Genomic DNA, 144179 nt, shown 5'->3' with positions numbered 1-144179 from the left:
GATGCTCATAGATCTTGAAGGCTGGTGCCCAAATCCCTAATGGGTATAACCCCCTATTGGTCTTGGGTCTACTCCAGTGGCAGCAGTGGCCAGGCTGCCTAGGGTTTGAGTTGGCTATGGCCTCCATTGCCTTACTGTCACATTGTACAATCAACCACTATGTAACTACTTAAGGCAACTATAAATACTCTTTAGCAGAGAAATATACCATGCTGCTTTTATAACATCTGTTTAACTAAAGCCAAAATTTTGATCTCCAGACCTAGACTCCATTGTGCTAACACTTGGTCCCTTAACAAGTGATCTGATATTCAAAGCCATTGGTCGCAACTCCTGCTGACGCCTGGAAGGACTTCCAGCAGCTCAAGGCTTTGAAAAAAGCTATCAAGCTACATGCTTACCCCTGTGAAATAAGCAGCCCACATATAAACCCCAAATTATGGCTGAAGCAGTTCAACTCTGATGAAACTTCTCTTCTGCCAATTGCTCACATTTCCTGGCACAGCAACTTCTAGAAGTTATAGTATTACTTATCATTTGCTTTTCTGTAGCACCTAGAATTAATACATGGGCCAGAAGATGCACAAAGAAATGAGAAGGATTAAAAATCCCAGTCAAAACATGTAAATACAAATATTGGTCATGGCAATTCTCCTGTACTATCCTGTATCCTACCAAAATTTCTGGGGGTGAGAGCTGGAAGGAGGAGACTTCATTGCCAACATAAAGATCTTGATGGAAACATTGTCAAGAAAAATGTTGTTTCAGGCATTAGTATACATGAAAAGGTCACCAATGGCTTATTTTTTCCCCCTTATACATCACCTTTAGACAGCCAAACAGTTACAGCAACACAGACATCCAGAAAGCTGGCCAGCCAACATACGAGAAGCTTCAAAAAACAGCAGAAAAGCCAATATGTTCCTATTTACAATATTTTGTGACCCTAACCTAATCATCATGTTTTATTATTTCCTCATTTTATAGCTCTGCTCTTTCAAGAGAGCCAGCAGCCAACATTTCTTCTCTGCTGGCCAAAGGAGCAGCCAAGTGCCTGCTTCACAGCCAATATCAGTTACTGAGCCATAAGCAGCTAATGCAGGGTTATGAATGCACAAGGTAGCAGCTGATTCCCTTCTCCTGGAAAATTAGACTTCGGTTTTAGGCACCTAAGGATATTCTCTATTTTCATTCATTTGGGGACCAGATTTGAAGTTCTTTGATCAGATTTGGATTTAAATCAGGGCAGCCAATGGAACTATACTGATTTATGCCATCTGAGGAACTAACTATTTTAATACTATCTTCTCTTGGTTCTGTGCAAGAGAATAAATAGGCAAGAATTCAAGCCTAAAGAAAACAAAATATCATTTTGTAATTTCAAGGCCAAATAGAAGTGTGTGCTACAACAAGAAACCTTCAATTTAAAGAATATACCTTGACAAAACAGACATGTTTTTTCCAGTCTGGGAGACTACAGACCTCAGCAGAAGGCCTTCAAGACTCAGCAACAGATTTGCTTATATTTAAAGCTAGTCAAAAAGTGTAACATACTGTATTCACTCTTACAACCCTGGGTAAACAGCAATCATGATTCTTAGATCCCTTCAGCTGACACTCCCACAAGCAACCAGGACATTTGTTACTAAGCTGTATAAGATTGCAATGTCTCATTCCCATCATTTGTGACTTGTATATTGCTTCACATAAAACGCAGCTCCTTTTCAAGACCTTTGGTCCTAAGGATAACTGGCAATCCTGTTCATGTAACACTGTTCCTGTGAGAGTAGCTATTGTGCAGACAGGAAACCAATATGTTAAGCTTATCTGAATCCATCTTATCTGAATTCTTGGAAAGGTTCAGAGGCTCACATTTAGAAGACATCTCATCCCAAAGCCTTATGGCCTCCTGGAAGCCTTGAACCTGAGCATGCTTTGTACAGACTTGTGCTCAGATAGGGATACTCCACCAGGAGATATCTCAGGCTGAGTTCCTGTTGAATAGAGAATCCAATTATAACTTATCTATAGCCAATTATATTGCTGGAAAAGGTGGGGGCTGAAAGATCCTGGTAAAGTTTATGCTCATTGTTTACTTTCTAGGAATAGATGGAGCCCTAACTCACTAAACTCATTAGGACCTTCATCTAGGGATTTACATTGCCCTTAACCCTTTGTTGACATTTTGCACAGGTCCATGCAATACTCCTGTAGAAAGTAAGCCACTTCCAAATATTAGCCACATATAGGGACAAAAACTAAATGGATATTTGCAATGAAGGGGCAACCCAAATTCAACAAACTTCTTTTGCAATAACCAGCCTCCTCCTACCCATATGATTCAAATGAAGCCTGATACATAAGTGATAGAGAAATCCTAGATGTGAACAGCGAAGTAGTAAGAAATGTGAAGTCAAACTTCTGCTAGAATAACATGAAGTAGACTTCAGAAGGAACTTGGGCAATTAAGATGTATGTTAAGCATGGAGTAAGATGCTTCAGTGAGCAAAACTTTAATCAATTGGTTTAAATAGCATTTTGTTACAGCTAGACAAACAATTAACCACATAATGTACCTAGAATTCCATGTTTTTCTAGACATGAGGAAGAAATAACAAGTAGGTGAGATCAATACTGCAATTTCTTCTTAAAAGGAAGTTATTCTTTTTTCCCAGTATACATCAGAAATGCCAGTCAACACCTCACTGATTTGCAAGCTTGTATTCCAGTGCACTGCTTGCAGAGGGTTCTTTTCTAACAAACCCTGCAGAAAATTTCTGCCCAAGTTGATTGCCTAGGATGCTATAAAATATTTTAAGTCTCAGATCCTACATGAACAGTAATGAGCATTCATAATCTCAAATTTATCCAGTGCATTACCTGTTAAGGATACTTCACTTAACCACATAATTTGGGATTTTCTTTCTATGAAGTAGCTCCATTTTGGTGCTGACTCAGGAATATGAAGAGATGCCATCATTTCACCTGCCATTAGGGGTTCAGAAAGGGAACATTATACTAGAGAAACAGTTGAACTTCCCCATCCTCAGCTCTGAAAAGAATTAGCACAAGTTTAGGGAAGGTATCCCTACAGGAGCCACAGGTCACCCTGGTTTGAGAGAGAATTTTGAGAACAGCATCCTTGGGAGGAGGGGGGGGTTACTGTTTTTTTTTTTTAAATGCTTTTTTTAGTTCCCCATTAAAACTCATCATGCAGAAACATGCACTTTTAACAGCCTCTGACTTCATCAAGCCTGAGAAGCTCTTGAGCAGCAGCAGCAAGCGAGATTCCAAGCAGACGTCTGCATTCTCCAGTCCTGTCCCAAAAAAGAAACCAAATAAGTCTTCAGGCACTCTGGTAAAAATAAAACTGGGATAATTCTGGAGGCTGGTATTTACCTTTTGACATATCCCTAAAAAATGATTAAATTAAAGCCTGCTTTTAGGGCCAAATAAAGATACATATATAGATTTCATTCTTTCCTTTACATATGTGTAAAACAGGCATCAATGCACTTTTAATAGAGCATCAGCATAAAAGTCTGCAAGAGGAAAACAAAACTGTTTTGAATCCTAGCTCCAGTAGCTTTATTCTTAATCCAGAAGAAACAAATCCCCTAGACTGCATAGCTACAGTATAAGATAAAATCTATTCTACAAAAAACTAGGATCACATTTTATCTGCTACGCTTTAATGCTCCTTTTTCCTCCCATTTACATTTCATTCCAGTTTCAGTCAAAAAGCAGACCTGCCAACAGTTCCTTCATTCACAACCAGCACTCATCACGTATACTCAATAGAGGGCAACTTTATCCCTGGAGACTGAACATACCACCTCTGTGACATTTAAAACCTCTACAGACTCAAAGATCAAGAAGCACACATTCATTTTTGAACTTGCAAATCAAGTAGTACTGAGCCTTAGGCATTTTTAGGGGAGCTACAGTTGATCATTTGTAAAGATCATAAATGTGCACATAAGTAGTGGGGGAAGAAAGTAGGACTAAGAGGTACAACTTAGGCAGAGCCACAAGCTAAGGAAAGACAAGTTTAGAATAGAAGTTAAACAGGAATGAAAAAATCTTATTTAGAGTAACTAATCATGCATAAAGCATCACAGCTTGTCATCCCAACCCAATAGAAAGGTCTGGAGTAGAGATGGGGGTCTGGGAACAGTAATGATTCATGTACTAGCTAATGCATACTGTAATAGCATCCTGAAACTACTGGCAACAGAGGAAGCACAACAAAATGAGCAAGACCGCTCAGCTAAATATGCCATTACAATGCATGCACAGTTGTTTTATTATATACAGGCCAGTGGAAGATTGGTACTCATTACCTAACAGCATATGATTAGGTTCACTTCAAAAGCAGATACAGACAGGCAATGCGGATGTCTACAGAAACTAAACAAAGCAAAGAAAAGCTTGTAAAAAACTGGACAAACTTTGTCCTCTAAAAGATGATGCACCTGGATAAAGGCAGAATGATATTTTCCCTCATCACATCAGGGATAAAGAGTTGTTATAAAAAAACTTCATTTCTTGATTACATGTAACCATAAATGCCAGCTTGTTTTAATTAAAAGGATGGAACATCAGCATTTAACAAGGTTTATAGGCACTGCTTTGAAGAGAACATGTCTTTACCCTCCTGTATTATGCTCAACTAGTATAACAATGTACATTTCAGCATGCCACATGCAAAATGCACATTTCTCAGCAGTGCTATTTGGGGGTCCCTGCATGCTTTATGAATTCCACACAAATGAAAATAGGCGCGATGATACAATGCCATCTCAGTTACCTAGATATGGACTGATTGTGCTCCATTTACTTCCATGGTGCTGCAGTCATTGCCTCTGAGCAATTTTGACTAAAAGGATTCCTCTAAAGCAGACTGAAAGGTAACTTTTCTAATGTCCTAAGGAGGCTGTTGCTAGCCAACAGCCTAGCTGTAAATATTTGCCATGATTATATAGCCTCATTGATCACTATTACATGATCTTGTTTTCAGGGCTTCAGTCCACCCTTTAGAACTTCCCCTGAGCTCAGATAACATATTTCTCCCCCTCCCCCCACTCTTTTTTTTTTAATAATGGTTTTGGAGTTTTGGCAGTGGTAAGAAATGTAAAGAGCTTAATTTTATGGTATAATTTAATGCTCATGCTATTCAAAAGCAGCTTTGATATAAGTAATAGAAGTAGGCACACAGAGACCACATGAAATAGCTAATTATTTTAATTTTATAAAAAAAATCAAAACAGGCAAGACATGATCCTCACAAATTAACCAAAGGCTATGAGCCAGGTCTTCTGCAGCTGGTACAATAAAAAGTACAGTATCATACATCAAACAGAGCTCATGAGTCAGGTTCCCAACAGTCAGGAAACAAATGTCATCACTGCTCAGAAAATGAGTATGGAGATATGTTTTTCTTGGACTTTTAGTGGTTGAGCCAGCTTCAGTCACATTTGCAAACTTCTCACCAAAAAAAGGTAAACCAAGATTCTCAGGTGCTGGCTTCAAATAAGGAGACAGAGCTTTAAGATTAACATCAAATATTAAGATTCAAAATAAAAGCTGAAGAGCTGGAAATACCAGTGCTCCCTTATAACAGCAAGAGAGCTGACTCCACTGAAAACATAGCCCATGTCTCCATTTCCAAAGTCAAGAAATAACATTCTCTTTCTGCCTAATGCTCTGAAGATTATTAGGAGCCAAATCTCCAAGTTTTAACTCCCGCTCTACCCTTTACTTCAGGCAATTTACCCAGGTGCATAAAGCCAGTAAAAAACAAGGTGGTAAAATATCCAAACCTGGCAGCCAGCAAGTGGACCATCACACTAAACAAGCAAAGTCTTGCTTTTTACCTGACCTTAACCTATTAAGGATTGGGATTTAGCCATGTGAGAGTAACTGTTTTAGGAGTCTAAGCCCTTAGCCTCAGTGGCTGTGGCAATGAATTCTGCAAATTAATAGCAGGAGTGAGGTAAATCAATTAGTCAATCTTACTTGTGTATATAAATATGTGCATATACACAAATACATTGGCACAGCTTCAGTTAGAAACCACAAATTACTGAAAACTCAGTGCACTGAAAGGAGAGCAATCTTGGTGCTGGATTACATTAGAACAGCCCCAAAATTCCTGTGACCCATCAGCCTGTAATGATACCTTGAGACCACAACATCTTCAGCCAACTGCATTGGTAGAGAGTACCCACTTTCTTGTCCATAAACATTCCCTTTGGCTCCTGACATGCAACCACTACCCTGCAGAGCCCAGAGGGCCCTTGAAGCACCAGTTATACTCACTGACTGAAAAACACCTGCTGAGTTTTTCCCTCCAGTGCTGCAGGAATCAGCAGCTGCTCTTTAGCAAGCTCAGAAGTCCTTTTGCACAAATCCAGCAGAACAAGCTGAACCTGGTGAGACAGGATCTAACCTCACATTATTAGATTCTCACCATCTAGCTACTTGGGTGGGGGAGTTTCTTACTGCATTCCTTCCTACTCCAGAGCAGAGATTACAGGGTTTACTGCATTTTTCTGTCACTGTATTAGATAGTGCCATTTCATGTATTTCTTCAATATTTTTCAAGTAGAAAAATAAAAAAGTTATCATTCAAATGTGTGTTTAAAAGACAACCAAACTGAAATGTTAAAGCAACAGCAGGCAGGAAATTATAAGCCAAGACTGCTACTGAGCTCTTTCTGCAGCTCGTGTCATCACCAGCACTCCTTCCTGTTCTTCCCTCTGTTTAAATCAGACACATGGTTATTTAAATGCATTTATTTAATTTAGCTCTGCATTGCTCCTTCCTCAGCAAAACAGACAAAACCAAGCAGATAGTGATCAAAGACTTAAAGATCTGCAGTCTGGAGGACGTGGCTGACCCTCCCTTCTCCCCCCTTCTAGAATAAATTGTAGAGGCTCATTGAGAACCAAAGGGAACTGGGACTCCCTGGTTGCTTCTGATCCTTTAATTAGAGCAGCAGGGTAGGAGTAAATACACCCTCACTTCTACCTTTATGACCTTCAATTTCCGACAGGAACAAGCCACTCTGAAGAAACATTTTAATAACCAAATTCCTCATCAGAAGAAGGGGAAAAGTGTCTGATCTTCCACTTCTGGTACAGTAGTTTGTTTGGAGATGACACACTGAATTTGACACACCTCTGTTCAGTCAGCAAAAATTAATGTCCCTTTCAGTTGAGTTGGGTATCAGGTATTTTATTGCACTCCTGCTCTTCAGTTAATATGGGTTGTCTTCTGTGAGTTTGAAAGATCTTTCTGAATATTACCATGACAGATAACAAATACAGTGAGCAATTGAGTCTCATTTCATAATGAAGAAGTCAGGGAGAAAAAAAAGCTCAAATTCAGTCAAAACAAGCTATCCCTAAATATTAGAGCAACACTACCAGGTAAGGACTTAGGTTTCAAAGTGAATTTTTCTATTTAATTTATAAGTAATCCTGTAAAGCTTTTCTCTTTGAGATTTTAGTCAATTTTTAAACTGAAAACTCCTGTTTTAAATAAATTTTAAAAAAATCCTTTAAAAAAATTCAGCTAGATGAATTCACTGAATATGATCCAAATTTGTGAGAGTTTTGGTTAATCTGGTTAATTAATTTTCTAGTAGATTGATGTTTGTCAAGAACAAATGAGTCTGCTTAATACAGCTCTTAAACATTTATTTGCAAGCCCAGCTGCAAACTGCAGCCACTTTTAATAGCCTGTTTTGTTCACGTAAAAACTCTGGAACAGAAAACGAGAAGTTTAATATAGGTCCTCAAGCTGTTATAAATTAAAATAGTTTCTCTGGTAGATTTACACTAGGCTGAGGTTTGAGTGCTTCATTTAAGCAACAAGTTTTGCTGGTTATGATTAGTTCAAAAAAAAAATTCTGTGGAAAAGAATACAGCACAGAATTTTAAAAAATACAGCTAGAATTATCTGGTGTAGTTCCACCAGATGTACTCAGCCAATCCATTTACATCAGCAGTGTGGTCTGCGGTACATACTAAGGATTCGGGCTCAAACAGCAACAAACAAATGGGACAGACCCTTAACTAGCAGCAAAGCGTTATTGATTTCAGGGGATTCCTATCAATTTGGAGCACATAATTTGGTTCAATTCCCTCTTCCTCTGCCTTCTCTTCCTCTGTGCAAATCCTGATCCAACATGCATTTTAGAGAAACTTTTAAGAAACACTTTCTAAATTATTTGGACATAGTGTGCAGACCACATCTTTACGGCAATATACTAGATGAATAACATTAAAGCTTCACTTCTCACATGGGCCATCCAAGAAATGGCCATTTTTGAGCATGGAAACAACCCTTCATTTCTGAGCAACACAAAAAACCTCCCTGAAGTGCTTCCTGCCATTCTGCAGCAGGTCTGAAAACAAGAGGGGAATTGCTGTTAATCAGGCCTCTCCAGCTCCATTATCAACATCCAGGTTCTTTCTTTGCTCCTTCCCCCCCACCACCACCTTTTGTTTTTAATATTTCTTCAGACAGTTTTCTTGCTTTTTAAAATGGAGAGACCTACTTGCCTCATGAGAAGATTAGAGATGGAAATAAAAACATTTCACAGAAAAGTCACTTTAAGTTTTCTATACATTCATGCAACTTTAAGACAAAGTGGGTTCACTTTTCTCCAGTATGTCCATGCACCTCCATTTTATGAGACCGACTGGCTCACGGGATGGGAATAAGGCTCAGAAGCTGGAGATAATTCCAGTCCCTACTGCTGGCTTCCCATGAAGCCTTGTGCAAGGCTTTTAGCCTGTCTCATACACCATATCCCCCAGAAGTGCCAGAAACCAGGTTTTATAGTTGCTAACACCCACTTCCTTTCTACTCTCAAATGCTAAAATGAAGAGGGCAGATTCCCACTAGTCTCAGTTTTCACTAGTGGAAAATTGAGAGGCTTATACCCGCATTATGATTCTTTAAATGCACATTTATTACTCCCATTTTAATTCACAGATGCCATTGTGTTGATATTGCTTTTATATGAAATAGTAAAAAACAAAAAAATCACAAATCCTTTGATTTGCCTACAAACAAAATTTAAATGCAGGTGCATTGGGATTTAAAGTACATTGAGCTTCTCTGTTCTACTTCCAACATCACCAAACACTCAGCTGAGTTACCAGCTGCTGCAGAATGATAACTGCAGAGTCTAAATAACCAAAAACCTCCAAAGAAAGGACTGATCAGTGCCTGAAAAACTCTTCCCCATGAAAGAAATTCTTCTGTAATCTGAATTCTAGGGATTATGACTGACTTCTCTTTAAATCCAAAACAAAAAGATTCAGATGCACTTTGCAGCTAGCATCTGACATATACCACATTTTCACCTTAGTAAAAACGCAAGATCAAAAGAGCATAGCCAAGGGGTATAATTTTCTCCTCTTTTGTCACAACCCAAAATGTTAAGTACACGTTCTCTTCCAGCAATCCCCATACAAAAGGATGAAATGAGCACCAGTGAACTTCAGTCTATTAAATGTCACCCCAAAATAGGTAATTACCATATGCACATTAAACAGATACAGACCTCTCCTTACAAGGTTCCTTTTTACTATCTAATATATTACTGGATCTTAATTGGTGTGGCAATGAAATCTCTTGGAGCTGCAATTCAAAGACCTCCAAAACTTCATCTGGCAGCTTATTCTAAACAGTGTCGGCAAAACCACACCAAGATGATCTTAAAAAATGCTGTAAGCACATGCACATAGAGAATATGTTGGAGCCAGAATGGCAAGGAGACCTTTAGATTCATACCCATGCATAAGATCTACATGAGTCACTGTTAGCCAGGAATTACTGGTCTGTTCCTTTATGAAAAGTTTTACCGCACCCTCCTCTGTATCCTTACCTGTGAGCCTCATGATGAAGTACAAATACATGAGCATCAACATCTTACAAAGAAGAGGAAAACAGGATAAATGTTAGCAATAGGCATCAGCTGAGCCCTTCAAACCAAGAACTACATATAAACTTTAAGATTGCACATGAACCTAGCATTTGATTCATTCACTGAGGAGGAGAAAGGAAAGCCATGCATTTCAGTTATATATAGGACTTTTCACTAAAATCCAGGGTTATTTAGAAACAGTCTGATTTAGGTTCATCCCAAAGAAATACTTCACAGAGAATCTCTTTTCTGATACTTCCTTCACCAGCTGTCTGAGAATACATGAAAGAATAGAATGACCCCACTGCATTCATGTTACATCAACAGTAGCCACAAGAGAACTCTTAAAATTAGGTATCAAAGGCGAAAGAATAGAAAGTGCTCCAGTCCAGGTAGGCCAAAGCAAGAAGCCATGTTACACCACATTGTTTTAGTTCAAGATGTCCTAGCCAATTTTGTTTCTGTATGAATTGACACAAAGCTCATACATTTCCGCTTATATCATTTAACAAAGTAGAGGGTACTTATAAAATATGCTGATATCTGAGAGGCTGGACAAACGCTGGCATGTTTTTGAGAGTGTATGATCCACATTACCTTCAAATATTCATCTTCACTCTTCCAAACAGAGCAGCTGATGTTTACCAGGGATGACAAATGTTATTCTAGGGGAGTCAGAGAATCTGAGAAGTTGTTTCAAAAGCAAACATCTGAAAAGCCACATCTACATATAAATGCTCTGTGATTTTAAAGTCACATCAGATCACTGATCAGTCCATGTGAGTTTCCAACAAAACCAGGAAGAAAGTCGCATATAAAAGTAGGCTCTGTGCTACCATCTTTCTAGTAAGATTTCTAAATCCTACATCCTTCCATGAACTGAGCACATTCTTTGATACTCAGTACTCAAAAGCCATGCTTGTAAAACTATTCTCCAAAGCCCGCAGTTTTCTGCTTAGCTACAAATCTTCCTTAATAAGTGCCTGTGAGAGTACCTCTGTGCTCTTTGTGGGAAATAATGTCTCCTTGCTTCCTCATTGCAGATTCCTATGTAGAGAACATTCACCTTGGCCCAAAAAAACGGGAAGAACAGGAAAGAGCACAAACATTTTAACTCTTCAGTGTTCCTGCATAGCCAGATAATAAACTGTCCAAGAGCCTTTGCTAAATCTCTGCCAAAGTAGCTGCAGCAGAGTGCAGGGAGCTGAGAATAACCAAAACCAGCTGCACTGGCAATGCACTAGGAGCTGAGCCTCTCCTGAGAGATTCACCACAAGTTTTACACTAAAGGGGGGGGGGGGGGGGGGACCAGTTTCAAATTTAGTTTCATCTCAAAGTTGCAGCTCCAAAAACATTCAATACAGGAGTGGGCTTTCACATTTCTATTCCAATTTGACAGCTTATTTCTCCATTTGAGTCAAAATGAGTCTTGGCCAGTTTCTGAGAGCAGGCCACATCCAGCTGGCACTGCTAAACTCGCATAGGCTTGGTGCACCAAGCTACTGCCTCTTTGACATGAGTTACTATCCCTGCTCCACAGACTAGCTTTCTGCTAGAGCAGAAGAGGGGAGAAAAAAAGAATGAACACTGACTCAGTGCACCTTTCTACTTATGAGGGCTTTATATTTCCCACAGGCATTTATGTGTTGGGGTAGTCACCACCGTCATGCTAAACCGACAGAAAACTAGGCTTACCAATCCACAGCAGAAAGATTCAAGAGCAGCAAGCAGCACAGCATACAATTAAGCAAGAGCAGCACAACTTCTGCACCCAAAACTTTATGGAGAATTGCCTGTGATCCCACCTCCCACCCAGTGGCCACAATCTTCCCTCTCTCTAAAGGCAGGAATGAGGTCCTGGGCCCACACTGCCTTCATCTGCTCTAGCCTGTGTGAAGCCTGGAAATCAACCATGGACCAACACAGATCTGACAAACACCAGTTCCAGGTAGTCTAAGTTTTGCAGCTGTTCTTCAGGATCTGAGCCACAACTCATGGGCTGATTCATCTGAAGATGTCTTGTCAGTTCCCGCACTTGATTCTGCCTGAGGAGAGCAGCAGCAGCAATAAAAGAGGTCATGACTGTCACTGTTCAGCATGCATGTTTTCTGTACTGAAGTATAATGTTTACAGGAGTTGCACAGACAGAAAACAATCCCTTTCTCCAGGATGCTGGCAAGGAAAGTGTTCTCCTCTACCAATGTGCTGGCAAGGAAAAATTTTTTACACACCAGTGCTTTCAGATTGGAAGTTTTCCTTGCGTCATGATGCTGGCCAGCCTAACACAGCCCATAAGTATCTCAAGGCTGAGATTTTTTATTTCCCCAGCAGTAACACTGAAATCTTCCAACACCAGCTTAATTAGATAAGGTAAGTAATATTAAGGATTATTTTAATATATAGATTTTCATCTTCCTCACTCATGCCTTCATACAGACAGATCTTTAGGCACATGAACCATTTGACCATGAGGTTAAGAACATAGGCTAAGAGAGCATAGGTTTAGCTTTGTTTTGTGCTTGTGCAAAGAGATTAATCTCTAGCCAGCTGGAACTTCAAATACATTTAATTGTTCGCAGTGTAAAAGGGATTTTTTCCTCCAGTTGGACAGTCACTGCACCCAAAAGACTTCAAGCAAATCATTTATAGTAGAGCAGCACTCAAGGATCCCACCAAGAGCAAAACCTCTTGTACTATGCCAGATTCAGGCACAGTGACTGACAGTCCCTGCCTATACAGAAAGCCAGAAAGAGAAGACTGGGAGAGGGCAGAGCAGACAGAGGGCAGCTTGCCCAAGGTCAGATGGAAGGTCAGCAGCAAAGCCAAGGCTGGAGCCCCAGCATGTGAGCAGGGGAGCAGCACCAAGGGTCTGACCAATCTGCCACTCAAGTATTTCTGTTGTGTTCAGCTACAGGGAACACAAGTTAAAGGTAAAATGGAACTGATGCCACAGTATTTGGCTAGCATTGGAAGCCAGTGGTCAAACAGACCAACTGGAGAAGGCATAAAGTTCACACCAAGTTTGAGCCTTTTAAAAATAAACAGTTCACAGCAAGAGCAATTCAGGACAAAACCCTGGTTTTCAAAGCCAGAGGTATTTATAGCCTTCAGCAAATAAAAGGTGAGAGAACACACCTTTCACTACAAACAGCTTTTCCTGTTTGAGTCCCTAGGACTCTTTCCAAGCCACCAAGAAAAGCATTTCCCCCTGAGCTTTACCTCCTCTTGCTGTACCTCAAGTTTAAATTCAAGATATATTATACCCTGTACACCATTCAATTACACAGTCACTTCAGTGCTGTTAAGGCTTGCTTAATGGAGACATGTGCTTGTCACTGACACATGCTGCCTATTGAGATCAACTTTCTTTTCCAATCCATATCATAATTTTAACTTTGAAGCAAGAACATTCTCAGCTTTGCTACTAACTTGCTACAAGCCACTAGATTTAGATTGAAAAAAATTTACTTCTACTTCACATTATACTGTAAATAAAAAAAAGAATTGCAAGAGCTAACTCACACTCCTCTGACATTGCCTGGCACGACAGACAGCTTCTAATGTACAGTACAGACTTTCTACAGCGTTATAGACAAATTACCATTGAAGTGAGAATCAACCTGTAAATTTTTTTCCATCTTCAAAGAAATTGAGACTCCCTCATTCACTTGGAGCCTGCCTACAGCTCCAGAAACTCCATATCCACGCTACCACATCACTTAAGTGTACTGTACACTACTTCTTAGCAGGGTTTATTAGATTAGGTTCACTAACATCTGCATGGCTTTTAAAGAGGAGCAGACTTGGTACATGGGTACAGAGCTGTATGCATCACACTATGTTGACTGATATCTGTATGTATAGGAATCCAAACCAAGGGCTATTTTTGGCTTCAAGCAGGACAAATCCATGCTGAGTTTAACCAAAGCATTTTTACAGCCAAGGTCTTCCGCAAACAGTTACTTCCTGCGAGATGAAAGCAAACTCCCTGGACAGCAAGTAGCTAACTCCCTGCAGAGTTAGTGCTCTGTGCCCTTTAGATTAGTGAAATTGCAGATTTGTTTTCATTATGAGAAATAAACTGATTAGCAGATGGCTGTTCATTTTCCCCCCCTCTGTCAACTCTAATGTAATATAAATGGAAATCTCACTTAAATGAACATTCAGAGAGCTCTCAAAAATCAGAATTCCTATACATTAAGTGTATTTTTTGCAAATGAACGGAATTTGTCTTTTAAAGGCAGCGGTTTGTTTTTATATTTGACTGATAGCATGCAATGTGATTAAAATATATTGACCTGCAAATTTTAAATAAATCTGATTGAAAATTAACTCAGACATTAGTTTCACACACTTCATTAGCTGGTCTTTACACACTGAATGGATATTCTTCAGGCTGTGAAGGTGCCATTTGTCTTTGTTTTGGCTTAGTATCCTTATCACCATGCCAAACCACACTAACATGTTAAAAGAGAGAATCCAAGCAAGAAGGTCCCAATTTCAGTTTGTCACACTCTTCTGGGCCAAATCCTAATCTTTTGCCTAGACTTTGGTTTTGTGTTTATGCAACATGTGGTGAAATGTGTTTGAAATTAGGGAAGAATCAGAGCTCAGATTAGCACAGGAAAGGGCTTGGAGAGAAGGCACACCAGGCATGCCCATGGAGGCCTGAGCCAGTGGCTCTGGAAACAGAGGTAGAGATCACCTGTCACTGACTTGATCCATGACGCTGCATGTGTCATGCCACACTTTCATTTCTTGCCTTTTCTCTGTTTGCTCTACTTAGATTATAAACTCTGATTCAGTCTTGTTCCTCACTGAGCACTCACAGTAGCCCGAGGCGGCCTGGGCTGCAAGGGCCTTCCCAAGCACAGGACAGTGAGGAAAACTCTGGAAGAGAGTGTTATACCACAGGGTGAGAAAGTCAAGGCAGCACAAGTTAAGCATCGTGACTTTATCCTCAGGAAATAAACATCATTGTTTTCCTTTCCTGAAGGCTAGTTCCACAACACAGGCAGCCCCATGATTGCCCTGGTACCAGGGAACTGCCAACATCTTCACTTCTGTGGATGTGCCTTCTTCATCTTGCAGAAGGAACTGCAGCAGCAGCAGCATATCCCAGTGCTCAGTTTGTACTAAAGAGGATTGGTCTGGTCCTTCATCCCATCTCATTAGATCTGCCTTATGCTCCCACAGCTTTACACTTTTATACAACACAAGTCTTATAAAACCTGCCAGCATCTGCACTCTCAGTCAAAAGGGCCAGCAGAATTTTCTCCCCAACATCACTTAAACAGAGTTCTGTATTTTAATATGGTTTTGAGACACAACACTAAGTTCAGCACTTCTGACAGATATTCAAAACACAATTTCTAGCCCATGGACAGGGATTCACTCAGAGTTCCAGTGGTTCCTACCTAAAGCTTTTGCAGCTAAGCTATGTCAATAAGTTGAGTTCCGACAGTAAGTCAGCCTGACTTTTTTTTTTTAAATACATATTTGCTCAAAGACAGTCAGCAACTTTTGTCTAGGAACTGAAAAGAGGAGGAAATATTGCATCAGGCTGACAAGTTCAATAAAGAGCTTATCTCCAAGACAGGCAGCAAAAGTTGCACCAAGGAGCAGAAGTACAATGCTCCTGGGTATGTCAGCAAATACCAGACATAGACTAAACAAACAATCTATTTACAGCCAGAATCAGAATAAGCCACTGCAAGCTACCACAACAGAAACAGACCCCATAATTGGCAAACAGGACAACCAAAGGGAGAGGAAGGGAATCTGTATGTTTTTCTCACACATGGCCAAGGCCCAGCAGTTCATAAGATGTGTCACCCTGCATCAGAGCACTTGGAGAAGTACCAGAGTTGTCCACAGTTTTTCCAGAGATACAGGGACCTGCTAGTGCCTCTCTGAGTACCCATCTGTACTGCCTGACCGATACTCTGACCTCAGCAAGGAGGGGAAAACAAAAAAAATTATTCAAGACAAGAGACACTACTTTTGCCTTAGGTCACAAGGGATCCTTTGACAACTGAACCATTCTGGTACTAGAGATTCATGCTGACAGTGTGATCACACAAGCTCCCCAGACCCACTCCCTGATCACAAAACAAGTAGTGCTCCTTTCACAAGGAGACTTCCTCAGAGTATGAAATTGCCCTTTCCCAAGAAACTATCACTGGAAAAGGACAGTATCGCCATTACACTGATGCCCTCTGCTACCTGTTCAGTGGATGCTAGTTTAGTAACAGTGTGATACAGTTTCACTATATCAGTATATGCTGTGGGGTGCTGTGGTATTTTTTGTATTTCTATCATGCTTTCACTTAATTTTTGCCTCTTTCATTTTCAGCTATCACACACTGAAGGAATTGCCATCAGATACATTCTCCCTGACCAATCCAAAATATTACAAGTTACTATACTGTAGTAGCAAGTACAAATCTGGACTAGATAGAAGACCAGTGTGGCAAGGCACATAGTAAATGAGAGTGCTTGTCTCTCATTGGGAATATACCTCTACTGAAAGCATTTGCACATGTGTAAGTCACATTGCCAAGTCAGCAAGCCTTAAAATGATTAAGTGCTTTCCCAAACAACAGCTTAAAGAGGAAATAAAGTATTCTCCTTTATTCTTGTATAGATTTCACAAGAAGGCCCCTTGATTGAAATACTGCTTGTGTTTTAACTATTTGACTCATGGTTTAAATTTCCTGCTGTATACCATTTCCCCAAAGAACACCTGGAAACAATGAAATATAAGGATTTGTCTTAATAGCTATTTCCAGTCTTAGAGTAAGGGCATCAATTATCTGTTTCCTCCTAGACAATGAATGATAAATTGGCATCTGAAAAAAGTCAGTTAGCTGTTAAAACACAATCTTTAGAGCAGAATAAGATCTAGAGCTGTCAGCCTAACCAAGGATCTGAAAAGGAACTGGACATGGAGTCATCAGGAGCTCCGCGGGAACAGAGAGGGCCATAGGACCTCCTAATTCCTCTTTCATTCCTAGTATCTATTCCTGATCATACTCCTGTAATTCCCTGGGTGAAAATACAATTGCTGTGTCCCAGCTGACAAGTCAGTGGGTCTAGACACCCCCGCCTTTTTTCTTCCCCCTCTCTCTCCGCTTTAAAAACAGGTCTGCCTACCATCCCCAAAAAAACATTGAACTCCTACCTCAACTTGAGATCTGGAGCTCTCTGGAAAGTGGGAAACCAGGGGGGCTTTACATTTAAACCCAACAGCCACCATCTAGGTGACAGTTTACAACAGGCAGGCAAGGCTGAGCTCAGCCCTGTCCACCAGCAGCAGCATTCATCTCTCCTAAGGCAAGTGCGGGCTCAGAGCCCAGATCACAGCCAGCCACACAGATAAGGAGTGCTGGGCTGTGGGACCTGGCACATCACCCTCATCCTGAAGCCTGTTTCTTACCATGTAACACCGGCCCTCCAGGGTTACGTTATCTCCAGGGACTCTTCCAGCCTCCTGAAATTCACACTGCTTCAAAACTTTAAACCCTTCCTAGCCGTTTGACTGCAAGAGAAAGAAAGAGTTAAGGATTTTTAAAGCCAAGAGACTGGATTTTTACTGTGCAGAATGAATTCAACCGAACACAGCAACTCAGTGGAGTCCTGAGACCTCTTTGAATGAACCCCTTCAGCAGATAATCTCTTCTTAATCAGTTTGATGCTCTGATAAATCGGCTCCTATTTCTTAGCAGGGGAGAAAAGTAGCAACTGAGTTGATGCTTGTTTGAAACACAATATTCTGAGACAGGAACTATTAGTATATGTAAATGCCAGAAAGCCCCTAATTTAGGAACACAGGCAATTCACTTCTATTTCAGCGCCATAAGTCTGTTTGTCTAATCTTGGAGCCTTTTGAGGGATTTTATATTAGCCCACATGCATATCATTCCACTTGCCTGCACTGCAAAATTTGCTTGAGTGTACAAAACATATAGCAACTTGTTGGGCTGAGTAATAGTAATAATCCATCTAATCACAGTCAATTCAGCTGCTGGCTGCTTATGGCATCTTTTACACATTAATTTCAGGACTGAATAAGCAAGATCAGAGCAGCTATTCAACAAAAGCATGCTCATAAAGCTGCCTCTAAGCACACCAACACAGAGAGCTCACCTAATTTCCAGACACCTGTGATCTGGGAACACGCTTTTAAAGTAAAAGTTTACCAGCTTTAACCTTTCTGTCTGTCAAACGGTCTCAAGTCAGGGGGTGGGTTTTTTTGCTTAATTTATTGCTAAATAATACAAACTTCTGATCACCAATTTGGAGCATTGACAAAGAGGGACACAAGCAATTAAATACTTGCATAAACACCTCTCCTGCCCACTCGCCAGACCCAGCTTGCCTTATTTTCACAGCAGGTTACGCTCGGTCTGTCAAAATTACTCCAGTGGGGTGTCAGGAGGTCGAGTAGCACAGACGATGGCTTCTGCTGCTCTGCTCCGTGGTGTCCCCTCAGGGGCATCTGCAGTCCCCTCAGAGGAGGCAGCGCCTGGATGTGGGTCACCTGTGCCCAGGTGTGGGGCACCCATGGCCCCTCAGGGGCATCTACAGTCTCCTCACAGGTGGCTACACCCAGGTGCAGGGCACCTGTGGCCCACAGTTCCCTCATGGTCGCCTGTTCCCAGGTTTGGGGCACCTGCAGGCCCCTTCAGGGGTGGCTACGCCTCAGGCTGTCCTCTCCAGGGCATCTGCACCTCAGGCTGTCCATGGTCCTCTCAGGGAAGGCCACACCTGCGTGTGGGGCACCCGTGCCCCCATGTGGGCCGCCCTTGGGGGTGCACATAGCCCCCCACCAGGGCAGTGTTTCCTCCTGCCACAACGGTCTTTGTGCCATGGTCTGTTTCCCCTCTCCAAAAAAAAAAAAAAAAAAAAAAAATTGTTTTAAATGCTTGAGCAGGGGCACCATGTGCTTCTCCAACTGGCTGAAGTTCTGGCACACAGTGGGTTCCTTCTCCACCCTGTTGTTTACAGCTGCCTCAGAGGTGGCCACCCACAGCTGTGACCAGCACACAGCCCTTCATGGCCTGCTCCCGCACAGGTCACCACTGCAGCCCCACTCCTTAAACCCACTCATGCCCCTCACACTGTCATACCAGGGTAGCCCACTAGCTCCCAGGCTCAAGGATGGGTGTGGAAGAACTAAGGGTCAAATTTTACCCCAAGAGAAACAAGTCACACGAGGCCTGACTTTCTGCACAGGTGTTGCTGCAGGCAAAGGTGCTGGGGATGGTCACTTAGTGCCACCTCAAGGCACAGCCATCTGACTGCAGGAGAAGGGGCACCCTCACTGCTTGAGCTCTGGAAGTGTCAAGAAGAGAGCATCCCTCCACCTTTCTGGTGTTACCCTACTCAGGAGGGCACCCAAGATAAGTCAGAAGGGGTTTCTGTGGAGGCAGGGGTGAATATACAAGGGGCTAAGAACCACTAGATCAGAATGAAATCTCGTGTGTGAGGAAGAACTTTGAGACATTTTCCCCATGGCTTTTAGCTTTAAAGGCCAAGATGCTGAATGCAGAAGAAGCAATTCCAAGGATGAAAAATGGATATATGACAAAAAGCAATTAGTGTAAGCAGCCATGACCACAGACCTCTACCTCTGCATGGCAGCAGTTTTCTTTTGAAGAGTGCCTGTAACACACTCAGCAATGAGCCATTCAAGAATCAGATATTTTTGTTACAAAACTGACAATAAAAGTCACTATTTTCTAGTCAGGAACAGAAATTCCAGTTTGTTCACACTGAACCATACAGCATTGCACAAATAACCCCATCCAATTTATACAGGGCTGTTCACAGAATAAGGCTTACTTTAACTGGCAGGTGGGAATGAGGACTTAGAATAGAAATTCTGCTTGCAAAACAATTAGCAAAAGTAATTTGGACCAAATCCTTGAGTGGCACAAATCCTTGTAATTTCACTAATGTTAATACACCGGTTCACACCAAACAAAACCTTGGTCTTACAAACTGTATCTTTTTCTCATTTACAGTGGCAACTTAACCTGAACTTAGCAGACCCAGCCCTGATCTCACTAAACATTCTCCACTGACAGCCATTTACATAAAATCATGATTTGGCCCTTTGAAATTAATCCTGATAAATGTTAAAGCACAGCACCACTGTTTGACCCAGTTACCCAGAAGCGACACTTTGTACTGCATTTTTCAAGCTTTTGCTGCAATCCATTGGGCATGCTCAGACTCAGTGGTCTTGTATCTTTTGGCATACCAAACTATAAAGACACTTGGATAAGAAATCATCAGTAAGTAATTATTATTCAAGCACAGTGCATGTTTCACTGAACACACAAACGCACCAAAACAACGTACACCAGACTAGATTATACTACAGACAATCTACATAATTGCATAGCAAACATGGTGCAATTACTTACAGTTCATAGCCAGTAGTGTACAGAGAACACACATATATTGCCAATTCTGCTGTCCCAGGCCAACTGTAGCAGGTTTCACTCCTGCTGCCCCCTTAGGCAAATATTGTTTCTAATACCCTTCTGGACAGAAGACAGGTGCTTCACATACCTTTCTGCAAACACTCCTGGCAGCAGCTCCACACTGCCTCTCCATATTTGAATCAATGCACTGTACTCCAGAGCAGATACAGCACCCCCTTCTCAAAAATATTAGCTACAGTTAGCTAAAAAAAATTAACACATGCTATGCTCATCCTCCTAGAGAGGCCCAAAGCAACCACACCAAAGTTTTAGCAAGTAACAGAGCAAAAGATTAGAACCATTTACTCTGCAGGGTTGCCAGACCCTGGTTCCCAGCATAGTCATTGCAAAGACGTTCCTGTGATGTCCAAGGTAGGAACATAGACTATTCGGCCTGAAAACACCCACAGGATTGACTAACCTCTCCCAGTAAAGGGGAGAGAAGCTACAGGACAAGTACTCATCCCAAAGTGCTTCAGCACCGGTGACAATGCACACTGCATGCGGAGAAGTTGTGCTGCACTAGCAGCTCCAGCTGTGTGAAGACTCACTGCACCATCATGAAGTTCACCATATCACTAACTTCCATCATTACACAGCAGAAGGGGTAAATCATGCCACAGAGTCAGCAAATAACACTATCTAATCTCACACTAACTGGGGGAGACACAATGACTTGCCATTTACAGAAGCAGCAATTTGGATCTCAATTTTATGCAATTCAGGATGGAAAAGGCGAGAGATAATGGAGCGATATAGGCTTTGGCTTCATAATCCTTTCAGTACTATGCTTCAATAGACTTATTCTACAGTCTCTTCTGAAGCAAGTTTAGATGTATATGTATCATATACATACGGGTTTCTAATATACAGTGTTGGTTTCATCCTTTGAGATGTTGCTAGGGCCACTGCAACACAATTCGTAAGTGTTAGCTTCAACCTTTTCATTCAATCAGCTATCAAATGCTGTAATGTTTTACTATATATTGAAATCTCTTTCCTTCTCCACTATAAAGCAAAATCTTAAAATTAACAGAAAAGACCCTCAGGCCAGACTTGGGAAAAAAGGGCACAGAAGATTCAGCCTTTCAAGCTTTCCCCTATAGTCTATATATGTTCTTCTACAGCTCTCCAAGTAAGTATCAGTAGGTCTGTTCATCACAGGGGAATTACATTTGATAGCATATTTAGTTCACAGGACTAGCACAGTTACATTAAACAGAGGCTGCTAATAAAACATTACATCTCTCTCCCCCTGGCACTCCATTTGCCATGATGTAAAAGGCAGACACCCCATGGAGAAATTAATCAGAAAAAGGGAGAATGAATCTAAAGAGTGAAAATTAAAGACCCCATGACATCTACATCCATCTTCTACATTCAGATGAAATGCTGTTCCTCCCAAGACTCAAGGATGTATTAAGATCCTTCTGAGAGATGGAAGTGGTTTAGAATTGAGCATATTAACATCATCAATATAAATTATAGTTATTTAAGTGGAAAGATTCCTCTTTGCTTATCATTGAGGCTCCACAGAGGATGCAGTATCTTTTAGATGAAAGCACACCTGTTTTGCTCAAAGTGATGCAAAGACCTAAAGCTGGAAGGCAAGATCCTTCAGAGGCAGTGTTAGTCTGACTTCAGTAAATCCGTGCTGCTTTACCTCCACCAAGTACACAGCTTAAGCATCTACACTTCTCCTGTAAAGGGAAAACTGAAGATGGTGTCTGTGTTCAAGGATGGAGACATGACTGAGTGTCCCCAAGTCCCAATACTTCCCCAGTTGCTTTACCTGCCCTCAAAGCTTTCAAGCAGAGACAAGTTAGGGTCCTTCTAGGGTGCTTCTCCACTTAATGCCAGAATTATTCCAGCATAAGGAATGCCTTAAGGTCTCAAGGCCATCTCTGCTTCCCTTTAGTCCCTAACAGACACTCAGCATCCCTAGAAAAAAAGATTAAGGTCAATCCCCCAGAGCCACTGGCACTCCTAGATGAGTCCAAATGCAACAGGTGTGCCCATATAAAGGTAGTATCAGCCAGGTAGAGAGCAGCAGCAGTCTAGAGAGGAAAAAAGCATCTTCCAGTAACTGATGGTACCCAAAAAGGCAACTAGAAGCATAGCAAAAATATCAGGGAACACTCCTCAAACCAGGGTGTTTTAAATCAACCCAGCATTTGAATGTAGGTTTTACTTTTCACTAAGAGTTCAGCATCTAAGCTCTACATGGGAAGGATCACAAATGCCTGGGATAACAATTTGGCCGAAACATTGGAATGAATTAACCTGCATAAAATGAGACAGAAGCAGTCTTGGCTTTAAGCATGCGTGCAGCACTCTAACCTTTGTAGACTTGAACTGGTAGTGGAGGGGCAGCTTTAATCAGCAATGGACATAGCAAAACATGGGGCAAAGGGCACATGTTCTGCATCATGTATTCTACCACATGTTGTAATCAAGTATGCAAGTATGTGGGTGTTGCAACACCCTGAATACCGGGATCTTAATCTATGGCATGCGAACACAAGTATATGAGAAGAAAAAAGCCTCATGAGCCTTAGCTGTTGCAGACACAGGGCAGGGTACTGTACTAGATTTATGAAAAGATACCTAGGTTAGAGCAGCCTGGGAATTTTTCCTTCAGCAAACCCTTTTCCCATTTTCCATTGGAAAATATCAATCTGTCAAAGCTAAAACTTCTTTGGGAACGTCAAGCTGAAAAGGATACAGAAAGTTTTCCTTCTCTGCCAGAGTGAAGCTTCTGGTTAACAGAAAAACAGATCCAGAAAAGCCAGATTATTCTTAGTCCCCTGAGCTACCTAAATGGAGCACTACACTTTTGATGGTCTGAGAGGTTTCTTTCCCTCAGCCCCTCATTTCAGAGATGTTACACTTTGCATAAATAATATATAGGGGTAACCAAATAGGCCATTGGCTTAGCACAGGTAGAAAAAACAAACTCAAAATCAAGTCTTTTTCATGAATCAGGTCTAACAAATTTGAAAGTATTATTTCACATCCCACACTACTGACTTATTTTCAGGAGTCTCCTTATCTTTCCAGACCAAAAATAAGCCAACAGCTTTCTGGTGTCATTCAGGAACAATTAGGAGAAACTTTGAAGTACTGAAGAGCTTTAAAGGGTGGAAAAACTATCTCCCACATGCTTCCATCCAATACTGTATTTGGCTAATAGAGCAGTATCTGTAGGACTGATCTTTATAGAAGAGCCAGCTGACGTCCTCTGCAATTTGGCTGTACATATGGCTCCATAAACCAGGGAAGTAACAGAAGCTGAAGGTAAAAATATCAGCTCTCCCAGCTATAGCCATAGGACCCCCCTTGTAAGAAGCTTCCCTATGATTAAGCACTAGCACAGTCACAGGACGCTATTTTCCATGTATGGCCTAGCTAGCACTATGGCTCCTAAAGCTTTTGGGTCAACAGACCTGAAACCCTCAGAAATCTGAATGGCCACACATTTTGCATTACCCCTTTATTGCAAGCACTCAAAAAGCAAGGTCATTCGCATTGCCTAATATCATTTCTCAGACACAGAATGGTCCACTAATAAGTCTAGAAAATTCTAGACTAACAGAAGTCAGCAACCACTCCTCTTGGATATAGACCTTCCCACACTTAGCCAGCCTTTGGTGCCTCTTGGCTTGGATGGCTGCCATAGTTAACCCTTCATGGGGTTAACTGAAAGCTAATACAACCAAGATGAAAAAAGTAATTTTATCAGAAATAACAAGTTTGGGTACAGATACTTACTTCAGGTATTTGCAGATGAATCAGGCTGAATAAGGTGTGCAAGGCTAGAACACTTCACTTTCTTTTAAATTCTATTTAAGCTCATCTCTTTTAGAGATACATAGCAGCCTTAACTTGCTTTAAGAGAGACTGCAAAAATCTCATCAGGACAAGAATTTTCAGTGTAAAACTGCTTCTGCTCTCATACACCAAAATTATTCCAATCTTGGCAGCTCTGGGTCAGAGATCACAACTGGGCCCCAAAAGATTATTAAATCAGTATTGAAGCAGGATGAGGACTACATTACAAGCTCTTACTAGACAGTCTCATACTTTGTGTCACAAAAGCTGTTACTTTTCAGCAAGTGGCTGTATACCAGAAAATAGATATGAAATAGCAATTTTAGACAGAGCTGACTTTCAAAACACGTCATAATTTATTCAGAGTGAGAAAAGCTTCTTATCCTGTGCTCTTGCAGGCTGCTGAGTTGAGGAGAATACAATGATTTGGCCTCTTTCTCAGGAAGGATAGTAGCATCAGATTCTTGCTGAGGGTGGAAAGGGTCCTGCCTGTTTGAAATTCCTGTTCATATCCACATTCCAGTATGAACCATGGTCACAGCAGAGACTGCAATTAGATAACAACAAAACAGACTGTGCTCCCATTAGCTGTTACTGGCGCAAGCCCACTACTGCTTTTTAAGGCAGAAAATTTCAAGTTAGTTGAATGTCCAATCGGTCTGTGTAGTTTCATCCACATGCCTCCACAAAGCCTTCCTCTAGCAGTGGAAACTCCACTGTCTTCAATGGGACCTGCTCAGTACTTCAGAAAAAAGCAAAACAGAACAAAAAACAGCGCAGATCACCTTCCTGAGGGCAGCAGCAAACACATGTAGTAACTGAACTTAATTTTCAGACTTCTGCATTTAATGACCTTTTCAAAAGGTTAAAGTCTTTTTGACAGTACAAAAACTGGAGTCTCCTTCCCTTTGGCAAAACAAAATCTTACATTCAGACACTGAGGGTTACTAGCTACACTCCACATTGTGTATGCTTTCAAGTGGTGTTCTAGGTAGTTACCATCTTCACACCTCAGCAGAAGAGATGTAAAATAGGCCTAAAATACCTCCTTAGCTGGCAGAATGGGAAAAATAAGTTCATGCTTGTCCCATTCCTGATACACTGTGTATGAGGCACCACAGTAAGCGAAGAGTCCTAAAGTGCATTGAACCACATCCATGCTAAGCTAGTGAGTCATCCCTGCTTGGCCATTATAGTTAGCATCTCAGTTAAGACCACCACTGAGCTTACTATCACTTACAGATGGACAGACCACAATAAAGCATCATGACTATGTCCAAGTCTATCCCTGTACTTACCTCTAAGTGCTGAAATTTAGCTTTGGTTCTAAATGTCTCCCTGCAATAACACCTTTAATGCCAAGATACCTTATTCTCCCACAGTAGTGGTAGCAAAGTGCTACCCTGGTTACATTATAGAAAGGAACTAGTAGAGAGGGTGTATAAAAGTAATACCAATGAAGTTACTTGTGCTAGAGTTTCTTTTGGGAGTTAAGAAACATCTGAAACATCCTATAAACTTTATGCTACTGTCTTTGCAAGAGAGGAATATATAGCATGCCTGGAATGGCTTGGTTCCCATGAAAGGAAAGGAGGGGGAACAGTTGTAACAAACATTCATAATAACAGATGAAGTCAAGATGAACATCTATTCTTAAATGCAATTTGGAGGATATTGTTTTATTTACCTGGTTAAAAAAATAGATGGACTAGATCTTAATACTGATCAGCACTATACATGCAAACACTCTGCAAAATATTAACTAAGTGAAATAAAATGAGTTAGAATTTGTAATGTGCTTCCTACTTTGTGTAATGCCAGATTTTTGTAAGTTAACTCTCACCAACTTACTTTACCAGTTTCCCTTGGTTATTTTCCACTAAAGATTTATCAGACAATGAGCATTATTTCATTACTATGCTCAATAGTATAGTTTCCTCCCTTTTTATGGTACCATTACAAGAACAACAGAAAGAAGGTTGTACCTTTTAAGAAAAAGGTATGGCCCCACAGGCCCTTGCTAGAGTTTGTGCCTTTGGCACATGAAATAGCTCCCTAATAAAGCAGGCAAATGATAATCAAGATAAAGACTTAAGTATATGAATAACTTTCACCATATGTATTAGGCTGAAGTCAAGGGCAACTTCACTCAAGGGTTAATAATCTGCCCAAGGTTGGGGCCTATGTGAAATGTCAGGGTTTATCTATAGCTATAAAGAAGACTTGTTCCAGCTTTCAACACCAGCAAATAAAAGACCTTATTTTAACAAGTTCACAAAGCAAAGCAATTTTGTCGTTACCACAGTTTTCTGCCTGAATGTATGTCTGTGTGTGTATAATAAAATGAATCGGTTAGTCCACATCAGCTTTCCCCAGGAATGTGACAATATCCAATTTTAAAAATAGCAGCAAACTCCTACCTGAGGCAAGTTTAGCAGAACTCAGATTTGCTAGTTTTACAGTGACAGGATGAGCATCCGTTTCTCAGAAGCTCATTTTTGTCCTGTAAATAGTTACACATTTGATTCAACATGTTTGGGCAATGTTAGACTGAGGAGTATTTTCTAATAGCCAGGTTAAAGAGGAGGGAGCTGAATCTCCTACTTATTAGCCTCACTCACTTGAGTACCTTCTCTGTGTCTCAGTTTACCTATCAATAGCACTCTTCTAATATTCACTTGCTTCATAAGTCTTGGTGCTGTTTAACAACTGATGTTTGTAAAATAGATTTGAGTACTAGGCACCTTGCACCATAAATATAAATTCCAATAACTTCTCTTTGCAGCAGAATGCGCAGCTCTGGAACTGTCAGGTATTTTAGCACACCAGAAAAACATAAGAAACAATTTAACTGAAAGTGCCTTCTCAGACTAAATGCCTCAGTTCAGACTTACAATTTGCACTAGGAAAATTAACATCCACTCCAGGCTAAGCTGTATTTTGAACTAAAATAACTTTTTGCACTTTGATGAGAACAGACAACGCTAGTAGGAAATACACACATCAGCACTTTTTCTCCTCCCTTTAGCACAATACAGGCTTTGAAGTAGCAACAAATGAGAACAGGTGTATTTTGTAAACAATTTTTACATCAACTTTCAAGTGTAGATTACCACATAAAATGATTAAAAAAATCAACATCTTCCTTTCTGCAAAAGCTAACATAAATAAACAATTATTCCTTTTTTGCAAAGAAATTAGGTTGATCAGTTAAGTCTACTGCAGAAAAACTTGAATTAGTCTGATTAGTCTCAGCTACTTAAATTCAGAAACAGATGCCTCACTTTGCAAGCCTGGTGATTAAAGGCTGCATTCACCAAAAAAAAAAAAAAAAAATTGGATTACACACACTTAAGACAATACCTAGCATTTTCCAGCCCTCCCCCTGCAGCAGATGGCCTCTACAATTAATGACTTCAAAAAATTCTGACTAAAACTCCTCCAGAGCTAAGACATGGCTGGCCTCACTTCAAGAGACAAAGGTGCATACGAGCCAAGACAATTTTAAATGTTCTCCTCGCATTGTCACACAGGTCAAGAAAGCCATTCAGTTCATTTACATAGGAGTGTACATCAAAATACAATGCTTGCAGGTTCCCAGAAGAGTCACCCATATGGCCACTAGCAGCACAGAAGAGGTAGAAGACTAATATAGCACGCCAGACAGTAAATAAAACCCACATCTCGCCCTCATAAGGCTCTAGCCAGCAAGTGAGAAAGCAGGGACTCAGAGGCACAAAATAGCTCATTATCTACCCCAGAAGGCACAGCACTGCCGCACTGCTCTTTATCAAGTCCTTAACAGGTGTAAAATTAGCACTCCTTATTAAGGACAATGGAGTTACATCCATTGCCAGCAGCTGAAGAAATGTGCTAGAATTGTTTTCACCTCCCCTTAATTCACTACCATTCAATAAGGGGCATGAAGCCCGTAAATTAGCAAAGTGCTTGCTGAAGCATAGTGGTAAGTTAAGCCAGAGTGTAAGCACCCTTTCCAAACACAGGTGCCACAATCCAGATCACATTTTCATCAGTGCTGGTGTAAGTTTAGACAAACTAAATTCACTTGAGTGTACTTTCTCTAGATCTGCACTGAGGTAATCTGTAACCAGGATCTGGAGCTATAAGAAATCCTCATAAGCAAATTCCGTGGCAGAGTTATTTTCAGCTTTTCTAGCCCTACTGAACATAGATCTACCAGCTGTACCAATATTCTCTCTTCTCAATTACTTTCAATTCATTCCCAGAAGCAGTGAAAGGAGTTATTTACTGAGAAGTAAATCCCTATCAGATGTATCTCATTACAGAAGACGACCTCAGGTTTAGGGCTAGAAGTCCCTGAATCACTCTCAGGAGTATGTAGCCTCATTACATATTTTTCTCTTTTAATGATATGCTGAGCTTTAAAAGCAAATTATTTAGATTCATACTGCACATAGGAACTTCTCTAACTGCTGAACCATTTTTATTCAACAGCGCAGTACCTCTCACCACTCTCCCCCTTATCCCTCGCAACTTGGAGAGCATTGGCCAACATCAAACAAATCTGGCAAGGGGCAGAAATCTCAGTGATAATTACATTCCCAGAGGGTTTCATGAAAACTGGCGGTGAGATAGAGGAGGAAATTAGCTCTTCCACCAAGCAAAAGGCGAGCACAGCTCATGCATTGTGCAGTCCCTTTGGTGGCATTGGACAGCCAGCCAGCACCTGAATAGCTCTGCACTAGACACAGCCCATGTTGTCTTTCATCTGCCAAGGTTGTCATAAGGAAGGTGTCAGGAGCTTGGGTTTAGTAGGACGGGATGGAGGGAAGGTGTTTATAAAAGGGTAAGAAATCAGGCTTCTTTGTTTCCACTGCCAGATACCATGCACAACCTGAAGTCCAAACCATGGGACAAAGCTCTCTTGCGTTAATATATTCTAATACTGCAGTGTGTGGGAATGGTACTGATCTAAGTAAGAACAGTAAACTCAGAGATGATTAATAGCCACAGGTTCTCTTCTGTTAGAGTTGTCCTGCAATTTTCCTATCATTGTTTTATGATGCAGTCAGAACATGTCTGAAACACCCAATATAAAAAGCAAACTGTTACTGTGTCTCTATTCAAAGGCCTCTGAACAAGTTCAAGTCTGGACAAAATTGAAAAAAAGTTTGCTAAGATATGAAAAGCTTACTGCTGTCCTTGGTTCATGGCAAATCTTAGAAAAGGCAAAAATCAACATAAAGCAAATAAAAAGAGCAATTTGTCTTTACACAGAGCAAATCTCCAGCTCTTGTTGGATTGGTAGGTGTGGTGAGTCACCAGCACACTGCCAGGGCTGTCTGAAACTGGCTGCAATACGTTTCTGGGTCATTCCACACGCCCCTACTGCTTTCTCTGCTAATGCAGAAGAGCTGCATACGACTACAGCCTTTTCACTCCGTGCTCCAAATGCACGGTGAAGTCTGTTATTTCTTCATGGGTCTCACCTCCCTCTGGGCAATGAGAGTGATTGCAATCTGATACATATTAATGCTAACGAAACACCCATTTTGACATCAAGCTGTTTAAAACTTAAGGTACGAGTACAGCAACTGCAGTGCAGTAAGATCAAAAATTGGAAAGGTTCCAGGTGACCTACAGGGCCCTGCCACACTGGCGCTGAAATCAGTGACATTGTTTAAACTAGGCCTGGGACTTTCCAAAGACTGGGACCTACCAGGAGAACTTGAATCATAGTCTAGTTACCACAAATGCTTCCACCAACCAGTGAAGCTACGCAGTCATGCACTGACCCTCTCCTCAGCCTACAAGCACACACTCCATAAATAAAAAGCAGCAACAGGTCCCTTAGATGGGTATGTGCCAATGCACTGCAGGCTGGCAAAACACATCAGTAATTCCCTCTGATGCAAGGATAGCACAACAAATGCAAGGCTGATGCAACACATTTGTAAATACAAAGCCACCCTGCCTTTGTTAAAGTATTGCCACATTTTAAGCTTACATGCAAATAATAAAACTACTGTCTGTGAAGCCTGTTGCTGTGGGAGATTACAGTTAAATCACACCCTGTGAAGTATCAGGAGCTCTATGCAAACAGCAACACAGTGGAAGCCACTTGAAATGCATGCAACAACTTGTATGGGTCCTAGAGAGCCTGGTAGCAGCCCTGTGTGATCTCATTTACCATCAGCTAGAAAATTATTAACTAGCTGCCACATATATACAAGGGGCAGAGAGAGGTTTTTGCAGTACATGACAGTGGATACACATTTTCCTAAGGGAGAGAAGGGAAGGCAGGACGTTAGCATTATCAAACATTCCCAGTTAGTTTGCATATGGTGCTGTCAGCGTGCTATGCTTCTTTTCAACTGGATTATTAACACTGCTAATGGGGACGGGCCTTGGAGGGCAGGGACTGCACTGCTGCATTCCTGTGTGCAGGGAGGAAGACTGGTGTGGAACAGTCTGGTACACAGAAAGATGAAATCCCTGGCCATATTCCCAACAGATACAGACATATCTATTATATTAAGTAATTTCATGGCATCAAAGGCTCAAATGTCATATCCATAACATCTGTGCTGGAGGCAGGGAGTATGCAACTCTCCAACTTGCATTTACAATTTATATATCTGAAAAGGGATCTTCAGTCTCTATGGCAAACCAGCCAGTGTGTTGTCAATACATCTGGAAATCTCTCCTGACACAGTTAGTCCAAATAGTTTCCAGTATTTTCTGACTTTAAAGGAAAAGGAAGAGGAAAAAGGTGTTCTGTTTCAGAACTTGGTTTGTGTTCAATCAGGTGGCTATCAATGACAACCCCATTAAGTAGCTTCATCACCCTGACTGAAGAAGATAAATGTTTCCAAAGTCATCAGACTTCTGAAGAGAGGTCCAGGGCACCCCAGGAATATACTGGAGCTTAGTTTGATGCTCCATTGCTTTTTTTTTTTTTTTTTTTCTTTTTGAAAGAGTGGCTTGATAAAGCAATTTAATAAGCTCTGAACATGTAAACCAAGAAAAGCAGTAGGTTTCCACATTCAACACTCTTCATTCAGCAGGTTACTGGATATGTTCCAGAGAAATCCCATACCAATGAGTAGCTGTCTTGCTGGAGCTCTTTGGAGAATATGTGGTGCATATGCATTATTCAGCAGTTGCTTTAAAATATCTAAAAAAAAAATCCTAACAGTTCAAGCTTTGATCTTTTTAATTTGGATTTAGTAATCATTATAACTTAATGTCTACACCCAACAGCGTAATGAGAGTATGGCACAAAACTCTGAGCAGTTCTCAAATGCAATTCAAATACAAGCATAGCTCAGTGGACTTCAAGCAAAGAAATTCCAACCCATAATACCTGAAGATCACTAGTATATGTGTCTGCTGTGCCTATCGTCACTGCTGGGCTGATTCTAAACATAACCACTGGCCTCATCACAGCCGAGTGTTTGAGTCCTAGAGGTGAACTCCATTCCCAGTTTTTCCACCTCCAAGACTTCTTTCCTTTACCAGCCAACCCTTGCCTTCTTTACTGTATGCTTTCCTGGCAGGGGCTAGCTTATACTTAAAATCTGCACAGCACCTAATGGTGAAGTGCGTTTACAGCTGGAATACTGGCAATATTATATATAGCAATATTGTATAAAATACTAGCAGTACAACTGGAAGAAAAGGTGACACCACTTTAGATATCAAAGAGCAGACCAGAGTCCAAGAGAGACACCCAAAGAAGTCACAGCAAGAAAAACAGAAGATGCCCAAAAGCAAACTAAGAATTGGGAAAAGGCGAGAACAGGGAAACCCTGAATTTGCAAAGCATGTTATAAAATTACTGCATCAAAGCTACACGTAGGATTTGCAAAGGATTCAGTCGGGAGGAGGCTGAACATTGATGTGACCAAGGATATAACCAGTGTTGGGGGGACAGCACATGGCTGCCCTAGGTCCTTGCCACCCCTTTATATCTGCCCAGTAGGTACACAGCTTTTGCAAAGAAATGCAGTCTGGCCTCTGGCATTTTCTTTCTTTATGAGTATACGTTACTACATTTTTCTCTTTCTGTTTCTGTCCCAAAAAGCTGAAGGGAAAGCTTTGTTTTCTCTTATTTCCTGCTGCTGAGATAAATAACATTTCTTCACTTTGAAAACCGAGCGGTTTGAAAATGGCAACCGACGGGAGCCTGTCTGCAGTGTTTGAGCTGCCAGGTCTGAAAGGTTTCCTCAGCACTGAGTAAAGGACGTGGTGAGAGACATATTTTTAAGAACTGTTACACGCACAGTTTGGAGGGAAACGCACTTTGTCCTTCCCCTTCATACCCTATTTAAACTAAAAAAATTGTGTTTGTACAGCACTTAGCCCCGTGAGACTGAAGCCTTTAGGTACAAATGTAACTCATTTAAATGGTAATGTACAATGGAATGAGTGGCACCCTTCAAAACAAGAGACGTTTGTAGGTATATCTGTGCCAGGTGCTGACAAATGGAGTGTCATTGGTACAGATGCAGGCAGAGCTCTAGGTCAGCCAGTGTTTAAAAGTCAGTTTTTCCAGTCAAAGGCCAAACTCTAAAATGTCTGCTTATTCCTCTGCTGCCTGTGCCCCGGAGCATTGCATGTGCCTCCCAGAGAGTGGCACATTAGGACACTACCGGTAGTTCCCGTACAAGGTCAGATCAATTAAAAAGTGTTTTAAATCCAGTCACGTGAGCGGTGGCAAGAGCTCTGCAGGCTTGATTAGGTCCCTGATGCTCCAAAGGGCAGAATCAGAGGTGATCCGGTGTCCTCGGGTAGGAGAGGCCAATAACGCGGAGGCATGAACCTGGTGTTTCACCTACCTGGGACTGAAGGCTTTGCCCCTGATGGCCACTTAATACACAGACTGCAGTAACATCAGCCCTGCCAGAAGTTAGCTAACGACTGCTTCTTCCCTTACTGAAGTCGACAGCCAATCTCTGTTTAGTCCCAGTAAAAGACAGGCTTGTGTTTTCAAAAGTCGGGCCGAGCTGCATTAGCCATCCCAAGGAGACGAGGCAGCACAGTGCGAGCTGCTGCGTTCCTTTGCCAGACCTGATAGGAAGCTCCCATGGAAATGGTTACACTAAATTAATTAAAAAAAAAAAAAAAAAAAAAAAAGCAAAACCTTTGCAGAATGAAGCTGTATGGGTCCATGCCAGGATCTGGGCTGCCCATTTCAAAGCCAAATCAGCAGAATGAAAGCCAGCAGAGAGGGAGCTCCTTACCAGAGGGATTTGAGGAAGATCCTAATCTTCATAGCACACATCAACCTAAAGTGTACAGCAGAGCGAATTAAGTTAGTAAATCGGTGTCGATACAGTGGAGACCAGGTAGAAATGTTACTTGGAATGGCTGTTTCATATATAAGCATCTCTTTACTGTCTGTCCCCCAGTGAGCTGCAGCCAAGGGAATGCTGCCCATCCCACCCATCTGGGAGCTGCAGGAATATGCCCAGGAATATCCTGTTTCAAGCTGAATGCAACAGTCAGAAGCAACAGATCTAGAAAAGGCAGGGAAAAACAGGCTGCTGGGGAAGTGCACGTCACCCAGAGTCCCCATGTGGGTTGCTCTGAAGGATTCACCTCCTCACCACCATGCTCCTGCAGATCCCTCGGCTTGTGGGAAGAGTCCTAAGAAATGATAAGTGAAATAATGTGCTCCTAAGTAAGCTGTTGTAAAGTTACGGTGGTGCCATACACACCCTATCATCAGGCAGTCCCCTGCAGGTCTGATAATAAATCTCGCTGAACATCTACACTGTCAAGAGTTATGTCTCACTCTATGTATCTTACAAACAGCTTTCTATAAGTCAAATTCTGCATGAAGCCATGAGATGCTACATATGGGAGCAGCCTGGGAGCCAGTTTCTGCTTTCTAATTCACACTCATGATATCATTGCACATCAACAGACTTATTCTTTTTTTTGTTCCAAAGACCACTGATAAAATTTTTTGAGCAGGATCTTCATCTGGTGAAAGTCAGCATAACTCCACTGAACCACTGCTAAAGCAGTTTACACCAAAATCCAAGTCAGTGGGATATAAGCCAAAACTGGAATGTTTTGCTGGATATAAACCAGATTTACTCACTTGTTTAAGCAGGTGCTTAAATGGTCTAGCAAGTTTGGGCCCATATACACCACCATGTTTTTAATCTGTGTCCACTTCTGCCAACTTGGACATCTGATACAGAGGTCATCTTATAGCTAACATTTTTTGCCTTAAACCCTGCCTATAGCCACAATATAGAACAGCTGCCTGTGGAATTATGTTCTGCACATAACTTTAAAAATAAAATGCAAGTGACTGGAAAACATGGGTTTATAACTAGGAACAAAATATATGAGCATCTTGAAATAGAAATAAATGAAACGCTTTCCACATGCTGAGAAAAGAACAAATAATCTCATATTTCTATTGCATTCTCTATTAGTGCTGATGTTTCAATACTGCAGTTCAGAGTGTCCTAGAAATACCGTAGCTGGAACTGGTTAGACCAGAAGCACTGCAAGGAAAAAGATTTTACACATACATTAAATGAGTTTTGTATACGCACTGTAAGATTGCTCTATAGCAAACCTATTTGTAACAACTGCCTTTCCAAAGACTTGAACCAAGGTCCCCATAGATGTACACTGCTTAGTACATGGTTAGCAACAACGCAGCTACAGGAGTGACTACTGACTTGTTTGTCCGTCCAAGCCTGCAAATTCTGACAGGTCCCAGGAGTAGTTTTATTTATGAGCCCATGACTGTTGGGTGGGAAGATCCAAAACTAAGCTTGGAGGCTATCTCCAGAATCTAGGGCACTTTTGAGGGGACCCAGTCTTGTTGCTGAGAGCTAAGCGTAATGTGAGCCTGCTCAGTGGCTTGGGTCCCCAAGGGAGCCAGAAAGTGTTCCCCCAGTAAGGAGGAGGAAGAAATTTCATGGGAAGATCTGCAGCCAAGGGAGGGAAGGAGCCCTTTGGGGCATATGGAGAAATGGAGGCCTTTCTAGTGTGAATTAGCCCCGCAAAAAGGAACTCACAGTGCTCCAGGACTGGTAGATTTCTAAGGTTTTATTTGATACTGTAACAAATAGAAAAACATCGGTTCTTCAAGTGTACTATTTAATGGCTCTCTTAAATCATTAAATCTCAGTGGAAAATTAATGAAATAAAGCATCCAGCCTCATTTTGCAATTATCACTTGTAAGTTTATATAATTAAGTCTTTGGCAAAACAGACTTGAATCATATGCTAAGCATACATTTGTATAAATTTTAACTGGATACAACTGCAAAAGTAACTAAAAAAGGAGAATTACAAGATCTGAGAACTTCTCTTGAGATATGGAAGATAACTTACTCTCCACAACTACAGATAAAGAATAGAATTTGCATAGGGAGAAGTCTGCTATTTCATCCACCAGTGCCTCACCTTATTTGCATCCCTGGCTTGTTTGTGTCACTGAACCAGAGGCTAAATGCATTTAATTTGTATGCTAGTGCCATGTAGACATGGAACCAAGCAGCCCTGAAATGTCTCTTCTGCTACTTTGTGGAAAACATAACCATAGTTAAAAATTAAGGAGAAAGTATCATACAGTGCAGGACTGATCAATAAACACTATATAGCTGAGCATTTAAACAAGTTGTCATGTTTATATAATGCGGGGTGGGCAATTAGTGGCTTGATTTTTATTTTACAGGCTTTTAATATTGCCAGGAGGGGGACATAACTAAGACCTTTGAGAAGAGGCTGAAGTGGCTGGCAAAAAAAGGGAAACAAAAACCCTTGTGTCCATTCAAGAGGGATTCACAGACTATACAGCCCTGCTGTGCCCAGGGGTCAGAGCCTACCACAGGTCCTTTGCAGAACCCACCTTGCAGCAGCCCCATTAAGACATGTACTTCTAAGGGACAGTCCCATAGCACCAGCACCAGCACCAAACCCAGCTCCCCACCAGACAAGGCAAGCCCAGCAGCCCAGCTGCAGCCTTTTCACCATTCCTGTCCAGGTAACTTCATCTGCCAAATGCAGAGCTCCCCCTGAATGCATTTGGCCTTCTCTTGTTTGGAGGTTTTCCCCTTTACTAACACATACTTGTCTCTCAGCACTCTGCTGCCTTTTTTATTTTAATTGTATTTATTTATCTGACCCTTGCTCTGAAAAAAAAACCTCACAATGTATTGAATCGCTACATGGGTTAGTTTCTCTTTGGAAGAATTGAATTATCTGTGACTTTACACACACACAAAAAATAAAACAGGCATTTACAACTTTATAAATATATGTGGCAATCAAGGGTATCAGCAGGTGGGTCCTACAGAAATTCTAGACACCATATCCCCATGCATACAACCCAATGCAGTACCAATACTTGATAAGCAACCTGAGGTGTGCCCTTTCTGGGGCAAACCACAGAGAGATAAAGCAGGCATCATCACATGGCTCCCCTCGGCAGGATTCATCACCAGTTTTGCCATCTGAGGGCAGGACTGTGTTTAACTCTCCTCACTCTGAGGAGGCGCAATTAGAAGACCAAACAAGGACAGCTGAAGAAACAGCATTGTCTAAAACCCAAGTCCTTATGCCTGAAGTTTCTCCACTGATGACTTAAAAGGACAGAGGTAATAGGATGATACAACATCAGGAAGGTACCCAAATCCACTGTCTCTGGAGCACAAAAGCCTCTTTAATGAGTGGCAGCCACTTTGTGTGAGTGTTACCATGGTCTCCAAGAGGAACCACCATTTCATCCAGCATGTTTTAAATAATAGGTAGCAAAACTGAATTTGGAGTTAGATGACCTGGATTCAGCTCACTTCCCAGTTCAGCGCCATATTTCATGTGTGACATATACAAAGTCATGAAGATATGTAAGTATCAAAATATTGCTCTCACTCTCCCACACCACCAGCTGCAAAATGAGGAGAAAAGCGTTTCCATCCTCACAAGACTCTTGTGAGGGTGAGAGAACTTTCTTGGTGCTTGGATGCTATGCTGCAAGGGCCACATAAGAGAGAAAGAGGGAGTGGAAAAAATCACATAGTACAGGTTGTTCAGCCAAATAGCTTGAAGATACTCAAGATTATGCCATTACAAGCACCAGCTTTACATTAAATCTGCCTGGAGTTACAGCAGCTGGCATCAGTGGGAGATGAGGACTGGGCACAGATACCTTTTAACCAGACAGCAAATGCAACAGTGTCGAAGAGAAATGAACCTGCTGGCTTGTTATGATGGACCTATCCATGGATGGTTGATTCCAGTTCCTAAAGTTTTCTTGTATTTGTAACCCCGTTTTTAATTGCTTTGTTCCATCAGGGAAAACAAGTATCTGAGCCTCAGGTCCTTTTTCTGTAAACTCTGTGAAGTGCTAAGAGAATATAAGTATTATCATTGCTATTTATTTTACCCTTTGGTGTTTTGTCTCTCTTTCCTGATTGGTTTATTATGACTAATGTCAAAATTCAGTTCACAGTTATCTCTCTTGGGCAAAGAAATAATATAATGTGACATTTAATACTGTGTACCACAGGCCATCTTCTCTCTTCAGAGCATTAAAATCACATACGTAGCACGGAGCAATCATAACAATAGATGTATCTTTTATTCACAGATAAAAACTGAAGCAAGCTGTTATAATACATATTTGTACAAAGGATTTGAAAAAACCATAAAAAGGAAGATGATCAGAAAATATGATTCATTATGAAATGTGGTATTACATACACTATTAAACCTTTTCAAAAGTATTCGTTTGGCAACAGTTTATCAATAGTTCCACACTTAAGTGGCCTCCTTCAAAAAAGCACAAATCTCATGCAGCATGTATAAACTTGATCCTGAGGGTTTGCCTTCCTTAGAAAAACTGTAAAAAGATATACTATTTGTCTTAAAAGTTCAAAATGCAAATGCTATATTTATAGTCAAAACTATATAAAAATATGGACCTAACTTAACATTTACAAAAACTTTTTGTTTCTTTTTTTGCTTGTTTTATGGTTTTGGTAATAAACATAATTCTCAATTCCTGCAGTCAGAGAGGAAAAAAAACAAAACAAACCACAGTGCCCTTTGTAGACTTCCTCACATTAAGTTAACGACTCCAAGAAGACCAGGTTTGTGATAGGTGAGGTTAGTAACCAAAGAAGTAGGTAAGCAGTTAATATATATCTATATATGTATATATAAAATGGAAAACAAACATTTGTTTTGATCTGAAAAAGTAATAATACAAAACCTGAAGGTAAAAGAATCATCTCAAAATGCCATAATACAACTTTTCAATAGATAAATGTTCATAAAAATATCTTGAATCCTAACCAAGAAAACAATTATAATACAATTTTAATTCTGCTACATAAAACAGCTTTTCTATGAAACAAGAAGGCAAGTTCAGGTATGAAAACATAATTTACTTATTGCTTTTGCTACAATGTTGTTTGTTTTTTACATATAGTCATAAATACACTATACAGTATAAAATATTTCATAGGAATACATTTTGTGGTCTGCTTAGGTTTGCTGGCTTTAATTCTAGCACCAAATACAAAAATGAAAATCAAATGAACTTTAAAGGCACTTCCATTGTTTGTTTGTTTGTTTGTTTTTTAAAGTCTTGGTTTGTACTAAATTTCTTCACTTCCCTCTGGTAGAAGCAATATTTTTTCCTTTTATCTTTGTACAGTTCAGGTCACATTGAGGCACCAAATGATTTATGAACATTCCCATCCCTCAGCTGTTTCATTCTCCTACAACATTCATTGTTGCTTTTTAGTCTTCATTTTTCCTCCTTCACTTTCTAGCTCCTTATTCTCTTTTCTTCTTCGTGTCAGACGATTCAGCTTCACTTCCTTCAGTCCCTTGAAAATCTCTCTTCAAACCTCCACTTCCCTTACTCCATCCTGCGTGTCTGTTATTCCAATATCAAAACACGTCACTATCATGATATGCGACTTGCACAGATTAACACACTGCTCCAGTTCCTCTGTCACTTGTTCCAGTGCCTCCAGGTACTCCTGTGACTCCTTATCGAGATCAGGATCCACTTCAACTGTCAGCCAAAAAAAAAGTGGGTAAGAGAAACAGCTCACCATAAAACATTATTCTACCGGCCGAATTTAACTTGTGTCTCATCACAAGGGAGAAAATCATGTGGAGTACAATTTCATTTCTGTTGAACTAAGGAGCTTTGTCACTGGGTTCAGCAGAAGCAAAACTCTACTTTTAGAGACTCCAGTCAAGCACAGCACTCAGTCTGTGAACAAATCTCACGCCTCAGTTTCCCAGCTGTAACATCCACAAGGGAATACTTTTTCCTTCTTTGGAAAGAAGGAAAATCCACTGTAGTGGATTATAAAGGTTATATAAATATTTAATAATAATAATAATAATCACAGTGAGTCTCTGCATTGTTTCGACTTCCTCTTCTGGTTGAGCTTTTTGTTCATTTCTGGCACTACTCAGCATTGAAAGCAAATCCTGTATCACAGCAATGCTCATGCAGTCACAGAGCTCAGTTTAGCCAATAATCTAAACAAGTGCTTAACTTTGTCAGTGGGACTGGTCACATGCTGAAAATTGGTCACATGCTGATAATACTGCTATTTTGTAAAAACACTTACAATCTTCTTTCCACTTATTTGGATCCATCATCAACCTGCACTTTGTCTCTTCCAACTCTTCCTTCAAAAATTCATGCTTTGCCTTTACTTCTCTGATTCGTTGCTGGCGCCTTTCTAGTATCTTCAGCTTCGTATGGAAATACATCAGACCCTTTTAAGACACAGAAAGACAATTTCATGAATTTGCGTGTTATGAGCGGACCTCCAACAGTCTGACACAAATTGATCCCAGCTCATTACTTGTAAGAGTTAGCAGGTGGGTTGTTTTGTTTGGTTGGGGTTTTTTTAATTTGAAGTGTACATTAATGGATTCTAATCTAGAGGAACAGCATGCCACATCACTTCAGCATTTGTTGCATTTTACTGAATTAACAAACATCTCTAGTACATTCTGTAATTACTACTGTTTGTAGAGGATTTCTTTTTTCCAGTAGCACAAATGATAAACACAGCCTAATAATAATGAGTTATATTTAATACTAAGCCATAAGAATTTTTATTTTCTTAAAAGCACTCCTACCTTCTCAACATCCTGGAAAGGCTATTATGAAAGAAACAGGAAAAAGGCATCAGAAGAATATAGAATTCTGGTCTCCAAAATAGAATTAGTGGAAGTGTTTTCCAATTACAAGTAAATTAAACTCAGTGCATCCCTGATGTAATAGAATCTTGCCATTTACATAAAGAGTTAATGACCCTACAGTTGAGAGAGGCTGTAAGGTTTCATCAGCCAGGCAGGCTAAGACTATAAAGTCTTCTCATAATGTATTCATTGGTAACTTCCATTCACACCATCAGTCATGTTAAACACAATTAATTTTAGACAGTAATCATTTTCATTTTCTGTGTTACGGGTACCCCAACATATGAATTGTAAAATTAATAATTATAGTGCTTTAATTGCAATCAATTTCCTGAACACCATTCCAGCATTCAAGCAAGGATTCTGCCTGTATACTGTAATTTAAGTTGTCTACAGTTCTTGTAAAATATGTGCTGACCTCAGTTTCCTCTTGTCTGTGTCGCTGTAATCGTTCCACATCATCAATCTCATAAACTTTAATTTCAAAGGGCTCTTTTAAAGTGCCTGGCAAAGGTGGTAGATCAACCCATTGGCCAGTGACACTGGGTTTTCTTCCTAGGGAGGCAGCATCCGGCAACGGAGCAGGAATCAGTCTGCGACGCTGGAGACCTGAAATACAAAAGACAAGTGTTCCTCAGACTCAGAGGACTAACAGACTGCAGAAGGTACTGCAGCAAATTAAAGATCTAGGTTCTCAGGATGCTTAGGAGGAAAAGATTCTCTTGATCTTTTCCTTTTAGTAAAATACAGTCAGGCTGCTAACTGAATTACTGTCTTGATGAAGTATGTTCCTCTTGGCTTACTGATCGGAGTTACAGCAGTTCTCCCAAAGCAGATGTCTGAGCATCAGTTCTTTATTTTCCCCTTCCAAAAATATTTTGCCTGGATCATTTTCTCTTTGGTGGGCAATAATGGCATTCACTACCTTGCTATGGTAATGAGATAGTGAATAGATTTCAAACCAATACTGATAATGGCAGAAGAATCTGAAAATCCTCTCCTCCTCCAGTTAAAGACAAGCAAGGCTAGCTAGGTAAGATCCCATTGATAAGATCTCATTGTATTACCTCTTCCAAAGGACAAACAGCTCCCTCCAGGACCACTATCAATGCTTTAAGGTGCTAACTACCAGCAGTTTTCAATTACTTTGTGGGATTAGGATGTATTTGGCACTTCAGAAGGCAGCAACCAGCCAAGCTGCAACTTGAGTCACCTCTATTGTCTGCATATCACTGCCCATTTGCACCAGGACTCAAAGGGTCAGAGCATGACCTCATCTACTCCTCAACGACAGGGCTACAGATTTATAAACAAACAGCAAATTGTCACCATGATGCATCTGCTAGGACTCAAGTTTCCTGAAGCACAGACTGACTTGTGTCCTTCAAAAATGTTGGTAATTTTCTATATAATGGTTGGCACTTCAGTGTCCAAGATTTTTTGTGGTTGTAAGTCTCTCTCTCCATTTTCTGAGAGGCTGACCTTTATGCTGCATCTATCAAGGATGAGTATATGTATAGGGCTGCTCAGGCAATATTATAAAGTTGCATTCCAAACCTTAGGTAAATAGGAAGGCTGAAGGCCACCAGAAACAAGCTGAAGTGTCATGTGGTAGTAGTATGTACAAGCAGCTTCTGGCTGACAGGTGACAGTAAATTTAGTGCCTGAAAATTTTCCTCCTCTTACGGAAAACCAACTTAGAGGAAAGGACTCTTTTTTTTTTTTTTTCTGGTCTGATTGCTAATAGGGAGTACGTCATACAGACAAGTCAGTGCTGCTCAGAGGAGGATGCTCCTGAGATAACTTCTGAGACCTTTACAGGAGAGTTAAGTGCAAGTGAAGGCTGTCGGGTCAGCCCTGCCATAAAATTCAAGAAGAAACAGAGACAAAATCCCAGCATATTCCCCTAAGAGCAACACACCTGCATAGATACCTGAAGAGTTACCTGGTTTACATATTTTTAAGAAATAAATCCCTTATTCTTAATTGCTTCCCTGTTAATTTCTAAGTAACATCAATAATCACAAAGGAAACATTTTGGAAAGGGGAAGACTTGATCCTGCTTCTACCTTGATAGGCTGGAGATTAAGGGACTGAAGCATCTCTCATATGAGGAGAGGCTGAGGGAGTTGAGGCTGTTCAGCCTGGAGAAGAGAAGGCTCAGAGGGGATCTAATCAATGTGTACAAACATGTGATGGGAGAGTGTAAAGGAGATGGAACCAGACTCTTCTCAGAGTGACAGGACAAGAGCTAACGGGCACAAACTAAAACACAGGAAATTCTACCTCAACACAAGAAAATACTTCACTGTGAGGGTGGCTGAACACTGGAACAGGTTGCCCAGAGAGGCTGTGGTCTCCAGCCTTGGAGATACTCAAAACCCAACTGGACACAGTCCTGGGCAACCTGCTCTAGCTGACCCTGCCTAAGCAGGTGGGTTGGACCAGATAATCTCCAGAGGTGCCTTCAAACCCCAACTACTCTGTGACTCTGTGATACAACCCAAGGGAGATCTAAAAAACAGTCTCTCTGGACCATAAAAAGTGAATCTATGCGGTGTTAGCCTTCACCTGTTCATCACTGCCACCACTCCAATTTATTTAGCCTAAATCACAAATACAGTCCTGCCTGCTGAAATCACCCACTGTAACTCTGATCCTGTAACCTGCAGGACCCCTCTGAACAGGATACCGAACAGATGCAGTCAAACATACATACCAAGCAGACTAACTTCATATCATTCCATTGAGCCAGCCAAGGCCAATATCATTTCTTTAAGGTGGAGATGAAGTTAAAGAACAAGGGGAAAAGGTTTCCATTGACATCTGTGGAAGTAGGTTCTGTCCCCAGGACGGGCTTCCCTTCCAAAGCTTCCTTAAGTCCAGAGACTGCAAGTCTCCAACACAGCTTGACAATTTAAGCTACTCCAAGAATATGTCCAAAACTTTACAATGATGACAATATATTTTAGGCCAATAATGGGTCTACACAAAACCCTTCTTGTAAGAAATATTTAATGAAGTTCCTAGGAAACCTCATTTCATGTATAAAATACATTAGTGTGTCAAAGTGTAAAGCACTGAAAAAGTAATAGATAATTTACTGATACAGAGCAATTGCAATTGAAAAAATAAATAGTTTGTCATTTTTAAAGACGTTATAAGCATTTCCTGGGGCAAAAACAAATACAAATCCATCAGTGGGTAATACCTTCTCAATACATGTGCAACTTATACAGCTGTTAATATTGATTTGTAGGAAAGGTTTAAGAGGTTGATATCCTATGGAAAGAAAACTGTAGTAAATGTTGCACTAAGTCTCCAAACTAATTTATCACCTGCTGAAGCAATTCAGTTGCTTTGACCAGAAAGCACCATGAAATGTACCTCAGTTTAACCCATTTCAATCTACTGTCAGAACTGAGCATCATGTGTGTCTACAGGGCTTGTAATAGTTACCCCCTTTCAACCAAAGGGTCAGATTCGGTCACACTCCTGGTATTAGTGCATACTCTTTTTCCAGTAGTCAGCACACTTAGGTTGCTAAATCACACTACTGGCCAGCAGCTGCACCTCACACCTTGTCTCAGATTCTTTACAATACTACAGCACTTCCAAGCTGGACCAGTAAAAATGACTCTGTAACACCAGTCATAGAAACCTGATGCTGAAGCTGGCTACAGGCAGCAGCACTGACATGAGCACCACTTGCGAAAGCAACACAGAAAGGCTCTGGAGACCAGGAAAAGGGGACTTGGCTCTTGCACGATCACCTTTGTGTGGTACAATTGGACGTGTCTACCTCAGCACAGTGTAGGAGTGGGAGCCACCTCTTTTAAGTGATTCCCCCCCAACAAGTTTTCTATTGCTTACAGAATCTACATGTCCACTTTAAAATTTCCTTACAAAACCACTATTACAATACAATAATTTTGTAATTGCCTGGTAGTGTTAACTTAAGCTTTGCTGCATCCTGTATATGCACCCTTCCTCCTCTGCCTTACCTCCTCTTCCTCCTAAGCCTTACCTTTGGGTAATCTAATGCAAATCCAGCAATCCTCATTGATTCACAAACCCTCTTCTCTTCTTCAGGCCTGTTCCCCGTTTTCAAACTAAAGTCCCAGGACATCTCACTGAAATTCCCTCATAAATGTCTAGCCAACAGCAACTCTTCCTCTCCTTACTGCCATTCTCCCCACTTTTTACCCAGCCTGCAGAGGCACACTCTCTTCTTCCTCGTAAAAACTCATCAAGATCCACCCAGCACCCTCACTGCTCCCTGTCATGTGAAAAAAAAACTCCTTTTCTGGTCATGCTGCACAACGCTGAGAACACAGAGACGGCTGACGTGCTGCGATCGCTGCCGATCCCGCCGAGGAACATGCTCTCGCCCATCCCCTGGGCTCCCCCATCTGCCCGCAGCCATCTGCTCTCTCCTCCCTCGCAGGGAGATGGAAAGCGCCTTGGGGCACACTGCGCTTTTCCTGCCCTCTGAGACAGAGCACCTGGGTCGCACCTGCAGCCGCGAGGTGGCTTTGAAGTAAAATAAATACTGACAAGTGGCTTCTGTACGCGTATACGCCTGCACCACAAATGCATGCAGACACATTCAGCTCTGCACCGCGTCTTCCTCCAAGCCAAACAACCTTGCCCTCGCCGCCGGAGGCACCGTGAAAACTCAACGTCCCCGGGGACGCCGCCCTGCCGCATTTCGAGCGCATCTCGGGGAGCTCAAGCCCCACGTCCCGTTTGTTCCTTACCTGTCGATCTCTTCTTGGGAGATTTCAGGCTCCTCATGCGGCCCGGTGACGACATGCCGCTTTCGCTCATGGAGTCGTGCGCCGAGGAGGCACTGCCCGTCGCCTCGCTGTCCCGAATCATGCTTTCGTAGCCGCTGCTGCCTCCGCTGTGGTAAAAAAGAGCTGTCCTTCCCATGGCCGGTGGCAGTTCCCCGCTTAAAACGCTGCTGTTGTCGCTCCCGTGGCCGCTGCTGTACCGCTGAGGCCGCCGGGGTGCCGTTATCTTGCTGTAAGGAGACGGCAGCACCGGGATTTGTGACTTCTCATCGCTGAGGTTGATGCCACTGTCGTTGCCGCTGTCGGAGTCCGTGGAGCCTCGGAAGTGCCCCATCTTGGCAGAGCCGCCCGACACCAGCTCGTTCACGCGGCTGTTGGCCGCCCTCATGGCCTGCTTGGTCCCCATAATGGTTCCCCTGCCGGGTTTGCTGCTGACCGCCTGCACGGAGCGGGGGGCCGCCTTCCCGCTCGGAGCAGCGCTAGAGCTCTTCCCCACGGGCTGCGTCAGGGACTTTACTGAGGAACTGAGAGACCGGGAGCCACTGGTGGAGAGGCTCCGGTTTTTATTTCCATTGGCTTGGACTTTCTGGTTAGTTGTGCTTTTTGCCTGGCTGTTTTTACAGGCCACAGGGGCAGTGAAGGACTGCGGTAAAGTCACACTAGAAGCAACAGGAGGGACCCCCAGCCTCGGGACAGAGCGCCCTGCCCTGCTGTTATTAGCACTTGCGTTTTCCCTCGCCATGTTTGCTTTGGATCCTACTGAGGTCAGACTGTCGCACCTTTCCAGGGACATGTGACTTCCATAACGGTGGACAGCTTCGCTCTTCGATGCCTTTGTCTTTAAACTTGACGTCATCTTAGGCAAAGAGTGGTCGCCCTTCAGGTTCATTTTACTACTGGCACTTTCACTGACGCAAGATCCAGCTTTTGACCGCAAATCTGCTTCTTCTTCAGCCTTTGGGGTGGCAGCTCTGGCAAAGTCCAGGCCAGCAGCTTTTCCCCCACCATTACCCAGACCAACAGGTTTCTGTTCCAGGCTCGATTTGCGTACAGGAGGTGTTGGAGGTGTTGGCCCACCTGGCCTAGGTAACACGCTTGACTTCTGGGGCACGCTTTTCTTTCCCAGTGATGATTTCAAGCTGCCAGCAGCCAAGGGAGCATCTAAATTCCCTCCGGTCACAGCCTCTGACAAAGTACTGTTAGTGTGCGATACCGGCATCACACCCAGTGTGGTGGCTCCTCTCTTCAGCTGTGGCATCTTCATTGCAGTTTCTGACTTCTTTGCAGCTCCGCTGGAAGATTTGCAGGCCATTTCACAACCATCCACAACTCTCTGAGAACAGGCAAGCATAGTCTGCGACTTAGTTGGCCTGGATGCTGTACTGAAACACTGGGCAGCTTTTCCTGGCTGCTTATCAGTACCAAATGTGTGAGATTTTGGAGACAGCACTGGCTCTGCAGGATTTGTTTCCAATTGATTATCCGTGCGCAAGAGCCAGGGATCTTCAAATATACAATGTGGACTCTGCAGCTCTTTATAGCTGAGGACAGTATTATGGTGGATTGCAGACGAGGTAGTTTTTGTTTTCCTAGGAAGACTAGAATGTATGGTTTCTATCACAGGCGTATCTCGAGAATTAATAGATTTTATTTTTATGGGCTGATCAGTGACACAAAAAGCACTTTTTATCTGAGATGCTTTGGTAGTTTCTGGGGTTTGGGGACTTTTGCTGATGCCTGAGGACAGCTTGCTGGAACTCATGCTCTCACTCTCCAGCTCAGAGAAGCAAAACCCACTGTCATTCAGAGCACTTTTCAGTGGTATGGGTACATTAGGTGAATCCAAGTTGAAGGGTTCCTCAGACTTATTACAGCTGTAAGATGACTGTGCAATGAAACTGTCACTAGAATGTGCTCCATCACTTTCAATTGTACAGATGCTGACTTCGCTAAGCCATGAACTGATGGAGGAACGTCTGCTGCTGGTAAAGGGATCCTTAGCAAAGGGCACAACGATATCAATATTTACACCAGTAGAACTTTCCTGTGAGGTATAAGCATCAAACTCATCATTTATGCTGCTGATAATACTAACTGGCCTGGAACCTGATGCAAGGGCCTGAAGGGAGCAGTCGCTGTTAAAGCTAATGATACTGGAAGGTCTTCCATTATCCAAAATCCCACTAATGGATAGTTCTTCCACCACTGTGAAAACAAGCTCATCCTCTCCATTCAGCTCAACAGGCTGCTGCAAAGTCACTGTGGTGGTTAATATATCCCGATCAAAGCATTTACCTCTGAATGCGGACCGGAAGCTGTGTACCTCTATAGCACCCGACTGATTCTGGGTGTTGCTACCAACCAGAAATGTGCTTCCTATTGGGTTTTGCTCAGGTTTGTTAGCCATCTGCTTGCTCATTCCCACAGGAGGAGTCCGAACTGCATTGCTATTGTCCAACTCCAAACTCTCAGCCTTCGAGCTTGGCACTTGCTCTTTCTGCTGGGGAGGTGGGGGTGCTGGGCTTGGCAAGGGTCTCTTCATATACAGAGACTTTTCTTTACTGACAGGTTCAGCTGTGGCTTTATTCTGCTCCTGATTCCTTGAAGGGCTACTGCTTGAGGACTTCAGAGAATCTGTGATTGTCTCTCTCTCTTTCTCTCCCTCCAGTACTGAGTCTATTATTTTGCCATCAACTTTGCTCTGCTGCTTGGAATGCTCTGTTTTGAAGTGAGGTGTGCTCTTTTCATGACAATTGCCAACCCTTGGCGTAACAGCCTGGAAATGAAGATTATATCCTTTTTTTGGAGATGCAGTTTCTGGTGGAACTGGTTTCTTAAATCCTCCAGAAGGAGAAGATATCTTCTCCTTTATCAGTTTAGACTGTGTATTTTCTGTACCTCCAGGGACTGGACTACAATTGGATGCAACAGAGTTTTCTCCACAAGTGAATTTGATGGGTTCCTCACTTCCATCAATGCACTCTAACCTTTCTTGCAATTCAGCAAAAGTGTTGCATTTAAAATGATCCTTGTCAGAACTTCTACCAATAGCAGAATTGTCTTTACTTCTCTTCTTGTTTAGGGATGGGATTATGGGAACAAACTCTGGAGGACCTTCATTATCTGTCAATTCCCTGTCAGACAAAGCTGCACCATTGGGACCAACATAAATGACAGTATCACAAGACTGTTCACTGCTGGAGGAATAATCAGGATCACTAGATATGCTCAGGACAGGAAGGTCAGGGTCAAGGGCAACAGTTCGTGGGTGGAATGGTCGCAAATGGGGTGGTCTTCGGACATGTCCTTCTTCACATGAACTCTCTCCTCCAGATGAGCTGGATGCATACTGTAAATGATCAGTAAGGAAAAAGTTATCAATATTAATTGAAGTATATGTATGTAATTATATGGATGTGCACATAATTGGTAAAAAACTTAGGTATCCAATATACTGGGCTTTGTGTGTACTATCAAAACCACATCTAGTGGAAAAATGTTACAGTGTGAATTAAAATAACAAGGTCATGCTACATATATTTTACTATATCAGGAGTAATATAACAATCACACCTTTTCAGATAATTATCATTAAATATTATACATTGTCTTTCTCTTCATCAGTTTTCTGTTCCTTTCTTATGGGTTTTTAATTAACACAAATTGAAGCTTTTGCGATAGTTCCACATATAAGCAATGAAAGAATACATGTTTACAACAAAAAGAAAGGGAATTTCAGGATTAATGATCAAGGGGAGGGATGATGGCTCTGTGCCAAGCCATTTGTCAACTTCTCTCCTGAGCTTTTATGCATTTTGTATTACTTCTTACTGCCGAGAAATCCCACGTTCCCCCACCGAGAGGTTAAGAAAACTCATTTTCAGATGAACTAATTGCAGCTTGTTTGTGCACCAACCTTGGATTTCTTCTTTCTCATTCGGTGGATTCGCGATGCAAGCTGAATGGTTGTGAGAGTTTCTGCATAATTGGCTGGGGAGTCAGAAATATGCGCAATCATGGTTGTTCTGCAGTTGATGTTCCCAAGTGATTCCCTCAACAACATTGTCAACTTGTTGTCCCTGTGTAACAAATGAGAACACTGGGATAGTTTCAAGAAATTACAATCTTTTTTGCAGATTTTTGCACCACATATTGTGCTTTCATTATCATAGGATATATGCATGTATGGTACATGTGGATAAGAAATATGCTGCTATTATTTGACCATATGTAAAACACGTCTAAATGTACCATACAAAGATGCCATCATTTTGATAATTTATCTGCATGTGTAGTTGCGGTATGATAAGTCATTTTATTTGTTACTTAGACAATTCTAAAATGATATAATTCTAGTTTAGTTATCTCAGGTTTAGCTCGTATTACCCAAACAGCACATGGGTGCTAGATTTTTATCTGGGCAGGCTTAGTATCTGGACATACAAACTCTGTGAGTTATATGCAAACAATTTTGATATGAAGAAAAAAAGTAAGTTAACAGAAATAGTGAAAAGATCCCAAACAAATATATCATTAGATATCAGAAATATATTATCAGTTCCATCCCAGTTAATCTAGTTTCCTTTCTGCCTGCTGACTTTCCTCTCTGAAGGCTTTCCTGGTGACGTGAGTCCTCAGCTACAGACAGCAAAACTGAGAAGTCACTGCACTTTGTCCTCCGCTATTCTCCAAGACATCTCTCCAGCGGGGACCCCACAGCACCCTGGGGGCTGCTCCCTCCCGTTCCTCTGAGCTGGCCCACACACACAGGAACTGCCACTGTGTCTCTGCTCCCCAAACCAGCTTAGGTGACAAAGGGATCGCCCCTGAGAAACCACCCTTCTCTGTTCTAACTACCCACCCATCATCTACTCCACCAACAAACCTAGCAAGTAGCCTGAGAAAATTATCTATTTTCTGTCTCATACACAAGGACAGGACACCTGTTTGAGACGCCACACTAGATAAATAAGTGAAACGACATGATTGATAACAAAGGCATTAAGTTCTAATGCATCAAGACAAGCAGCAATTAAATTTTCAGTATTGCAGGCCAAGTTCTGGTTGGGGGGTTTACAATGTGGATGTTGTCTCTAGGCTGGGCTCCCCGCAGGTGTGTTTGACATAACATTAGTGTCAAGCACACTCCCACGAAGCAATACACCTACATGTTCGCTTCTGCTAAACAAATGTGCAAGTGAATAACACCGTCTTCCTCTTCTTTTTAATTGAAAAGATTAGTATGTGTGTATCACTCAAAAAACCAAACTGATTAACAGCCCTTTGATGACGATACTTCATATAGCTCATTGGTATTTTCTGAAATTTCAATAGAATTTCTAAATTTGGAAAACAGAGGGAAAATCCTATGAATTTTTTATGAAAATATTCACTACTTTTGTCCAGCTGGCTGAGACTGGTATAAGTTCCAAATCCAGGAGACAGAGAGGAGGGAGCAGAAAAGAAAACATTTTGACAATTTCTCTCTGTTTTTTCAAACATCAGTCCCTCCCCAACACACACACATTTCACCCAAACTAAGTATATGACAATATCCATATGATTTTTAGTCAGCTGAGTAAGGATTTCATGTTACTATGGGACCTTTAAAAATATGCAATATAATCATAAGTGATCTTGAAAGAAGACAGATCCCTCTCTGATAAAACTTCCTTTAACTTCCTCTTATATGAAGAGTACACTGTTGATGCAATTCACTGTTCAGGTAACACAAGCCACATATTTAAGGTAATGCATGCAATAATTCACTTACTTATATGGCACATGCTTAGCACCATTAATTAAGGCCAAAATTACATTGCCCAGGGCAGAGAGAGACAAACACAGAGAGCCTCCTCCATCTCGGGTCTTGCTCAGCACTTTTTCACAGCTCCCTAGATCAATGAGATGCAAGCGGCTGCGTCCTCCAGACACTAAAACAATAAGGGGAACATTTGTACATCATGTGATTGCATGGACCCAAGCCAGACTGAGTATTCAAAACATATTCAAATGAGGAAAATAATGAATGCAGCATGGGGTAATGCTCAAATTAAATATTAATGGCAGGGATACCAGATATTAGCCACAGCTACCAAAGTTAAAGGTGACTCTTGACTGGCTTGAGGGGTCACTTCATTTTTTCTTTACAAGTTTACTGCAAATTATTATTAAACTAACCCAAAACCAAGCCATTTAAAAACAAGCAATTGGGAAAATGATTCATACTTCCTCCTTTGCCACTCTTCTCCATGCGATATTGGTATATGTGAAGAGTGAAGAGCATATGCGAATTCCTCCTATCTTCTTCCTCACATTCAGGTTTGCTGGTACTTCTGGCAGCAATTGCAGCATCAAGGAAAAAGGCAGCTTTCTCTGCTGTCGGGGCTCTTAGCTCACTTTGGTTTTGGAGCTTGAATATAAACAAGAAAATGACTAATTAGCACAGGGGCGATTTTTTTTTTTTTGCTGAACTGGCTAAATCTCTAGGGTGCTAAAAGAAACAAATACGTACACCACGGGAGCAGGGCTTACAAATTAAAAGCAATAATTTTTTTTTACTGTCTCAAAAGTTGTTGTAGTTGTTGTCAGATAAAAGGAAATAAAACATGGAAGAAAGTCAGGCTCAGAAAATCTGTGTTGTGATATCCATTATACCTGGGTTCCACATATTGGATCTTCTCTCAGATAAACCCCAGGAGACTGGCCATCCTGAAGGCTGCCAGTGGCTACTTCAGCTAACAAATCCTTAAGGTTTTCATCTTTGCCACTGATCTCCACAGCAGATACTCTAATAGAGAAACGAGTCCCAGTTTTTTCTTTACGTTCATTGATTAATTTGAAGAGCCAAGAAATTGCACAGGGGATGATACCAAGGCTTTGTGTGGAATTATCTTTCCCAATCATGGTGTAAGATTTTCCTAGAATGGAAAGACAAAAGTGAACTTAATTCACCTTTCATGTACAAGACAGTTTCTCTTCATGCTGTCACCACTGCACATTCTATGTGATGACAGGTGCTGCACAGACAATGGGAAATAACAGATGCAAAAATGCAAAGTATTTAATTATTAATCCATTACTATTTATTCAACTAGTTTTGCCATTTTTGTAACTCAGACCCACAGCAAATTAAATTTTAAGAACATCTTTGATCTTTTGATTTTCATCATAATACACCTATATAAGCTTGCTCCTGAATAAGCTAATCTGATGTTACGTTTTACCTTTTCAAATTAAAACTTACAGTCCCTGTGTAGAAATAAACCATGATAAGTTTGCAAAGCTAATTAAAAAGAAATTCTAATCTATTCATATACTCCAGGTTTATTGTTCCAGGAGCTGACAGCATGTAATTACCAGGCTGACATAGTAATTAACTGTAACGAATTTGGGAGCTCACCAAGCTTGACATGACCAAAGCAAAATATGCAACCATCTGCACCATTCACAACAGACTGGATTACTTCTGCTACTGTTCCAGAGCATACCTCCGCCTGAAAGAAAGATTGGAGACAAATAAGTAAAAGAGTGTATACTGCTATGGGTTTTGCTATTCTTCTACATGAAAAGAATGACTTAGTATTTTTGAGGCACAATACTCTCCCCATGTTTATGGCATCAGTCGTATTATTTTAGTAGCTATGCTATCTTAAAAAGTAATAAAATCTACTACTATAGCCTAAAATAGTTTTCAATTCTATTAAACCAATTCTCTTGGAATATTGATTCTAAGACTAATGTAGCAAACTGAATGCTATCCAACCAGGCTTCCTGCTGGTGTAATAGCTTAGCCAAGGGTTTTCAGCAATAGTAGCAACTCCATTGAAATTAAGCTACTCAAGAGTGCTCACAGAAATTAAAAAGATATTCATACTGGAAAAAATGCATTAAGATCCTTGAATAGGATTTCATAGTATCACGCTTTCCTTTTCTAGGGGAAACATCATTGTCAGTAAAGAGAACTCGCTAAAATACTTGAGTGTACTAAAACCAGTTTATCCACGTCCGTGAAAGTTTCAAATACAATAGGATATATTAAGAATGGTAATGGGGGGAGGAGAGAATATGTAACTACAGTGAAATGATAAGGCTCTGTTTGCAGGTGCACAGCAGAAAGCATGCCTTGAGCGATGACACCTGCACCAAAGTCACTGTGCTGGCCGGCATCACTTAGACATGCCACAAACGGGCCCCTGGAAAGGCCCATCACGAGAACCTGAAAGAGCCTAGCCCACGCTGGGGTCAAAAACCTAGAGGATGGGTGCCAAAACCAGCACGGCAGCACACTGCAATGGGCCACCTTGCAGCCAGGCTGGCAACGGGACCTTCAGTAACCATAAGAAACAGCCATGTCCAGTTCCAGACTAACGCTGAGATCAGCGTTGTGAATTCCTGCACAAAGACACCGTTTGGCTTATCCAGTATCTTAAAACCAGGCTCCTGCTGAGGTGGCCGCAGCCTTACGCACGGGTCTGTGAGGGCCATTATTCTGCATCTTTAAGGCTGAACTTAGACCAAATAGACGTTTTCATGTATCTGATTTGGGAGCCAAAAAGAAAACAAAATAATAGTAGAAGACTGGAGGATGGGTTTCTGAACTCGATCTTGTCTTGTTTTCTCAACTTTAATAAACCATTTTCACTCTGAATGTTCTGTGTTTTATTTTTCTTTCACCAAACCCTTTTTTTCCAGGCAGTTTAAACTTGAAGTGGTTCTCCATACTCTGCTTAATTTGTTCTCCTTTCTAAAGCTGCTCTACAATTTTTTTCTGCACCCACGATTTTGCTTGGAAGGGAGTTTCAGGTGTCCAGTAAATATACCCTTTTGCAGGGCAATAGAATGACATGAACCATCAGCACCACCATCAAGATAAAAGAATCGGTCAAATACACAGCATAAATAAATTGGAAAAGGAAAGGAAAATACAAAAGCTCCCCATCTGTTACAGTACAGCAATCCCATGGGGTGAGCTGTATCTCTTCTCCTAACAACAGCATTTAGCTTAACTTTAAGCACACGCTCATTTCCCATTGAAAGCAGTGGGGAAGGACTTCATTTCAGTGACATCATATGGGTTAAAACTTAACTGAATGGAAAAGCAAATTTCAAATTGGCTGTGTGTCTTTCAGTAACAAGAGAAAATGCAGGAAGATAATTTAGTCAGCAAATCCATCTCCCCAGCTACTACTCCTTAATTTTACATCTCAGCTAAACTGAAAATGTAGGAATTTAACCACTCATCTATTAATTACTGCGTTTTTTTCCAGGCATTAAGGCAACTCATTCAAAATTCCCCAGAACCAGAACTCTTAAGGCAATCAAATGCAGTGGCCATGAAAAGACTCAGGAGGTTTATACGAGTTTCTGCAGTACCTGTGAAGCATCCTGGGGGAATACTGCATCAAAAGCAAACATCTTTGGGACAGCAACAACGCCTCTCCTGTGACCTACGTTGGAAGGCCCACTTGTAGCTGGATCATAAAGCGTGATTTGCTTTTTTCGTGGATCTACCTTTAGGAAGGACATGGATTCAGATGTTTCATGTGCTCCTTGAGAGGGACAAATCCTTACCATCACCTTCACCTGCAAGTATTTAGAAGGAGATGACAACTTTAGTTTCCAGCTACAGATAAACACATGCAAAGCATTTCTCCCAAACCCACTCCCCCTCCCAAGACATGATCATTTGTAATATTTAGGTGTCAGAACAACAGTGAGACATAACCAGAGCCAGATTTTCCAGACTGGCTTCCACCCTGGGGTCTGCACTGAACTTACTTTTAAAGGTGCGCTTTTGCCCCTCCAGTTAACTCTGTTCCGATCTTACCATTTCAAATTCTAAATACTTGAGCTGTAGGTATAATCTTCTGTAGGTGTAATACCGTGCCTAAAGAAAAGGAAACTCTAGTCTCCTACCTTTCATATATTTAATGTGACCAAACGTACAAACTGTTCCACTCTGAAAATCAGTCTGAATAATGCAAAGCTCGGACAACTAGCGCATTCAAACTGAACTAAGCCTGGAAACGTTCAATTCCTTGCTCACATTCTTCTAACAAGAAGGTGCTTCTCTGATAGCCTTCCCGGGCAGATGCCTTTACACTGTCATTGCTAGGCTCTTCAGTGGTTAGCTACCGATTTACTGGAAGTCTTGAGGAAGGGAGAAAAAAAAATTTTACAAGTCCCGAAGCCTCAAAACAAACCACTCACAAAGCACATTTCTACTGCAGTAGTGCTACTGCTTGTTTCCTACACGTGGCATTTTGAGACGGTATTTTTAGAGAGCTCAGACACATTGGCTGTGATTTCCAGAGCTGCTTAGGGGGAGCCAAGTGACTGGGTCACACTGAAGTTCAGCGGGGGCTGCACACCTGCTTCCTTTAACCTCCTGGAAATCAGGCTCTTGTTTTGGAAAACTGTGTGAGATATTTATTGCCTCACACCCACTTATGACCATTTATCCTTATGAAATGCTCCCAGATCAGAACCAGCATATTTTATGCACCTGGCACTGAAGTAAATGACTATACCAGGCACAGGGAATCACTTTGCAGATCTTCAATTCTGTACTGTCCAGCAGATTCAAACTTAGAGAAAAGCAATGCTTTGCCAGAGTGACTCTCTGTGCCCAGTATGAAACGTTTCGGTAACAAGCTAAATGACAGTATTATGTCCTTATCCAGCTACAGGAGCACCGTCACAGCAACTGTGATCCTAGGCTTCACCAGTGTTAAGCTAGATACTAAGGGAAGAGCCTCAGCGGCTGTAATCCACTACTGCCAGCAGAACTGGAACAATTTACCCCCGCACTCTGCAGAGCGCCCATCATGAGCCTCACCTTCTGCGATGCACCTACTGACCATTACCAAACACACGCTCCTCCTTTTACAGCGTTTCCATCCGATTTACAAGTGGAGTGACAGATAGCAACCCCTCTGCTGCAAATCTGCCGGGCGAGTCCCGCAAGCACAGAGCGTGCAGCAGCTTGCTGACCTGAGTCAGGCCCTGCTCTAGCACGGAGTCACGTGTTGCGTGGGGAAGCCGGGCTAGAAAGCATGGATTTCTGATGAAGAAAGATCCACTTTTCCAGTAACTTACTGTTGCTGAATTTAACCTTAAATCTCCCAGAACAATTTGACTCTTGCTTACTACATTCCAAGAATGTTTTTTTTCATTAAAATGTTGTGCATTTATTCCGCTGACACAATTTGACTCATTTTGTTTCTACAAAACAATGCACTTAGTGGTCAGCACCTCCCCATCGCTCCCAGTTCCAGAGAAATAACAGCCAGAGAAGAACCAAAAGTGAAAATCTACTTCAGCAAAGCACGAAGGGGGAAGAGCAGGCCTCCAGGCACTGCCATGGACAGAGACCTGAGCAGGCTGAGCCGTCCTGCAGGGACCCCCTTTCATACCAGGACATGGTGAAAAGGTGGTGGCCTCCATGGCTGGTGCAAGCCAAGCGTGCTGCCTGCGCCAGGAAGGTTCACAGCAGATGGGCGGGAGCAGCACGACGCACCACACTGAACCGTCCCACCTGTATCCGCTGGGGACGGTGGGTTATCTGAAGATTTCATTTAGATCCCCAGCTGTTTTGCTTCTCCAAAGCCTCCTTTCCACTGCACGCAGGCATCCCTGTACAGTCACTCGGGGTACGGCTGAGCACTGTTGCAGGAAGCACTTTCCGAAAGCGACTCATGAAAACTTCCCCCCATTTTTTCAAAGAGAGAGGTTAAGAAACAACCAACCCCTCCAGTAAATGCTACAGGAGGCTCCACCAAAGGTAGCACCAAATTCTTCCAACCCATTGACTCAAGCCGTCCCCTGATTTCAGCACTTTGCTTTCTTTCCTCTTGCATACTGATATGAATATGAAAATACCGTCTCAGAAAATAAACGAACCTTAAAATAAATGAAACAGCTGCTTCAAAAGCAAAAATGCATCAGAGGTGACAGGCTCAAGGCTGTTTCCCCATAAAAGCCCCACGAAGCCAGCTTTGTGTGGTGTTACCTCAACCTTGACGTGCTACCAAGGGGCTCAGAAAAATAACCTTCCTCAGGAAAAATAAGTAAATAAATAAATATATACACCAATACAAATGCCCACTTCAGGGTCACTCAATTAAAATGAATGTTTAAAATACACACTGTTTTCAAAGCGTGTCTCTAAACAGTCCTTTCTTTTCTCTCTTATGCCTATTATTAGATTATAGCAGTCAGAGCTAGTATAAGAGGAAAATTGGTTTGCCCCTGACCTCAACAGCGCATTACCTCCGTCAGCACTGCTCCCCTTAACACAATGATGGCTTCACCCCCAGAAAAAGCTCGTGTCAAATCAGCTTTTTGAGTCCATCTCTCTGAAGCTGGAGGACACTAAATGCTCTCCCCATAATGCATCAGATTCTAACTCTTACCAGGCCTCAAAGGCCATGTTCATTTTTCCAGTGAAAGTGAGCTTTCAAGGGAAAGGGGAGGGAGAAGAGAAAAGGGGCCGGAGGGAGCTCCTTTTTTAGCATTCTGATGCTGAGCTGGACACTGACTTCACTTGGAAATAAAGTGGAAATGCCCATGTAAGTACTACAAGAAAAAAAGATTGCTCAAATCTATCCTTTTGAAACAGCAAAACGTAACTGCAAGCAAATCCTGGGTGCATGCACATGGTTCTCAGTACACAAAAGATATGTGCATCTATACTGCATCGATATCAGCTACTGGTAACACTTTGTGGGCAGTGATAAAAACACAAGAGAAGGAATTTGGAGGAGAATGAATGAAGAAACAGAATTAAAACCAGTCTGAAAGAAAAAAAAGGAGAGACAGAGAAGGAATGGCAACAGGAGGAAAAAGAGAGACACAGAAGAGACAAACACAAAAGAAAGGAAAGACCACACAAACACAGTGGTTCCAGAAAAGTCATCTCAGGCTCCAGGCATCTGCACCCTGACCACTTTTAGATCCCTTAAAGGGAGCTAAGATGGCATATCCTTCCTGTGATGGGGATGATCCTTCCTTTTAGAACAGGGGATTTTTAGTAACTCCCTTTATTTCTCTTTTCTGTATTTCTTCCCTTAAAACATAACTGTTCTCTTCAATGTCACAGAAAGATGCAGAGTAAGGAGAAGAATTATAGGTGGAAGCTCTATAAAGGATACAGGGATTGGTACACACACATTAATACACACACTGAATACTGGATGGAGGATGAATTTTAATGAGTGCGTTGACAAAGAGGAGAGGTTTGTATCTGAGTTCAATTTCTGCAAATAAAACTAAAAGAAACAAAAACGTCACAATACATGCACATTATTAATATTTTTCTCAGGGCCTGAAGCCATCTTGAATCATGCAAATCACTGAAGTATCTCATTAATTAACTGGCTCTGTAGTCTTGTGAGTTTTGTACACTGGGGGTTAACACACAACTGCTGAACTTTCCAAATTCATGTTTCTGCAGGAACCAGGAGGTCAGCGGAATCGCTGAAGGAAATCCTATTAAAATCAAAAGTGTTTGGGAAAAGAAGATGGTAAACGCATCCTGAATACACCATTAAAAGATAAAGAATTTAATAAATAAACATAATAGCATATAATTTGGAAAAGCTGTGGAAAAGGGCATGAGGTCTGAGGCCCACCTACCCACACAACAGTGGGTGTAATTTCAACCATAACTGGCAAGGATAAGAGAGATTCACAGTAATTAGGGATTTCTTTTTTTAGGTTTATCTATCTGTCAGCCCACAGTAGAAATCAGGGAAAAGAAAGGTTATAAAAACAAACATTTGCAAGTTACAATTCACCTGTTCCAGCCATGGCAGGCAAACCCAGTGGATGGATGCTTGTAGCATAAAAAAATAAAAATAAAAGTCAAACCACTGTTTTAGGCACACATCGATAGAGTTCTAAGGGAGGCAAACCGACAAAAGGCAGATTTCTGCAAAAAAATGTAACTTCCAGAATCGGAGAGAGAAAAACCCTTTGTGTGGAGAACAATGGAAATGGCTAGACCCCAGTTAGTTTTTAAAACATCCAAAGAGACCATTAGAGAATCACTGATCTAGAGAGTACACTCAAATATCGGCAATTTGTGGGACACAGGCGTGAACCAAAACGCTAGACCTGGACATCTTTGACCCTTCTGAGAGTCAAATCTAGGTACATGCTTAGCACCTAAACACTGAAACATCTCAGAAACACATGTGAGCTGGTACCAGCCCGTCCTCCTCTTACAGGTCCTTGCTACAGGCTCCTGTTTGGCACCCGAGGGTCATGAGGAGAGACCTGGTGCCCTGCCAGGCTCGCTGCTACTGTGGCAGGACCACTGGCCCCAGGCGCTGCCCTTTGCATGGCCTGGCCGAGCGCGGGCTGCTCTCTGACCTCCACACCGCCTGGTTTCAAACTGGCTGGAGTTGAGGAGAACAGGGAAAGGGAGTCACAGCAACCAAAACAATGGCCTCATTGCAGAACCGGTCAAGATAGTGCAAAACATCAGGGATATAGCGAAGTGTCAGAAAGCAGGTTTGGGAAAAGTAAGAGACAGTCCGAAAAATCCCAAATTCCAAATTTCTCTCAGGCTTGTTTCTGACAGCAGACATGAATGTGAGACTGATGGCCAGAGACAAGCTAGTAGTTTTGTCTAATGAAGCCCATGTATTTTGGATATGCTGAACTGAAGGGAGCTACAGCAAAGCTACAAGTCAATGAACATGAAATTCCACCAAGCTCATTGAGGCAAGCATCATCTCAGAAGAAATCACGTCCAAGGCTGAATTTGTAGAGAAATGAGCCAGTGGATAACAGAGACAATGACACAACCCTACACAATTTTAGCTGAAAGATCTAAACAAAGAATTACCCACCGTGAGTCATTAAAAAGGATCTTCTGCACTGTAAGACAGAAACAGCCAGGAGACTGAGACAGTCAGGACCACATCAGTTATTACCACGTAATCAAAAGAGATGGAAGGGCCATCAACACCAAGACCAAAGAGAGGGTAGGAACTGTCTCACACCTAACACAAAGAACCAGATGATTTGGATTCTGTGCCTAAGACTATCACAGACCTCTAGCCCATTTTTTAGGCGATAAATACAAAAACTATTATATATGGGAAAGTTGGGCATTCACCTTTCAGTGGAGTGAAGGATGCCAAACACTCTACATAGTTTAATTTCGGGCAGACATGTAGACAGAAAATACTCCACTAATTCACTAAGTAATGACTAGACTCCATGGCATTTTGAATGCTGAGGAAATTAAGACCTTGACCCAGCCAAATATGTTAGCACAGGCATAACTATAACATATGGTACCTTCTTTGAAATCAATGCATCTGTAGGGATCACGTGTTTATAGTGATGCTTTGTTAGCATTTGATGCTTATATACTTGTCGAGATTAAAATTAAACAGACGAGAAGGAAAAAATAGAAGGCACATATTAAAAAGCATGTAAAAATTTAAAATACATAAGCTTGAGCCTTTGTTGCTAAAATAAACTATGACTTTATCTGTCTGTATTTTGGGAAAGTGCTGGCACTATACTGGAATCCATTCTAGAAATGCTGGTCATATTCTGCGTTACAGCAGGATCATAATCCTTAAATGAACAAGCAATTTGGTCTTTAGCAATAAATGTCATTATATCAAATTTGAATGGACACTAAATATTCCCTGGAAACAAACATCCTTGACAAGCATCACCCAGCCAGGAAGCTAATTTTGTCCAATGTTCACAAAATGCCATATAACAGTGGGTTAATTAAATAACTACGTTTAGACATCCACCATTCTGAATTAAGATTTCTCACCAAGAAATTACAAAGAATTCACGTTCAGTTGAATAAAGGCCCTTTTCCAATGAAATCACTTATTTTTTCAACTACAGTGTAAATCAAATGACAAAAGTCCTAGTTCAGAGCCAATATTTTTCATGGATTTAATTGTAACTGACAGATATATAACCCTTGCTAAATTGGTTTACTGTGTGTAGTTCTTACAAGCCTTTCATATACTGCCACTACCAATGGATGGCGAATTTATATGCAAAATTGCTATGCTAGTATAGACCATCTAGCTCCCCTGGGAGAACCTAAAAAAAATCACTTCTGTATTGTACTCTATTAAGGAAGAATTGATTCTCTATTCCCAGAAGACATGAAGAAAACTGTTTCGTTTTTAAAGGTGGAAACAGAGTAGAAGAAATTGTGTATTTTTATCTAATTTTTCACATTTTTGCTTAAGCTGTTCAAGGTATTGCAGCAGGCACATATGTTCCTCGGATTATACAGGCCTGTATACATGGATGGAAGAGTACTTAGTATGATACATGATTTATATCAGAAATAACACTCTAGTCATTAGGAAACAAGCAGCCATAAAGATGACAAAATTAAGTACCTATTTGTTATCCGTCATCAAGCTATCATAAGAACCAGTGAATGGGACATACAACACAGTTAAGAAAACCCTGCATGATCAGTAAATCATATTAGCAGTACCTTAGCTATGGCTTGGAAAAGAATAAATGAAAGTAAATGTTTAAAACTTGTAAGTGGAGACTAATATGTATATACCTGTCCAAGAAACATGTTTGGCAATTCAGGTTCCCTCTAAATGCACCACTTCAGTTGTCTCATACAGAAGGCTTCTGTCATTCTGACATAAAAAATTGACAGGATCTTTGGAAGAGACAAGCACTTAAAGTTGCTGTTGTAAGTGATGCAGCATTATAAAGAGCACTGAATAGAACCCTAGAAAAAACATTTTGCATGAAAAAGGCTTCCTACCATGCTAAGAAAAATAGCAAATTAGAATGCTACACAGCAGCCACTGTAAAAAGGATGTCTTTTTTAATAACACAATATGATAAATTATCTTAAGTAGCACATTAATGTCAGAAATTGAGCATAATCTAACTTCTTTCCAGTGACAATATTAAATGGCTTTCAGACGTCTTTCCTCCTATTCTGACATTAAATTTAATAACACCCAGAGAGACCACAAAAATGATTCAGTTACAAGAATCATACTGCAGTGGATCATTGCCTTTTAAGTAGGACTCAGCAAAATGATTTGGACTCTGATGTTTTTGGCACATTGGAGAGAAAGGTATGAAATTTACTATGTAACATTTATCAGTAGTAAGCAAAATTCCTTTCAGTATACAGTTTGCCAATGGTAATGGGATTTTCTTTTGTGCGTGAGGGTTTGATAACTGTTGATTACATGAAACAGGCCCCAGAGAGATCCTACAGTTCTAAATTTGTTTCAACCTTTCCCTGCTTGGTATTCCTGAATATTAAGGCCCCTGCTAGCACCTGTTGGAGTATATAACATTTTACACTCTTCATGAAGAAGAGTAAGCAAAAGGCTTAATTAGAAATTCTTATCACGGGACAAACCCACATGCTCCTGCTGAAATTCTGATAAGGGAAAATTGGCATTTGTGAAACGTAAGAGGAATTAATGAGACATTTATTTTCCACCTTCCCAGAGAGTACTGAAAACAATGAGAAATTATAAGTAGAAATTGCAAAAGATACATAGAGGGTCACTGTTGTAGTAAGTGGCCAATAACAAAGGTATTCAATGCCCATTAAAGCCATACAGCAATTTCACCAGCAGAACCGCATGACATGCATGGGGATGATGTTGTTAAGAACAAGCTCTTATGCAAATGCTCACTGACTCTTCTACAGAGCTCTAGCATATACATTCTGCCAATAAAAGCTCCATCACAAATCCCTATTATATCATATTTATCCATGTGTCTACTAGTTTCAATCTTTATTATTGTTTCAGCCACCTTGTCTGGGATGAAAGTCAGCCTTAATAGTCTATACTTCCTAGATTCCCTCCACAGCCCTTTTTTCCCCCTTTTGGCCCCAAAGTGACATCACATTTTCCACCTTCTACTCCTCTAAGGCTTATAATGTATTGAATACCATCTAAAAGACAACACTGAGCACAGGTTGGGGGGAAAAAATACTAATGAGAAAGCAGTGGTTTCTCATGTGTACAGCAGAAAATGGTGAGGAACCAACCCTCCACGTCACAAGTAACTTCATATGACAAAACAGCAGCAAACTGGGAGGTGAGGAAGGAAAATACTGCCCTACCAGCTGCTTAATGCATTGTAATCACACAGTAATAATAGGGCCAGACACACCACTGACCCGGGAACGATCAAAGAAACCAGGGAGAGAGCCCGCCACAGCCCCAGATGCTGCTGTAGGAGAAACTGATTCCAGAATCCAACCTGGATTCTGTCCCATATGTGGACATCGTACTTATTATTGGTCAGGCTGCAAGAAGAAGCTGAGGAAGAAGACAATTAGGAAGAGTCTAAAGTAAAAAGCTGTTAGAAGAGACTGAAGTTAACAGAGGACCTCAGCACTTCTGCCAGCATTTGCTCATTGCTCTCTCAATTGCAATGATACTTAAAGCAGTGAGGAAGAAAGGTAATTACTTTATTTGCATCACCGCCATAAGGAGATGCTGTCTGGCTAAGATTGACCAGCAGAAGCTGGTGAAGAGGAAAAAATATAATGGAGAATGTTATCCCACTGTGCAATAAATGCTACCAAAAGCTACTTGGCACTAGCATTTGCTCAGAAAAGGTGAAACTATGACCGTTCAGCGCTAAAGAACACCTATATAGGGTTGACACCTTTCCTTTGACCAAAAGCTGTAATTAGGATAAATGAAATTTCATTTGTGCTGACTCACGATTTTTACAAAGTGCTATATTGCTGGAGATTTTAAGGCTAAAAATTGTAATTTAAAAAGTTGCAAAGGAGGGATGGGTTAACAGAATCATTTAAGAGAAACTGCACATTTTAAACTGTGAATCAGAGAAGATGCCTAATTGTCTTCTTCTTAGAGCAAGACTAACAGCCAGCACACCCCATCAACATTTGGATGGTCTAGATCTTAACTCAAGTGAACTGAGTAGGGGTGATTCTGCTAGCAGAGAGCTCTTATCCTCTGCAGCACAGCACAGGGGGTTTCCAAACAGTGGTCAACAAGTAACCTGGTGAGAAGTCCACAGCTGGAACCCTGGGCCCAAGCAAACAGTATCTTCAACAATGTTTTCAGCTGAGAGCTAAACAAGAAACATTTGAGGGTCCACAGCAGCTTGTCAATCCAAAAATTCTGGAAACCCTTGTTGTCATGTGTCAGGCAGGGGACAGATACCACCCACATTGCCAAAATGCTCCATATCCATGCTGGAGGAGAAGCTCCTTCAGCTGAACAGGTGGGCACAACCCTGGTCTGTGGGTTGGCTCAAGGTCCTACCATGTTCCCAGCCATTCTAGTAGAGCTCTTCCCTTTGATTAGACCTCTGCTGTGCTTACTGATTAAAAAGGTAGGTAGACCACATGATCCAAGACGTATAATTTCCTGCCATCTGGGACCATGCACTTGATCTATATTAGACTTTGCTGATCTACTTGAAGACATCAGATAAACCAGAGCTTTCTATGACACACAAGTTATGCAGGTTGGCTCCACTAACCACCCTGAGAATGCAGGAAAAAGGCTGAAGTCCCTTGGCTACACACAGGTGGAGGCACAGAAGTGCTGTGAGGTGAGGTGCAGAGAAACAGTTCTTTGAGCTTCAGGCACAAGGAGATGCAAACACACTTAAAGAGTCTTCTTAAGGCCATTCCCTAGTGCCACAGCTAAGTGAAGAGGCAGGCACAGCAAACGGGCTCTACTAAAATATATGGACAGAAAGGGTGTTCCTTATTCAATTCTTCTGCCACCTGAGAATCTCTAAGTGACTGTGCCATGCTTACTGTATTTCACAATATTGCATCCTCCTTTCTAACATACCAGAAAAACAGTGGCAGAAACCATATTTTCATCTGTGAGTTCATAAAACAACGCAATGACTGTTTTCTTTTCCATTTAGCGCAAACTCACTGTCTTAAGAGAATACAAAGTATTCTCTGTAAACAACAGTATCAGTTATAGGTATTTAGGCTGACAATTTCTTTTTGTTAATGCTGTGTTGTACGGTTACTGAAGATGCATATTTTAGCTCTCCTGTGCACATTAAGTACTTCAATTCTATCTTCAAATGCTAATGCCAAGTAACCTATATAAATAAGTATTCAGCCACATGCCCTCGATGCGTCACCTTAACCCACAGGAGACGGACAGCACCAGCATCAGCGGTTGAGCCTTGCAGGCAATGCAGAGACTACTTCTGCCAGAGGAGAAGCCCATATATGTGCGTTGGTTTTGGATCAGTGAAGTCAAAGGAAAATTTTGCTGCTTACTTAATAGCAGGAAGGTCGAAACAGCCTTTGTCAATACCATTGCCAGTGATGTCCACTGGCTCCAGTGAAGCCGACACTGGTGCAGTGAATCTGCTGTGAGGCTACCAGCTCTTGAGCCAACAAACGGTAACAGCTCTCATGCGCATTCACAGACGTGTCTATCTCTCTCTCACAACCATTCCCTTGAGCTTATCCAACCCTCCTTTAGGCTGAAGGTTTCCAGATCTGTTAAAATTAATCTAGAAAACTAATTTAAAAATAATTGAAATCCAAAGTTACCTTTCCAATGCCAGGGTTGTCCTTGATTTTGGACACAGCTCTCAGAAGGCATGGTGGTGCTGGGGGAGGACAGAGCTGCAGGATGCCACTAAAGTTAGAGCCATAGATGGAGAAGTCATGTGTGTGTGGCAGGGGAGGATGGAATTTCTTTCTCTTCGAAGACAGGTTAAGCTTCTGTGCTGCTCTGTATAAAAGTAATAGCAAGAAAGGACAATGTTACTGGGTGTTAACTGCAATCTGGACCAGACAAACAAATTCATTGTGATCACTGTCTGTTTAACAAATCGAGTCACTTCATTCTAATCAGATTTCATAAGAACACACCATCAGGAGACTAACAGAAGGAAATATGGGTAGAAAAATTACTGGCAAAATATTCATTTAATTTCTTCCCCAACAGAGTTTCAATTGTAATCTAACTTTCCCCTCTTCCCCCAACAGCTTCACAGTTGAATCCTAAAATGCTAAAATCTCATTGACATCATAAAAAGCTGAAATAATTCCCTTATCACTGGCAGGACCAGACGGACTTTGCTGGTGATAACATTATGAAAGTGATGTTTTGTATTCTACAAGTTACTCAAGACAGAGAATGACACTCCAAGTGAGCTGAGCTCAAGATACTCTATTGTTGGCTGCACTGAAATCATTAGATAATTTCCTTCCAGACAGATTGGTTTTTCCTCCTCAATTCCATTTTTCCACATTAAAAGGGAAAGCTATTAAAGAGACATGCTTTAATGTTCTAAATGATAATGATCCTGCTTTTGAAATGCAGAATTTCAAAACAGAAAAGATGAAGAAAAAATTAAAACATACGATTATAATTGCAACATTCTTCCTTGTGAATAAAAATAGGCATATAACCAGTGTTTCTGCTGCTTCCCAACAGCAACACTAAACAGTATAACAAGAAACAAACTCAACTCTACATCAAAACCTGTACAGGAAAATCAGCCTGCAGAGTTAAGCAGAAAAAATACACGTTAGCGAGCACATGTTGGGGAACCACCAACAACTGGGTGGTGGTGAAATCTCAGCTCTGCCAAAGTCAAGGAAAAGTTTTTCCAACTGAATAGGGAAGGTGCAACCTGAACCACAGGCTGTCAGTAGATAGCCCACCCTCAGATGCATGTCGTAAAAACATCCAGCATGCTATCTTCTATCATTACTTCGAATGACTGTCAAGACGCCAAAGACTCAAAGTATTACACTGCCAGCGTCTGTGACCTGAAACCATGGTACTCTTCTGATCTACACTTGCAACACAAAGGTCTGTCGCTTTGGATACATTCATTTGTGTTTACATTAGTTTATGTTTACATTAGTATATGTGACCACAAAAAGTCTCTTTATACAATTGCTACTTTATATTTTTATCATGCCTTTCAGCCCAGGATTGCAAAGTACTTCTCAGTCAGAATGAGCTGGCCTCAGCAGCTGTGAAGTAATTACTGTAGGCAACAGACATATGGGGAAACTAAGGCAGTGCTTTGCTGTCACACCTAATTCGGGGTAAATCTGGACCACTAACCTTGCCTTCAACCTAGTAATCAGACAGCCTCAGGCTGAATCAACTCAGTAAGCTGATCAGACAAGAAAATTATGCCTTTGCTTATTTGGGGGTGATGTTAGAAGCTAAAATGAATGCTGGGAGCAGGAGGGCTGCATGGTTTCTTCCAGCAGCAGTACTTGCTTCAAATGAGTTACACTGTGAAGTACTGTTTGCGTCCCAAGGAGCAAAATGACTCACCTGGGTTGAGATTACACAGGCAATCGGTACTAGGGGCAAGACCCAGAATACAGATCTCCAAAATTCATAGTCCTATGCTCTAAATGCCCGAACCTGTGCTTCAAACCCCTGAACCTTTCTCCTTCGTCAACTTGGAGAGATGTAGACCTCCCACAGGCTTCCTTCTCCCTCTGCAAACACTGTGGTATTTAGAAAAAGACAAAGACTCAAGTGAGGAAAAAATCTGGCTCTCGTTCCAAACTCAGAGGGAGCCATAAGCCACTGTCTCGTGAGGGACAAGTTGGACTCTTGCCTTTAAGGAAAGCAGCAGCATTTGACTCCTGCTGCATCCTGAACTCAGCAGGAACCGTGTCCCACAGAGAAGCAAAATACTGCAAGCATGGACATACATAAAGCCTTGGATTTTCGGTGGCAATGCGAACTGATTTAACTGCCTAAATCCCAAATCCCCTTGCTGAAACCCCAGCCAGTATCAAAACATATGCCTGAAATAGGACACCAGACAAACCGTTGCACAACTTCACTATGTTTGCAGCTGCACATTAAAACTGTAATGACTCCTAAATATGCAGCTTTATTGTGCAGAAAAGAGTCTCTACCTGTTGGTACTCTCATTCTGGAACTCAAGACAGTCATTACTCTCTGTCTCCAAGTACCAATTAACAGTTGCGGTTATTATTTAATCATCTTGTTGATTAATATGAAAGATAATGTTTATTTCCTTGTTTACATGCTATGATTCCTTGTTAAAATGATAAAAACAGCTCAAGAGAATCTCTTCAAAGTGCAATCAAGATATACATTAAATCCTGATGAAATAATTATTCCTTCAATAGATCTGGCTGAAGGAGCTCCTCTGGGAAGCATATGTGAAAGGGAATGGGACACAAAGAACAAATTTTCTCAGGCAACATTTACTCAAGCACCTAGACTAAGCACTAACAGCCAATAAGTAAATGCACCCAGAAAGGCCAAGCTAAGCAAAATATACAAATAAGTCAGTTATATTGAAGTACAGTAGCTCTCATTTCAAAAAGCAGGTGGAAGATGACAGAACCACTAGTTTTCTTAACTTCCCCACCAAGATAGACCAACTTTCAAACTGATTTACTTCCAACAGCATTCGCACCCTTTCTGCATCTCCACTGTTCAAAGGACAGTGCCATATGCTAGAGAGAGCAATTAACTGCTATAGTGCTGATAAATCCTTTTCCTATGAGTTTAGAGAGCCATGATGTATTAAGAAATTTGGCAAAGGGACTGCAGATGTCCACATGGGATAACAGGAAACTGAAAAAGCAGAGGAACTGGAGTAGCTGTTGTAGAAAATAATCAGTGCTTTGATGGGCAACGGGCCAGCTGCACTAATAATGATGTATGTGGTCCACATTTAAAAGGCATCTTTCCTCAGGTAGCACTGCGCAAAGCTTAATTATATACCTCTTTGTGCGTTTGTATGCAAGAATCACTTTGCCTGACATTGAAATGATGTTGTTTCTGTAGTAGGAACATCCCAGATAGCAATAGCAAATGGTTTAACTTTCCCCTTTTAGGAAAAAAAGAAAAGTCTAATGGAAAGAATTGGGCAATATAGGCAAAATGAAATGCAACTATCAAAATCTAGAGCCTGAATGCAAAGGTAAGTAACCTCTGTCCTCAACTCCTATAAAAGTGCAGTCAGCTCTTTAACTATCACCAAAGACAGCTGGGCAGCACCCTTCACGTACTGTGCTTGGGCTCCTCGACCAGGCCAGGCAGAGAGTACGACACAAGCACTCATCAGTCCTCATGCATTTCTTCCAGCACCAGCAATCTACGTGCTGGTACCCCAGCCAAGCACTCATTAGGCCAAAATACAGGCCAGGCTGGTTTGGCTGCAGGCCCAACCAAATAAAACAAAACCTGACTTCACAAACCTTACTTCTGTAAAATTTATGGCAGTCTGTGTATTTCCAGGGAGCCATTTGAGACACTCATGGGTGCTGGATTTTCTGCAGTCCTTATCCAACAACTCATTACTGAATTTATGCCTAAGTTTTCAGTGCTTTTTTCTCCAGCATTCTTTTTGTCCCATGAAAAAAGGGAAGACTAAGCTTTTGTAAACTGGGCCTTTTTTGTTTAGCAAGGTACCATAAAGACAGATGCACAGGCTATATTACAGCACTTCCCATAGGTGCCTAATTAGGTGCCATGCCTATTTCCGGATTTGCTTCTCCTTCTCAAATTTAATCTTGCATAGGAAGCCCTTACATCCATCTTCGGCACCACAGTGGGCTGTCTGCCCTTCACCAATCTGAACTTCTATTTCCTCACAGGGAAAACTATGTCCCCTAGGGTGTACAGTGTGAAACCTTAGAGTTAGTCATTTATTTTTCTGGGCATTTTCCAAGTATTTTGTCACAGCTTTGGCAGAGGTGTATGCTTTCCACCTATCTTCATTCTCCCTATTCAACTTATGCCAAGCAGTCTAAGAAACGTTCTTGCAGGGGACTCCACGCTCTCACACCTCTCGTCCAATTAAAGCTTTAGAGACACCCGTGTATATTATTTTTACCTCTAGCTGTGAGATCTACTGTCTGCATTTTGCTTAACTCTTTTCATCTTTAATAGAAGTTGTCTTTTAAGATGCTCTGGAGAGTTCTTTCCTCATAGCTAGGTGTCATGGTGGAAAATAAAACTAATATATGGTGCATGCAGGAGCACTCAAATATCAAATGACAAGGGACAGTCTCTAACCTGCTCTTTCCCCCACACAGTTTACAGATTACTAGCTTTTCTGCCACACATGGATGAGACTAGTGAGGAAAAGCATGACTAGATCAATTATAAAATGCTCAGTATCTGGGGAATATGACTATGCAACAACAGTAACTACAAAGCCTGGCCATTAAAAGAAAAATATGATCATTTTTTAAAATGGTGCCTGTGAAGTTAACCTGACATTTCAGATATTCAGTCATACAGCAAGCTTCTTCCAACCTACATTCACTACACGTTCTGCACATTACAGCTGTGAAAGTAAACAGCACAGTTTAAATCCCTTAAGAGCTGTTCCTTCTGGGCATAATTTCTTCATGAAAAAGAAAAGTAGAATTGAAACTTTTGGAACTATGTGAAATTATAAAATTCCACAAAGTGCTAAGCAAATATTTATTAAGCTTCAGAAAGAAGAGTGACATGAGAAATACTGTGGGAAATGAGTCAACTGAGATTTAATTGATATGATGGGTTTACAGACAAACCACCAACATCAGTAAGAAATAGAAGTGGGAGTCCTGCTTCCCATTATTAAACTCCACTGACAAAAAAATTACAACAAAAGAAAACACAATTTTTGCATATTCATTTCAACATGAGTCATTGCTTTTTTTAACACACTTTTAGCATTATTAGCCAGCCTTATCTTTCAGAGATCATTGTTATTACTTGTATTGTGAGATTGGCTATGGGCTTCACTTGGGAGGGTCAAGGCCAAAGCCTTAAATACAGTCCAAGCTTCAAATATCCTACTTTTTTGGAGGGCTTATTCAAGGGGTTTGGTATGATCTTGACAGATACTGCCAGGAGCAATTTTTTTTTGCTGATTCTGAACCCTCTGCAATGCTTGGAAAATTCTGGATGCACATTTACATTGGATAGCTCAGAAATCTTTATCCAAAAGAAAGACTCTCCCGAACTTTCCCAGTTCCCAGCCCGCAAACTTAGCCATCACTGCAATGTTACATAACCAACTTAACAACCCTTTCCCACTGCAAACCAACTTGAAAGGAAGCGGTGGGAAAGTCACATAGTCTGTCATTGTATCTGCAGTTCCAGTTATTGTTTCCTTAATTACTCGTCAATACAGACAACAAATAGACGGATGTCCTACAATACACCCTCCAGCACTCTGCCCTGAGCCTTCCGTAACTCACAAAATAAACTTGGTTGGCATTATTACTTTTATTATTGCTATTACTGTTTGATTTGTGGTTCTAAAATTAGAAAGGTAACACAATGAAGCAGTACAGTTGCTACCAAAAACTCCATGCAAGCTTAAAAACACAAGGTATCAATTTCCATTAACAGCACTAGATTTAGAAAATAAAATCCTATTCAGAAAGAGCCATTTCTAAACGAAAAGCTGGGAATGTCTAACTGTATCATGGAGGTTTCGAAAGGACAGACACCATCCATATTTCAGCAGCAATTGTGTGTGGACAGGATATCAAAAGCTGAAGAGAGATGCAGTCAAACTGAGGGATATAGTTGGAGCCGGAGTTTTCCAAAACTCTTCAAAGCCAGACTCATCCAGCCTGTTCTTCCTACACTTCCTGCAAACTATCAGTTTCCTGAATTTAAGGCCAGATTCTCAGAAATCAACAAAGTTGTACTGGTGTCCCTCACTGCCTGTAATTTCTCTTGCTGAAGATCTCAAGCCAAGCTATTAGTCTTTAAAGGGGTTGGCCCATCCAACCCTGCTTAGCAGTCTTTTGGACTGCTCCATCCCAATTCCCTCTGCCTGAGGGAACTAAACCTCAACAATCTTTGCTTAGGATAGTTGCCATACCTCAACTCTCATACACTGTACTTATATTCAACATGCAGCTTGACTTCATTAACATGTTAGTCCTCATGACACCATTGTGAGTTATTCAGGCATTCAGACTAACAGTAATTTTGGTCAACGCAGAACAAGAAGTCACATATAAAGTGTATGTTATATTTTGAGATTATGGTTTTTCCTTTCTAGAACAAGCTTACTAGGCTCTCGTGTTGCATATATTGCTTCTGGAGGATATTAAGGTTTTCCTCACTTCAGTATTACTACACAAGAACAGAACCAACCCTTTGTTTCATTAGCTGTCCCAGCAATGCTGTCAAGAAGCACTGCCAGGAAGAACAAACAATTAAAGTTCCCTATTTCAGTGGTTCACCTTCCTTGATAAATAATTAGTTCATCTGGAGCACAATGCACAGCCTCAAACAACGGCATTTTTATAATGGGTGATGGTAATACAGTTCAACAGAAAAACATTATTCTGAAACATTCCAAAATGTCAAACCACATCTAATATTGTGGGGATATTACCAAGCCAACATTATAAGAGAAAGTATCTCTAACATGAGATTAAGTTCATGCCTTGCCTTTTGCACATAGCATAATCTTGCATTTCAGGCTTGAATTTTAGCCTCTCGTGTCAAGCGACCTCTTAATTTTCCTCTTACTATCTCTTATTAAAATCAGCAAGGCAGAAAAAAACAGCTATATTGACATATTAGGAATATCATCTGCTCAGAACTAAGCAGGGAAGATGGGACTGGAAGGGATTTTAAGAGGTTATCTAGACTTTCCCTATTCCCCATGGTAGGATGAACTTTATCTAATACATTCCCAATATATATTTGTCCAATGTGTTCTTAGAAACCTCCAGCGAAAGCAACTCCACAGCCTCCCTAGGCAATCAATTCCAGCTTTTAACGATTCTTACTGTTAGAAAATTCACACCTAATATCTTGTATAAACCTGTCTTGCTGCAATTTATGTTCATTGTTTTCCCTCATCTCCCAAGCAGGCATGCAGATGAGTTTACTCTCTTCTGCTTGCAGCAGCTTTTATCTATATAAAGACTGTTACCATGTCTCCCCTCGGTCTTCTCTTTTCCAGACCAAAAAATCCCAGTCCTTCCAACATTTCCTCATAGGTCAAGTTTCCCGAGCTTCTGATCATCCTTGTTGCAGTCCCTCTGCTCTAGTCTCCTGATCCACATCTTTCTTCAAGTTTCATATGTAAAATCAACTACAATATTCCAGGTATCGGTTATGTCAGTACCAAATTTCTTATTGACCGGAGCAGTATAAAATCAGGCCCTAAATCTGTGATGCTGTTCCTACCTGTGATTTTAAAATAGATACAGTAAAAAGAGACTGTCACATCTTGAGAAAGTACAGAATTAAGGCCTAATGCCTGGAGGAATGACAGTTGAGATTCACCCGAATTCAGGCACCAGACAGAAAGATCAAGCAGACCCACTTCGGGACAGACTCAGAAAGACCTCTGGAAGATGACAAGTTAAAATAAACCTGCAGAGTACCTCTGAAATCAGAAGAATTTTCTTACGCTATACAGATCCAAGAGCTGATCCCATCTCTTGACTACACATTATTATTTGAACAGAAGCAACCAACCAAGCCCACTTTCAAGCATTCAAGGGACTTGCAGACAGGAATCCAAGAAGGAATTTTCACAGCTCTCCTCCTTAATTTTTCCCCATGTTTAAGAAACCCCAGAGGGCAGCTCTTCAGGAGCACTGCCTGCTACACGCCAGTCATTTTTTTCTGCCCTCCCAGATCGAGCAGCCTTTGAGGTCATTGCTACAAAATTGTCACGAGTGATGTCAGCTCCATATTCTCCTCAGCTTGCAGATTTAAGACACTTTTCTGGTCAAAGAACTCTGCTTCAGCAGCCAGGACCAAGGTTCAGGAACTGACTTATTAATTTATATACCAGAAAAACAACTAGTCACTGCAGCCTGCCACATACCGTTTCCAGCTCTGTTCACTAATGATGTTGAACAAAACAAGAGCAGATGAACATATCGCTGTACTTCCATGCTTGCTGTTTACAATTGTACCATATGACAAACTGCTGAAAACCTGTGCAGGTTAATCTTTATGTAAGCAAGACTGTCAACACCTAATAGAGAAATATGTCAGTTCCCGGGCTGCACACAGCATAGATAGCTACATATTGAAAACAGAGCTACCTGAATGCCAACAATATTTTCTCGCTCTACTTCATGAACTAACTGAGCTAAAGCAGGCAGAACCTCATCAATCTAAGCACACTCCCTAGGCAAAAAAGTTAGGCTTATTTGCTAGCAAGACACAGACTCATGAAACAGGGAGGCTGAGGGAAATAAAATTTTAGTCTCATTTGTATTCTATCAGGAAAAATAATAAAGACATTTTTTAAATTACAAAGCAATGAAACAGAAACAATGGTGCTAACTAGCCATTTATTATTAAAGTAATTACTTAAATAGATCACTTAACATTTTGCCCTGCAATACCAGCTCCCAATATACAGAAAGAAGCCAGTATCAAAATGACTCATCAGGCGATACATTATTTTTGTTACAAAGGATATTACACTCCATGCTATTTATCAGAAACAATCTGCTATGAAAAGAAAAGCATTCTGCTCATTCAGGCTGCTCCAGGGAAGAAACAGGCACATTTGTGAAGGGAAAGGAGAAGAGAAAAAAAGCAGGACATGGCAAATACGGGGTCATCTCACGAATGAGGTTCAGGCAGACATCAGGCAGGAAAGAGGGGGACTGAACTAGGGGGAAATCCAGGATTTCCACATGCCCAGTCACATATCACAGTCTGAATACAAGTTAGCATCTGCGACTATAAAGTATCCTTTACTGTTCAGCTCTGGGGTTGACTGATTTTCAGTTACCTTCCTTTGCCCCAGCACACCGTCCCCACAGACATACCTTTCCCACCACCACTACCTCCCTCAGTTCCACATTTTACTGTGTATCTAGTAAATCTGCAGAGGGTCCATCCCTGCTTCAGCCAGGTTTTAGTTCAGATGCTTAATCAAAGGCTTGACACCTATACTGCCAAGCAAATAACTTCTCAGGGGGACATTTACTTATGCCTAGTGTTACCGAGTTAAATGGGCACTGACAGCATTAAATGATGCAATGGAAATCACAGAAGTACAGAAGTCGTACGCCCACACAGTGAAGTATTTTTAAACAGAGGAGGAACACACAGGCTTTCTTAAAGCCCAGTGTTCCTGTGATTTATTTAACTGACATCAGCTCTGTAACGATTCTTCTCAGAGGTATAATAGGCTGAAACCGCAGCACCATTTAAAACAGCACTCAGCAGGAAAACGCATGTTCTGCTGTCACTGTGGACACACTGGGAAGGATACGGCTGTCAGAAGCGGACCCTGCCCAAAAGGCTCCGGAGGGGAGAGAAGGCTCAGCCTCCCCCGCGAGGTGAAATGCAGCAAGCACGCTGCTCCCAGACACCCCCCTCCAAACCCATGCCTGCTACGCCAGACAGCTTTCAATATTTTTGATCCCAAAATGCTAAGCTCGAATTTCAGCAGAAACAAGCACCTCCTGAAGACCTGCTCAAGACACATTACCAAAGGATATTCTAAAGCTTGCCCTGGACTGCAACCAGCTTCACTAATAACACTAAAATTAGATTCATTTTATGCTAATTAACTTCCATTGAGTCATTTCCTTCCAGTAAAAACTCCATAGGGCAGTATTTCTTAATAAGTGAGATCCACCACTGAGCAACACAAAAAGCTCAACAAAGCATAAAGCAACCCCAAAAGCACCACTCTGCAACAATGTGCACAGAAGCACCAGCTGATGCTGACTGAGGTACTGGCTAAGCTGTTTGAAATATGCTGCCAAAAGAAACATCTTCCAACCTCACACAGGAAGGATGAGGGAAGTTTTAGCCAAAATTCACTATTTCAAAGAGAATTTAAAAGCACATTCAGAGCAATCCTGCAGCTGGTCAAGCACTGAAATGATAATGCTGATGTATTATTCTGGGCTGACATTTCATTTTTTGTTATAAATGATAATGTGAGATGTCTCATTTCGCCATTAGCACAAGCAAGCAAAGTAGGCCAGCTCAGAATACAGCCAGCGTCGCTTGAAAGTCCATCTGCTCTGCAACCTGCACCCAACACACGGTACACTGAGTGTTAGAGTGACTGCAAGTCAGCAGTGAGAACAATTAAGGATCAGTCTGACTTCCTATTTTGACTGCTAAGTTTGTCTGTCATAACGAAGCATTAAAATAGTTAGTTAAATAAGTTATTGGAAGAGTCGGAAAGTCAGCAAGAAAGTTAAGAGAAACAGGTGCGAACTGTCAAATTACAGCCCTGCAAGAAAGTCACCGTTATCATTTTACCTATGGAATGCTTCGTTCCTCCTGCAGCAAAGTCACCAGCTGCAGCTGCCACTGCTGCCGAGCTGAGGGACCCTAAATAGAGGAGTCAGAACCAGTGCTGATGGTCGGGAGTCAAAGAACCAAAAAAGCAGGCAGACTGGGAGGGCTGCAGTGGGGGGAGGTGAAAGAAATGTTCCCCTTGACAAGTTAGGGAAGGCAAAAAGATGGGAAGAAGCCAAAGGGAGAGAGACATGCAGGTGGGTAGACACCAGCAAAATGCTACATATTCAGGAACGCAGAATCAGGCGGGGGCATTCAGCTATGAATGAACGAGAAAATACAGACAAGGTCATATGAAAAATGCCTAAATTAAGGGACAAGATAATAAGTTGAGAAAAGCGGAGAAGTAGAGAAGGCAAAATAAGAACAAATATCCTCAGGACTGCAGTCAAGATTATCCATGAATACTTCAGACTTTTCTCTAGTTAAAAACCCCTCTGCTGACCACCACATTCCCCCACACAGACACACTCTCCATTGATCCTTTCCATCTCTGTAAATTCAAACTTGGGCAGTTCCAATGGCTTAGATACTCCTTTTCCACGTAATTGTGGCCACACCATTTCTACATGATTCTGCTTTGCTCTTCCTCCTGGACATGAAGAATGTCTCAGAATATAAAGCTAATGCCAAGGCACAGTGCCTCTAATAGCAATGGCACTGAGCCACCTAGAACAGCTCAAAAAATCATCACTTCTCCCTGGGGGCTTCTCCTGGTGCTCCACAAGCTCCTATATGACCCATTGTCCAGCTACTCAGCACTCAGGGGCTGAGGAAAATCAGCCTCCCCAGGACTGGCCTCACAGGGAAGGATCTTTAAGGCAACTGGTTAGCAGAAAATGCTGCAAATTTTTTGTAGTGCCTTGATTCCATTTTTCCTATGAAACAGAAGTAAAGATGTAGGACATCCTCCCTTTCTACCTCCAAAGATGAAGTCCCTATCATGAGGGCCATGAGATCCCTACATCACTATATCTAGCTCCCTCCTCACTCTTTCATCGCCTTTTTTTCAGATTTCCTGGGTTTTCTGTATTTCCTGGTTGGCACCAGGCTCCCTCCTTGTTTCATTTTGCCACCCCCAGTGTCACCTTTTTGCCCATCTTGCTCCCATACTTCCTCTGTGGCCCATGCCTTCCAGGCAAGGCCTCTCCTTCCAAACACCTCTGCTCCCTGTCTCCCCAACACTGATGCCTTGCACAATCTCACCTTGGTTCTCACCTCAATCCCTAACGCTCACACTGGGTAGCTTCATTTTCCAAGCCAACAGCCCCAAGATACCCAATGCTGCTTCTTCATCTGGTCACCACCACCCTCACTTTCTCAGCCAATTCCCCTTGAGTCTCTCAAATCCTCACTGTCTGTTCTCCACCAAGGCTGATCATTCAACACTCCCCGATCTACTCAGCCATTTCCTGATCTCAAATCTGTTAACCTCTGGGACTTTTTTCATGATTTCACTGACTCAAATCCCCAGTGCCGATGTCCAAAACTCTGCCTTCCCTCTCTTCTTGATTACTTCAACTTCTCTACCTCCTCCCTTTGCTGAACTACAGCTCTGTGTCTGATCCTTGTTTGTCCCGTCAGTCTCAGAGTCTTCACAGACGAGCTGTTCATAGCAGGGATCCTCACTTATCATATGCTGATAAAGCACTGTGTAAATGTATGATGCAGTACTAGCAATGATATCAGTAATGATGTTCTGCTCTTAAACGCACTGTCCTAAGAGTCATTTCTGCCTCTAAGAACAAAGCCTACTAAATTCAGGCTTATCTTCTAATTTATCCTCCTTATGGACTAACACGAAATGGGATATACCTAAAGCAAACACTGTTTTGTTTGTCCTTAATTATAGGCAGTATTATGCTGCCACAGCAACTAGGAAAGCTTAAGCTGCCCTAAGACGATACAAGATACTGCACAATGCTACACACCCTGCCTGGTCTGCTGTCCCTGCATAGCGCTGTGCTAAGCCCATGTCATGTTATTCCCATGGGGATGGCTAGCAACCACATTCCAGGAGCCACAGCCTGGCACCAGCAAGACGAGGCAAGCCCTTCGGTAGCACCCGCTCCGTCTCCATTTGCACATCTGTGCAAAGGCTTTCGTGCTCTCTCCGCTCCATGTGGAAAGTAAAAGGGGGCTGGGAAGGCGTCTGCCTCTCCAGCATCACGGAGTGACATCCTGCAGGGACCAGGCTGCTCCAACCCATTAGATTCAGAGGAGAGACTCAGTAAGGAGAAAAGGCTCCCTCTGAAACAGCTGGACGCTTCACCACATCTGCAGCTTTCTCCCAAGCCGCAGACTGCTCACGCCTCCCTCACAACCTGTGGCACACGGAGCAGCTTGAGAGGGTTAATGTTAGCAGGATGCCGTTTCCAGTGTGGCTCTCCCTGGACAAGGCAGCTCCATGCCACCCTCTCTACACAGGGCTGCAGCCTTAAGTGCTGGCATCTGGCTTTACACATACGTGCTGCAGTCTCCAGTACAGATGTAAACATGGTTATGTATTAATGTTAGGAAGAAGATGGGCTTCCAACAGTAATTGAGTGGCAGCAAGAGAAACAGGGGCATTGCGGGGCATTTAATGAGTATGGGTTGATATTCCAAGCAGTAGTCAATCTGCATTAATACTAGTCAGTCATTGCATCCCTAGAACAGCCTTGTATCTCCCTTGATACTGCTATGACACTGCCAAGTGGAGATGAACCATACATGGGTTTTTGCACATACCTGCCAGCAAGACAGTCTTAACTGGGAAGAGCTGGTATGCTGCTTTTCTGAGTAATTAATTCAATTTTAATTTTTCCCCATCACCTCAACATATGATTTCTTGGGTGGGGACTATGCCTAACGAGGAAGCTGTAACAACCAACTCTGCTTCCTCCCTTGACTTGTTTGTCATTCACCAAGAATTTACTATGGTTACCCTTAACTATACTAAGCTCTTCTGTTTCAGCCTCACAAACTAGCCTAACTACCACAAGTCAGCACTAAAAGGTCTAACTCAGGATCCAATGAGTCACAAATTTTCTTCACCTTCTGGTGAACTACTTACTCATAACCCAGTTATCTACTTTATCTGTCAAAGAGATTTAAATTATGCCAGCTCTGCACAAAGCCAGGATACCAATGAATCCCAGCAGGGTAGAGGGTAAAAGTTTACAGCTATTAAATGCAGAGAACTGGTGAACTACATTATGAACTTAGCAAAAATTTAATTCTTGCTTTTAACAGAGCAAAAAAATGACAGACTGAAGCAATTTAGCTACAAACATCTTGAACATGGCAACTTAAAAAATGTACGTTTCATTTTTTGTGCTTTTTTCCCTGCATTAAATTCTGAAAGTACTGATAGTCATGGAATAATCAGGTTTAACAGGTTAGCGGTAATTTATACCTCAAGTGTTTCTAATACATTGTAATCTTCTTTCACAGAATTTGCATCACTGTCAACTGAACTACAGATTTTTGGTTGATGCTTTTAACATGTTTCTATGGTTACTTTCCAAGGTCGCATCATAGACTCCTGAACAGCAGTTCAGAAAGACAAAAGGCATTTTGCATCCTTCACCGTATTAAATAATTTATGAAAGTTAAGGCATCCTCATGGAAAAAATAAAAAAAAATAGGTTCTGAGGTTATTTTCTCAGCAACAGTTTAAAGCACAGTAAAGTCAATATCTCTACAGCAGCCTTCAAGAACGAGACTATTTGACTAATGTTCCATATGGTAAGAAATGCCAAGGAATACATTCTAAGTTTAGATCTATTTGTGCAAGCCTATATGAACTGCATGAATGGATCTTAAAGCAGAACATGTAGATATCTAATTTGCTACTGTCAGTTTTATCTTTTAAATGAGGCACCAGCTATTGTTTCAGAAAGAATTCTGAACCTAAAAAATGAGAAAATAAAACCGAGAAAATGAAGTTAAAATGGTAATGACAGCTTTTATTATTTCCATCATTTTTTCATGCAAAGCCACACAAATTTCATCTGCCCCCAAAACACTACAAATTCTGACTAGTGTAATGAAAGCTTGTACACAAAATATCTGAATCCTCTGCCTACCGCTACACTAGATCACAGTTTATTGGAACTAATTGAAGTGTCTGAGGCTTGGAACAAAAACACATTAGTCATTTAGTGGTTGTGCTAATATTGCTATGCCTTTCCTGCAGTTTCATTAGATACAGACTGCTTCAATACCCTAATCATATGCTCAGTCACAGCACAATCAGGACACAGAGTACTGACAAGCTGTCCCACCATGCCTAAAGCTGATAAGGTGTCTGCTCTATGAGTAACCTCAATTATTGACTATATTTTATGGTCAATCTAATGACCAAATGCTTATCAGTGAACCATCAGGTGCCTGTAATAGGATAGTGACCCTTAGTTTATATGTACCATTACTGCTCATTAGTGAATAATTAGATTCTTTAATCCACAACTCACAGGCATTAAAATATGATGGAATATCCTGAATCTAGAAAAAGACCACCACGCTTTTTTTAACTTTAAGATGTTCAATTACATTACTCGGAGATTGTGTGTTATGTCTTGTTAAGAAAAGCTGCTTGAAGAAAGCATATCACATGTAATGTTTTATGCCATGTCTAAATGAACGTAGCTTTCTTAAACATTCAGGAATATGAAAAGAGTGGAGAGATAATAGGTCTGATTCACCATTCTGATTCCCCAGATTTATTAACTTAAATGGTTTTAAAGTAGCAAAGCCCAGCAGCACACTACTGCAAATAAAAACCTAAAAAACTTTCCCTCAAGTAAGTGCTATGTTTCAAAGAGTAACTGCTCCAACGAAAGCAGCTGGGTGCAAGGGAAGGTAGCTGCAACCACACAGCTGTTTCCCTGCTTTTGGAGGCAGTGGTCCTGGGGCAGCTAATGCAACCCCGTGACAAACGAGTTTGAAAAGACAGGAAACGATCCAATATCAAAAGAGATCAAAATTTAAGACAGGAGTTTGTTTGATAGATAACTCCTTTGAATCAGCTACGACTTCCTGCACCTGCCCTGTCACAGCTCGGATCTTCCTCCCACCCTGCCCTGGTGCGCCAAGGCTGGCGCCGACGCAGCGGCCCCAACCAGCAGCAGGGACGCCGCCACAGCCATCACAAGCCACAAAGAGGTGGAAAGCACAGTCTGATGGTGATGGCTTCAATTTTTTGGGGGCCTGGATTCTCCTCTCAAGGGAGTGGTGTTTCCCCTTTTGGCAAATGGGCAATTTATCTCTTCCCAAGTGCATTCCCATTCCTGAGCTCCTCCTCCTCCTCTCTGCCTTTCGCCTTCCTATTCTTGGGAACAAAACTTCCTCTCTTCCCCAGGTGCCCAGCTAACAAAAAACCTGACAGCTCATTACAGCTTTATACCAGCTTTTTTATAAATCTTTTTTTTTTTGTTGCAAGCATAAGAGGATGCAGCCCACAGAATGGTCCTGTAACTATATTCTCAAATATTTTCATTACTAATACAAAGTTTGTTGAGGTTGTTTATATAAAAAACCCTGGAAACAGGTAGAAAGTTTGGAGTACTGCAGCCAGGCATGGCTCAGTCCATGCCAATGGACAGTGCCCAGTTGTGTTGTTGTTAAACCTGAAGAACACGAGACTAAGCTGCTCCTGCATTAGAAGGGTAAATTGGGAGCCTCTTTGCAGACATTAATGCTCGTATGCTGTACTTTTTGCTCTGGCTTTCTTAAAGGCTTTCATATTCTATCAGTGACCTACTGGGAAGATGCATTTTCTGCTAAATCCTGTAGCCCTTAGGTAACATGGCCATTGAGTAATGTTTGGCAATTTGCTTGTGTGACACAGTCATATGTTAATCAAAGCTTTTTTCCTTCTATGACAGATCAGATTGAGGGGGAATAAAAGCTTAAAACTGATTTAATTTCCTAATCTTCTACCAGTTTATAACATTTGGCTTTGATTTTGAATCGTTAGCACTTCCACTCCAGACTGTGCATTTCTAGGTAATGAATAAAATACTATTTTTTTAAAAAGCAGAATATAATTAAGCTTGAAGAAATTAAATAAGACATTCAAATGAGAAAGTGCTTTGGATGAATATGTAGATTTGGGCTGCATATATTCTTAACAAAATCAATGCACTCATTGCAAACACCATCTTAAGGATCTTCACTTGAACCACGGATACATCTTATCACCAGGCAAACATTTTGCTGCAGCTCTTAGTCATTATTTTCCAGGTGAGGACACAATCCCTTCTGTACTGCCTTCTGAGGCTGTGACCTTACAAACACAAAGCTATGATTTTCAGTGAGGAACAAATTAGAGTAACAGAAAAACCACACAACTAGAACAAAAACACACAGACCTCCTCCCTTCACAGGCACAAGACAGCACACAAGTCAAAGAGGGCTATTTCACTGAACAAAGACTCTAGTTTTAATGTGAAAGAAAACATTTACTTGCTGCCAGGAAATAACACAACAGCCCAAAAGCTGAGTGTTAGGACCTGTACAAACACCCTTAAAGCTGTTTCCCAAAAAACAAGAAGACTGGAAGCATTTATTCATGTGCAAAATTCCACATCTACTACTGCTGCTGCTAAATCAACCAAAGATGCAATTTCCACAAGGACCCTACCAAGCCTTTAACTTCCAAAGTAACTAACCCTGCACCACAATACACTAAAATTTAATATACATGCCTACTTTTGCCTAGCTGCTTTATTTCTATGACAAAACAGGCCTTTTCCCAACCCTAAGTCGCAGTCACAGCCCCTTCTACAAAAGGACTTTTGAAAAAAATTGGAGGTACTAAGAAGAGTTGATCAAAAGAGGGCAATGATTTAGAAAGTATATATATAATGTATGTATGTGTGTGTGTGCACGTGCATGTGCATAACTATCAATATAATAGTTGTACTTATTCCAGCAGGCAACAAGGAACAAAATGTGCCGAGCTTTGCATAACTCCAGAGTAAGAGACTGGCCCTGCTGTGAAGTTCGCAACTGAAATGGCTGGGGAGAAAAACATAAGGAAAAGACCACAAAACCCTGGGTATATGGACTGTATCGTAGTGCTAGTGCCATGACTTCTCTTCCATTTCAGGGTGCTTGCTGAGAGAGGACGGGACAGAGGAGAGAGAAGAGGATGCTGCCGCAAGGGATTTGAGGCAGGGACAACCTTCTCCCCCAAAGCGTGGAAAGCTGGATGGTGTGAAGGGACAGAGGAGATGACAGCGGGAAGGCCAGAGCAACAAGCAGTCAGCTGCAGCCAGATATCCCATTAATACTGAACAAAAGCAGCTGAAGCAGGTGGAACTAGTGATATCCTAATACTTGCAGTGCCTGGGGATGCCACTTCTCTACCCCAGTTCCCACCAGTATCTCTCTGACACATTCCTGAAGATCTCCTTTCTTTCCCCTCCCGCCAGGGACTGCAGGGCGCAGAGGGTGGGAGGAAGAGGTAGTGCCAAAACTTGGGTCAGTCAGTCTCCATGGGAGGAGGAGGAGGAGGAGGAAGAGGAGCAGTGGGGAGAGGGAGCCTTTCCTGGGATTGGGGGCTGATGAGGATGGAGAAGACTGGCCCAGGTCCACTCAATGGTATCCACCTGAGGGCCTGTCGAACATGTTTATGATTGCCAGGGATTGAAATGGATCTCTCTTCCCTCCTCCTTTGTGAAATTTTCTGCATTTCAATCTGTATGTTTAATCACAGTCATAACTGAACTTGTTTTTTGAATGCTTTCTTTTACGGAACAAGGGTTTCTTAGACAGGCTCTGGAATACTGAGAATGAATGCGGACAACACATGAAGCAGCAACATAACAAAACATCATGAAAATACTGCAGAACTAATTCACATAATTTTCTTTTAACAGTTATCAGCTGTCATTTCTTGCTTAAGTCTCTCTCTCCAACAACAACCACACACATAAAAAGAAATCAAAGTGCTTTCTGTAAAGAAAAAAAAAATTCAACCAATGTTGTTATTTAGTTAAAAAAAAATTGAAGAGAATCAATTTTGAACAGCGGAAACATGGGTAGGGAAAAAGCAATGTACTAATGGGCTGTAAAATGTTTTAGCTAGCACATAGCTGCTAAAGCTATAAAACTGATTCACTCAGGGCAAAGACAGATTAATGAGAAGCAATTAGGGCCTGATCCAAAGTCCAATGATGTCATTTGCAGCCTTGCTGTCGACTTCAAGAAATCTCTGAATCAAGCCAATGACAATCTGGATCTGTCACATCACAGTAAAACTAGAATAGAGTTTCACTGACAATGACAGAAGCATAACTGTGAAGAGAAGGTTTTGGATCTTATTTCAGATTGTTAGACACTGACTTCTTTCTCTCATTTCTGTTTTTTTTGTTGTTGTTGTTTTCTGGATTCTCCAGGGAAAGCTGTAGTCTTTACCTTTGCATAAAACATACACTGAAATAAATTCAAAATAGATTAAGCTAAATCAGAATAAGACTATTCATACACACAATCTGAAATACAGTAATATAAGATGTGCTGTTATCCAGTCTAGGTACTTTGGAGTGGATTCATTTGCCTTTAACCAGATAACGAAAAAAAAAAGATGTCTAACTGGGCTTTTCACCATACCCTTGCTCTATACTTCCACCAACTTCAAACACCTGTCTCAAAACTCAAACGTATCATCCTCTGTAGGTAACCATTTCTCTGTGCTGACAATAAAAGAAACCTACAGGACTTGGCTCAGACACAAACTACTAACTTCCAAACACTACACGTGGGGCTGTCATTGCCCAGCCTCATGTGCATAGGCAGCCTGAGCTATGTAGCCATATAATGCCACAGGCTCACTGTATTAAGTTCTTTTAAAAACAGGACTTGGGAAGCTGAGCTCCTTCTAAGGTCAGATTACAAGTTAATTTATACTAAAAGGCATTCTTTTAATGTTGCAAACAAGTTGAGAAGATCAAGGAAAAGGAAACAATAGAATTTCTACATTATTACATGATAAGAAGCATTCTCAGTGCATAAATTTTACTTTAATGCCATTCGTAGACATACGTTTTTCAATATTGTCTCAAAACATGTTCAGTTATGAATTAAAAAAGGAGTTTGGAAAGGAAGTACAAAGCCCTGTATTTTGTTGTTTTAAATACCATCTGCTTGACAGTGTATTGCATTTAATCAACATTGCTAATTACAACAAACATTTCACAAACAAACCTAACAGATCATTTTCATTATAAGACCCAAGAATGAAAAAAAAATGTTCCAGGCTCCCGCTAGAAATGACTGCTTTATACTGTTTTAACTGTTGTTAACCAGGAATGGAAAAAAACTTCTGTTTGCACATGTAAGCCATGCTACTGGATAAAAAAAATGAACAAATCTTATTTTTATTCCTCTCAAACAGATCACAGAGCTGTCAAAGACAATCATCTTTGACCCTCATTTTGAATAAATAGGAAGGAAACATATCCAAATGTGCATGCATCGTTTTCTGCCATTGTTTAGTAGACAAGTTTTCCTAGGCGGGATCCTCTGATTGTAGAGGAGAAAGTACATACAAGTGTTCTGGAAAATGCAAGCAAACATTTCACATGCTCGTGCAATAACTGCACTGGTAAGAGAAACAACATTAGCTCCAGTCAAGCCAATCATCAACAAATGAAGGTGAATTTAGTGTTTCTTTAGAGGAATTTCTTCTGAGAACGTAGAGATGTCAACTGCATGTGCAGGACAGACAGCTAGAGAGGGCACCTGTTCTCGCCTTTGCTCAGCTGGTGCAGACCTGATCTGAGTGGAAAGACCTTGTTATTTCAGCCTCGGCTCCACAGAAACCTGCTGAAGGACAGATTTGTTACAGGTGGAAATATCCGCTAAGGATTGGCAGAGACCACCATACATATTGTTGGTTTCTGGTCAATCAAGGTCCCAGCCGAGGTCTCCAGAGAGAAAAGCAGCACGTCACCAACACATCTCTGCTCCCCAAGGGTGGTGGAAATCTGCAGCCAGGGCAGAGTGACTGACTCTGCTGTCCGCTGGCAGCACATGTGACACATCTTACCCATGGCAAAATCTCAAAGGCATTTCACAACCACTTAACATCCATTAGCAATTATGGAAACCAGAAAGGTGAAAAACTACCTTATGAAGAATGAAGCCGCAGCTGAGGTACCTGCGGAGACCCCGGCAGGAGCGACCAAACTCTGCGAGGCCGGCAAGCTGCCTGTCCCGGCTGGGTCCAAGTTGTTCTGCCCTGAGGTGACTTGCATGTTAGGACCATCCCGTCCACTTTCTGGTGCTGTTTCCGCCTGAAAAAAAATAAAACACATATACAGGTTGATATGCTTGCTGAATGAACCTTAGAGAGGCACTTCCAAAGCGTGTCTTTGCAAGGGCAGACACGAAGTTCAGCGGTAGCGGAGAAGTGGTACCACGGGACAAGCGTACCACAGTTGGCCCTGCAACTGAGAAGGTAAAAACCATGAGTGCAGCAGACAAGCAGAATGGCACAGAGACCCTTTGTGATGGGGACTGCACAGTTAAATAGTTTGACAGGCATGAAGAAATGGAAAACGATAAGCAGAAGCCTTTTGTTTCACAGTGTTATTTGGTAGCTGGTAGAACTGTTTATCTGCTTCAGTTGTAACTGTCAGGAATTATTTCTCAGTGGCACATCATCTACAAGACCTATCTGTTTAAGAGGAACTAACCAAACAGTCACATTTGTAACATGTTTCCACATGAATAACCCCAAGAACCAAGGAAAAAAAAATTGATTTTTTCTAAAACGTCTATACAGACCTGCTTTTCAACATTATCTATCTTAGTAGCACAAGTACATGGCATTTTTGTCTCCTGCGAATAGTTCCAGTGGAAAAACAGGAGTGACTGGAGATGCATCTTCTCCAGCATAATGCATCTGTGGTATCTGAGGCAGGTTTGGAGGGGACGATTGTTTTGAGATTTTGCCAAAATATCAGACATCTGTATTGTGAAATTGTGTCATGTTGATATCTTCATGCTTAGGCCATTAACTCTCTCAGTGCCAAGTTCAATTAAGTCACATCAGTCAAATACTCACTAACAGTGCTGGGAAGGTCTCCTTTTAGGGAAGAACCTGCTCTATGTCTAAGAGCACTGAAAACTTAATTAAAGAAGACACTGCAATAAATATTTGTCAAAAGAGTTAATTGCTTCATGTATGATAATATATGATGTTTCTGTCATCTGAAATACTACTCTGACATTTCCAACTAATTAGCTAAAATAAATTCCAGAAAAGGAGACAGCCTTGTAATGAAGCACAAATGCAATTAAATGCTTCCTGGGATGCCACCAAATTTTAAAGTTTGTGCTGCCATAGATCATGTTTTACAACTACAGATATGCAGACATGGTAATAGGGCCTTCCCAGTCACATACACACCCTCAACTTTCTCATACACTGAAAATCCAAACAGAGTTTTTCTCATGAGAACTGAGGCAACCCAGTTATTAGGTATCAAGTAAAAGAAAACCCTGCCAACCATGCAATGCTTGATTGAAATATGAAAAGCTGTCTGGAGTTTCATTGGACTCATTCCCACAGGTTCTGAGTGCTGAGTTCCCAGCTTCCAGTGAAGTCAACAAGAAGGAAGTAGGCTCAGCTTTCCAGAGGTCTGCTCTTTAAAGATTAATATTACTGTCAGTGCTATGAAGTGGCTGACTAATGCTTTCCTCTAGACTTTTACATGAAAAAAATACTTTTACAGACCTCACCGAAGAGATCTGAGGCCATGACATAGGGGAATATTCTCAAAGATTAACTTAACCCTAGTGAAGCTACTCTCCCTGGAAGTCTAACTGGAAACTTTGAATAACCACCCACAGAAACCCTCTTCTTGGTAATATCAAAGTCTCAGGAGACTAGATTTCTTACACTATGCAGGCAAAAGGGTAGAGGCCAAGCAGCACTAGAGGTCAAGACTAGTACAAAAAAACGGTGTGCCAGCAACACAGGCTTACAAAACAAGGAAGCCCGTCTATCCCAGCTGCAATCCACTGGCAATGAAACAAATAGCCGTGAACTGAGATGCCTGGAAAAGGATCTGATTTGGTTACGTAGTTAAGTGCTTAAAACTAGGTGATGGAGTAATGAAGACAAGTGTTGGATAAAGCAGGTACTTGAGCATTAAGAAACTGAAGCAGGAAACGTACAGTCTCACCTATACCAGCTACGGAAAGTGTATGGCACAGAAAAATAATGCAGCCTAGGAAACATCCAAATGTGACATAAACTGATACACAACACTAATGATGGATGGAGCTTACTACATGCTTAAGCAATTGATGGATTAAGAAATCTACAACAGATGCATAAAAGAGTATAACTGACAGAAGAATGCGTGACACAATGTCACGGAAACGATCAAACGTCTATGAGGAAAAGGCGGACTTATGATCTTTGGCCTAAGCTGCCGGATCAGCTGTAACGCCACGCTGCCCAGTGTGGTTATTGGCACGCAGTGCTATGCTTCACCTCATTAAGAAACCCAAGTGATGAAATGAGAGTTAAACTGAGCAAAGTGATTAAGCAAGGCTGAGCGAGACCGGTTCCCGGGGAGAAGCGATGAGAAACACTCTGGGGCAGGCACCTGTGGCTCACAGGCCGGCACACCGAGGGGCAGCCGCGCACAGTGGCCGGTGGCATAGTGGCCATAAGAGAGGGAAGTCCTACAGGCAGCCCCGGATGGGCTGACATTAGCAGTTGAATACTCTCATACATTCTGCCAAGATGACAATCATAACCCTCTGGGTCATGTCACCGTCGCCTCATATTAAAAATCACAACATCAAACTGAATTCCCAAGACACATTTTTCCATTCACTTTCAACAGGACTATGTTAGACAACAGGATTTTGAAACAAAGAAAATCATATATTGAAGCGAAATATTGAAAAAAAAATACAGAAGAAGGAAGGGGTTTCTAAGCAATCATACTTCAGCATAACAACCTCATAATCTAAAGGTAAAGGTGAACTCTGCAGAGTTAACATGATACTTCATGGAATTTTATGGCATAGTGTAACAGATTTGTGAGAACTCACCGGAATCTGTTACCCAGACCAGTTTTTTCTTTGTAACCACTCTGCTCATCTTCTGGCAGCTCTATTCCCTTAAAAGCTATTCACATTTAATAAAAATGTGAGCAATGGATAACACGCATGCTTTTTTCTCCACTTTCTATTCCCATGGGAACTTAAAAGCCTACATTTCTAAAAGAAACTAGTAGTTTTGGACGTATTATCAGCTATCTAACTTGAAATATCCAAGTCAAACGTGATTTTTCAGATGGCAGCAGCTCAATACCTTCCAAACACCGGTCTCCCACCCAAGGTATCTCAAGTCAGATGTCCTTAAGTTGCCATTCCTAGAATCGATAATCACTTCGGAAAACTCAAACTGCAATTTCTGGATGAATTCAGAAATTTTACTCTCAGCTCTGTGCAAGAAATTTACATCGGAGGAGGATGAGGGAATCCAAGGAGAAGGCACGTGTTCTTGGAAAGGGTAAAAATATGAAGAAAGACATGCAAGATAAATTCATCAGAAGACTAGCATAGGTACAGACAATCCATACCTTACCCTGGCTCCGCAGGTTCGGCAGAGCCCTGGCTGGCAGCCAGCCCCGGGGGCGCGGGGGCCCCGCAGGCACGCAGCCACCTGCCCTGCCCAGGGAGACGTGCCCATGGCGGGGGCGCCCACAGGCTACCACCCCGTTGACTTTAGGCTACTAAGTCCTTCCAGCACTGCTGGAAAATGGGACTTCTGGCACCTAAGAGAGAATGCCTTAAAAATGCATTTTCAAGTGTCACCTGCTGATGTCCGTGCACAACCTGATCGCTGCACTCGGCTCAGGCTCCGAAAGGCTCTGGCAAGTTTAAAGCACCGTCAGTGCTGAAAGGTAGCCAGGGCTGTTTGTGGGCACTGTCCCACGTGCACACTGGGCGTCGCGGGCGCCGAGGCACCAGCGCCGGCAGCTCAGGAGCCCGGGCTCCCCAGCACCGCCGAGCCTGGCGCACCTCTGCTGCCAGGAACCAGCAGCACCCTGGCAGAAGGGAAGAGCAAAGACGATTCCGGGGAGACAGAGAAAGCAGAAGATGAGAGAAAAACAGGGAGGAAACAAAAGCATTGAGAAAGACGGCTCCACACATACGTCCGTCTTCGCAGCCGCCGACCAGAACTGCTACTGGTTCAAGAAAAGCCAGTTCAGGTATGAGGAAATTTGCCAGGTCCAAGTCATTTGCCCTGAGGTAGGAAAACTAAACACACATGGTGGGACCCTCCTGTACGCTCCGGTTTGTCACACAGCAGTTTCAGCTTGCTTCACTCACAGCTCCTGAAGGGTTAAGAATAAGACGAAGGGGCTTTGTTTTTAAATTAAATGCAGGAATTACCTCATGCGCTTCCCTCATCTCAGTCTACACCGTGTTCTTCTGGGGCTTGCGCGTAGAAAACGTAACCCTCCAGAGGAACAGGAGCAACTTTGCAGGACCTTTTTTTTTTTTAAAGCACGCAAGTCAGCACAGGGAGAAGATGCCAGTAGGCTCCTGAGAGGGAACCGTGCTTCGCTGTTTACTGTATTTTCATAAATCACTCATGATCAAATACAGAAATCACAGCCTTGTCATTATGAAGTGTTACTGACTGCACTGAATATTTTAAATGTCATAGGCCTCCGCATGCGGAGATTAATGGTTCTTAATTTTCTAAGAAAAAGGGGGGGGGAGTAGAAGTCATTAACCCTCTGGAAACCAGTTAATCCTCAAAGGGCAAATTTCCAGAACTGCTTTTTAAGGCCTCACCTCCGCCATCCCAGGAGAAGCCGACAGTGCCCTACATCCCCTCACTGCATAGGGGTGCCGGGAGGTGCGAAACGAAAAAGCCAGGAGCTCGCCCTGCCCCATCCCTGAATCCCACCGCGCGGACTCCCCACTGTGACCGAGCGGCAGGAAACATCTGCACAGGTTGGACAAGTCGGGCTTGTCCCAAATTACATTGTCAATAAATTTGCCATAGATGAAATCTCCAGGCACACAATGCTCTATCAGACCATTCCCTTCCTAAAGGGCAATTACAACCCTAACAAGCTCTTAACAAGTTTGATGTCCAAAGCCAAAAATTAAGCCATAATGTTTCCAGCTTCCTGAATATTTCTACTCTCTGGACATTGACCTTTGTGCAGGGAGCCAAAAAAGCCAGGCTAGCGCTGCCACCTTGCCCCTGTAGTTCATGCAAAACATGAGCTTGGTGACAAGCAAGAAAAAAAAAATTGGAATATAAAAACCTGCATGGAGAAAAATAAATCAATCCCTGAATAGCACTGTGATGGTAAAAAAAAACCATAAGGAAAAAAAACAAGAAAGTTGCAAGAGTTGCGAAAGAAAGTAATCGGATATGATGGCTAAACATAAGTATCAAGAACAGCTTCAGAGAAGAGGGAATGGAAAAAATTGCAAAAGCATCAACACTTTATTCCCGTTTCCACTAACATCCATGAAGTTACATCCATATGTCTGATACACATCCACATAATTAGTGAGAATTCAGTATGATTTGTTTCCTACACATGGTCCCATAATGAAAGCATTCAGCAGAACTTCAGTAGTGACTTGCATGTAGAGCTCTAGCAAGACCAAGTCTTGCTAGAGCCTGTACTGGGGCTCTTTTTTTTTTTTTTTTTTTTTTTTTTAAGTACCATTATGACTAGCAGGCAGCAATACGAAATTTTGAGGATTTGCTCTAACTTACCATTGTTCATTTTCAAACTAGAACGTCACAGATAATTAAATGATAAAAATTGCTTGGTGCAACAATTTTAGAATACATTAAAGCTACTGTTTGTATATTATATAACAATAAATAATTTTCCCCCTAAATGATTCGTGCTAAAACTCTATGACCTGCTCCTGCTAACTGGAACAAATATGATTTAAATCTCTACCTTCATAAAGCTCACACTAACAACCCTCCTTTTCCCCAAGCGTGGATGAAATCCTGCATACATCTTCTACGTTAAACGTCTCCCTCTCACACTGAATAGCATTATGTAAAGTTAACAGGGCATTATAGACCAGGCTGAACTGAAACATGTTCTGGATAAACTTTTTACTACCACTTGACAATGTTTCTGCTGGGGCTCATTATAAAATATTAGGGCATTTTATAACTAAAATACACTACTGTAGTCACTTTATAACCTGCAGCTGCAATGTGGTAACAAGAATACCATTTCTAGTAATCTGCACCTAAACCTGTAGTTTCAGACTTTTACGTGCATCACATGTTAAATGTGAACCAAATGCAGAGCATTATATCCTTTTCCCCCAAAACAAGGTTTCAGCTAAGAGAGTTGCTAATGCCTGGCATATTGCCAAACTCTGAAAATGTGGCAGAAGGAGAAAGCCGCAGAAAGGTAAAATTAAAGAAGAATCAAGGGCCAGCCTGCTATCTCAGGCAGGAATGAATGCCACAGAGGAGATTCACAGGCAATCTCAGGGCCCTCGCTTTTTGGATTAATATGTGGGTTACTAACACAGGTTAAAGGTTTGGATCTTCACCACCAAAAATCACAAGCAGTATGTGCAGCATGCACAGATTGGGCCTTATTCTTAAACTGCACGGCATTTGCAGCCCGTTGCAGCCAGCACTGATATCCAGGGCGGTACAAGGACAGAGAAGAGGCAGCTTGTTCCTCCCTGTCAAGGGACTACTGATCTCACTCCGGACCAGAGGAGAACAGCTCTCAGATCTCCCCTACTTTCTGCTCCTCAGTCCCCAAGAGATTTACTGGCAGGTCTTGGTCAGGCCTTCTTCATCTCCGACGTGCCTGTTCCCTCCTCCAGTCTGCCCAGATTCCTGCACCGGGAAGACTCTGCAGCCAGGGCTCTGGAGAGCGCAAAGATGCCGTGGGGCAGCAATGAACCTGCTGCCCCTTTGCTGCCATTTCACACCCTTACAGTGACCCTGTCCTCTCTGATTCAGCAGGTTTCGCCATCCAGAGCTTCTGTACCAACACAGACGACTTCACATTTCAGCCACTCGGGACAGCAACACCAAAGAGGAAGCAAGTGATGCTCCGTCTCTTCTCCCTCACAGCTATCTGACCACTAATCACACAAACTTCACCCTCCCCGCTGCACATGTAAACCCACCAGCTGGAAAGTCAGGGTAACATGAAAAAGGGGTATCAAAAAAAAAGTAGTTCCTGCCACACACAAGCACTCTCAAATCATGACTTTTTATGTGCTGTGTATTGAAAACAGCCCGAGTAGAGGAACTGTTTCTTCTAATGCCTCCAGGCAAGCATCAGAAAATGTTGCTCTAAACCCTCCCCGCTGACATGTATTACAATAGTTACAGCCTCCAAAGCCAGAGCCAAAAAATATAGCTGTTTACTGCTTAGGGTGTTTCAATTTACCATTGTGGTCAACATTAAAAATGAACTGTTTAATCAAACGGCAAATATACAGTTGAATCCCTGCTTTTTGTCAAACCCTGATATGAGCAGGCAAAGGAATTCATTAACAAGCTCATAATAATGCAAATTTCCATCAGCTTAGGATTTGTTTTCCTACGAGGAGACAAATGCTTTTCCATTAGGACAGTTTCCAATGGCCAGATGTGTCTTCGAACAAAAGACAAACAGTGGACATGTACAGAGCTTTGAATGAGGAGAGCTTGTGTCATCTTCCTGACAGCAACAAAATTTCTCTACAGCTTTAGGCAACTCAGTTAAAATCTCACTGTGCCTTGCTTTCTCCATTCTGCAAAATGGGCTAATCACATTCCCAAGGATTACAGGTCCTTGTTATTATAATTTTATTATAATTATTATATTATAATGGTTGTAATATAATGCCAGCAAATAAAAGGCAAAGGTGGATGGAGACTGTCATACCTAATTTCTATTTCAAATGCCTGTATATTAAATGTAACTACTTTAAAGAGAACACCCTTTGGGACCAATTTGCCTGTCAGCTACCAAGTGCAAGGTACCCCTTGACTAGCATCTTGCTTGAAATGGTATAAGCCCTAGTTATATGAAGCGTGAACTGCATCTTTAATACACCCAGATCTACAGAGCAAGGCTCAATGATAGGTGAACTCATGGAGCAGTGTAAGTCTGGGACAGTTCAGACCATTGATAATTGTTGAAGGACACCGAGCTTCCAATATAGGGAAGGAGCTGTGCTGTGCTACTCCTTTTCCCTTGCTGCTGTTCACTGCTGACCTGCTGTTTACTCCCCACCCAAAAGTCACATAGCAGTCATGATTCACTGTGACTGGAATGAAATCTCCAAGTTTGCGGATGTCCCAAAGCTCTTTAAAGTAGTCGAATGCCATTCCAATGATGAGGAATTCCAGAAGAACTTCCCAAACTTGAGTGGGCAAAGAAGTGCCCACTCAAGGTTCAACATAGATAAAGATTATGTATTTAGGGAAAAATAATCTAAACCACACCTAAATGCTGCTGAACTTGGAACTGGCAGTTACAACTCAGGAAAGATCTAAGAGTCACTGACAGTTCTCTGAAATCATCAGTTCAACAGGTGGCAGCAGCCAACAACACCAAACAAATCTTGGGCATCATGAGGCAGGGACTGAGAACAAGAAGGATGTTCACATACTGAGTACCAGTGCAGTTCTAGTCCTGCATCTCAAGACAGAGGTAGTGGAGAGGGAAACAACAGAGACAAGCAAGTAAAATGATCAAGGGGATGGAGCAGCTGCCTTATGGGGAGGGACAAAAAAAGCTGGGGCTCTGGTTTGGAGAGGAGAAGGCTGAGGGGCATCTGACGGAGGTTTACAAAGTCATGAGGGTGGTAGATAAGCTGAATGCAGAACTGCTTTTCACCAAACCTGCAATATAAGGGCTAGGGAATATTCAGTGAAACTAACAGGGTATTAGTTTAAAAGAAATGAAAGAAACTAAGTACTTCCTTGCACTGGGGTAGTGAACTTCTGGAACTCGCTGATAGAGGAGGTTGTAGAGGCAAAGAGTATCAGCCAGGTCAAAAAGCAACTAGACAAATCCATGGACCGCAGGTCCATAAAACAGATACTAAAGGGAATAGATGGGGATGTGCTTCCTCACCCCCCCAATTGTCAGTGCTGGGGAATATGAGCAGACTGCAGAGAGTGGCCAGGCTCCAGGGCTCTCCCTTGACAGCATCTCCAACTTCCACTGCTGGAGACACAGCCCTGGGCTAGATGGACTGCAGCTCAGACCCAGGAGGATGTTTCTTATGTTCTTATCATTCCCACCAGATCTCTGTGCTAGAGTTTTAGCTTAACATAGTAACAGGAGATTGGGGTATTCCCATAGGCCCTTGTGAGTATTTCAAAGTCATCAGGAGAGGTTGGTCAGAGCATGAAGGGGATTCTCACACTGCTACTCCGCATGGACAGGGTAAACTTAGGCTCTTCCCAAGCCAGTCATTACATGGGTCCACTCTCCCCTTCTTCATCCTTCCACTATCTATCTTACCTCTTACACCAGCCTTGCCTGACTTTATCTTTGTGAGTTTGAGAAGTGGAAGGGGAGGTTCTGGATGGCAGATCCATTACCTTTCCTCAACAGCACCAAAAAAATCCATCGGTGGCCTCCTGCCTACGGCACCATTAAATGCTTCCTTCAGATAAGATGATCAGAAAAGAACAAACTCACCCAAATTTGGGACTGTGGCAGCTATACAAACCTAGGGGTATTAACTCACAAGCACTCAGGGCACCTTCAGTAGCTAAAAAGCTGGAAAAACCCTTGAAAGCACCAAACTCAAAAGAAAAATAAATACTTTGGAAATAGCTTAATTGACAAGTTTGAAAAATGCCTAACCACAACATCAGTTTATATAACAATTTATATAGACTCACTTCCCTAAAAGTGTTTTATACTTGAATCTTACAAGTACTACTTTAAGATTCAAAGCAAACCTCTAATTATTGATCCTTCGTTATACTGGGAAATTACCTCATCGTAGTCTTAAAGTTCTATTTATAAGTTTAATAATCTCATCATTGATTACGGTGACTGTATTCTAATTATAAATCCATTACCTTTCCAACAATGAAATAAAATCAATAGTGCACATAAATGAAAAAAAGGAATTTAAATGCATACATTAATGCCATTTCAACTAGCAGTACTTTATGCACCATCTCTAACAAAACTGTGCCACATCATTAGCAATAATGTGAAAAATCTTTTTCAATTAACAGAGTTGATTTGATACTATGTTCAGTAAAGTGGCAATCCATTTCCATTAAATACCCACATATGAAATGCTTGAAACATCTATGAACTCCATCTATACATCATAAATTCTCACCCAAGTGCTGAAACAGAAATATAGATACATTTTCTATTGATGCTTTTTAAACTTCCTTTCAAAAGCTACACTCACTGATGATTCTAGTTCCAATAACAAGGAGCATCAATATTTGCCACATGCACAGCCACTCATGCCACAAGACCATGGGAGATGCATCTGGCAATGGTCACACTGCACCCAGTCTACTCTTCTGACTACCTCGAGTCCCACTATCTGGACGTGCCACCATTCTAGTACTCAGCCTACCTAGCAAATATTAAATTCAAAGTGCTTTCCAAAAAATGTGTGATGGTCAATCCCATTTTACCCAGGTAGGACAACTGGGAAATGCTCACTTCAAGTGCAGCCACGTAAATCAATTCTTTCCATTTGGTATACACAGGACTGTTGTGAAAGACTTTTCCTCCACCAGCCTTCACATAACCAAGTGAGCTCATCTGTCTGGTTTTCTGCTGCACTCACTTCTGAAATCACAAGGCATTATTCTGCTGGAGTCCACCAGCAACACCCACGGTTGCCAGTGCAGAGCAGTGGTGATCTTATGAAAGCATTTCTGGATTAGATACACAAAAAAAGAGTCTTTCTCAAATGTCTGATGACACTTCTGAGGTCCAGGCAAAAACTAAGAGCCTTTCTTATACAGCAATTTCCAAAAGGGGAAAAAAGTGGGGTGCGCTGATTAACAACTAGTTCGCTGGAGAGTTCAGAATGGAGCATATGCATAGCATAAATGGACTAGCAGGAAGTAAGGAAACTGAAGCGAATTGGGTGAACAGGCAAGACCATCACAAAGAAACCAGTTCAAGAGGGACAGTAGAAAAATTAAATATTTGGAGTAAAAAAAAAAGAAGGAGATTTTCTATCTTAAAGGGTATGTTATGAAGTATTTGCTGGATGAGAGAAAGACCTGTGGACCTACCTCCCCCTGCTACTTTGTACAGGAAAATTTGCACTCCCATGGTATTTTCAGGGCATTGCTCAGGAAGTTACACTAAGCATTTCTGGAAGTTTTGAAGGCAATTAGCCTCAGTAACAGGCCTTGAGAGAAGATGAGACACGACAAAGGTAAATTCGACAGATTATCATTTGCAAATAACCTCTAAAGTCTGCTTGTCTTAAATCTACCCTTGATGAGTACAGGTGAAGTCTGGGCCAACATTCTTTATTATTGCTTGTTGACTTCAGTTGTCAACAAAGGCCAGTACGGACTTGTTTCCCTGCGAGAGCTATAATAATAACTGCTTAGCCTCGAGGAGCGAAGGATCAGAAGAACTGTGTTTTCAGGTGGTAATTTGAGCCACAAGAGGGTCTGAATCCTGAGGATACTCCTTATCCATACCCTGTCCCACAATGGTAAAACTGACACTGTGGCAGAAGTGTCAAATACACGACATAAAGAGATAAAATCCACACCCTCACCTAAGAAAATATTCATTTCCATCTTGTTGCCAATGCCCCTTAAAACAACTCTTACCATTTTAGCCCAGCTCACTGTGATACATGGGTTTTACTTAAAAAAAAAAAAAAAAAAAAATCATTTTCGTTGTCAGAATCCTGCACTGGGGGCAATTAAAAAGATTTTTAAAAAGTAAAAAGAGCATGGAGTTTTTAGCAATTAAACAAAATGTAGGGCTATGTTTTTATGTGCATGTTTAAGGCTGAAGTTGTAACCTTGCTTCATTGCAGGCTTCATAATCTCATCTGCTAATGCGGTGGCTGGGGCAGGGTCTCACTGATAAGTCTGAACGCAAGGCACTGGCATCAGCACCGCTCCCCTCATCGCCCCTCTCCTCTGTATTTGCTAAGGCAGCACAGCGCTATGCAAGGCAACACCAATGCAGCTAAAGCTAAAGGGAAAACAGAAAAGCCTCTGTGGAGTCCCGGCCCCACTGACAGTCCTGGGTTTGCTACTGACTTCTGCAAAGCCAAGGCTTTATACGTGGAGTCACAGAAATGTCCCAGTGCTCAGTCATCCAACTGACTCATGGATGAGATTAATGGCCAAAGCACCGCATTTAATTTGTTTCGTTACAAGATCCTCAAGTACATTTCTCGCACTCTACTAATAAAAGGTCACTGAGAAAGCTATCAAGAAAGATTCTAAAAATGAATTTAAAAATCCATTTTGTGTGACATTTATCAATGGAAAAAGGTAAATGCTGGAAAGTAACTTCTGTCATTCTTCTGTTTTCCACAGTCAGCATTTTAATTATATCTTCTAAGCAAAATATAAGTCATCCTCTTTATAAACAAACAAAGCAGATTTGGAGAAAGTTAACATGGGCTGAACTGTACCCTCAGATAAATACATCTGGATTACATTAGGATAAGTAGAAGATTTATTCCTAAGAACAACAGGATACTTCGAATTGTGACTAAAATAACTTTCAAAGATTTTGCACATAAAAATAAATGAACATAACTCTTTTAATTTCAGAGCATACACACCAGTTTACATGTACTGTGGTCCTCACCCTGCCCTCCCCCCCCAAATCAGGCCATAAATGTACACGTAACTTAAAGTTTGTGAATAATCTAAGGGACATACATTGGAATGCTGATAAATTTATAAATTTTAGATACATATGCTTTAAAAGTTTTACTTAAGTAATTTTTTCTAGTATTCCAACTTTTCCAATTTCCTAACAGCACATTCTTTAATATTTTAAAGCAACTTAGAAACTGGTAAAGAGCTAAGGAGCCACAATATTTTGCCTTATAACCAATACCATTTGTTTATATGTGAATTAGAAAAATAGTGTGCCAGGGATTTCATTTTGCATAAGATGAAAGAGAAAGCAATTTGCAAAACAAGCTCTATTTCACTGCAGCGTTTTTCCAGCACATGGGATGGCTACATTACCACTTTTATTAGTATGCAGTATTATATACTACATAACACAGTTAATTGAAAACATACTGTTGGACCTCTTTTCTCCACAATAAGCAACACATGCAGATACTTCTAATATGTGTACAATGTGTTTTCAATGATTTTAATTTTTAACATCTCAGCCAAATTCCGGTGTAACTAAGAAGTCTAAATTCCCCTTGTAACTCTCTGTTTCTGTATTAAACTGAGTGGTAATGCTGAGCACTGCTACCACATGTTGTGTTTCATTTGAGTAGTAACCTTACATTCAGTTGTCAGGTCTAGAATTAAAAGCATCGATATAAAAAACTATTTATTAATTAAAGTTGTCAGTGCTCCACTACAAATCAGTTGTCTTACACAAGAGTTATATCAGCTCTCTTCCCTTCACAGCATTCACTGTCTGATCAAACTACTTATCAGTGCTGCTGGTTATTATTCTTAGTAATTTTTCACGACAGGCCACTTGAGTAAAGTAGCTGATTACGCTCTTCACCTTTTGCATCTTGGTTGTGATCCTAGTTCTTCCTCTCCCTGGACCTTCCTCCAGATGCTTAATTATTGTTCCTCTTAATGGCTCCTGAAGCCCACAGTTATTATTTTGGTTTGAGCAGCACCCACACTACACTTCAAAGACACGTTCCTGTTCCAAAAATGTATAATCTATATAATGGATTTTCAGTCTTGAGCTCCAAACATGTATCAAAAATGTACGATGTTCTGCGCTCCTGACCAGCATTCGGCCCAGCAGTGACTTTGCAATCCTGAGTGGCATTAGGAGGTAATACATGCGAGCTTGGGGAGGAAAATGAAAAAAGCAGAAATCTGGTCATTTTTTTCTATCTGCAAACAATTCCACCACCTTCACTGTTAAAACCATCCATAAATAAAAAATATGGACCCTGGAGAAATGGTTGCAACGTGCTGGGTCCCCTGCGGCATGGCAGACGCACACGGCGGTGCTCTGTGCCCTCTGCGAGTCCACGGGGAGGCAGCTCGGGGCGGCCGCGCCGCCCAGCACCGGCTGCCGGAGAGCAGGGCTTGCCCCGCTTCGCCCACCCAGGCTCCACCGGCACCAACGCAGCAACAGCACCTTCGGCAGACAAGTCGAGCCAAGACAGACGTCCCCGATAAGAAGGATGCAGTGCCTTGTGGAGGTGCCTGTTGCTCTCCCGTAGCTATAAAGGAAGCCTGGGTAATTACCTTCAAATAAACATCTGTCTTTTTGGCAGCTAAAAATAGATGAGACGAATCCCAGCCTTTATCTGCGTCTGCCTTCCAGTCTTTAGAAGATGAGTCATGCTTACTTCATACGCAGCACGGAGTTAAATCACTGAGATGTGAAGTACTTGAACTCCTTGGTAGGAAACTGTTATTCAACACTTGTTTTGAAAAGAACTCTCTCATATGAAAACAAGGGACAGTTATAGATTTTGAATGAAACAGCAGTTTTTACAGAGTAGTCAAAATACCTAACATCACAACTGAGAGTATAAACTCCCTGGGGCAGGGGCCATCATTTTTGTCTGCAGTATCTTGCTTAAAAGGGGCTGAGGACTCCCAAGACACAATCACATTACACGTAATACATAATGTTCTTTGTGATTCAGTGTTATCCTTTTTACCACTTTTGTTTCCCTTGCTCCAGAATTCTTCAAGGCAGACCAGCCCTGCCCCACAAGAAGAGGAGACAGATTGCTAAGGAAGGACACCTCCAAATACATGCATCTTCCACAGCCCTCTCCAGGGTTAATCTTAAACTTAAATCCTATCTGCAACTTGAAGAAAGAATGGCCAAAATCATGTATGTAAGCATGAATGGAAATAAATAGACCAGCTTATGTCTTCTACTAGCTACACTGGTGCTGTATTTTGAAGATTTGCTCCACAACTGCAACACTGAGGTTTTCTTTGATTCCAGTGAAATGCCAGAGTCTGAAGAACAACTCAGAACTCTCTCTGGGTGTCCACCAACCTCTTCATTTTGGTGATGCCTCATCTGGAACAATATATCCAATTTGGGGCACTGCTATTTAGATGGATATGTGCCAACAAATGACAATTTAGAGAAAATTACAAGACTGATCATAAGTCTAGAAACCATGACCAACAAGGAAAGGCTGAAGGTTTAGTTGTTGGTTGTTTTTTTTTTTAAATATAGAAGAGACTAAAGAGAAACATGATAACCAACTTTGAATACATAAAGTATAGCTATTAAGAGGAACAGAATAAACTCTTCTCTGTGTCCACCAACTGACAACTGGAATAACGGGTTTAAATTACAGCACTGGAGATCAGGTTAAAAAAGAAAAAAAAAAGAAATCAAGAAAACCTTTCTAATGAGAAAGGAAGTTTAACATCCGAACTGACAACCAGCAGAAGTTGTGAAAATTCAATCTTTGCAAAACTGTGAGGTGAGCTGAGACAAGCTTTGGACAAGAATGTCCTGCAGTGGATGCCAGCCTAGGCAAGGGCTAGACTAGCCAGTCCCTGAAATCCCTCCCAGGCCTGCTTCCTCTGACACCTGTGATTCCTCATGGGAAAAGTGTTGGGCAGGGGGGCATGTTCTGCCTTACCCAAATAGCTTCATCAGACATGAGGTTCCCAATAATATAAAAAGGCAGTAAGACAATTCAAAGAGGCACAGAAAACAGAATTCTGCCCACCAGTCTTTAATAACCACATTTGGACTTAAAAAAATAAATAAATAAATAAAAATCCTAGCTTCTCTCCAGAAACTGTTTCTAAATCTACATCGTCCTTGCAGCTAACTGGATCACACCCAAGCAGTCTCCAACACTCACAGTCTAAAGGTGTTTGTCCTTAATTAAAGGTCACTGTTTTCCAAGCTACTGATTTTTGCCCGTTTCTAGATCACACTTAAGCTCTGTTGCATTATACACATGTGGTTTTTCTTCACAGGGGTTAAATACAGGGTTTATCATAGAATAATGCAGCGGTTAGGGGAAACCACATCTATCAGTCAGTATGGTTAAGCAGGAAGAAATCTGGAGCTGGGTGCTAGTGAAATATTTAAGACAAGAGTAAGGGCAGACAAGGACTGAGCAGGGAAATGGAAATACTGCTTCCAGAGAGTGCAGGCTTTTTAAGCCAGTAACTTTCCAATTTCTTCTGTTTCTGTGATATACACAGAATTTTAAAAATACCATAACGTCACATGCTTTACATGGGCCAGAGTGATGCCTAATGTATGGAGTAGCATTTTACAGAACACCACTCATTGTAGCCGTTCCCCAAATACTATGAAGAGTTGAATTGACCATTTTTTCCTCCTTTTTCTCAATGTAATATGATCAGAGAGCAATGCGACATCTGTGAAGATACACTGGATTTAAGTGGGGATCCCTCAGAGGTGGGATACGTGTGCATTCACATATTTCCATACAAGCGAGAAGTACCGGAAGGAGGAATCAGTTCTCCAAGCCTTTACTGGAAGCAAACACAACCGCCATCCTGGAGCAGTAGTGTTACACAACAGCACTCTTAAATATCTCAGATGATCTTGGAGCTCAGTCAGCTCAAAGCTATGAAGCAATTTTAGGTATATGAAACTGTATATAAGGCATTTATGTCAAATTTAAAGCTGCCTAGCACCAATGTCCCTGGTGTTGCAAAATGTATTACAAATGTCTTTTAATGACAAGCAGAGAACTTCTATTTGTACATGTCATCTGAATGTCAGCAACGGCAGCAGTGCAGTGTTTCTTCACACTCCCTCTTCACTGTCATGGGAAAGCAGTTTAGGAAAAAGTCTTAGTCAAAAAGGATCACTATATCTTCTTCTTCCTAGCAGTCTTCCAAAGATCTGGAAAATCACAAATCTGTAATGAACTTGCTTCTTAAGGTAACATGCTCCTCTATAAAGCTTTTTGCTTCCCCGCAGGGATGATCTGTTTTTAAAGCATACGATGAATACAGAATACACTGATCCAATATCCACAACACTTGCAATCTAACTGCAATGGCATTTACAGAGATATGCCGTTTGTAGTAACCTTTTGAACATCCTTCTTCTTTAGAGCCAACTGTTTTGCAACACATTTAACCTGAAGATTAAATTTCTCTATCACAGTATACCAACAGAATCCACCAAATTCAATACAGCCTTAGAAATTCAGCATTAGACTTGAGGGTCGAGTTCATCTTTGATATACCTTCCAAGCAGCTCCCAGAGTTTCATGTGACAAACCTGGCCTTTTATGTTTTCTGAAGTGGTCATCAGGTATGTGACAGCCAAACAACATCACCTGCATACATGAAGCTAAAACAGGTACAAAGACATCTGAGGGAAGGATCTCACCACCTGAGATAAGAAAGCAAATTCTCCGTGACATCTGAGAGAACATCATTCAAAGCGCTTTTTCAACTCCTCAGTTCTTGAAACGTGGTTTAAAAGAGATTAGCTGATTCCTGCTAAGATATATATGTACACATATAAATTTTATCTTTACCTCTCAGTATACACACACACACGTACATATGGCTACTTACTAGACAAGCCTGAGGCAGGAAGCTGTTCACCCTGGAGATGCTCCACATGCCCTCCAGGTACTGCTGAGCTTGGATGGTCACGGAGCTCAGAGCACCGCTGAGACCGCTGGGGGCCACTGTGACTTGAACACTGGAGTTTGGAAAACTGCCCGCACCTTGAGGCCATCCGAGTCCCTTCTTTCTCTCTGTCCCAGAGAAGAGATTTGGTGATTTTCCAGACTGTCTGCCCACTGGCCCAGCAATGAGCGGCAGGTCTCTCTGGGAAGAGACGGCGACCATGCGGGGCACCATGCTGGTCACCGCGGCGGCGCCCGGCGGCAGGTCGGGCATTTCGGGGTGGCTGGCTTGGCTGAGGGTGTGGACCATCTGAATGGCTTCCTGCTTCAGCTGGTTCAAGTGAGTGGCACAAGTTTCACATCTGCTCTCTCCTTCATTCCTGTTTTTCTGTAAATAGTCAGGCACTTGAAGCTTGTCAAAAATTAAAGCTGATAATCGTGGGTCCTAAAGAAGGGGGGGAAGCAGAAGAAAAAACAATATTGAGTAGAAAGAAAGAAAGAGAAAGAAGAAAAAGTTCTCTGTGACTTGCTCTTCACCCACCAAAGTCCTTGAAAGCTATCCTGGTAACTCTCAGGTTTCTCTGAATACCCCAAAAGATTCACAGGTCACAGCTGATTAATAAATCATAAGCAGCCTCATTTGTATGAGGCCCAGCATGAAAATTATCAGCAGAATTTCACAGTGGGGCTTGTGGTGCGCTTGCTAACTACTTATTCGTCTAATTAACTCTCCTTTTGAGACATCACATGTGCCCGTGTTTCTCGTGCACAGGGACAATGTTAGTGCTGATGCTGACCCTACAAATATCATAACGCATTTCAAACGCATACCACCATTTTAAATCCAGGAATATTAGACCTCAGAGTATTCAAAAAAATTAGTGCATGACCTGGTAAACCTTTCGTTGTCCTCACCCTCAGAGGAGACTAATCAAGTGGCATGAGAAACAGTTTACATGGTACTGCCCACAGCTGGCTCCTCTGCTAGCAAGGCCGTTATTTCTGATCTTTGCAACCCAGATGGTGGCAATATTCCCTTCCGCTACAGTTGCTTTGATGAGAAATAGATTTGAGCCTGCAGCCATGTGTGAAGGTGTGACAATGTGCACACCAAGAAGCTGATTTAAAAGCAACACCTATTTTGTTTCCACAAAGCAATTTTTCTTCCCCTCCCCCTGGCTAGTCCATTTTAAGGCTGCCCAGACACTTTAAAACCCAGCACTGTGTTTCCAGTTCAGAGATAGAGTTACCCATCTCCTAAAACACACAAATGCCTTCCCATCCCCAACCAGCTACTGTAGAGATTAGTCAAGAGATTAAATCCAGCTGTGTTGTAAATCTGCTATCAAGACTAATGCCAGGCAGTAAAACCAACCAACTTCACACACTCTTGTTGAGCTCTCCAAACAATTAAGGTTTTAATGAAATCACAGTGCAGCCAAAAGGTTTATTTGTTTAATTATTTTAAGTGAAAATATTTAGTTTGCTTGTTAATAATGAGGGCAGGCAAAGCTAGTATGGCAGCCATACTACACACGCTCAGGGTATCCCCAGATCAGCACTCATTTTAAAAAGTGTATTACTTTATGCCAAACTGCAATTGCTCTCTAGGAAATGAGTATCCTATTAGAAAACTAACTAATTCTGGTTTTAATTATAACACACATCAATAAAACTCTTTTAAGAAGTCTTGGCGCTGGTACTTTGGCTTTGCTTGTTATTCTCTTTCAACTGTGCTATTTCCCTTTGCTCTCAATTCAGAAAGTCCTAAAACACTGCTTAACTTCTCCAGCGGAAGCATGGACTTTATTTCATTTTCAGCTCCTGGACTACTCCTGCAATAGCTTCTTAAACTGACCTCCCCAAATACAGTACTGTGTTGACAGAAACCTTTATGAGTACCTCCAGCATCACATCACTCCACCAGCCAAAAACTATTGACAAAAGTTGCTTTTTTAACAATAGTCTAAATTAATGTCTATTTAATGACTTTTAAAAAAGGTCACTTCTGAGGTGAAAGAAAGCTACTCCTGCTGCTGACTGAACAGTAAGTTGCATTCACATTAGTGAACTGGTTTACAGACTCAAATGAAAGGCACAGTTTAATTTTTGTCTCTTTTCTCTTTATTGAGGTTTAGACCCTGGTAAAACTGTTTTTGAAGTTGTAGCATTTGCTTATAGTCCTAAGCACAAAAGTTCTTTCCCTCCAAATCTCACCGAAGACAATACTACTAAATGAATGAATATTAGTCAGGCAAAAATAGCATTCTAGAAACCTTTTTCTAACCCACTAGCCTCTTAGGAGAAAGTGGTATTAGTTAGACGGAAAAATATAAAGTTGCAGTGCTGCAAGCACTATTAAGCCTCAGGCAAAACAAAGACCATGCAGTCTATCTCCCAAGAAAAACAAATAGCGCTGCAGTCCACAGAAGCCTTTCCAAGAGAGAACCCTCTGAGCAAATTCTTGCAGATGCTGACACACAGCATCTATTCAAACAGCCCCCCAAAACGTCCCTTTCCCGTGCCCAGGGCCATACCACCCTGGCCACAGCCAGGCCCATCACGGGGCTCATTCCTTTGATTGAAGCTGGGCACAGAAGGAAGCACCTGCGGGTCCCGACTGCATGAGGCTCATCTGGCAATGCTTAAATTGCTATCAAATGTCGAAAGTTTCAAATAAGCAATTAAACTGAATTACTAGGTGAAGCAAGCTTCTCATTTAAAAGAAACAACTTCTTTTGATGTAAAGAAAATTTAAAAAAATGACCCCAATTCTAGTTCCATAAACACAGTTTACAGCGTAAGATAGACCAGAGTCAGGCCCATATTGCAGATAAGGAAACTGAGAGGATACCATGTTAAAGGGAGAAAAATATTTACTTAAAAATTTCACAGAAAAAAATCATGTAAGCACATTGTATTTCAGATTTAAACCTTTTCATTTAAAAAAAAAAAAAAAATCATTTCCAGCGCTTGTATTTTGCCAGGCAGTTACAAGAAGCCATTTAAGCCACTCATCCCACTGCTGTGATCACTTGTTTGTATCTGTGGCCATTCCCCTCCAGCTCCTCACCGAGGGACCAGCTGGGCCGTTAGATTACTTTTATTTTTCCACTCTGTGCAACAAAAACACCTGGCTAATGGCTGGGCGTGAAGGGCAGAGGAAACACAAGGTACTGTTAAAAACATTAACCGTAACTTAAAAGTTAAAGCCAGCCCCATTAAAGAGGTTTTACTACCCGGTGGCGATGCCGGGTGCCGGGAAACCCCTGTTTCGGCGGCCTCGCTCCCTAACAAGCCTGGGGTGGAAGTTACGCTCTCATGTTTTACCGGGGGGAGAAATAAAAGCAAGTGACCAAATGTGTTACCCGCACATGAGGGAGGGGGGAAGCGGTTAAAGGGATCCTTGCTCCGGCTCTGCTAACAGAGGGGCAAGGCGGGTACGCAAGTCGCTAGGGGGGTTGGCACTTCTGCTAAAATTAGACATACTATGTGCAAGCCTTTATTCAACGCAGCACTCCAAAACCACTGCAGTCTATTGTGCTGCAAGGAGGAAGATCCCTTTATTCCTTTACGGCATAACTCAACCGTGCTGTGCTCGTCACACCTACTTTCCAAATGCTATTCCTGCCTTCCGAACGGCGGGACGAGCAAAACGCTGCGGCGCAGTAACACTGAGAGCTTCCCTCTTGCTGCAGAAACCAAAACCCTAATTTCACCCTCAGCTTGTTAGTGGCGTACAAATTTTAAGATATTCAAACACTGCAAACTGTTAAGAGTAAAATCTACAGTCCCACCAGGGACAACTGCACTAGAGAGCCCAGCACAAGGCCAAGACAAGCGATGATCTCTACGTACGTGAGCAAGAGTTTTCAGAAACGCCTGATTTTACCAGACTTTTCAGCAAGTGCTTCTTACAGGCACAAGAAACCTCGCAAACCCCTGGGAGATTACACCCGCGCGTGCAAACGACTCGCACAAGTAGGAGCACGCAGACCCACGCTGGCCCAGGGAAGGTGGCAAGCTTGGAAAAGAAGGGCTGTGCTCCCACTGAACATATGGCAAAACAGCCACCGAGTTCAGTACGGGCAGCAGTCGGCCTGGAGTTTGCCTTCAGGCTTTTCCTCTGAAACCCCCAGTGGGAAAACAACCAGCTCAAATTTGAAAACACATCCAGCAACTTATAACCAAAAGAAGAAACGGGTCATTTTAATTCACACGTCTCTATCCGATATGTAACTTAGCGGCTGCCTTTCCTCCCAGTGAAATCTGGCATGGATAAAGTCAGTTTTCCCGCTACTTAGTTAACACTGATGTGCTGCTTGTGGGGCACTCGAGCAAAACCCTACATTTCACCACGGTAAAATATTATGACCTGAGACAGTTGCCCTTGAAACTACAGGCATACTGAAGCCAACTGCGACGTGCCCAAAGACCAGTATCTCAGAAATGCCCCGATCCAGTTTAGGCACCAAAATAATAGCCAGGTTTGTGAAAGGGAGCAACACCAAAGCACCCTGATGGAGCTGAACTCTTCTGACGTGCACTTAAAGAACAAAACTTAGATTTTCTGGAAGTTTTGTCTCTATTTGTAAATTCCCAAGTATTTAAAGGTTTTCAGTTAGATCTTTTGCTTAGTTAACAGGGACTAAGTAAGAGCATCTCCACTGCAAAAGAGAAATAAAGATATAAACTTTAATCTTACCTGCAGCTATCGACTGCTAACTCCCAAGCTCAGCAACAGGAGAGGACGGAGAAACGCATCTGGATTCTCACTTAAGAAGTCACTGAAGTAATACCCACCCATCTGTAACCTAATCCTTTCAGCGAGGAACTATCCACAGAGTGCGAACAAACGATGACGAACAAATGATGAAAAGTCAAACTGCCAACAGCCATCCCCAGTAATTACCTGCAATTCTGCCTGGTACTAGTTTGTGCAATGCAAGTATAGCTGGAGCAGTATTCTGAATTAAATGAAATTCTTGATATAAACATAATTAAAAAGAATGAAAGAAATGCTAAATGTTACACTGAAATATTTCCTTAAACCAGGACCTAGGTACACAACATTTTTACAGGATGCTTTGGGAGAAAGGAATGTACTTTCCCAGCACAAAAGGATCAATGTTAATGATTTTTTGTCTTAATTGTCTTTCCAGATTTCTGCTGTGCTGCTTACAAATTAGTTTTTATCCTACATGACATTGTGGAATATCCACTAATATCTTCTATACTGACAAATACTTTGAAGGCTGATGCTTGCTTTCAACTGTCTAGTCACTGTCAGAAAAGGAAAAGAAAAAGAGAACATCGTACTCAGCAAAAGCAGAGACCATTCAGTGTAATCAGGGAAAGAAGTTGCCATATAGTTAACTATCTCAAGGGAGTAAAAATATGCGCTAAATGTCTTCAAGTAATCCATGTTGTAAATTCATTCAGTTATTGACCTATATCTTATCAGAATATAAACAATCAGGGAAAGACAAACATGCAAAGCTTTCACAGAAATCGAATTCACGAGAAGTCCCATCTTTTTAAAAGTCTAAGAGTAGCTGGAACTTGCAATCATAACTTAACTGGGCTTGGAAACAGCCCTCTGAACAAGCAGCAAAGCACTGCACGTTTTCACGGCGGGCAAAATGGGCATGAATTAGAAAACAAATAGATGCATTTTTAAGGCCAAATTCCATCTGGCCTCCTTGCTGGAATGTTTTACTACCTTTAAGCAGAAAATTAATTTAAGCCAAAAACCTGTGGTCCTCCTCCCATGCTGTTGGCTAGTAAAATTTCTCCAGCTCCCGAAGCCCATTACTCTGTTTCTAGCCACATCTTGAATTAAAGCACACAGACACATCCCCCCTTAACACCCCAGCTGAGACACAAGCCAATTGCTTTTCATCTTTGGCAACCCAAAGAGTCAAAAAAAATATCTAAGCACATTTTCTTACTTATTTTAAAAGTATGTCGCATCTCTTTTAAATAGCACCCAGCTTTAAAACAAAAGTGAGGAAATGGGACAGATCTGCTAAAAAACACATGACCCCACACTAAAAATGACTGCAGTGTGTTTAGTTATTCTGAAGCCTCCGCTGAACTCTATTTATTTCCATTTCCTGCCCACTTTAATGTACTTCAGTGGCCCGCAGTAAAGTTAAAGCAATAGGTGTCTGTCATAAAGATGAATAGTGCTATTGGAATGCATAATACAGTGGAAAGAGGAAATGAGAGCAATCTGGTTTATTTACATCTCAGGCTCCCATCAGCACCTCAGCCTACCTCCCCACGGTTTCAGCGGCCTTTCCTCTTATCTCGCCCTATAGTCCCCTGCAATGATTTGGCTTTTAACCTCGCAGAACCAGAGGGTAGGAGCTGATCTCCGAGATCTGCGTGCGTGAGCAGGCAGAGCGGCGGCGCAAACAGCCGTGCAGCGTGCTCGGCGTAAAGGAAGCAAAATAAAGGTAATGGGAGTGATTTAAAATAATTAAAGGCACAAACAAAACAAAGGACTCCGAAGAGATCTGCTATCGTGTTTAAATTTAGATCAACACACAGGAACCTGACTACTTCTGAAAAATAGTAATTACTGTATTACAAAATATTACTTTTAATCTCCTTTCTTTACGATCTAATTAAACAGATATTTTACTTGCATTTGGAAAATGTTTTTCTTAATTTGATTCAATTTTAACATTCTGTATATTCTATAAACCACACATACAAACTAGTATGTAATTTTGTGCTTATTTTAATAGTGTCTGACTTCATTTAAAAATGATGACTTTTAATTTGCATGTTTATCGTTGAGTTTAAGTAATCCTTTAATTTTTCTCTTGGTTCTGTAGCTTACTGTAACTTCACAATGCAGATTCAGTACTGATTTTGTTCATATGAAAACATGGTCTTCCAATACCCATTATGTTATTCTTTCTCTCTTTTTTTCAGCCTTCATCACAGTATTATCATTTTGCATAGCAATAACTGTTTGGGGAAATAGTTGCAAAGCCATCATCACACAATACTTTGGTGTCTGAAAAGCTTTTGTTTGCATATCCCTTTTAGAAACACAATTAGATAAAAAATTTTGATAGAAATTAGACACTTTCAAATAAAAGATGAATAGCGTTCCATCTTTAATTATTTCCTCCTTTGAAGCTGGAGTTTAAACTCTGATTAGCCTATGAGCATGGTAACTCAGATTACAGAAACCCTGCTTAGACTGCATGAAAAGTTACTACTCTTTTTTCCTCTTTAAAGCAAATTCAGTGCTTATGACAAGTGCTAGAATGACTGTTCTGGAAACTGATGTCTTGAACACCTTCATCACATCGAATGCCACCTACTGCACATACAGTCCAACTTCAGTTAAGCTGCTTGAATGATACAGTAGCCCTGGATTTCAGCATCAGCATGACAATCTGATAGCAGCATCCACTATGTACAGGATATGTTGCTTTGTCAAAATGCCTCAAAACCATCACCTCTTAAGATCATTTTATCAGGAACAAAAGGCAGCTTTTATTATTACATTTATTCAGGCAATAGCCCCTCTTTTCAGAATCACAGTTGTTATGGTAAGCCTTGAGAGACAGACTCCTTCATAGACGAGCTCTGGCCAGAGACCAACAACCCAGCTCAGACCGCCCAGTGAACCAGGAGGGGAGTAATGCTCCAGACAAGACCTTCAGCATGTTTAGATGGTTATAACTGCATTTGTTTCAGCAAAACGGTGCCCATTTGTATCAGACAGACTCTTAACAAACGTAGGAGTTCAAGAAAGCTTGGATCCCAGCCTCAGCGAAAGTAGCATTAGCTTAGAAAAATTGGATAGGACTCTCTGGGAAAAAAGCACTTGGAGCACTCAGGACATCTGTATATAAACCCTAGAACTGTTTCAGTCCAACCATCTGAATCCAATTTAAAAAAATGCCCAGCAGCAGAAGTTAGGGAGTGGACACATTTTCCAAATGAACACCATTAGCATAATGCAGATTTAAAATCAACTGTGAAGACCAATGCTTGGCATTGGATCACACCCTCTCAGTGTCTCTTTCACTTGTTCATTTTATCAATTATTTGTTTAGTAAATGAATACTTGAGGACCATAAAGTAATGACATAGCTTTTAGAACCAAAGGGCTGCCCTTTGTGTATTCCTCCTACAAGCTACAAATTGCTGCATATAGTGCATAGTTAGCACACCAGGCAGTCTGTCCCCAAGAACAAAGTGGATTACATTTATTCTTCATCTTAATTAAAATGCCACTGCTTCAGTTTAATTGCTTCACCAAAAACTGACTTGTTGGCTGAAAAGTCTTGGGCTTGCATCTGAATTTAGAGAGTACTGTAGTGGGTTAGAATTCTTCCTTTTCTTCCTTGCTTGGAATTAAAAAAGAAACCTTCTAAATAGGGTTGGATAGAAAAGAAATGATGGGTATTTCTAACTCCTCAGTCACAAGCAGGTCACACATTGGCTTTCAACAGTTTGGTGCAGTTCTTTGCCTACTCGGTGGCACATGTATGAGACACCACCTCTCTCTCTAATCTGTTCATCCCACAGCATCTGCGTTAAGCTGGATTCCAGTTTCTTTTTTATCCTACTCCGCAGCAGAGGAACTTCAGCAAGTAAATTCAGGCCTTCACCATAACCATGTGTTGGAAAGAGAAGCAAAGTTCTCCTTTGGTTTCAGTTAAGAGGCTGATGCACAGAAGTAGCTGACCCCATACTGCGGGCCCCATCTCGCATTAGAAAGGAAAGGTATATAGGCAGCTCCTCAGGGGGAATCTACAGGTGGGGGACACTGCCCAAAGCATCAAATAGTCCTCCTACGAAATCTCATTAGTGATGAAGTATGATCTCAGCCATCCAAATAGGAGATGCAGACAGACCATTTGGAGAATGTGTAGAGGAAAATAAGCAGTTTAGAAAGCAATGATTTAGGAAGTTTAAAGGATTGTGGTTTGTTTAGTTTAGAAGACAGAAGATTGCGAGGAGACTTGAGAAGACTCCTCCAGTACACAAAAGGTAGTTATAAAGAGATTGGTGACCAATTCCTCTCTGTGTCTGCTTTGGAAAGAAAAAGAAGAAATCATACTATTTTTCAGCAAGAACGCCTTAGGTGAAGTACAATGAAAAACTTTCAAAGATGTGTAAATACTGGTAAGGGTTAAAGAAGGATGTTGCGAAATCTCCTTCCTTCGCTGCAGGTTCTCAAGAGCAGGTGAGAAACGTCCGTGGGAAGTGATCTGGAGATAGGTGATCCCATCTCATTGGGGGAAACTGGACTACCTTTTGAAGATCTGAAGGTCCTTTCCAGCCCTACATTCCTCTGATCCTAGTGTTTGGAAAGATGAGTAACATACTCGCAGACTGACTTGTTGCTTTGATTCAAGTGTCACAGACGGACAAAGAAAATAGAAAATATGTTTTCCTTAATGACTGTTCAGTGATCTACACTGTCTTAATCCCAGCAAGTTTTCCAACCTGCATCATTTCTGTATTAACTCTTGTCCTCTTGCCCTAGTAGTACCACCTCAAATAATTCCTCTTTTGCCAAATACTCATAGCCCATCATCATTATCCCCCAAACATTCTTTATGATTGCCTAATATATTTGTCTTTCAATCTACTGTTACAGATTAAAAGGATGGAATTGTTCCCTACAGGTTCAGAGGATGATTTTAGGAATCTAAGTGAGGTACCTAAATTAGATGGCGTTAGTCCCAACCACTCCCATCTGTCCATGACTTTCTAGAATTAAAGATAATAATCAAGACTGATGAAAATCTCAGAAATGAGAATTGGGAAAAAAAAAAAAATAGAGAGCACTAGCCGCATCACAGTAACCAGATTATCTCCTTCCAAAGGTTCAAAAGAACTCATTGCAAAGTCAACTGAAAAGAGCTGTGAAGGAATGCAAACTAGCCAGACGAGATTACAAGTGGAAGACATCTCAGGGTTGTTGATGGTATACCAGAAATGCTGATAACAGGGTAGCATGAGAAAAATGAATCCATAGCTATCTGCAGGCTTATCTGCCCAGATGCTTCTAGAGACCCAGCTATCAACAAACTTCACAGCCTCTTCATAAAAATTTGCCCATTCAACCTGTTGCTCCTCTGACCCAGAGATATGTCAATCAGGTTTTCAGGAGTAACAAAGAATTGCAAAAAAAAAAAAAAAAAAATCCCCCAAAAACAAAAAAGAAACAAAAAAACAAGGTTTCCCCCAGACACCCACACAATGACAAATGGACAGAGATATCAAACACTCAAATGTATACACTAAACAAAGAATGATAAGGACTAGTTACTTAAAGATTTTCCAAAACTTAAAGCAGCTCAGTGTGTTCTATGACAATACTTTATTTACATGCTTCTCCTATTTCAATATTTTCTTTAGATGATAAACTCTTTAGACAAAGATCACCTTTTTTTTCTCCTGAGCTTGTGCAGCATGGACCATGAACCAGGCTCCTGTGATGGTGGTAGCAGTGTCATAGTAAGAACAAGATTATTAGTAGTAAGATATTCTTGTTGCTTTTGTTGTTGTTCCTATTGTTCTTCATCAGCTATTTACCTGAACAATATTAGAAAGCCCTTTTCTACTAAACAACCAATTCCTAATAGTCCTATGTCAGGTCAGCCATTTGCTTTGCTCCTTTCCCCAGCAGGTGAAGAAAGGAGGGAACTGTGCACAATAAACCAGATAACCAGCCTTGAATCCTTAAAATACTTGACCAGGATGTACACAAAGGCCTCAAACATTCTCTAGGCAACCTAAATATCAAGCAAAATATTGCCTTTTTTAAGCTGCTCTCCTGTGTCAGCGCAGCCGGTCACATAGGTGTGCGCGGGACAGTGACAGCCCTGTGATTAATGCCCCCGCGCAGCAGTTATTGCAGGAACAGCGAGAAGCCCTGCAGTGGTCCCGTGAAGCCCGCACGTTGTGCAACCTCTCCCCACGCACAGGGCTGGTGTAATCAAAGAGCAGCAACTCCCCTTGCCTAAGGTCTCTCTTCTACCAACATAAATCAACGGGGTTATGCCCACGGGCAGACACAGACCCACTCTACCCATGCTCAGAGCATCTTGAAAGCCATGCTAATACGATTAATAGGCTCAGCTACAACACAGAGCATAAACACATTATAAACATGGTCAGAGTGAGCTTGTATCTCCTTTAACACCCATACACGTAGGCATGCCCAGAGATGGCTTGCTAAAACACCTCTGTAAACTCTTTCAGCCTCCTCACAAAAAAGCCTCATCTCCTGAGATGGGGAGCAATCAAATACCTGGCAACAACTTTCAACATCCTTCAAGCCAGATCCTATTAAAACCAGCAACTGAGAGATGAAAGGCTCTGGCTCACTCTACTCCTCACCCTTACAGGGCTTTTAAACGTTTATGGTATCTATTGTTACTTCTATAGAAGTTCCACAAATGCAGACAATGCCTAACATCATAGCATACATTTATGTCTCCGTGCAATTGAAGTTACTACAAAAGAGGTTGTTTTTATTTTGTGTTCTGTGACCTTGGAAAAGAGGCTGTCTCCTCACCTGCTGGAAAAGGACAAGTTACTGAGGAGGAAAGGGTTCTTCTACAAAGAGAAACTACAGCCCCTGGGTGATATTCTGGCCCTAAAGGCATCCATGGCAAAATTCAGACTGAGTACAAAGTCAATATTTCACCCTCTGAGCTTCAGCATCTCCACTCCTAGCTTCAAATCAACAATGAGCATTCTTCTTTCACCTCCTTGTCTCTTCATTGCATAAAGTGTCCATGAAAAACACGTCTGTAGTTATTAGGTGATGAGCTAAATTAATATGGAAATTTCTTCTCACTTTAAAAATGAAGCTTTGTGGCACTAGGTAACATTGTGTCAAATTTGCAGTAAATCATTAAGGAAAAAAAAAAGCATGTCATCCAGTGTTTCTTACTGCTTTTATATTGCTATTATAAATGTAAATACACATTTAAAAAAAAAAGGATATTGTGTGCAATCGTGCCTTGCTAACATACTTTAAAATTTGACAGCAAGTCAAACAGCTCCAACTGCAGATGGTGCTGAAGCGGTTCTACAGATCATTAGAGTTTAAGGTCAACAAAAATAACTGTCTTGTCCGGCCTCCTGCAGATCACAGACCTGCTAATTTCAACGAGAAGAAGTTGACCCCCATAGACTTATTTAATGAAAACAGATGTAGCATTTTAAGAAACACTCACTTTCATTTGATGTGCATATCTTCCAAAGCCACTCTACTTCCGAAAGAATCATGTTTTTAAAGTACAAGTATATGAACAAAAACATACAATCAAACATAGAGGGACAGCACTTCGGATGATGTAAATCCAGAGCTGACACGCACTACGCTTTGCTCCGGCGCCAGTTTATATCAGCTGCGCCAGAAACTTTACTGTCTCTGATCAATTTGAGAAATCGGAGTGGCTGATTCCAGGACTCTCAGCTCACGAGACAGCACCATCCCGGACACTCACTCTGTACCAGTAAAATCTGATTTATGCTTGCAGTTCTAGTCTCAGAGAAATTCATTATGCAGGATATGCTCAAAAATGTGTGTTTTGCTTCACAAGACTGCTGCCGTGATTCACAGGGAAAACCTGCACAGAAGGCACAGCCTGGGATGTTACCGCTCCAGCTCCAATCAGCAGCTCGACACTGCTACAAATTCACATCAGCATTTCATGGAAGTCCCTGCATGAAAAAGTTCAGCAGGATTTGTTCAAGACCACAATCGCAGAAGCAATTCGTCACAATCAAAGGTAAGCCCAAAAATAAATAAATAAGGACGGGACCAGCTAGAATAACAAAGTAGCTCGGCCGAGCCAGCAGCCGCATGACAGCCAGAGGCACCTCCAGAGCAATCCGAACAACTGTCCGCAGATCCTGCCAACGAGCCAGATGCTGCTGCTGGAAGAATGCGTGTGTTGACATAAACTCAGAGATGCGAGATGCTTAGCACCAAGAGCAATCCATCTTCCCTATTACCATGTGGCTGCCAAGCTTCGCTCTCATGCCACAGAGGGATGAAAACAAACTTCATAAAACACATGCAGTTTCTATACGACATGGAGCTTCCCCCTCCTCCTCACTACTACCAGCGAGCTGGGTGTAACTATAAATGACCTGATGCTTTTCCTGAGTTAACAACAGAACCAGGAAAGAATATCCTTGGCTAAACAGCTCACTGCACACACTGCCAAAAAGCCAACGAACTTATCATACTGTATAGGAAATTCCTATCTTCCACACCAATTAGTGACCCAACAGTGATTGATTTTATAATCCCAAACTTGACTTACAAAGTGACTTCCTCTGGGGCCAACTTTCCATTACCCAGCATGCGGAAAATTGTATACAGTCAGCACGCTATGAAAACCAAAGAAAAATAAGTGCTTTTAAACCCCAATTCTACCATGCCTTCACATTCTTGCTTTCCTAAGGGAGATGCACTTTTGACGGTTACTTCCTTTCCCTGCCCTAACATCCTATCTCCGCCATACGTAGGCTGGGCACTCAATCAAAACAGAAACAACAACAGGAACCAGCAGCTATTCATTACAATAGGATCAAAACATATCTAGGCACTCACACTTGGGCCAAGTCACTGTCCTTGAAGACCCTGCTGTAATCCACTTCTCCTCTCCCACCACAGACACCATTATTGAAAGTGTCTGCACTTCACCCTGAAGCATCACGTATTAAAAATCACTGCTTTTTAATCACAGCCCGCTCCTTGGCAGACAGTCACATCTCGGAACTGCAGGAGGCAATGAAACCAAGCAGCTGAAAGGTGAGAAAATTTACTGGCCAACAACACAGGCTGATGTTTATCCTTTATTTTAATCAAGCTAACATTAGCTTCACTCTATAAAACTAGAACTGCGCTGCACAGTAACTACCAGTGTAATCACAGCAGCAGTACCACAATATGATTACCGGACACTAATTATATCTTATAAAGAGTTAAAGACAATCGAGTACATGTAATAAAGATTTATATGTGGTTTTCCACTGACCTGGAAACAGCTTCATACATTAATAAGTTAACATTACTGCAAGGAACAAAGCAAACAGTTACATCTACATGACAAAATACACGGAGCACAAGAGCCAGATGTTGGGTCCTTTAATCAAGGAAGCAATTATTTAATTCCGAGGAAAAGATTTTCTCTTTATTCCATCAATACATAATATCACTCATAAAAGACCCAGCCCTGGCTCCATGGCCTGGCCTAGGTCCAAATCCACGGTGCAGCAAAGGGACACGAACCCAGGAGTCTTCTCTTCCTACCACGTGGTTGTTCTGGGCAGTAAGCACAGGGCGCACACCGCATTTGGCAGTGCAGTCCCCAAAGCGACCATCACGGGAGACTGAGCCACCCTCGCACTCCTTCAAGGAAAGCCAATTCTTGGTGGACGAGTGGTACAGGGAACACCAAGGATCTGCTGGTGCTCTCCACCACAGAAGCCAGCTTCCAGCTCCCAGACAAGAGGTGTCACTTGGCCACCAACCTCAAGGCTCCCCACTCCAACCACCGGCGAGAACTGCAGGTCTTTGCTAAGTCATCCCAGCCATACCCTTCTGGCCCACCATCCCACCACCCAGAAAACAACAGCTGATGTTCCTCAAAGATGGACACACAGTGGCCACAATCAACAGGCACCCAAAGGCAGAAAGAAGCGTCTGCTCCGACTCTGCAGCCGAAGCCAGAGACATCCTGCACACCACGAGGCCGCCCTTTCTGTGCTTGGCCTTATGCCGAAGTGACTACAGAGGCAAGAGTAAATATTTATATACTGGTACTATTCAAAGGCCCAACTGGGACTCAGGCCACCACCTGCCAAACTTACAAACCTAAAAAATTCAATAAGTTTATCAAAATCCCAAATTACACAGAGCACTGCACAACATGCGATTCAGCAGTTCTGCAGCTACACTGCTATGGGCATTGCAGCCAAAAAGTACTTCCCTCTGCAAGGTTACGCAGAGGCTGTCCCTAGACTAAATAGCCAGATTTAGCCTGAAAATACCACGTTTAAAAAAAGCTCCTGTATAAGACACAACAGATAGAAACACTTAATGAACAGATCCATTAACTAGAGAATATCCCTGCAGCAATTAAAACTTTGCAAAGTACTACAATGTACACCTGGTTATTGCTCCGACATCTGCTTAGGTTTTCTATGTGTTTATAAGTTGGACCAAAGAGAAAGATAACCGAGTTTATGGACATAACATAACAAAAATGACAACATGTTACCGTTAACTGTTCACCAAAAACGGCATAAAAACTCAAATAAAGCATGTGCACTGTTTGAAATGCTTCAAGTTACCGCATTTTATAATGAACCATATATAACCAAATGGTGTTTCTCCTACTGCTGAAGAAGAATAATTTTATTTTAAACTAAAGATCCCATCGTAAAATGAGAGGAAATTCAGAGTCTGAACAATCACAGTTGTGCTGAGCACATTTTTAGGCATATGGCAATTTTATAATGGTCATTGGGAATGAAGAGCTAAAATTCTGGTGCAGCCTCTGAATTTAAGACATTTCACATAAAGCTGCACATCTCAGGAAACAAATAAATTGCTAACTGTGCAACCTCATAACACTATGACCAATACTCAGCATATGTAAATTTGACTATCTCAAAATGTGAGTGCTATTTTCAGAACAAGAACCCAATTACTTTTTTAAAGGGTCTGAAAAAGTCAGAAATAAAATTTCTTCTGTCTGGAGACATCATTAAAAGAAAACAAATATAAGAAGATCTGTCTTAGCTTTATACAGTTCAGGTTACCTCAACACTGTGCAGCTACAATATGCAATCCAGTGTTCCCAAGCAAATGCCCTGATTACTATTGTTAAGTCTTTCATTTAAAGAGTTCCTTCCTGTTTAAAATGTAGAAAGCCAAGTGTGTTTTCCCACCGCTAAGCATTGTGTAAGACTCTTTTATTCAAGCAAGCTGGCTGAAGATGGATGAGCTTCCAAACTGAAATCATTTTTAATTACACGTTTTTCTCTCATTACTAATTTCCTAAACATGTCTCTAATCTTGCAGTGAAATCTCTGAGTGCAGTAGGTGTATCCACACACACCACGCTCTAGAAAATTAATATGAGATAACGATCGGGACTGCCATCACAATATAACCTGAAACAAGCAAGATACACTAGGGGTGATACATACTCATTAGACTCTAATCTCAAGTGTTTCTGGAAAGCAGCTGTTAATGGGTAGATTCCCTCCCTCCTACATCTTTGGAGCCATGTACTTATGAGGATCCGAGGGAGGGAGATGCTTCAAATCCACATTACAAAGTCACCTCCCGTTTGCACTTTCCACCAGGCAGTTAAAAGCGTGTGATGCCAAATGCATATGCACCCCTTCACTTCCTCACTCTGAACACTCCACTATGAAGCACTTTTGCGTAAGGGTGCCAACACGACCTTCTCCTCCACAAACGTGGCCAACCCACCTCCCTCCCACCATCAGGGGCTCCCTCCCACCAAGGTCTCCTGGTGGAGCTATCTCCCGCCAAAAGCGCAGGAGGAGAGAAGAAATGTTGGAGGTAGCTGCACCCCTGGAAGAGGCGGGAGGGCACATGCCCACGCACCCCCATGCACTGGAACGGGGTCACCACATGGCAGCTCTGTGCATCAGAGCCTCTTTCAACGGGGCAGGAATCAGGACTATGTAGGGACTCGTCAGCATAGGTCAACCAAATGCCAGCCAACTCTTCACACGGGATCTTCTCTTGTTCCTCGAGTATCTTTTGCTCCCTGAAGGGCATTTCACAGGTAAACGTGTTGCGGCACTGAACCGACAGAGCAAGGTGGCAACTTTTAGGGGGAAGAAAAAAAAACAAAAACAAGAGGAAAAGCCAAGGGCAACTGTCACTGCTCTCTCCCCAGCTAACTCATTACACACCCAAATCTTCAGAGAGCAACGCTTTCCGCACACCAGCTGGCTTCTCTTCAACAAACATTTCCCAAAGAAAAGAGGCAAACCTTAGGAACTTTTAAAAGTGTTTGACATTTAAGGAATCAAATAAAGCAAAACAAGATAAATCACACCACTTAAAGAGGTTTATATCTTCCAAGTGTTCTTAAAACATGACACAAGTATGGCTGCCTACTCATTCAAAGAAAAGTGATCACTGCTGTTTAACAGTCAAAAACAATGATAGTACAGGGAGACTAACAACATAATTTTTAAGTGTATGCACCACAGTAATACACATAAAAACAGTGCATATATAAGGAAGGCCAACAGGAGAGCTATGACATACATGCATGCAATTCACCGGTCTGTAAAGGCATGCTGAGCAAAATGAGTACACTAAATGGAGTAAGTACATCTAAAAAAATGTAACGCTAGCTGGCTTGCGCTAGGTCCCTACGGAAGTCCACAGCACAAACAGTACCAGTAGGCTGGTATCGGGATGTTTCACTCCACTCACACATGCTCCTAAGGAAGCTGGCTGAAGAAAAAAAATATTTTTTTTTTCAAAAATGTCAATAGTTTCCCAGAATTGCTACAAAATTTCATCCCATTTTTCTACTTGCTGTCCATCTACTTACCAAGATCAAAAGCTTTAAATCCAAGCTTTGACTTCCTTAAGAACTCAATAAAAGAATTTGACCCTCTATGAGAATGTTGGTCCTTCTTGAAGATTGCTTCATTCAGCAAAGGGAAGGAAAAAAACAGGGGACACCTTCATTTTCTCTTTCCCACAGCATCTTGAGAGGAACATCAAGAAGACAGATACAAACCCAAGGTTTCACCAGTTTTACCGCACACCACCCACCGCTTTCACTGGAAGCGGCAGCCTTGCTTGGACTCGCGACAACACACCAAACTGAGCTACGCAACCCTCAACCTCAAACAGGAATCAACTGACCACTGAAGTCAAGGAAAGCCTTTCAACTAACTTCACTGGGTTATGACTGGGCTCCTACTTCTTTTTAATTCTCGTTACCATTCGCTGACAACTCCTTTACAACCAGAGGGACAGGTTCTTTGCAAGACACTGTTTTGGCTCCCTTAGCTAATGTCTTTTTCCACAGACTGAAGCAGGTCAGATTATCTACACATATCAAAGAAAACATCATGCTTCATAAGCTATTTTTCTGCTTTGGTAAGGAGTAAGCACGTTTTTATTTGTTACTATGTTTACACATTACCTCACTAAGTGGCATTATTGTTATCCCTACTGAGGCTCTCTTAGAATAGGAACATAGAAAACAGGATTTCCTCCAGCTCTGCATACCTAGTTACTCCAGAGTCATTAATGACATAGGACTGGATTGAACAAAGACTCAGCATCAAACAAGCATTCAAAGCAGCCTGGAACAAAAATATCTTTGTCTGGAACGCTGCATTGATGTTCCGCCTTCCACCAAAAATGCAAAGAAAGCATAAATTTGCTTTAAAGACTGTTTTTACACGAATGTTTTCATGAGAAAAATGGAATAGCTAAACACTTGCATGTGGAACATGTTTATACCTCCCAATTGGTTCCAAATGAAATTTACTGCAGTTTTTACATAGCAGCCTATACATCAAATTGCCCTTTGTACTGCAGATCAGAAGCAACTTCACTGCCATCAAAAGGAACTCTACAGATGGAAAAAACAGAAAAGCACCAAGTCCCACATGAGAATCCTCCAAAAATCCAAACCAACTGCTTATTGTCCTCCATGTGATTACAAATGATAGATAAAACATCCAAGGTTAGAGAACACTGCTCACCTCTTTAGATTTTAAACTAACCAAACTTGTCTGTGATTGGGCACTTCTAAAATTTCTCTAACCACCATCTTAAGGAAAATTTATAGATGCATTTTTATAAGAAAAATACAAATGATACTGCCCTGAGATCTGTAGAGGTTGATTCCTCAGGTTGTTAGCCAGGTAGTGTTTTGGATGGAAGCCGTTATCGCCGTGCCTCCGTTCTCTGCCAGAAAGTGCCTCCCCGCAAAACCAGCACCACGTGGTGACACCCCCCGCGCTGCCCTGCGGGACATGCCACTAATAACCCACCACCAGAAAGCAGGGTAGCGACCTCCTTCTCCCTTACCATTCATCTCATCCCATAGACAGACTCTAGAGGAGACTAACTCAGGGTATGCTTCCAGAAGCTATCCTGCAAGTACATCTTCCCTGAGAATTAACAGGAATTTGGAAGAAAATTACAGGAAAACAATGAAGAAAACAAGCCAGAGGCTGAAGACTGTCCACATAATTACCCTGTAAAGGCCAGAGTTGCCAAGACATGGAAGAAACAACATAAGAGCTACAAGGATATTGCTTGGGTTCAGCCCTTGCTGTCCAAAATCACCCTGGCAATCTCTTAAAGACCGCTGGAGAGGGTGTATAAAAGCACAAGGCAGCGTTGGCCCAGCAGGCACCCGGGTGGGAGAATCACACGCGCAAGTAAGGAGGCTCTAGGAGCAACACTAGCGGTCTGTTTAATGCTATCAGCACCTGCCTGAGGACATTTCCTACCTCTACCTACAAACACAGAGATTCCCAAACCATTAAGTAAACATTCTTTGAAGATAATGAAGCTTATTCTAATCTCACACTGATTTCACTCCTGTATCGTACTCCACCAAACTACAAGACTCCTGGGTTAAGACCTCTGCGAGATCAGGATTACCTTAACTCTTGTGCTCCTGCAAAGACTTAAAGAATCCTGTTGAGGCGAAGAAAGAAGCTGATTTTTCACTCAGTAGGTTTACATTTTTTCATGTCGAACAATCATAGACATTTTTCAGTCTACTTCCTCAGATGTGGATGAGCTGCTTCTGTACTGTTATGCTTAACGAGATGACCTGCTGCACCAGACCTTTCACTGCTTCCAAAGAAAGCAGGAGTACAGCCTTTGGAAAGCAGAGGGGATGACCTGGACTAGTTCAAACACCGGCAAGCAGGGCTGTCACTCCAGTGGCACGGGGAAAGAAAATCAGACGGAACCTGGACTAGCAAGGGGAATTAAAATGGAAGCTACAAAAAGAAAACAGAAAAATACAGATATTCCAGTGCATCACCTCAGAAAACAAGGCTCCTGTGTTCTCATTTGTGTTCACTTCCCAGGGTCAAGTGTTTACAGTTCAACTGTCTACTTTACACACTTTCCATTGCACCCAATGCCAGAAGCGGCAAGCCCTCCCACAGTAATAAAAAGCTTGGTGAAGAACTTGGGGCAGGTCAGAAAAGCCCGCCCCATCTATAACATATCTTTCATGTCATCAAAAGATTTGTCAGCAAGATGCTGCAGCCCAACTAAATTCTTGCAGTACACATCAGAGCTATTTTGCTCCTGGACTGTGTGTACTTAGTAACAGCCATGGCCAGGACAGTAGAAGGATATACAGCACAAATCTCAGAGAAGGGGCTCAAACACCATGCCACTGGCACAGCACAAACTCTGCTCTTCAGGTGTCCTTTTACTGCCTTCCCAGAGGGAGGCACCAATAGGCACTCACTCTCTCTCATTTCAGCTGTTTGCAAATGCCACAGGTTGGGCCGAATATTCAAGCTTGGCATCAGTCCAAAGGCAAATTTCTTTTGGAAAGTTTGAGTATTATCAGTCTGGGTTGTATGCTTCATAGATAAACCGCTGTTAGATTTGGATAAGCTATGTCTTAGCTATACCAAACAGACCCTGGCATTATAATTTTTTCCACAAGCAGGTGATCATATTCCCGGTGAATGGAAAAATTAAGAGGATGTGCTGGAAAAAAGCACATAGAGGTAATGCTACACCTACGCAGAGAGAGATTTGAAATACACTCCTGGATCGAGTTCTGCAAGTCTGATTTCCTCCCATTTCACCAGTGTAAATCAACTGAAACTACACAGAGCCAACAGCCTTCATTTTCCACCTGTTAACATGGGTTTTCGATTCCACTTTCAATAAATGAACCATGATGCAAACTGTTGTGAAATGAAAATCAACTGCCATATGTAACAGAAGACAGAAGTAAAGATGTAGAGCCAGATTCAGAACTATGTATTGTTGAAAATATTCTTCCCTAAAGCCAGTCATGGCTCCCCGAAGGGTTGTTACCAAAGACACGGCTATTCTCCACTGCCAAACAGCCCACGGGGAGCCAGCGAGGCCGCAGGCTAAGAGCAGCCAAGGTGCTGCTCCAATTTACACGCGCTCGTGAGCAAACTGGCAAATGCCAAGCGCAAAGCCCATCCTTTCGTGCCAAAAAGCAGCAAAAGCTATTCCCAGTCTATATTTCACATGTACAACACATCAGCCCAAGAAACTCTTCAAATCAAAAAAAAGTTTTCTAGCCATTTAGCTCTTTGTTAAAGTCTCAAACTTTAAGCTCTTGAATAAAAAGCAGCTTCACCAGAGGTCAGTCAAATGGCAGTAAGAATACACAAGGCTGCAGGTTAAAGCATCTCATATTTATAAGAGCACAAGCATGAAATTCAGAAAGGGCCCCCAGGGAGGGATCCCAATGCAAGACATGAAGGTGTAATTAAAAACCATAAATCCATCAAACCAAAAATATGTAAACTTCATACATTAAGTCATATATTTTTCTTCCCTCTCCACATTTGTCTTACTCTACACTCCTTTGGAGCCTACAAATAAAAAATTAACAATATCAGAAGAAATACTTTTTAATATGTGGAATGTGAATATCAATAATAAATGCTTTTTATTTTATTCTTATAGGTAATTGCTGAAGGAAGCTCTCTCAGCAGACTGCTGAGACTCCATGCATATTATAAATTACTTCAACTCTATCTCCTCTTTACAAAACCCACAAAAGGACAATATCTTACAGTGTTTCCATGCCACTCAATCATCCACACAAAATTACCCTTGTGAGAGCTTGTTGGAGGAATGTCAAATGCATTCTCCTTTGCAACAAAATCTTCTGCAAAAGAGAGTGAAATAGCTGACTTTTGTGTTCACAGTTATGAAGCTACACTAACACCTGAGCATTTTAACTGGAGATTCTAGGTCTAGTTTTAACTTTATATTTAATTGCAAGCTACAAGAAAATGCTGACCCGTGTTTCATCCACAACATAGATTTCAAGATATTTTAGTTTACAGAAATTCTGCAACACTTATAGTTCATATCAAGGCTAAAAGACATCTCATCTTAAAAGTGATATTTGGGATAAACCATCTACTTGCCTGCAGCTTGGTGAAGGAGCAGGGGCATTGCCCTGAAAGGAGGGTGGGAAACGCAACGCACCTGCGCCTCCATCCTTCAAAGGCCGCTGTGGATTCCTACCAGGAATGCAGAGCAAACTTGTTCCTCATCACTTATGACTCTTTCCTTGAAACCAGATGGCCCAGGGCCAGGCAGCGGTATAAGAACACTTCTCTTCCCCAGAAGGCACTCAACTTTAGGGCACATGTGGACAGCGGGAGGGTCTCATCAGAGGTCCAGCTCGGCTTCCTCTCCCTCCCTGGAGTCCTAGTTCCCACAGTCAGAGCAGCCAGCTCTCTCCACAGACACATGTATGTGTGTTTAACACAAAACTGAGGCAATATCCCAACACAGCTGACACTTCTCAAGTAATATCCAAGTCAACCAAAACTTCCCTTTTTCTAATGCCAGGCCAAACACCAGCACATCTCTGCTGCTCTGTCAATACAACACAGTGCAACACGGGCAAAGGTTGGCATGTTCCTTACAGTTATCCTAAGCGTACTCTCCACATGGGAAGCAAAATCCCCTTTGCCCTGGCCACCTGGGATTAACTCACTCAACTATCTCCATACACTTCCTTCAATCATGTGGATGCCAGGTGATCTAGCATCATAGGTCAGACTTCAGCTGCTGAAAACAGGCCACCTCCGTCTGACTTTCACTATTTATTGCTGCTGAAAATCATCTATTTTCATGAAACAAACTGTGCAGGATAAACCCAGTCTGGGTTGGGCAACTGGCCGCCCAGGCCTGGTGCTGCAAGCTCTTGGCTTCTGGAGCCAACTCAACACCAAGGCCTACTAAAGCCCCCACGGGGAGAGCACTAAACGCATTTATTAGGTTTGGCTCTGGGCCATTTTTCTCCTGGAAACTGGGCTGCTGTTCGCTATAGCCAGCTGCAGTTAGGCAGCAGATACAAGCAATTGCTTTTACACTAGTCATGCCAGCCAATTTGGTGCTAAAGATAGGGTCTGTCCCAGCACCAGTACTCAGAGAAGGCCCAAGCCCTACAGCAGAAAGAGCTTGAATGCTTTCACCATACCATACCAAACCAAGCAGTGCAGAAGGACCCAAAAGTAGTAAATTAACTGAAACAAGGATGGCCAGATTTCCTGATCATACAAGCCACTTATATGTCTTCATATTTCTGACAGCTGCTCTTTCTTGGGACGGGAATCGGCTGAGTAACAGGGCAACCCTGTGCCATTGACGTCCGCAACCCCACAGGATCGCTTCCTTGCACGGAGACGCAGAAAACTCGGCAGCACAGCTCTGCCAAGGGCTGTGTGATGCAGCCCGGGCACAGCTGCTGCATCTGAACTGCTCAAGAGTCATGTAAGAGGCACAAGCAGTCCACCCCTGCCAAAAATTTTACTTGATAAAGCTACATTTTATGGTGAAAGAAACTGCTGAACTCTGAGGTCCAGGAGCAACGATGCTAACAAGAGTAAATACATATACAACACACAATACAACAGGCACAACACCATGCAACGAAAAGAGTACATACAAACTGAACACATCTGACTTCCCAAAAGACTATTAAAACACAAAGCCAAATGCTACCCATTTACAGTATAATCGCCACTGATCAATATATACACATGGATGGTGACACAAACCATGCTGTAACAAATCGCATGATGCGGTAAAACAGGAAACACATTTAAGTGTAATCTTTTGAATGCTGCGAAAACTGGGGCTAATGCTTCACTTGCACAGTTAACGCTGCAAACCAGTCGACGCTCGGCCTAGCTAGAGGTATCACGTTCCCGTTTTGTTCCGGCAAAACTTCCCATCCTGTTCACCGAGCAGCGCAAAATCCCTCAGCAGCATTAGGAGAAGATTTGCTAAGAGCTAAATGAAAATTGATCATTTTCCCACAGCCGTCCGGCATTGCAATCGACCCCGCGCAGGTATTGACATATGGCAATTCCCCCTGTCCCCAGCCGAAACTCGGAGCTCCCTGCCAAATTCCAGGGGCGCGGATCAAAGGCTCATTTTAAGGCCGGACCCAGACAGAAGGATAATTGTGTGTGCCTAAGCCTTTTTTGTGAGCAAGCGTTGGAATTTCGCTGATTCACCGTACATTAGGGTGATACACGCACTACAGCCAGACTCTCAGTGAGAAAATAAACATGCCACAGCAGTATTAAGCTGCCTAGAATAGATGGTTATATTTGTATGGGTTAAACATTCTTTTTCCAGCATGAAAATGAACATCTGCCACTTGGACGCCTTGGCACTTGGACGTTCATGCAGCTTCAAAGCAAAGAATTCAGTCAAAATAACTATACACCAAAAGTTTACATTCACTTTCACATACCTTAAAGAAGAATGTATTACTGCTGCAAAGTGACATCCTCGCCTTGCTTGAGATAATCGTTTGAATGCTTTGCTTTCAGCTTTCTCTGCAAATTTTTCCCTTTTTTTCCATTTAAAAATAATACATATTTAATGAAAAAAAAAAAAGTAGCAAACTTCGGCATAAATTTCAACGGCAGCATGAGGGACTGAAGGCACTCAGGAGTTCCTGATTTACTGCGAGGACCCGCCACGCTGCCACCACGCAGCTTTCTAGTTTCGCCACACGACCTCACGGCACAGTGTGCAATGAGTCCCTTCTAGATATGATCCTTACGGCTCTCATCTACCCTCCTGGGCTAGTCACAAACCTGCTCGTTGCGCAAGCTCCACATCGCCTGGACACCCTCTGCAGTACCCCAGCCCCTTCCACTGCCTCACCACACCCCTCTTTGCTAACCAACAGATTTTTGGGGCTATTTCTATTTTCATGGATTATCTGAGGTCCCCGGCAGTCAGACAGCCCAACTAATATCAGCAGTCCATGATGCTCAGTGCTGTACAAATGGATAGCAAGAGAGTCCCCACCACACAAAATAAGTTTTCACTGGAAACGGACAAAGGACGGATGGATTTTATCTTTGTTGGACAAAGGAGGAAATAAGCACACAGATATTAAGCCACTTGCCCAAATTCACACACAAAGTCTTTGACAGATCTAGGGATTAAATTCAGGTCCTGCATTCTTAACCAGTGTCTTAATGGGACACTGCTCTTCCCGTTGACAAAGCCAGTGGGAGATGCGGTAGCTCTCAAAGTAAAGCCCAACTTTTCTCTCCTTAGCTACTCCTCTGAAAGACCTTACAAAATTAGTAGACACTTGTGACAGAAACCAGCCTTTTCCTGATCACGGGCCCAGCCAATGCAGACAGAAGACTCCTGCCTTCCCCCAAACACCTTCCATTTTAGGATATATTGGCAACATAAGTATGAAACAGTTATTCCAGTGCTGCAGGTCTGAGGTCAGAGGACACGGAGAGTATTCAGACAAATCAAATTCCATAGATTTTTGGTAAATAAAAAACCGAGGATATGATACTCCCAAATAGACAGCTGTCTGCTGCACTCAATATGAGCAATATCCAAATAGATCTAGATCAGGAAGGTAATCCAATTCCCAGGCAGCAGAAAGGCAACAGCATCCTTATGGAAAAATATTTCATTTCAGACACACAGGCAGTTCCAGACAGAAGATTCTCCTCCTCTGGACAGGGCGAAGCAATGTCTCTGCTCTCTATTGAGGACAAAATGTTCATCACCAGCTGAACAGTCAGGCGCTAGCTGGCTCCTCGCTACGTCAGCGCCTTCACAGTGCGAAAAAGGATTCAGACTCACACAGTGCAGTTTTTGCGAGGCAGCCAAGCAGTGGCAGACCCATGCAGCAACTGCATAAGTCGTGGGCGATCCCGGCCTCGGGAAAGAAAAATCTCTTGGCGGTTTCAGCCATTCCCGCTCCAAACCACGGCACTGTGAGGCCAAGAGAGCCCGTCACGATCAGCTGCTGCGGGCTGGGGGTGAGGAGGATGACTAGTGCCTCCCACAGCCTCGCTCTTAACAAGTCAGAGGTTGGAATCACTGTAGGTTGAAACTCTTGGCAAAAACAATAAAGCAACTACTACATCTTTCAACAGGTTCAAAGTAACCTCAGATGTTAGGAGCAGATGCTCTTTTCCACCCCCTGGGATTTTCAAATGGTTTGTGTTTCCTCCCTTTTCCCTAATAGGCCAGGGTGCTGAAGGAATTAGCTACAGAAAGAGCCAGAGCAATACTAATTACTCTCAGCTACCCGGCAGACCACAGCACCTTCAGCTAATTGCACAACCCCAGCTCCCCCACTTCAGATCCCCCAGTGAGAAGGTCTGTTGCCTCAGGCATCTGTACTGCAAGATAATCCTGCTCACCTGTCTTTTAAAAGGGCATGCTTGAAAATCCTAAATGTCTAAAGCAAACTCATTACAATGAGGTCGCGCAGCCTATCATACAGCATGGGGACTGCCGCGTTGGCTGAAACAAGTGAACTGCTCATGCCAACACATTTGATGCAGGGTTGTCGCTAGCCCCTTTATTAGACTGCACACGTACCTGAAATCCACATCCGAGCTCAGAGCAGGGAATAGGTGGGAATAACAAAGCGCACCTGGCCCTCCAGAGCCCTCACTCATTAAGACTGCAGTCCTCGGTCCTATCCTTTTAGCCCGGTTTTCTAAAGCAATGAGGACTGTATTGCCCTCCTTTGTCCTTCTTGCTGCCAGCCCTCTTTAACAGCTTTTGAACCGTCTGAAGTTGAGGCAGAAGGCTCAGAGTAAGTTCCTACATCATCCAGAAACTGGCAGTGAGAGCAGCTGGGCAGGACCCAGCCATTAGTAGTTGTTTTGCCAAAGCTGGACAGCCAGTGAGTATTAGCTTACTGTCAGCCAAACAGCACGTGTGTAGCTCTTACTGACCCTGAGAACATGCTGTCTCTTATTGGGGGACAAACGGGGGACATCTGGGACTAATGCGGTGGGATAGGGAGGACAAAGGAGGTGAACAAATTGTTCATCCACCTAAAGCATGCTTCCTTTAGTTCTGCTGCTCATGGAAGCATGGGGGGACTATTTAACATACATGTGAAACCCATGGGAAAGAGCATGCCATGCCCAAAACCTTGTTCTTCATCTCCCTTTCAGGTGATGCAATCAATGGCACATGCAGGTGCACCAAGAGACCATCCCTTTGGTAAGAAATGTGTGGGGTAGGAGTTCAATTCAGACAAGAGCAGGGATGGCCAAACCTGTACCAAACTCCAGAGGGGAGGCAACCACTGACCTCTACGAAAGACTGGAAATGTGGAGTAGCATTAGTTTCAGTGCAGTTCCTTGATAACCGGACATTAACACTGCCCACCAAACAAGGAAGAGGTACTTTCCTCCCACTCTTCTCAGACCCAGGCCCAGTAATCATCAGTATCCTCTCAAATCAACCCATCCACAGCCTAAGGCAGCCTGATTTAAGTGGGAGGTTACACAGTCTATGGGTAATGTGTGGCACTTCACAACATCTGTAAAGTCGAGACACGTTCTGCACCAGTCGACGCCAACAGTATGTCTAAAGCCAACACTATCCTCCCCATTTTCCGGAAAAGCCAGGCTTCTTCCAGCTCTAGCTAACACAGAGCTGACCTACCTCACAAGGAGGAAGAGCTGCCAAGAACACAGCAGGCTGCTACTTGCTTGGCTCCCTCAAATGATTCATGGTTCATTAGCAACTAATAGAACGACCTGTCCTAAGTACCCAGACTCTCCACAGGTCAGGATTGGCAGGAGATCTCTTTATACACAACCACCACTTAGTGGGTCAACTGGGAATAGGAGGAATACTCTGTTTTCTAGAAATCAGAGGAAAAGCATTCTCCATGCCCACCCTCAGATCATGGCACATGCCATCAGCAAGAAAGAGCGCACACACTCACTCCTTTGTTTCTCCAGTTCCCTGGAAGCCTCATCTCCTTTCAGTGGTGTCCCTTGTGCAAGGCACAGTGAAGATGATGTGATAGGAAAAAAAAAAGCAGTGAAGAAAAGCAGCTCCCAAAATCGAGGACAGCAAGAACTCAGTTGAACTCAGGTTATAATACAATATGCTTGGTTTTGCCCCATAATGCTGCATCTGTCACCTGTCTGCCTTGGTCATAGGTACAACACAAAGAATTGGGCTGGTGAAATTAGATATTTGAACTCCTGAGCTGGAAGAAACATGTTCTTCAATTTTTATCACTTGCAAAATGAACTTTCTGATCTTGGCCTCTTTCTAGTACTGATAAAAAAAATGCTTTTATTACAAAATAAGTGGGTATGATTTTTTGTTTAAGCCAAAATAGCTACACCAGTAGAAAACCCTTCTGTGGATATATCAGGTGCACATTCCCCATGCCAAGAGAGCTTTCTCCTCTGCTCATTAAGGATTAGCTAAAAACATCTTAAAGTAGCCGTATATCTTTATGGGTGTGCCTGCACTAGAGGGACTGCAGAGTTTAGTTCCAAAGATGCAGCTGCAAAAATACATCTTTTGTGTAGGACAGTCCCTGCCTGTCCCCTTTTTTTCTGAGACACACACCTCTTTAGAAATGAGAGCATGTTTGGGCTTACTGTACAGAGGCATTGCGCAAATTAATTAATTAGCATTTGTGAAGTACTGTGAAGATTTTAGGTGCTAAGTATTATTATTACTAATTTAATCTACATTCCCATTCAGTCCTCAGCCTCTCTTGTGAAACTGCCAACAATGATGCCAATTAGTGATAATTGTCGTCGTGGTTTTGCGACAAGGCTGTTTGCCAACTGGGAGCGAGACGGGGACCACCAACTCATTTCACATGGATCACCCAACAGCTGCCAAACAGGAGCAACTTCCAGGCGCTAACAACCAGCTCTCAGCTCCAGCCAGAACCCCAGAGGTAGGAGATCCCATATCCCATTACCGATTCCCCAGGCATACAGCCTGCAAGACAAATACAAAACTTTTAATTAGCAATAAATCAAGACACCTTTTTTTTTCCCCCCTCCACTATTTCAATACATGATCCAGTAACTGATGCTGATACTGCAATAGGAAATGCTCATCTGTACTATTTCAGATCAAACTTTACTTGTTTCCACCCTTGCTTGATTAAAATTACATTTTGCTTCACATACAGGCCTCACTGTGGCAGCAAACTGTAAAGACAACAACAGTAAAGAGAAGGGAATTGACAGTGTAGGGTGCAGTAAATCTTGTATTAAGGAGCCTTATTCAAGAGTTTTAACATAAGCAAAGAGGTGTATCTTTATATCAGCAGTCAAAAGAAATTTGGAGAACTTTACACAGACACAAACAACTAACAGCCTTCTGTAATCAATGCACATCATCTGAGTACCGAAACTTCAAATTATTTATATATTTTAAATAAGTTTAATTGAAAGGACAGCAACACATAAACTGCATGAATCATAGCCCTCTCGAGCAATTAGATTTGTTATCCTTGCAGACAACAAACAATATGTTGGCTTTTTATTCTAATGGGAATTCAATCCCTTGTCAGCTGCCCCACGCAGAAGAATACAACTTCTCTCTTTCATCAGTAAAGATATCAACAGCAGGAAACTAGCCCTTCTTTCATCTCCGAGGCACCCACCCACCTTTCCAAAGAGTTTTAAACCAGGTGTGGAAATCTTTCTGAATCTATGCTGAAAGATCCCTTAATTATTATGGCAAAGGACATACAAATCCTTTGAGCGTGCAGCATACTCCAAGCAGTAGCCTTTCTGGTGTTTACTCATCCACTAGCCACTTGGCTTGACAGTACATTAGAACAACTTATAAGTTGGCTTTTACTTTATGGGCATGAAACTCTTACAGAGGGGAGCTGCTTTTTCAAATGTCTTGTTATATAATTAAACAAGAAAGAAAGAAAGAAAGAAAAACGCAAGCTGCCTTTCTGGCACAAACGTTACATAGTGCTCAACCTGCCAGCATATTGCATCAGATTCTCCCTGCAATGCCAATTCACAGCAGCTGAGTATCTGAACTACTGACTCTTATCTCCTGCTAACTTACTTCGCACTCCGAAGGCAATAAGTAGGACTGTTTATTGCATCTTCTTTCCCGAAGAGCTGCTCACTACACTAGGACTAGTGGGTTTTGACCTTGCAATTAGGCTAGGAGTATCACAACTATTTGAAAATGTATTAAAAAAAGAAATCAATTATCTCCTAACTCTACTGTATGCTACTCAGCAAGTAAACTCCAGGTATCTATTACCCTGTGATCAACTTTGTCAAGGTTTTGACACCGTGATGACTACTATTTTATTACTTCTCTAGGCATGCTTTGAAACCCTGCAGAAAAGGAGGCTTAATTTACCCATCATCAAGTGCTTATCAAGGAAGCCCCCTGGGACTTGCAGAAACGAGACCACACAAACAGGCCTTTGCTCACAGGTCTCCTCACCCGCACACCTGGGCAAGGCCTGCCAACTCTCCTGTACCGCTGCCTTTTTTCCCATGACAAAGATCCTCTTGCAGATAGGACACTATTCTTTCCATTGAGGCCAAGACCCACATGAGGATAAGAACAGGGTTGTGCGCTCCGCGCTGAGGGGCATATCACACACGCTTCCCAATGGGAAATTCAGCTTCTTTCCACCGCTTATGGCAACCCAGAAAACAAAAGGTCCAACCGTTCTGACTTCGGTGAGATGAGATACGTGACCTTTCACACTGCAGAAATAAGAACTCACTCCAGACCTAGTAGGTCAAGAGAAAAACTCCTGTGGATTTCAAAGGAGTTTGGATCAGGCCTGAAAATACAAACCTCACTGTGCCTTCTGACACCGCTCCACAATGCGCTTCCAAACAAAACTATATTTAGATTCAGTGGGAATTCTGTAGATCATACAGGAACTCTTTGAATGAAAATGAAGGTCAATAGGGTTTGGTTTCCTCTTCAGACCCTCCCCCCCATTCTTGCAAACATCTAGATAAGCATTGTTTAGAAAACAATATGTTACTTCCAAATGTTATCAAAAACCTAGCACACATTTTGCGAGCCGTGAAACAGAATCACCGCAACTTTCTGTTGCATTTTGCCCTGTCAGCTAATCTTTATGATCTCGTAAGCTGCCTAGTGCATCCAGACAGTGCATTTTTTCACCTGTATCATCTTTTAAGAATTTTGTTTCACATGCTCTTACTAAAGCAAGAAAGACTGGAAGTAACAATAAAGAGCTCTGATATACAGAAAAGAAACACATAAAGAAAAACTGTGCAGATAATACAAATAAAGCTGCCCATATGCTAAGTGAAACCTCTGGGGTGCTCACGCATTTTATCCATTCACTAGCAGTTACGTGTGAGTGCCCAACGCAAGGCACAAACGCAAGGAAAACGATGCAGCCCCGGCTTACGCGAGTGGGACCAAGGGCGGGAATTAGCTCACGGGGCAGTGAGGAATACTCAAACATCCAGACGGCGAAAGCCCAGCGAAACCATCCTTCTCAAAGCATCTTCCAGGGACAGAAAGCAGGCACGTCCCAAACGCGAGTGTGTGATTTTCAGCCGCATTTTACGGCCTCCCTGGAAGGAGGAGCTGAGCCGCAGCTACTGACAGCTTGTAATAAAAGGAATGAATGTGCTGCAAAGCCCAGCTGCAGCCTCCGAAACTGTGTCACTAGGGCTCCGAGGCAAAGGCCACCGAGAGCAGCTCCTGCAGCGCCGGATAAGGAGCTGCTCGGGCGCCCGAGCTCCTTGCGCGAGTTGAGCGGCTCCGCGCTCGGCGCAGCGCGTGTCCTGGACGGCACCCGCACCGCGCTTAATCCCGTCCCGCTCATCTTGCCCAGTCGCTGCTTCCCTCTGAACTATTTTGGCAGCCGGTGACTACACCGAGGGGGAGCTTGCAACAGCGCGGTTTCGTTTTGATAAAGCCTCGAAGGGGAAATCCTTGGACTTCTGCAGAACCCCCCTCTGGCCTGGAAATCGCCCCCTTCGCGGCCACGCTCTGCTCCTACAGCAGCGCGGATGCGCCGCTGAGTCGCTCTGCCCCCCGCGCCCCCCGCCCCGCCGGCACCTCCCCCGCGCCCGCGCCGCCGTCGGGGCGCCCGCGGTGCTCGGCGCTGCGCAGCCCGCCGCGGCGCTCACTTACCGGCAGCGCGTTGGGCGGGCAGCCGGCGGCGGCCAGCCGCGCCGCCTGCCTCCGCAGCTCGCCCAGCTTGGCCTGGCAGCTGCGGCACCAGCCGCCGGCCGCGGCCCGCTCCAGGTGGCGCGGCTCGGCGCCCGCGGCGGCGCCCGCGCCCTCGGGCGGCGGCCGGCTGGCGCAGCGCTCCTCGTCGGCGGCGGCCGGCGGCCTCTTGCGCGGCGAGAGCTCCCGCGCCGCGCTCCCCTCCGCCACCTGCGGAGAGAGCAGAGCTCAGCGCCGCGGCTCGCCGCAAACGCAGCACCCCCCCCCCCCAAAAAAAAAAAGAAAAACGCCGCCGGGGAGGAGGGTTGCGTCGACTTACCCCCGGCGCCCGGGGCTCCGGTCCCGGAGCCTTCCTGCCCGCGGCCGCGATCATGGTGGCGGCGGGATGCGCCCCGCTCCGCACCCTAGCGCGGGCGGCGCGGCGCCCATAGCGGGGCGCGGGAGCCGACGGCGGGGAGAGGCGGCGGCCGGGGGTGCCGCAAGCTCAGGTCCTCGCGTCCCCCCCGTCCAGGCTGCCGCGGCTCGGCGCTAGGTGATGTTGCCTCCCATGTTGCGAGAGGAGTAAAGTTTGGGCTGGAAGTCGGGAGAGGGGGTGGGAGAGGGAGGAGGAGTGCGCTCCCCACGGCGGCACGGGAAAGGACCCAGAGCCCCGCAGCACGTCGGAAAAAAGCTGCCGAAGTGCTCGGAGGGCCGGGGAGGAGGGGCCCGGCGGGGGGGGTGGGGTGAGCGGGGCGGGGGGCCGCGGCCAGGACGGGACGGGGTGTGGGGCTGAGGGGTTTTGGCTTTTCCTAGTGACCCTAGAAGCCGGTCCCAAACCGGTGCGAGCGAAGCGGCGGCACTGCCACAGCTGACTCCTTCACACTGAAACTCCCGAGTCCCTCCGGAGTGGGGAGGAGGGGGGGAAGGGAATAAAACGGAGCGCGTCGGGGCTGCCGGTCCCGCCGCGGAGGGCGGAGGCGGGAAAGCCGCGGGCGCGGGGCAGGCGCTGGGCTGAGGGCGAGCGGCGAAGGGGGGCGCCGGGCAGGGACGGGCCCCTTCCCCCCCGCGCCTTGCGCGTCGCCGCTCGCCGTCGGGGGCTGCGCCGCCCCCGCGGGCAGATGCGCGGGGCGCAGCCGCCGCCGGGCCCCGCTCCGCAGTCGCTCCGCGAGCGCGCGGCGATGTTCCTACATGTGAAAATCGACCTGACAGATGGAGAAATTAACGTTCGCAGCTAATTGTCTACTTGGCTGCCGCTCCGGCTCGTATATTTAGCACTTTTCTCTCTCTTCTTTTTTTTTAGCTTTCCCCCAGAGAGATGAATACGCGCCACTTACTAGCATTAGTTCCCCCTGGCTAGTCCCGTCCCCACCGCGGCGGCCCGCTCCCCCCTGCAGCCGCGTGGGCAGAGCGCGGCACCGGCCTCAGCCCCGCCAGCAGCGTGCAGCGCAGCGCAGCGCAGCGCAGCGGGCGGCGGCGGCGGCTCCGCGGCGGCTCCGCGCGGCTCCGGCGGCCGGCGCCGTCCCTGTGACCCGAGCGCCACCTGCCGGCTCCGCGGGGCGCAGCGGCGGGGCCGGGCCGGGACCCGTGCGCGCCCCGGCCCCGGCCCCGGCCCGGCCCCCGGGGGGCAGCGGCGCCGCTGGCGGCGGCTTCCCCCGGCGCCGCTAAGCGCAGCCTGCTTGTTTCCTTCTCCCTCACCGCCGTTGCGCGGATGGGCGCCGCAAGCGCGGTGCATTCCGCGCGGTGGGGGTCCGCTGTGAGCAGCGCCGAGCACAGAGAGAGCGGAATAAAAATAAATAAATAAATAAATAACAAGAGCCGCCTTCTTCGGCCGCGTAAACTTCCCTGGCTCTCTAGAGCACGTGTCTCAAGCAAGATGCCCCCCCAAAAGCGTCCATACCCCCATGGGGGGCTGCGGCCATGTGGCCCCCCGGCACGGCGCTGCGCTGCGCGGCCCCCCGCGAGCGCGCAGCGTCTGCGCGGCCGCGGGGAGGACAGCGAGCAGGGCCCCTCGGGGCCTCGCGGCTCCGGGCCGGGCGCCTGGAGCCCGATAAAAGTTTCGGAGGGGCGGCGAGCAGAGGAGCGGGCCGGGGCCGGGGCCGGGGCCAGGCCGCTGCCCGGCTGCTGTGCCGCACCGCGCGGGCACGCACCGGTGCGCACGGAGGGAGACGTGCATCTGAGCGGGGCGCCCCGCTGCTCAGGGCTCCCCGCGGCTCTCCGGCAACTCGCTTAAATGTATCATGTGCCGGAGTAACGGCTGCAAAAAACTCCTTCGTCTCCAAGTGTCAGGTCGGACGAGGGGGAAGCGGAGAGGATGCGCTCCCCTCGCGGTGCTGGGGCTGAGCTCCGAGCTGCGCGGCCGGGCTGCGCCACCCGCTCTTTTTTATTTAAAAAGAAAAAAATATCGCTCCTGGAAATACCGAGGCGCCCAGCCCTCCCCTCTCCTCCGCTCCCGGTTTCGGCGGCTTCCCCGCGGTTTGCAGCCGGGAGGGCGCCCCGGGAGCGGGCCGGGCTGCGCGGCCCCCCGCGCAGCGCCGCGGAGCCGCCCGGACTGTTCGTGGTGCTGAAAGCCGCCCCGGCGCAGCAGCCGCCGACTTCGCCCCGGGGCCCGGCGGCCGCGGCGCCCCGCGAAGTTTGCGGCGCCGCTGCCTCCGCCCCTGCGTGAGCCGGGCCGGAGGGAGGGCAGGCAGCGGGCCCCCCCCGGCACCCAGCCGCGCAGCCCGGCGCCGCGAGGTGCCCCTACCTTGCCTTTCCTCCGCAGGAGGTGGCTGGTGAAGCCGAAGATGATCTCCGAGTCCAAGCACAAGGCTCCTAGCTCCAGCAAGCTGGGGTTTTTCCTCGTGGCGTTGGAGGCATCGGGCGGTTTTTGAAAAGCCATAGTTTGGGGTTGAAAATATCCGGCTCCCTGAGCGGCGGCGATGTATTTGTATACAAAAAAAAAAAAAAAGGATAAAATGGCAAACACCCCCTACCCCTTAAAAAAAAAAGCCAGACGCGGGTGAGTTACTCCTTCATCTGACAGGGTGCGCGCTGCTGGGGTTAGGTAGCCAGCAGCCGGGCAGCAGATCCACCAGCCTCTCCGCCTCTCTCTGCCTCTGCCCGCCGCTCTCCCTCCCGTTTTATCCCCCCTCCAGCGCACCTTGCCTGACGAGCGAGCGCGGTGCGAGCCCCGCTCAGCGCCCCGCCGGCGCCGCGGCCGCGGCCGGGGCCGCCGCTGCGCTGGGTGCGCGGGGCCGGCAGCGCCCTGCTCCCCCGCGGCCGGCCATGAGCTCGCCGAGCGAGGGGGCTCCCACCGCCCGCTGGCCAGGAGCCCGCACTGCGAGCCTCCTGCCTCCCCCCATCCACTGCTGGGTGGGTTTAGGGTTGGGTGGGTTTTTTTTTTTTCCCTCTCTCTCTCTTTCCCTCCTCCTTCTCCTCCTCCTCCGAGGTGAGCGCAAGGAGGGAAGAGCTGCCAGTGAAGTCAGTTTAGGAGGGGAAAAAGGCACGCACAGAAACAAAAAGGAAGAAAAAAGAAATATAAAAAAGGAAAGCTTGAGGGAATAGAGGTAAAGCACTTTCCGGAAGGCGTCCGGTCCTCACTCCTCTAAAAGGCTCCCCTCCCTTTTTTTTTTTTTCTGTTTAATTTTATTTGCAACGGGTGAGTATTGCGATGAGGGAGCGAGCTCGTCCTCATCGAGAGGGCAAAGAAACAGGTCTGCGATGGCTGCTGGGGGAGCTTTCCCTGCAGGCTGCCCGCGCGGGACTGCCGCGCACCCCCGCGTGTCCCCCGCGTGTCCCAGCCCGCCCCTCTCTCACCCAGGCGTGCTGGGGCAGAGCCCTTGCGCTTGGGCGCCCCGCCGGGGCGCGGCCGCAGCGCTGCTAGCCGCGGAGGGGCGCGGAGGGCGCAAGCCCGTCCCGTCGGGGCTGCAGCCGCGGAGCCGGCGGGCGGGAGCGGGAGCGGCAGCGGGGCGGCGGGGTGGCCGGGGCTCGCCGGCGGAGGCGGGCCCGGGCGCTGCTCCGAGCACTAACCCCTTGCTCTGCATTTCCCCGCTGACCAGACGACTCACACCCCGACAAAAGCATCGCCCCGCTTCGCCGTGTCCGCAGGGGACCGAGCTGAACGCCCTGCTTAGCCCGCCTGCGCCGGGCCGCGCTCGCCGCACTCATCCCCTCGCGGCGCCTCCGCCTCTGCAGCCGCGCTCAGCGCTCCCGCACGGCGCGGGGCTCCGCCGCGGGCGCGCAGCGGGGCGGCCGCTGCCCTCGTGCCGCCGCGGTGACCGCGGCCCCGGGCAGGCGGCCCCGGGCGGGGCTCAGGCCGTGCCCACCCGCGGCGCCGCCTCGGAGGGGAGCTGGCGCTTCTGCCGGGGGGCGCGGTGTGGCGGTGGGCGCTGGGGGGAGAGGAGGGAGGGAGGGAAGGAGAGGGAAAGGGGAAGGGAAAGGGGAAAGGAAAAAGCAGAGGGAAAGGGAAAGGGAAAAGGAAAGGGAAAGAGGAAAGGAAAAAGAAGAAAGGAAGGGAGGAAGGAAGGGAGGAGGGAAGGGAGGAAGGAAGGGAGGGAGGAAGGAAGGAAGGAAGGGAGGAAGGAAGGAAGGAAGGGAGGGAGGGAGGGAGGAAGGAAGGAAGGGAGGGAGGGAGGGAGGGAGGGAGGGAAAGGAAATAATCCAAGGCTACAAAAGGATGCCATAGCTTCTCTTTATTCTGAATCGTACTGGGCCCCTGCTCTGGGCTTTCAGCTGATTAAAAGCTTGTGCTTTAGATAAGAGAGACCAATTAATGTGTGGCTCCCTACAACAGGGCTCCATAGGTGATTGCAGGAGGGATGCTTGAATGGAGGGGAGGAGGAGGGATGGTCAGATGCTTACAGCAAAGGGGGAAGGATTCCTCTGACTTCCTTATTGCCTCCATTCCTGATAGAGACATCTAAAGCCAAATATGAGCCAAGGTGTCAGATGGGTCCTGAGACCACCTGGGAATGGAAGCTGCAGGGACCTAGCCCCTGTCTGTCCTGTTTACCACCACCTCCTCACTGCCCTCACCTGTACAGGTGGGACATGTCCCTGGCCCTGGTGGATCCCCATGTTGGGAAGGTGCCGTATTTCCAAGGGGGTGGGAAAAGTATTGTAAAGGGCAGGGCAGAAGGAAAAGCAATTGTAGCAAAATGGTGATGTGGCCATCACCTGTCCAGGTAAAGAGTGTCCCGCACAGGCCCTCAGCCCAAGTGCTCAGCAGGAGATAGGAAGGTGCACACCACCAGCACCAGGGCAAAAAATGTCATTTGCAGTGCCTTGGGGAAAGAGACTTGGAAACATCCCAGGGCAGAGGCAAACATGGCCATATCAGGGAGGCTCACGGCCTGCTTCAGAGGAGGCTGGAGGCATTTCTCCCTGTCCCCTACATCTTCAGTCCAACCCAAATTCAAGCCCTCAACCTGCCCTGGCCTGGCCCCAAAGGGAGTCAGGCTCTTCCCTGTCCCTGTCCCACAGGGTGTCCAGCCCACCAGGTCTCCTTTCCCCACCAGGTCTCCCTTCTCCACCAAAGTCTGCCCCTACTCCCAGGCTCTCTGCTTAGGAGGGACCTTCTGGAAGGCCTGGATCCAAAATGTGCCCTGCAAGTCAGGCACTGAGGGGCCCTGTGCAGCCCCCAACCTCACCCCTAATCCCAGAAATTCTCTCTTCGATAATGCCTGACAAAGCAAAAAAATCTCCCCACCCCACTGCCCTCAGGTGTCTTGCCGATAAACAAGCTGAAGGGAAAGTTATTAGCTTTTATTCATGGTGTCTAAACTAAAGTAAAACATCAACGGGTGACTGTACATAATAATAGACTAGATAAAGTCCATTTTTCTTGGGCCCTCTGAAAGCGATCCCCGAGCATTAAAACGGGTCTCTTAATAAATATCTTATCTCCTCGCCACAGAGCCCTGGCTGCAGATAACCAGACAGCCATTACTGTACCTCTGAAATAACCCCATTTCCATCAGGGCCACTTCAAACAGGCTCCTCTGCAAGCCCCCCTCCCCGTGAAGGGGGGCCAGGCACCCGTGGGGGGCAGGGGCTCTCCCCGGGGACTCCTGCCCACAGCAGGCAGGAAAAGACCTGGCAGGGTGGGGGGTCATTGCATTGCAATGCATCCCCCCCTCCCTGAGTCCAGGCTGCTGCTTTACCCGGGGTAAATGTGGGAGCAGAGCTCACTCTCTGGGGGCCTGTGCCTGCCCCGGGCCCTGCCCGCGCCCGGGGGGTGCGCAGCCCACACCTGGCCATGCTGCTGCAGGGCCAGCCCAGCCCGGATCCGCAAAGGAGTCGCTTAAAAATATAGGGTTAGGGAAAGTGGGAGCTGTGTGTGTGTGTGTGTGTGTGTGTGTGTGTGTGTGTGTGTGTGTCCCCGACTCACCTGTGGCAAGGCCAGTGTGGGTGCAGGCTCGTCCTCCCTGGCACGATACCTCCTCTACATTTGGTGACAAGGTGGCTTCGGTCGCTTTTGGGTCCCCTCACAGCGCTGGCTGCCCTGGGGTGCAGAGGTGGCCATCCACTGCAGGAGGGGGCTCACGACCCAGCCGGGGGGTACAATTTCAGGGCTGAACCCTGCAAGCCAGCCAGGCCCTCCCCACAAGCGAGGGGGCAGCTGAGCAGCAGAGGACGGACACGCATCCCTGCAAGCCACAACTTGCCGTCTCCTGCAGAAAAGGCCTTTCCTCCCTGCTGCATGCAGCGTGGGCTGCCGTGTGACGCTGCACAGGTTGCATTGGCGCTCATTTATTAATACACCGTACAGGTGATAGTGGATTTATTAAGTATATTGCTGTGATTTCACATTTAATTTACTAAGAATACAATGGTTTGGGCTAGAGGACCCAAGGGAAATCTAGGCAACAGTGAGCAAAAATCCATGAAATTCAATGTAGCACACTAATCATGGGGGCATTATAGTATTAATTGCTATAATGATATACTTCTAATCCTATCTTACACCGCGCCACATAATTTCATTGGGTAAGAGAGAAAAAGGAATTAAATTTAGTTCAATACAGACAAGCGTGTAACTTAATAGAGTAGTTTGACTCCTGCGCACTCACCGGTTTAGGGCTAATGTCATGTAATGCAGTCTGCAGTGGGGAGGAAGGACGACAAAGCACTTTTAACACCCTCACCGAAATCTGGAAGCAATAAGGAAAAGTGTTAGATTTCTGCTTTTCAAGAGGCAACCCGGCCATATAAAGGATAATTAGAATTCGTTGTAAAGATGATTTATCATGTCTATCATTGTGCTTGAAAAGGCTAGGTCACCCATGAATGCTGATGAAATTTCAAAGATCTACTCCCCAAGGACTTTCCGCATCTGCTGCCCTCTGAGATGGGGAAATAGCCCAGGGCAAGCTTCTCATTAATAGCACGGGAAAATATAAGCATTTTGTCAGACATAACATTTTTCTTCAGTATTATACCTGACACGATCAGACCTTTAAATAACGTGGTAATAGGGCTCACTTTAAAGTTCATGTACTTGTCCTCCGCCCCCCCCCCCCAAGTTTCATCTAGGTAGTAGCTCTCCGTAGCGAGGCCGCGTTTAGACCCGAAACCCTCCTTCTCCCCTA

General features: G+C 43.1%; 1 protein-coding gene across 1 annotated transcript; it reads right to left on the bottom strand.

Annotated features, from left to right (window-relative positions):
• Positions 1-37846: 37846 nt before the first annotated feature.
• Positions 37847-139489, bottom strand: KIF26A (kinesin family member 26A). The gene is made up of 16 exons (XM_067295688.1): positions 139355-139489; positions 136600-136845; positions 104296-104796; positions 86679-86845; positions 65828-66011; positions 54637-54846; positions 52664-52757; positions 51919-52181; positions 51490-51673; positions 51035-51194; positions 49178-49340; positions 45226-48610; positions 40884-41074; positions 40403-40423; positions 39883-40033; positions 37847-39311 (listed from the first exon to the last, which is right to left on the bottom strand). The coding sequence occupies exons 1-16, from the start codon at positions 139487-139489 to the stop codon at positions 39136-39138; spliced, it is 6231 nt and encodes a 2076-aa protein (XP_067151789.1). The 3' UTR covers positions 37847-39135.
• Between the last annotated feature and the right edge of the window lie 4690 nt (positions 139490-144179).

Source organism: Apteryx mantelli, chromosome 4, assembly GCF_036417845.1.
Source record: "Apteryx mantelli isolate bAptMan1 chromosome 4, bAptMan1.hap1, whole genome shotgun sequence".
Lineage (NCBI taxonomy): Eukaryota > Metazoa > Chordata > Aves > Apterygiformes > Apterygidae > Apteryx > Apteryx mantelli.
The sequence above is the reverse complement of the archived record's forward strand: the minus strand, read 5'-3'. Positions and strand labels throughout refer to the sequence as shown.

Bases quoted from the DNA above. Each gene is read 5' to 3' on its own strand.
- KIF26A (XM_067295688.1), bottom strand. From the start codon at position 139,489: ATGGCTTTTCAAAAACCGCCCGATGCCTCCAACGCCACGAGGAAAAAC. The intron at 66,012-86,678 runs GTAGTTTTTCAC...ACTTTTATACAG, and splicing joins GCGGCTTCATTCTTCATAAG to AGCAGCACAGAAGCTTAACC. The intron at 52,182-52,663 runs GTGAGCTCCCAA...TTTCCATTCTAG, and splicing joins CTTTGGTCATGTCAAGCTTG to GAAAATCTTACACCATGATT.